Here is a 144,179-nt window from a genome sequence, read left to right on the forward strand (position 1 = left end):
AGCTTGACAACGACGTTTCATGCTGTTCACAAGTCGACTTAATGTCTGCTGAGGCATGGCATCCCACTCTTCTTGAAGGGCGGCCCTCAGGACATTGAGGTTCTGGGGTACAGAGCTCCAAGCCTCTACACGGCGACTCAGCTGATCCCATAGGTTTTCTGTGGAATTCAGGTCTGAGAAAGTGCAGGCCACTCCATTTGAGGTACCCCAGTCTCCAGCAGCCATTCCCTAATGATACGACCTCGATGAGCTGGAGCATCAAACACCTGATGTGAATTTTGCCGTTAAACTCCTTGTTAGAGAACAGCAACTTGTGCAAAAAGTACTGAAATACTGAACAGTTGGACATGTGCATTCAAAAGTTTACAGAAGGTCACATTAAGTTCACCTGTAAAGGTTATAATGCATTTTAGCTTCATCCTGAAATTTCACCCGAAAGCCGAATATCCCTAACTTTTTGTGAGTAGTGTATATATATACAGTACAGGCCAAAAGTTTGGACACACCTTCTCATTCAATGCGTTTTCTTTATTTTCATGACTATTTACATTGTAGATTCTCACTGAAGGCATCAAAACTATGAATGAACACATGTGGAGTTATGTACTTAACAAAAAAAGGTGAAATAACTGAAAACATGTTTTATATTCTAGTTTCCTCAAAATAGCCACCCTTTGCTCTGATTACTGCTTTGCACACTCTTGGCATTCTCTCGATGAGCTTCAAGAGGTAGTCACCTGAAATAGTTTTCACTTCACAGGTGTGCCTTATCAGGGTTAATTAGTGGAATTTCTTGCTTTATCAATGGGGTTGGGACCATCAGTTGTGTTGTGCAGAAGTCAGGTTACTACACAGCCGACAGCCCTATTGGACAACTGTTAAAATTCATATTATGGCAAGAACCAATCAGCTAACTAAAGAAAAACGAGTGGCCATCATTACTTTAAGAAATGAAGGTCAGTCAGTCCGGAAAATTGCAAAAACTTTAAATGTGTCCCCAAGTGGAGTCGCAAAAACCATCAAGCGCTACAACGAAACTGGCACACATGAGGACCGACCCAGGAAAGGAAGACCAAGAGTCACTTCTGCTTCTGAGGACAAGTTCATCCGAGTCACCAGCCTCAGAAATCGCAAGTTAACAGCAGCTCAGATCAGAGACCAGATAAATGCCACAGAGAGTTCTAGCAGCAGACCCATCTCTAGAACAACTGTTAAGAGGAGACTGCGCCAATCAGGCCTTCATGGTCAAATAGCTGCTAGGAAACCACTGCTAAGGAGAGGCAACAAGCAGAAGAGATTTGTTTGGACCAAGAAACACAAGGAATGGACATCAGACCAGTGGAAATCTGTGCTTTGGTCTGATGGGTCCAAATTTGAGATCTTTGGTTCCAACCGCCATGTCTTTGTGAGACGCAGAAAAGGTGAACGGATGGATTCCACATGCCTGGTTCCCACTGTGAAGCATGGAGGAGGAGGTGTGATGGTGTGGGGGTGTTTTGCTGGTGACACTGTTGGGGATTTATTCAAAATTGAAGGCACACTGAACCAGCATGGCTACCGCAGCATCCTGCAGCGACATGCCATCCCATCCGGTTTGCGTTTAGTTGGACCGTCATTTATTTTCAACAGGACAATGAGCCCAAACACACCTCCAGGCTGTGTAAGGGCTATTTGACCAAGAAGGAGAGTGATGGAGTGCTGCGGCAGATGACCTGGCCTCCACAGTCACCGGACCTGAACCCAATCCAGATGGTTTGGGGTGAGCTGGACCGCAGAGTGAAGGCAAAGGGGCCAACAAGTGCTAAACACCTCTGGGAACTCCTTCAAGACTGTTGGAAAACCATTTCAGGTGACTACCTCTTGAAGCTCATCGAGAGAATGCCAAGAGTGTGCAAAGCAGTAATCAGAGCAAAGGGTGGCTATTTTGAAGAAACTAGAATATAAAACATGTTTTCAGTTATTTCACCTTTTTTTGTTAAGTACATAACTCCACGTGTTCATTCATAGTTTTGATTCCTTCAGTTAGAATCTACAATGTAAATAGTCATGAAAATAAAGAAAACGTATTGAATGAGAAGGTGTGTCCAAACTTTTGGCCTGTACTGTATATATATATAACAAACAAAAAAAATACACACACACACACACATATATATATATATATATATATATATATATATACACACATACAAATACATACATACATATATATATATATATATATATATATATATATATATATATGTGTGTGTGTGTGTGTATTTTTTTGTTTGTTTTTGTTTTTTTTGACAACCAACACCTGAAACTGTTTGTCTATGTCTAGCCTTGCAAACCACATTACATAATGGCCACACATTTTTTACTTTAACTTAACTTGATTTAGATTTTTTTTTTTTTTTTTTACATTTTAAGGATATAGTTTGTATGTATTTGTGTTGTTTTGCTTTATGGCTGTTACTGTTTGATATTTAAGTCTTTTTAAATTTATGTACATATTCAAAATGAAGTATTCATTCCTTTATTCAGTCATTTTGAAGGATTCTTATTTATATTCATTTATTCATGATTCGTTCATTTTAATAGTTTGTCTAGCTGATACAGTTTAGGTTGGTTCTATTATTGTTTTTTGTATTGAAATGGTTTTATATGGATATGTTGGCCTAACTCTTTCCTTAAAAAGCTACTTAAGCCTGACAATGTCTATTTTTAGTGCATACATGACTTTTATTTTAATACATGGATATTTTTCAAATAAAGGATCTTTGTGTTGTCGTTGAAAAGTTTGCCTATTAATACCACCTTTATCCACTGGTCCTTCTGAGGAAGAGTGATCTTGTCTGCTAACGTGTATATGAATGAAAGAAACTCAAGAGTCATGGTTATGATCCAGCTAACCTGAGGACTTGCAGGATTTTGCTGAATGAGCAGTTATTGCAGTAACGAGATGAGCTAAATGTTGAACTTGCTCGGAGGAAAGTCCCAAGGTTATGACAAACTATTAAACTAATCCAGGTAACTCAGTTATCCACGTAGGAGGAACATCTGATGTGTCTGATTGTTCCATGATGTCTGTCCTCTTTTCAGCGACCTACACTTCCAAGAAAGCATCCCAAGAGTCAAAGACCACCTTTATTTTGCCTTGTAAACAGCATAATTCAATTCAGTAGCATTGAAAACCCATTATCAAGCCATTATTTACAAACATTTCATCAACTGTTACAGTAAAGGAGAAAAATCTGTAGGCGATAGGCTATGCTATGGTCACTTTGTAAGGATGTGATGCTTTAAGGATGACTTCTATGTTTCTCTATTACAGATTCAGATATCCAATGAGCAATAACATTCATTAATAATCAGCTCAGAAAAAAGGAAAAAGATAGTTGTTTATAGAAAAAAGGTAATGTCCAAACAGGGAGGGAAAGTAGTCTCTAAGAAGTCTCCAAGACTAGTGTATTCTTAAACCAAAAGCTATCACTCCATGCTTGCCGAAAATTATTTTTAAGAGGGGCCTAACCTTAGTATTTGCCTCTGTATTACATCTTTCGGAAATCTCAGGTAGGAAGATATGAAAATGGTAATGTCATTATTTTCTAGTCTTAATGGCCACATTCAGAACTGAAATAAAATCAGTTCTATTCATATCTCACATCAGAGTTTAAACACTACAGGGGATAAAACTGCTAAATGGGTAAAGTATGAATGAGGCGGCTGGTAAACCTTTGAGCATCGTGTCAATTATTGCATAGTAAAACTACACTTTGAGATTGGAAAAAGTACATGCACCTGCTGTGTGAAGCACAGCGACAAACAACTCTGACCATACAAAAGCATAAGGAGATCTCATTTGTAATATACCATAGAGCCTATTTCAGAGGCGGGTAAGCAATTCAAGAACATTCATTAGGGGAAATATAAGGGAGGAAACAAAGTATGATCAATCACATAATACTGCTTTTTCACAAAGCACAGTCTATGTAGAATAAACATTCAGGCAAAAGAGAGGTCAGGAAAATTGTTCAAAGTGCTTCATGGCTAGTAAGATAACATGGGTTGCAGCATAATCCAATTAAATACATTAGTATTAGCAGTGGAGTTTGTGACTTTGACACAAACTCAATTTGACACAGTTCTCTATTTCTATATATGGACCATTATATACAGTTTAACTATTTCAGATCCCTTGAAGACTTCCCTAGATAGTTAGAATTTGTTCCAATTTGTTAAAAATTGGATAAAAACAAAGTACCCCTCTCACAACTACTATACAGGAGCATGTTACTAGGAGACTCTAAGATCATTTTTAGTCCCTGCTACACTATGTTAGACTTCTAGCCCCACTCCTATGTCTCTCAACACATTCATTAGCAAAACCTGCACAGAGCACTTGGCAAAAGAAATTCTGGAACAAAGAAGGGAAGGTAGGTGAACAGTATTTTGTTTGTTTGTTTGTTCATTTTTTTACAGGAAAAAATGTTCTTTCAACTGACAAGCAGAGCAGGAGTTTACTCAAACATATGAATTCAGGGCTATGCAAATTGGAAGTGGGGGGTCCAGTAGTCAATGGCAAGCATGTCAGTGGTTTGACAAAGCAAAAGGTATATGGCCTTTATCTGTTTACAGTCTTCACTGTTCATAGTGTTTATGAGCCATGCCAGGCACTTAGGAAATGTTTTGTTATATTGACAGAGTCGGGCAATTACCAATTTGAACACTAACAACCTGCAAACCAGCCCCTCTTACATAGATAGAAGGATAAACGTTATTAGCTACTGGTTACTGAACTGATTTAAAGGTTGGCCTAAGTTGTTTCAGTAATACCAACAGTACTTCCCTACTACATTACAGCAGATGTGCTTACACTTTACTCTCACCTGTGGTTGAGCAGGAAATGGAAATCTAACAGTATGGGAATGCCTGTGTAGTGCTGCAATAAATCCATATGAAACTTAAAAAAGCTGTGCAGAACCTAATATAACACTAATGACCATAAGTCTGTGCTATTTTAAACGTAAGCCATAACTGAATACTGATAACATGAGTTCTGGGGATTCATCCAAAGAGCTAAAATCCATTTTCTCCAATATGTTCAACCGTGGTTTGTTCAATTATGCGTATATAATCCCTGATAGCCTTAGTCCTGGTGCCTTAACCTATCAAGACCCTTCCTTGTTCCTGGCCTTATTAAAAACATTTCCCCAAATGGAAATATAGTATATACTGCATACATACAGCCAGGGTGGGGTGGGTATCTGTGCAAAACTAGGAGACCATAGAAAGAACAATTACACTGCTGTTTATCTATCCTTGGTTGTCAGTTTTTCGATCAGCTCCTGTAGTGGGACCAGCTCTTTCCTGTCAATGAGGTTGAACTCCTGAAAGACAAATCAAAAAAGCAAACATCATCATCCAACATGCTCTCTCATACATACTGATACTTGAATATTTATCGTGAAGAATGCATTAAAATAAATATGCATTTGTTAGAATTTCTTTACTTGAACAAAGAAGATGAAGTGTTTGAACGATGTGTTGAGGTGGGCCTCCTCTTGAAGTTGCATGACAGAGTCAAAGTGCTGGTGGTAGATGTGGGCATACACCCGGAACAGGCGCTTCAGAATGGTCTTCGCCACGGACATGAAATTTCGCTTAAAAGGGACACCTTGGGAACAAAAGGGTAGAAAGAAAAGCCGTGACCTAGGATGCATTTAACAAAATCCCTAGAAGAGGTGAGCCAAGTACTTCAAGACAAGGTGTTTACATCCCAAATATTGTAAATGAAAGTTAATTAGGAGAAAAATAACTAGCTACTGGCTTACATGACAGTACTGTTGGTGAATTAATTACTTCTTATGTTACTGCTCTGCTGAAAAAATGAAGGGTACTTTTGCAAATTTGAAAAGTCTGAAACTCAAGATAGTGGTTATTGTCTGTCCCTAAATATTTTTGTGAAATCTTCAACATCCCTGTAACAAGGGACTCTGTCCTCTTTTGTTGTTCGTTAAAACAAAGCTGATATCATGCAAAGTGTTTGTTTCACACAAGATTACCACAAGATAAACAACGTAGTAGAGACTGACTGGACCCTAAAGATACAGTGACAACAGCAGTTCAGTGATGTTAGACCAAGTTAATGCTGCTATTTTGTCTATTATAGCAGGATATACTGCTGGCCAATTACATTAACCACAATTCCTTATTGCTTTTACACACGTGCAGCGATACAAAGTAATTCAGAATGGGAAATGTGTGACTGGAAATGTGAAATCAAATCATTTAAAGAAAGTGTTTGATACGGTTTAATTGTGATCACGTCAAGTATACTTCACAAATGCTTCTTTCTAATGTTATTTAATACAACATGAATTCCTTTCTGTGGAAACCAAGCTATCTAGTGTCACACAGCAGCAGACACACTGAAAGTCCTGAGCATGACAAAGCACAAATAAATCAAATGGAGACTGAAATTAAATCAGCTGTGAATAGTGAATGAAACATTCACTTGTTTGGTTTGGGGGTGGGGTGTGCATTAACGCAAATAGCTATACTGGATGGCATATTAAGCCTTCTGAGTTCATCTTTCATTTGAGCTATTACATTCTGTCCAGGAGTGGAAACAGATAAAACCTATCACTGGGATTTGTGAGTGTAAATCCATCCCACTATGAAACTCCTCTTCACCCACCAAGCCTTACTTTTTCAAAATGACCCACCCACACAGCCTCAACTTTGATGTGTCTAATATTTACTTATCTAGCATTGTCATTACTGAATAGCTTTTCAATCAAAAGTCTATGCTGAAATTGAATCCTTTGGGCATAAATTAGTCATTTTCAATTACTAGCAAAATACAAACCAACAAGACCGCCTATGCTACTCTTAATATGCATATGTATCATTTGTATTCAAATATATTTTGACAGAATTTGGTAAGGAGGGGCACACGTCCCATGTGATGACTTTGTTTTAGAGACACTGTGTGCCGAAGTATGTTGCAGCTTTCTTTGAACTGAGCATTAACCCTATCATGAGTTTCAGGGCTCATGTTACTACCATGAGGCAGACACTGAGCACAGCTGACATGTAAAGAGGATATTCAAGCAGCAAGTGTGTAAAAATTTGTATTCTTTAGAATTTGGGGACAAATGGTGTCTAAGCAGCACAAGATGAAGATGACAGACAAAATATGGTTTTGACACAAGGTAACAGAGGGTAAGAGATTTAAACTGTACCAATCTTCGAGGGAAAAAGTGTCTCATCATCAAGCTGGTCTTGCACCCAGGTCATGAGGTAATCAATATACTTGGGTGCAGAGCATTTGATTGGCTTCTTGATGTTGGTTCCATCAGCCCAATGGTATTCATACCTGTAGTAGAGACAAGTGATAAACATTTTATTTTGCTGACCCTGTGTCTCTCACAGTCTGGATTCAATCACTGAGGGCATTACCTTCTACAAGTTAGGCTAATTCTCTTATACACATTGTCCCTGTGCATATCCACATCTCTATACTTACTTAGGACCAGCAGACATGACCGGACAGCTTTCCTCAGTGCAGAAGTCTGTGATGGTGCCATAGAGCATATTGATCTGGTTGAAGAAATCCACAGCTGGAAAAACAGACAAACGTTTTCAATCTAATGTACAAAAGACAACATAGCACATGTGCCAGCATGAAGATCAGGCGTTGTCGAGTTGTCCTGCAGTTTGATATTCGCGCTAAATCAAAACTGTACACACCCTGTATCTTGTCAAGCCGTGTATTGTCTGTTGCCTGAGGCACACAGCCAACATTGGCTTAGGATCAGTCAGAGAGATAATTAGAAGTTTTGGCGGTGTTAAGACTTGGTTCTCTGTTTGCTAATCTCTCGTAAAAAACACACACAATGAACAGTCAATGACATATAGGTGTGGTAGGCCCTTCTTACAGAGACTTTAGTTCCCTTTTGTAATGGTTAAATTTATCTAGTCAGTAGAGCGTACATTTTATTGTTTATGAAGCTAATGTTCAAATTATCGCTACCTTAACCTCAGAAGCAGGATGAAAGGTATAGATATGAATCTACACTTATTAATTTAAAAAGACATCATTTCAAGTTACACCATGTCACCATCAAGTTTCCAGGTAAATTGTTTATTATAAAAATGTCTTGCATAGGCTAACTGGCAATTCACTCAGTAAATTTTTAGAAGCGTCATGATAACAAAACCACTGTCTGAGAAGGATCTGTCATTACATGGGAAGACAACTTAAGTTAAATGAAGAAAAGTCTTTCATCTCCATCAGGCTCATAGAGACAAACTCGTCTCCATGTTGACCTTGTAGTGGTGGTAGCAGATTAGTGGGCTTTCTAAACGTTTCTGCACTGGTCTGTTTAAAATATTCCAAGGACTTAGACACAAGGGTGAATGCAAACATGCAACACAGCCATAGCATGTCAGAAGCTGTCAGATGATACAGAATTAACCAGCAGTATATTTTAGTCAAATGAGGCAAACTGCTCATGAGTCTTAGGATGGGGGGCTGATAGGAGTCTTTAGGATAGGATACGAGTCTTTTGTGTACGTAATATTTGCTATTGAATACTGCTCACTATGCCATGGTATTAGTACTGTTCAGTGATTGTGTCCCAACTTGTCTTTATTATGCAAACCAAAAAGGCTTGAGTAACACTGGCAAACACCCAACCATTTCTACTAACATTTTATGAAACTGGGAAATACAAGTACTGCAATGATAACCAAGCTAAAATCCTGTGCAGCAGTCTGGTTAATACTTCTGGAAATAAGACATGCAAGTACAGACTGAATATCTCTTGTTGACAGCAGTTAAACATGTTAAAGCAAGCAGCGTGCACCCTGACTTACTTTTCACATCTTCTTGTGCTACAAAGTAAATGACATTCATCAAATGCATCCAATCCCCCTTTCTTTCTGAAATCTATGCAGCACGGTCTTCCAAATTCAAATGAAATGAAAATTCTAGAGACTGTGTGAAGTGTGTTAATTGAAAGCATAACACCAACACTTAAAAACTAGAATCGGAAAGAATTCACCTCATCGTTTTGTGTGAGCTACACAGCTTCAGAAGCACCTCAAACGTTATTCATATTCTCTTTAAGTTGTATTTATTTTAAATTAAAAGCTGTTCAAGAGACAAGCAAGGGACTAGGCCCCTGAAATTTTCAAGCCATAGAGTCACCCGGTTGCTAGAGGAAAAAAAGGCTTCTATTGACCAGCCATTTGTCTCAATTTCAGAGAAAGTAAACAAGGTCCTCACAGAACAAACAATGAAGTCTATTTAACATTCAGTTGTTTTTTTTCCCGGCATGAATGCACATGGTCTTTAGAGAGGATGCCAAGAAGTTGCCCCGAAAGTTCACTTCAATAGCAATGATAAAAACTAATTGGACCAATCCAGATTTCAAAAAACAGGACTACTGGGAGTCATGCAAATATAAAAACTAGCTCCAGTTTGGAAGTACAGTCACACACCTAAGATAGCTAAACAAGGTGTAGCAAGGGAGGGAAAGGTAAAATTGGCCCTTACTGTTGACTGCCACCCACTCATTTAGGTCTTCACCCTCAGGCAACATGACTGCCATGCGCAGATTTCCACTTCCCAGCGTAGCCTCGGCATGTTTTAACAGCTCATACTGGTGTGAACCCTCTGGAATATTCTTCTTGGGCTTGAATGTCTTGTTGGAACGATTTGTGCTGTGAGTCACATTTCAAAGAGGAAGAAAAACATCGTTGTTAAGGCAGGAGTAATGACACATGATGACAAATAACGAGACAATCTGGGCCTAGGGGTGATAGACTTTTCCTGACAACAAGCCAACATTATCAAAAGATGACCAAAGACACCATGGTGTAGCTTAGTTAGCAGGAGGCAGCACAGCCTGACATAGAAACCCTGGTGTTGCTCTGTGTGCAATGCGTTACCAAGCAAGTTGGATATGTACAGCATTCAGTTCCTCCCTGTGCTCCATTAGACTTGTTTTCAATGAGTCACAACACGTTACAGCACGCTGCAATAAATACCGGTTATTTTCATTCTCTGAGGGCAAACTCCATCAAGTAAGGTTTGATAGTTAAATGAGGCTTTAAAACCTTTGTATAGGGGATAGAATGAGAGTTTTCATTTGGTACATGGTGGCTTAGTGAATACATATCCACCCTAACACTTGTACACTAACACAACCTTTAGGCCTTTACATGTGATTAAATGTGTCCTCTAATGATGATGATAAAGATGAGGAGACAATCTGATGGGGCACAGAGTTGTCAGAGGATTGAACTGGTTTGACATGTTCCAGCCCTGGTGCTCAGGTGATTGGATATGGGTATGAGCGTGGTGAAGGAAACGCGCATCCCAGCCGGAGAGGGCGCATTCAGGCGCTCTGCTCCGCCCTCTCATTCCCAATTTAATCCTAAAACAAGCTTGTTAGCCATTTAACAATTGTACCAAAAAAAATGTTTACTTTGATGTGATACTGGGACCGAAATGTGTGCTGAAACCTCACATGCGGGTTAATGAGCCTGTGCCGACAAAGTGTTCCCTTCAGCAAATAGCCAGGCCAGACTGAGGACATCTCCCTTACATTTGGCTTTGATTCCACTACATGGTAGGCGTAGGGCAGAACAGACAAAGAGCTATTTTAAAGCTGACACTACCATGCTGCCATTTATATAGATTGTTAAAGATAAAGTCAAGCTAAATAAAAGATGTGCGAATTGTATTAGGCGTTGGATGACATTCCGGGAAGTAGTCTTAGCCCACAGTAAGCTATCGTTAGCTGTTAGCTAGCTGTGCGCCACTGGATATTTGCTGGGGGCGGAGGCTAGATAAAAGAGAAGGTAGAACAAGTATTTTGCACAAAAGTGTAAGGCTAACTCACAAGAAAAAGCTCATGTTTCCTCGGACCGCAGAACACAACTCCCTTGGCAAATAACAGGCAAAGAGGAGCCAGACCAGCGGGATGGTTTGTCAAACTCTCACACCTCCTCGGTCCTGTCGACTTCCCAACGCCGTCCTTTGAAGAAAACAAAACTAACCGAGATTTGTACAGTGATATGAGAAACGCCAAGTCGATAACACACGCTAGTTGTAGACAAACTGGTCCTCTATCTGCGGCTCTGTACACTGAGAGGCAGAGCACGGAGAGCTTACTTCTTCACCGCGGAGCCAAGGCAGACCACTACACGCATTTTGGCCGGTTGGTGCCGTCCACTGGAAAATAATAGGAACTACTATGGCGCTGCTGCTTCTTCCTCTTCCTTTATTGGGCAGGTCGCAACTGTCGTGTGAGACGCCTGCTGCCCCCTACCGTCCAGGGCGAGCTGCTCAATAAGCTTGTTCACTTCATCAATAAGATGAGGTGAACAAGAAAATAGTGCCTTCAAGACAATTCATTCTGCTCATTTTCTTGTGCAGATAGTAGCGTTAATATGATCACTTAATCAGTGTGCATTTTGCTTGATTGCATGAATAATGAATAATGTTTTGAGCTCGTTTATGCTGCATAGGCTCATGGTGTCGCTGTTTTTCTATTTAGTGAATTTATAATAATAACACTGTTATTGTTTGTATTTACCATGTAAACAGCTAATTAATGGCTGTATTTCTTTGTAATCCTAAATATGTGAACATTGCCCTATCTCCTGTAACTTAACTCTGAAGTACTATAATTAAAATACCTTCCCTGGCCTGCTGAGAAATGCATTATATTGTGGTTAATGAAGAACACACTGACTTACCTTTTTCAAAACTCTTAATGCAGCTGTCAGCACCAAGACATTCGTCTCATCCATGTTAATCAGAGAAATTTTGTTGCACCTAATTGGCCTACTTAAGTTTTGATCCTAATGAGAAAAAAATGGATAGTGACTTTACGTTTCACTGTTTCAGTCAAAACATCTTTTTTTGTTAATGTATTTTGACTATGATTAATTGTTTTTAGAGTTTTTGCAGTTTTGTTTTCTTCATCAGCTTTATATAGTAATTAATTAATTGATTTATTTATTATTACCTGGGTTAGCTTGCTAGCATAATTCCGAGGATCCTTAACTTTTTTTTTTTTTTTATCAAGTAATGCCAAATCGATGACACCAAGTTTTATTATTCTTTGATTTGATTGTGCTAGGAAAATTCCTGTTGTTGGTTAGCCATGTCCTGGTGCAGAACTGGACAGCTGTTTCTGCTGTAGATGGGACGGAAATCAATGTACCAGCAACTCAGACTTTTGGAAGACATTCATCCCAAAGATCTATCTCACTCCTATTAGCCTCCATCCTAAAACATATGGAATTCCCTCCCAAGTGACTAAACAGTCTTTATTTGCATAATTATGACTTCTTAACTGATAAATTAACCCTTTTATCTAATAACCTTGACCTTTAAATCTCATAATTTTGACTTTTTATCTCATACTTTAGTCTTTTTTATCTTTATCTTTTCTTTTACTGTCCGAAATGAGCTATGTATTTCACTGTTTCAGTCAAGTCATCTTTATTTTTGACAGTATTTTAACAGTTCTGAGGACACTCATCCCAAAGACTTTATAACATTTTAATAAACCTGTCAGCCTGGTTGTGAGAAGTGTGCTATTACTTTTCTAAGCAATCTGACTTACCGATTTTTCACAACTCCCCTTGAGCTCCCCGTTTTGGCCATTAGAAATGAATTGGCGAGTTGTTGTGAGACACTATTGCACAGATCTGGTACTACATACACATGAAAAAATACCAAAAAAAAATGTGAGTCTTATTGAGGAGAAGTGGGGTGTCACTTTTCAAAGCAAACCAGCTTAGCATAGTTGCAGATTAAAAATACATTTTTGGGACACAATTCACATGAATAGGCAAAAAAAAAAAAAAAAAAAAAAAAAAAAAAAAAAAAAAAAGATTGTGTGTGTAAAATATCACCTTGATATCTGTTGTATTTTGGTAGAAAACACAGTTTTAGTTTGAAAAATGTTTCAGAGAATAGAAAGAGTGTCTTTGCCAGCTCTCGCTACACAATACACAATCATTGGGATAGATTTTTAATCAATTTAATAAAAACATAAGCATAAATAAGTTTTTCATTATTCACAGCTGCTATTTGAACCGAAGATACTCATATTACACAAACTGTTCAGCGGCTTGTCTTAATCTAAAGATGTCTGAGGCAATGCTTGTCTTTCACTTTTTACAGCCATAATTTCAAACAAGCATACACATATCACGCATCAAACTTTTCAGCATCCTCTGCTGAATCTAGCAATACTGACACAAAGTGATGCCCACTGTGGACGGGACAACTGTCCATGAGTGAGACGCCATGTTCGGAAAAGGTTTTGCCAGCTGATGTAGCCACAGAAAGTAGCTGCTCAACAGGTACTTTGTGTCTGTGTTGGTTCCCACATTTTTGAACAAACATACACATGATGCACATCTACTTTTTCAGCGCCTTCTGCTGAATTTAGTGACACAAGGATCAAAGCAATCACACCTCTACCGTTCCCATGACAAGCTTTGTTATTGTGGCTCTGCTGTGTTAAAATCAGTTATTTTTCCAGCAGGAAGCTGCCTTGAAATGCTATTTATTTCTGTGTTCGATGTCCTGAATCTATCCATGTAAAGTGTGAGGCAAGCTGCCACCTACTTTTGGAGATTTGTTAGGGTGGCTCTGCCATGTCAAAATCAGTGTCCTCCAGCAGAAACGTGCTGTGAAATGCCCTTTATTTTTATGTTGCATCCACACATACATACACATCCTGGTCTGGCAGCTGCTTTAAGAAAGCTGGGTGCCTCGCTCTTTCCTCAGCGGATTCTTGTTTGTTTGAGTGGGATGGATGTCAAACTAAGATGGGCACCTTACCAGTTTGCCCTGTAGATGTTCTCTGCATATTGAGCATTTTCCATGCATCTTGGCAGGTGCAGTTTGCCTTCAGACTGGAGGTAGTACAACAAATAAAGAATAATTAACAATACAGTATCCTGTGCACACATAGTGACTGTCACACCCCCACGCCAACCTTGTATCCCATGAAAATATCTTCTTTATATTTTGTTTTAAACTGTTGCATGTTTGGACACTGTTTGATCCCCTCACCCATACTGTTTCACAGTCTTACCCCACAGAATGAAATGCAAAATCTTTTCTTGTTTGTACAGATTTTGTTAATCTTAAAGTTGTGTTTTCCTCTTAACTGATATCCCCCCTCCTGATCTCTAAACAGTTTTTGTATGTTTTGTGGCAGATGGTTATTATTAGCTTTGTACATGATTTGTGCTGTTTGGTATTTCACAATGTCTGTAAATTTGAATAATTTTGACTGTATAAAGAGTGAGTGAGTATAATCCCGATAGCAGACTCTATGAATGACCTGTATTGCCTTTTTTTGAAGTAGTTAGTGAACTCATGTAGTTATTGCCCCAAATCTCTGCACAGTAAGTGAAATATGGTAAGACAATGGAACAGTACAGGGTGCGTAGTGATTTATGATCCAGAACATGTTTTGCTTTGTTTAAAACTGAAATGCTTCTTGAGTTTGCTTTGTGTATGTTTGATGTGTGGTTTCCAGCTGATTTTTTCATCTATTATCACCCCAAGGAATTTATTTTCATGAACCCTTTCAATCTGCACCCCAAGGAGATGGTGGTGGACTTCAGGGGAACTAAGTGTCTCGCTTGTCACAGACAGTGCTTCACAACGGCATTATACCATATACAGAGAAAATATTTTTTAAAAAAAATCAAAGGCCACCTGAGGCATGTAGAAACGGTGGAAAAGCTAACGACACAGCATGTGGAGATATAATACACATGAAAAACAGTACATAAAATACATGGCTAATTTAAGTTTCCAAACCTGAACTCACAGGAAATGTACCGTTAGCTATCTGCGCCACTGCAGTAAATGCTGCACGGTGAATACAGCACCTAATAAACTGATATATTTTCTTTATGAACACAAAAATAATACATGTTCCTTGGAGTTATAATTATGAATAAGTTTTGCTCATAACCAGAAGGCTGAGAGAGACCTGTCACCTGTGTAATGTTAGTTAGCACTAGCTAGCTACAGTATGCTATATAGTGAAATAATTAAGCTAACTAGCTAACGTGTTCGTTAGTTAGCTATCTGAACTTATTTGTTTGAACAACTAAAGACAGATATGATTTTAAAATAATATACTCATGGTGTTCTGTGTGAGTGTGACATGGTAAAATAATGTGAAAAACCTACAGGAAATTATCGGACAAAAAAGATGTTGCCTTGCAGGCGAGATATGACTCAGCAAGTGTCCAGCAGCCATGTCTTGTCTAAACTGGACAGCTAACAGACTATTTTAAAATACAGTTTTATATTAAATACCCCATGGGTCAACAGATTTGCACAAGCATGTATGCACATAAAACCAGGCTTGCCAACTTTTGGTTAGTTGGCAGGGGTGAGATTTTCAAATCATTTGCATTATGATTTATTTTGAAAAGGCATTCATAAACAACCATGGATCCCATAGAAGTATATGATATTTATTTATAGATGGGTTAATATGATGACGAAGATATAATTTTTTTCTTTATAAAGTAAGAGGAAGCAGACGACAACAAAGAAGAAATAAAAGCAGCATTTGAAAACGCTATAATTGTATGTTATAATACTGACATTTTATGTGAAATACTCTTGTTCTTCTAGTTTTGAATGTCATAGTCTTTGGCATAATTTTAATTGCCACATTTTAATTGTCATAAAATAAATAAAACACATCAATCAGTACATGACATGCACTCAGTGGCACCTTTATTAGGTACACTTATGCAATATAATGCAATTCAGTGCAACAGCTCTGCCATAAATTCTACATTGTACGAAGTTTATAATGTTCAGTTTTTGTTGACATTGTGGAGAATGTGTAAATTTAATTCTATGTTTATTACTGAGATTGTAGTTTGCAGAGTTCTTGTGCTGGACTACATTAAACTGAGAGGTGTTTCTAATTTTTTGTCCTCCCTATTTATATACATGAGGGGGCAGTCCTGTACAGCAGCAGCACTACCTATGAGCTCAGTGCCAAACACAGTATTGAATGAACACCTTCTATGACAGTGTCAAAAAACTGAACATAATAGATAGATAGATAGATAGATAGATGTACTTTATTAATTCAGACATTGCACAGAGACAATAGGAATATATATATATATATATATATATATATATATATATATATATATATAGTACAGGCCAAAAGTTTGGACACACCTCATTCAATGCGTTTTCTTTATTTTCATGACTATTTACATTGTAGATTCTAACTGAAGGAATCAAAACTATGAATGAACACGTGGAGTTATGTACTTAACAAAAAAAAAAAAGTGAAATAACTGAAACTGTTTTATATTCTAGTTTCCTCAAAATAGCCAGCCGCTCTGATTACTGCTTTGCACACTCTTGGCATTCTCTCGATGAGCTTCAAGAGGTAGTCACCTGAAATGGTTTTCACTTCACAGGTGTGCCTTATCAGGGTTAATTAGTGGAATTTCTTGCTTTGTCAATGGGGTTGGGACCATCAGTTGTGTTGTGCAGAAGTCAGGTTACAAAAAAAAAAAAAAAACAACTGGGAGAATATTTTTTTTCTCAAGGAACCACGAACCAAGAACTGGATTTAGCAAAAGCTGTGGTTCCTCGACTTACAAAAAAAAAAAAAAAGAAAAAAGAAAAGAAAAGAAAGAAAAGAAAAGAAAAGGAAAAAAAATTCTCATAAATTTGGGTTTTTTTCTTAAACGTGCGATTTTAATCCCAGAGAATTTCATATTTTTTTCTCGCAAATTTGTGACTTTACGCCCCATCCTCCCCCATTGCATTTATGTTTTTTTTCCCTCGTAAATTTACCACTTTAATCTCGGAAAGTCAGTGTTTTTTTCAGGGTTTTTTTTTTTTTTTTTTTTTTTGTTTTAGTGGTCCATGTTGGTCCATGTTGGGATGAAACCTGAGGAGCACCAGGACCCGGCAGAGCCCTCTCGCCGGAGGAGGCTGCTAGTTAAATGCGACATGAATCTGTATGGCCAGCAGCTTTCCAGCTTGTTGCGAAAACGGATGTTCCAGCTTTGACAGGCCCATGTCTGAGAGCAGCCAGACAGACGGTCACATTTCAGGAGAAAGTCAGTCATACTTGGGTACGTTGGTGGACAACAGCTGAGCTCTCATGTACCGCCAAAATGGTTTTATGTAGTCGCTTGACGCTAATATTCTGCGTTGTTCTGCTCCTCTGAAAACATAATACCGAGCGCTACCGTTGGCTCATGTAATGTTAATGTCAAATTCACTGTTTTTTCTCGCTGCAGCAAATCAAGATGGAGTGCGAGTGGAAGCCAGATGAGCAAGGACTCCAACAAATTTTACAGCTTTTGAAAGAGTCACAGTCGCCAGATACGTCCACTCAGAGATCCGTCCAGCAAGTATCCTTCTCTCGACCAGATGTGGATGTTAAAACATGTTGTCTGTCTCTTGCAGAGGAGGATAATTGTAGGTAGACTCAACAGGCTAACGGTGCTGTTAGCCGCGGTTAGCCCTAACGTTATTAGCAAGCAGGCTGTCGCTGGTTCATGTGCAATAGGCTGTCTTCTTTTGTTGCCGATACACTCTATTCTCATGTAGTTAACGGTAAAGTGGCTGGGTTGTGCTTTATTTCTTTTCCTCTAGTCCGTGGAGTGTAACTTCCAGCACAAATATGCCAGTAACTGCTTACAGTCCTGTACAGTGTGTGCTGCTCAGGGCTTTCCTCAGCCCAGATTATACTGTAGAGCAAGTGATCTCAGAATAATGGCTAACTATTCATATTATTTGGACAACCGCAGCATTAGGCTGACCTGTGAATTTGCAGAGATATTGTAATATTTCTCGTTCAAATGTGTACATCAGTGCCGATCTAATGCACTGTAAAGGTGTTGTAATAACAAACTGATTTAATTACAGAGGCGCCAACAAGTCGTGCCTGTTCACTCGTGCTGGACACATATTACAAGACTTTAAAAATCCTCTATGCCTGAGAACAAAGCCTTCTTCATAAGACAGTGTTAAAAGAATTGACGTGCTGTTGAAGGTGTGTACACTGTTAAGGCATAGTATGGGAAACATGTTGAATATGTCGTTGCATGTAAACATGCTATCATGGGATGATGAAAAATCAAGTCCGCTCACAACATTTCTCTGCCAAAGCCTCCTTAGCTTTAAGCTTGAATGAAAACATGAACATTGAATGCCACCACATTTGTTCATATTCTTATTGATATCTGTGGCTTGCATCATTTGACAATGCAGCCAACCATCACAACCTGGCCAGAGTCAAATCATGAAAATAAGGATACAAGGAAGTTTAGATGTGTGAAATAACCTGATTGCCTCAACCTGAGTGGCGGGCAAGCACTGGACACAAATTTGACATTCAGCGGAAATGGCAAAGTCAGGGATAAATATCTGGCTGAAAGTATGAACTATGCAAGTTTTTGTTGTATGAGATGTATGTTAGATTAGGGTAATAAATCTGTCATATCTTATACACTATCTTTGTGAGCTGCAAATTCATTATTTTGAGTCAGTCAAGGTAAAGGTCTGCACCGATGTGTCGTGATTATTACTACGTCCTTGAGTTTGGATAGAGGACACTGTTACATGGCACTGGTGCTTCTGAAATTCTCCTACGTGTGTATTAGTTTTGCTTCTGTTTTTATTTATTTACATTCATCCTCTGTGCACTAATGCAAAAGCGTCACGTCACAACATGCACACCCACCATCTCATAATCACCGGTGACCCCCAGGTCGAATCATTAAACACGCACAGAGCAGACTTCAGGGTGCGTGTGGGTGTGAGCTATGAACATGATGAGGGAGTGGATGTCCCATTGTAAGCCAGTGGTTGTTGATTACAGGTGTATTCTGGACGTCTAGCAGATTTCACACACCACAACATCATTCCAGTGATTTTTCCGGTCCCTGTTTTTCCACTTTTTCTAAAGTTGTTGCAAGCTACAATGCTAAAATAAACAGGCTGCTTTGCTGTTATCCACCTTCAGTTTACAGATGACACTAGCACTATGACTGTATGCTGTTCTTATACGAGGCCAAATGTCCATACATTGTTTTCCTCAACCACATTTTCCAGAGACTTGAGCAGCTCAACCAGTATCCAGACTTTAACAACTATTTGATATTTGTTCTCACAAAGTTGAAATCAGAAGGTAAGTAGTTTGTCTATGTGCAATTCCAGTTTCTGTGATCCTTGCCGCTGTCATGGTACGACACAGTGTGAACATTACACATGTCACCTTTATGTAACTGCTTAGTGACAGGTCTGTCTGGCCATGGCTTGAGTGACCTGATGGCATCTTTGCCACAGATGATGTGGCACTCAGAATATGGGTCACTCTAATTTTAAACCTAATGCCTGGCACCATCAACTCTTGACCTGACTGTCTGCACAGTAGATGACCCAAATGTTTGAGTTAAGACATGTTAGGATGGCGTTTGCAGTATCACTGCTAGTTGAGATGCAAGAAGCCATAGATAGGAAGAAAGAAAAAATGATTGGTCATCCAATCAATGGAAGTCCACACTGTAGCCACCACTTTACAGGATGTACCGACCAAAGCAGATATTGTAAATATTTGCCACTTGTTTGGAGATTTGGTTTTTCACATGTAAAGCTAGGCACTGCAAAATCACTTTGGGTGTAATTACAAATATTGGCATTAACAAATAATATTCAGTAGAGCTTCTTGTTTGGATTCATCATAGATTCAGCTTTTCTCAGTTTCTAGTCAGGCACTCTGCATTTTTCACACCGTTAAAGCAGGATTGTAGAACTACAGTGCCTGTGTTTATGTTCTGCAGCTTCAGCGCATCATGCTGGGGTCAGGGGAAGGGAATGTGCTGTCAGTGGGATCCTGTGAACAGTTAATTACCGAGACAGGCAGCTAATAACTCAGGCATTAACTCTCACTCCCTGTTACCTTTAATGTGTTTACCGGTGTGTTTGCTCTCAGTTAAATAAAAATTGAACAGTACTGTTTTACAGTCTGTACCTTGCACCTCTCTCCTCCCCCTAAGATGAGCCAACTCGATCCCTGAGTGGGCTGATACTGAAGAACAATGTGAAAGCCCACTATCAGAACTTCCCCAATGGTGTGTCTGACTTCATCAAGAGTGAGTGTCTCCAAAACATCGGAGACTCTTCTCCCCTTATCCGGGCCACTGTGGGTAAGTTGAATCCTCTGGTTTCACTGAATATGCAGTTTTGCTGTTAAGATGTCACAAGAAAATGTTGTTTGGCCTTTGTGTTTGTTCAGACCACCTGCTCCCTACCCATAACTAATATATTTATCTTTTAAACTGATGTCTTCACATTTTGAACCAACAATCATACAGGGAGAAATCCATGGTTGACAGGGGAAAGATGCTGATTTCACCACTGTCCATAGCCTCAATAGACTTGACTTTGTTCGATGAGGAAGAATTCTTGCTGTACTATCAGTGTTGCTCTTTCCGCCTGAGTGTATAATGCACAGCCAAATGCAACATGTTGACGTCTATTTTCTGGATGTGGAAATTCATCACTAAGTAAAGTTTAAGTATAGATCTGACAGGTGCTGATGAAATGGGTACACCAAAAAAAAGTAAATTACAATACATCACAACAGAATAACTTTGGATTGCATTGAGCATTGATATATCATCAGTCTCAGAACTCAGTACTTCTTAGGGTCAAACTGAATTACATCAGTTGATACAGAACCCCAAAAAAGTATGTTGCTGAATTTGAAAGCTTTTCATTAATTATGTTTTTGGATAAATCAGTGTTTTCGTCACTTCTTTCATAGTCACCCCCTGTCAGTGTTGCTACATTCCAGCTTTACTTGTGATTTATGACGAAGAAATGTTTTTATATTTAAATGCATGACCTTTGGTCACATGCCAGACATGAAACACACTCAAACCTAGCCTAAAGCTAACCAAATGGTTAATGCTTCTTCGATAAGCAAGCTCAAGCTCTGAATGATTTTTTTCCCCCATAGTGCCAGCAGCTGAAGATGAGGTTGTAGTTAATCATGTAAGGCTATCTTAAAGGGAAATGCAACTGATACAATGCGGTATTGAAAGTGTCCAACTGAGACAGTCTTGTAATGGCCGTGCTCTCTCATTACCATGAGCTATTAAGTCATGTTTAATTTGATTTAGTTTGATTTAAATTGTTAAAGTTGGCTTTGGCTCTTGTAACCACATATTTTTGATTTAGCTGTTTATTTATTTATTGTGGAAAAAGTGTTCTGTTAAATGTAACTCCATGCTTGCTAAGAAAGAGCTAACAAAGGCTGCTTGTTATTTTTCAAATCTCTGGCCACGTAGCATCTTCACCATCACTAGTCTAGCCACATATAGTCACTTCAGACTATGACCCTTTTCACCCCTAGCAGCTAATGCTGTGATGTAACAGTCATCCCATGCAGTGCCTTGGCAATATGAGACCACTGATTCAGAAAACCTTGACAAAAAATGATTGGCTAGAAACTCTTAAAGCTCTCTTCAAAATTATGCTTCTCATCATTTTTTGCAGCATTTACGGTGGGGTTAGGTTGCATGGGCTGTGTGGATGTCAGTCAGTTCATGATTCTTGTGGTCAAAGCAGCTTGAGAGAACAGGCTGAGCTGTTGCCATAGTGATGCAGTAGCAGTCAAGTCTGGCATTTTCTTAAAAGCAATGATCGAGCGAATCATTGCATTGTGACCTCTCCAGTGTGCATGCGCAGTGTCTGAGCACATTGGCACAAATATGCATATAGCTGTTGATGATGTGTAAACCAAACAAGACAGCAAGAAGCATGAATCAGCTTTTACACACTTTCAGAAAATAGCCCAACATTTCTGCCCAGAAATCCAGAAGCAGATATCACATTGGGCTGACAATGGTGTCATGCACATTTTTTCCATGCTAAAATAATTGCTCTGATAGCTTGCATTGCTTGAGTAGAAAGCACTGAATACAGAGGAAATGCAGTAATAATACAGCTGGTACTCTGAATGGCAGTAGGCACTGATTTTAGCCGGTGTGTCTCATTTGAACTTTCCATCAGCCGTGATTCTTAAAGCTGCAGGAAGTGATTTCTGAACACTAGAGGGCGTTGAGAGCACAAACTGCATTTTCATTCATAGCATTTGTTTCGATATCTCACTATGGGATACACCTCCCTGCATATTCCTCAGAAGCATTTATCTCGTTATGCCAGTCGTTATTGGCTGGTGATTGCGATGTCCGCGTGAGGTAGATCCAACTACCCTTAAATAGCTACAATGCAGCGCCATCCAAAAACCTCTTCTTGCTTCGGAGGATGAGTACAAAATGTTTATCCCTTCCGGTCAGGCTGCCAAGCCTGCTGTGACTTCCTCCTAGAGCAAGGATGAGAGCATGCTAGCTTCTCCTGCTCCCAACATGAATATATGGGATGTGTGCAGACATGCTGCATCCAGGCTGAATATTCCCTGGCCTGCTGTAGAAATGGCCACCAGATCACATTATAAGGGGAAAAAAATTACCCCAGGCTAAGAAGATGGCAAAACAGATAATCCCAGTTTGCCGTGAGCTTTTTAAGGAGGTTTCGATTTAATGGAAGGACCACCCATTCAGCAGTAAAAGTCTGATGCAAGGGGCTTCTTCTCTGGATTCTCTGGATTTCAGTAACCCCTCACTGCCACAGAAAGCAGACCCATCCCTGTCCGCCATGACTGAGAGGGCCATAAAACAGTGGCTTTGGCTGTCAGGACACTGCATGTTTCCTCCATGCTTGCAGCGCTTGAGACTGATGAGTTGAACAGATTAAAATCTGGCCATAATGTCCAGTGTCATAGTGCAAGCTATTTAAGGGTAGGTAGTACCTGACTTGGATTTCACGATCACCAGCCAATCAGGATTGGTGTAATGAGATAAACGCTTCTGAGGAAAATGCTTGGAGGTGCATCGCATAGAGAGACATCTCTCTCATGATATTCTGAGAACTTCAGTTACACAAGCAACCTAAAGTTTGTAAAAATAAATAAATAAATAATTAAAAAAAAAAAAAAAAAAAAAAACAGTGGGGTTCTGGGTTCTGTGTTCATGGCAGCTTAGTTGTAAGTTAAGGCGAACAAAATGCCTTTTTGGGATGGAAGTGGGATACATTTCACGCTCCTACGGCTCTAGTTAGATAACTTGGAATATTTTGTCTCTGACCTCCAGTTTGAAAATCTGGTGAAGCTGCTGGCTATTAGCTTTAAGGTAAACAACCGCTTTGAATTTCAGCAACAGAGGCACTCGCCTGACTGATCCGAAATTTGGATATCTTTAGAATGTTTTGAATGAACTTGAGCAAGGGGGTGAAGTGGACAGAGCTACAGTCTGGGCTGGAATTTGACAACAAAGAAAAGAAGGAGATGAACCACAAAATGACTGGGTCTAGTGATGTGGTATTTCCTTATAAGTAGGAGTACAAAAGTCACCATAAAGCACAGGTTAGTTCCAGGATTGTTAATAGATTCTGAAATCACTTAGTTCAGGTTTAATGGGTGCCAGTGTTGCATGTTGACCAAATTCTAGCAGGACATGAGCTCAGTGGCATGGTGTAGATTAAACCATACATCACCTTTAGCTCATATGGCAACAGACCATTTTAGATTCCAAAAATACCGCTGGAGTGGAGGCGGGGTGCCGCTGGTATACTGCCTCATCATAAAATACACGGCATGGAAACAGTTGCAGAGGGATGCCGCATGTGATTTAGGAGCTGTGCCTCAACCTCTACCAATGTCATGAAAATACTATTTTTGCCTCGCATGTGATGTGCAGTATGGGGGTGTGTGGTAATCGGAAATGGTAGCCATACCTTTTTAAGGAGTTAAACTGCTGTTAATTGGGTGCAGGTAGAGTAGAGTGAGTAAAAAATGCAAGAGTAGACATAAGTGGAGGTCAAACGAACTTAGGAAAGAAACTAGTTTGTGTTTCCCACAATCAGGCTTAACTTTACATAAATATTTATATTAATAAATTCTCTATCCATTATGCAGTGTAACATTGGTTTATATGGCCAGGCCTGACTTTTACATCCAAACTGCACAAGGCAATGTTTTAAAGTAAAAATATACCTGTATTACTGTCAGGATCATGGCGACCTTGCCCTAAAAACTGGAACAGATGTCACCAAACATTATCATCCAGGCTAATTCAGGGATGTAAACTGATGCAGTCAAACGTGCGTGATCTCATCCTGAAACACTACAGGATGTGTGAGTGAAGTGTTTGATTAAAGTAAACTGAACTTAATAAAAGAATAAGATATTACAATATTCTGTCGTCATAGTGGTGTCTGTGTGTGTCTGGCTGTCTGCACATATCGCCATTTAAAGTAGATTATCTGATTAGATTTCAGATCACCTTGCTGCATAAATTTGCATATTAATGAGTAAAAATGTATTTTCTTGAAGCTACTACAACTCTTGAACATTTTAAGACATGAAGTTCATATAAATACCACCCACGCGTTATGAAGAGAAACTGACATAAAAAAATTGCCAATTCATACATTATTACGCTTAATTAATGATCTTATTAGCATAAATGGTTAATATAATCATGGTGATTATGGTGGGATATTGCAAGTGCTGCTTGTTTTATTGTGTATTGTCTGTGATGGTGATTTAAAATGGAAATCTTAATACTTTAGATTAGTGTGTTGTCACTATCAAAATTTAGTGTTGTATAAACAAAGCGAATGCCTCCATACTAACGGATTATTAAAAGCTGTGTATTTAGTGCATTTAAAGGCTGTATCGAATCACATCATGTATGTTCTTGTATTATTATCAGTGAGAGTGTTCTTTCTGTGCATTCCCACAAGGTCTATGACAACAAGGTAACTAAGAGCGTTGCCCCCCCCCTCACAGGTATCCTCATCACCACTATCGCCTCCAAGGGAGAGCTACAAAACTGGCCAGAGCTTCTGCCGAAACTCTGCCTGTTGCTCGACTCAGAGGACTACAACACCTGCGAGGTAAGGATAAACAGTGGAGATATAGGAGATTTTGATTGTGGGATCCAGGTTCCTAGTACTAAGTGTATTTAGCAAGAAATGGTGTATAATGGTATAGATATTTATAGCAAATAGCAAATTATTGGCTTTCAGTACCACTATTATTATCAGTTTTGTTATCACATTGGGAGCAGGGCATACTTAAGCAGAGGAAGATGCAATTTAAATGACATAGCTGTAACACTGAAGTAATTCAAAATTATTTATTGTAAATTCCTTGCTCTGACTGTCCCATCCTCCAATTGGCTCACCCAGAGATGGATAAAATGAGTGTTTGCAACAGCTTTATGTGTGCCTCTGAGTGAGAGAGAAGTATGAGAGAGCAAAATTGCAAACATTTGAGATTATATGTTACGTCACAGTTGTACTTGTTTGCGGGCATGTGTAAAAGAGCATGTTTTGTGTGTAGGTACATAGCGTGTCTGTGTCTGGTGTTTATCCGTCTATTTATGTTTTATTAAAGTGAGGGAGCTGGGTCAGCTACAAAGTGGCATCTGGACTGCATCCTGCTGGCGAGATCAGCTGAAGGCAGTCTCACAGCTGGATCAGCACCAGCAACTGCAGATTATTCGACATGAAATAATTTAGTCTCCCTCTATTTGTGCTTTCTTTTTCCACCGGAAAACCATATGACCCCATTTTCTGACTTGGCTCACACCCTTACCCAGAATAACTTTCATAATATGCATATCAGCAAAACCAACAAATTGTTGTTCTGTCTTTAAGTGCAAGTTGGGCATTTTCCCTGTAGTTTATCATGTCATCTTCGTCAGCATCCCATTCATTCAGTACGACGTGCGTGAAGTGAGTGTGAACAGGCAAGGACACCTGGCTCAGCCTGTAATACACCGACCGCCTCGCCCCCTCTTTCTTTTTGTTGGATGGGTCCCGCACTTATGGAATTAAATACGAAATACCATTGAATAATGTCCTCAGGTCTAGCCCAGAACACAAAGACTCTTCTGTCTTAGATTGTATGGTGGCATGTTTTTGATTGCTTTGCAGAACAATAGTTGTTTGATGTAGTAAGCCTTGATTAAATGTCAACTTCTTCCACTGTTGCTGCGTGGGAATAGTGGGTACACATTCGTTTGTAGCAGCCATGAAAAGCACTACTCCATAATGCAGTGTAATGGCATCTGTAATAGCAATAAAATCTGATCTGTCTGATGGTGCCAGCCCCCACCTGTACTTAGACCCACTCATACCTACTGATTTATATGTGGTCAGCTGCATATGCCTCAGCCTCCATAAGGGACTTGGTTACAGTAGTTGGGAGGAGACGCACACAGCAATTAAACTGCAGGAATATATGCTAAATTCAGCTGGGTTTAGGTAGCCTGGGAGCCAGACGAATCTGCAAGCTCATGTATTTTGCTGTGACGGGTTGATCTAGCCCCCCTCCCATTCAGACAGATTTCCACCAGACATGGCCTGTGTCGGGCCAGTCACAACCATTTATCTAATATGGGGTGGGTTTGGTACGATGACTGACAGAGAAACACCGCTGAGGCAGTTTCATAAAACAACCAAGATGGCTTCCGTGGACGTAGAGTGGTCTGTTGATTGTGCGATTGTGACAGTTTCAAATGAACTAGACAGTATATTTTCTCTAAAAGAACAAGAACAAACTCAACTCTTTTTACATTTTTCTGTTGCTGCGTTGCCGGTTTTGTTGCTCTGATTGATTGTCGGTCTGTCCAGTTGCATCCAGAGGCATTTTGGTCTGTGATGGTTGTTGAGACTTGGAAATCAGAGGTTCCACACTAAGTCGTATTTGCAAATTGGTTTGCCGATGCCAGGCTCGGGTTTAAGAGTATTACGTCTGGTGATGCAGGCAGAATTACATATCACAGCTTAACACAGACTTTTCTTATAATTTTCTGTGAGCATCATTATCTAAAATTTAAGCAAGATTTGTAAAACATTGGAAAGACACATGAGCTACTGAACATATAACACAAACACAAAAATGGCTTTCCTTGTAGCTACACAGTGAGCCTCTTGTACAAAGCTCATTCAGAAGCTGAGATTTAGGTCAGCTATTTTCTGCAGAGAGGATCTTGAGGTGTATGTGTGCAAGGCTTAACACTGGAATGGTCACCACATGTAGCCACTGCTCATAAGACAGCATGTATTTGAAAAACAGATAGGGGGTTGGAAAGCTTCTTAGATGCTAAGACATTAGGATTGGGTGCTCTATAGAAAATACAAAGAGATCCAAGGCACTGGCTTCTGAACCAAAATAGGTTCAGAAGCCAACATCACACTCACGCCGCACAAAGTGCAACTTAAAGTTATATTTTCATAATTAAGCAAGGATCTGTACTATTTCTTCTTCCAAATTGGCACAATTCACTGAACATGTCTTAGTAAGGTCTTAATGGGCCAGCCCCACCATGGTTCAGTGCAGCATCCAATAGGCTTGGGCATTATCTATTTCTCAATATCCTCATACTGTGCTGACATTTCACCAGGGTGTACAATATGTGACAGTATTTGTGTAAAAAGAAAAAAAGGAAATAAGAGATAGATACATACATATACTTTATTGATCCAAAATTGGGAAATTCTTGAAAGCTGAGCTGCTGGTGATAGAAGTCATTGTAGCAGGTGTTACATTGTCTAGCCTGCAACGCTGTGTGTCTAATTAGCAGTTAGCCTACTTAGACAAGTCTCGCTGGGTTTAAATACATATGGCCCATGTAATAATAAATAGATATAGGAAGTAAGCGCCCCTCCTCCATAGATTCAGCATACCTTGCAGGAGGACCAGGTGATGCTTCAGACTGGCAGTTGAATAAAATCGTGTGGCTGATAACCTGATTTTTTGTTGTTGGAAGATGTCATCTCAATATAAAGTTATATGTGGCAATCATTGGGACTAAACCCAAAATACTCCTGAACAGGGGTACAGGGGTTGCCATTTCTCTAATTATGCTTTCCAGTATTTCTGTTTTAGCTTGATACCAATCTATGTCGTAGATAACAAAATAGTGATTATCATTATATGCTATTTGTTTGTTGGGGCGTTGTTATTGAACTTTCCTGTTTCTTTTTTATCGGAACAGAATTTCATGTCGTAAGATGACAAATGTAGTGATTGCTGAATCATATGTTTATCTTTGGTGTGTCGCCTTCTGATAAAATCCCTCACTTCTAGTGAGGAAGTAATATCTCTACCAATAGAGACAGACTTTCATAGGCATGTCAACACATATGGATTTTTTTTTTTTAAATACACTTGTCATTAGGTTTGTCATGATGCCAGACATTCATTAGTCACTACCAATACCAGTGAATTTCCACAATTCTCCATACCTGTTTCGATACAACGGTAAAAAAAAAGAAAATGTCCCATTACTTCAAAATACATTCCTTTATTCAAATCTATTGAACATTCAAGTATTTAAGCCTTCAAGTATTTAATACAAACAATAAGTCAACTGTGACAAAATCAACTTTTTAGATTGCTTAGAATTTCAACTGCAGTATCCAGCAGAGACATGAGAAAAATATTGAACTAATAAGTGGGCTTTTATATAATTAGAAAAAGAAATATGTATTTAATGGGAAACTTTGATGGCACTGTTTGAATATTTTGTTTAGCAAATTTATCATCATTCCCTGAGTATCCGCATTGAACACAAAATCCTTCCACATACAGCTCTTTGTGTTTCTTTAGGACGAGCCTCAGGTCATGTGTGCTTGTCTCTTCTTCGGCCCACAGTTGAACAAGCGTAAATCTTGTGTATACTGCCCCCGACAGTTCCGGAAGAATGTTACAGCCCGCTGAAGGGTAGATCTAAATAAATACAAAATCCAAATAAATACCTCCAGTACCTATTGTGCCATAGAAAAATGGGTACCGTTGTATTTTTGGACTATTGGCATCAAGTTGGTGCCGAAATGTTGGCTCTCGTGACATCCCTAGTTGTCATGTAGTCGTTTTGGGCTGATAGCTGTGATCAGAGAAATCACATTTGTTTGATTCCCAACATGCACTGAGTGGAAGGCAGGAAACACGCTGGACAGGTCATCTCAGTCCATCACAGTTGTAGATTAGTACACTGTAATTTTTATGTTTTATGCAAGTTAGAGATTATTTGCTCATATTATCTGAGAAGACATGGTGAATTCACTTGATAATAATCAACACTGGACTTAATGCTGTTACGAGCTTTGACCATTCAAGTTATACGTAGCAGCAACAACTAATATGGTTGGCAGATTTTTAGGATTCATTTTCAAGAGGGAGACATTTTTGATCTCGCTACTATGGCAGCTCACCATTGTAAAATACATTTTTCAGCCCCATCAAATTAAATGCATTTTTTTTTTTTGTTTGGAGAGAGACATTCGTTTTCATCTGCTGAGCCCTCATTTTGTTTATGGAACATATTTACTAAACGTTTAACTTTCTGAAGCTGACACTGCACATGTAACTTGCTACAGCAGCCTAAAACAGTGTGAAGGCATCAAGCCCCAGCAGATAAAGCAAAGGAGGGTTTTAATCACAAGATCACATTACCAAAATATTGCGGAGTTAAGTAACACTTTTGTAAAGCAGTCCCAGATTGTCTGTGTCATATGTTCTCTGTAAAGTAAGGCAAGCCCAGTGTTTGCATAGTCGGGTTGTTCTGGGAAGATTTTCTTCTGGTGTGAACATCTTCCCATCCCCTCAAATATTGCTCCATTACCAGGAACACAGGCCTGCAAACATGACGATGTCACTGAGTCACTTGTTTACAGAGACAGCTCATACAACCAGTTTGCTCTGTCATACGGACTCAGTGTGGCTGTTAGACTCTCTTAGTCTTACATCCCATGTCCCATATGAACCTGCATTCTGCTCCATCCCATCTGGAGTCAAAACACAATATAGATCAAATACTGCTTACCTCACTTAAGTTTCCTAGGATTCTCTTTGACCTATCACATATCGATTTTGTGTCACATTATGAATTCAATAAAATATCATTCTCAGTCACCTGATGTGTTGACCTGGCTTAATTTGTGTGTTTGAGTGGGGAAAAAAAAATCTTTTTTGCTTTGGCTTTTGTTTTCTTTCCTTTCTTTATTATCTGTGAAAGCATTAGCCGGAGGGGAGTACGTCAGACTGCGGGGGAATAGTTCAGATGCTTTCGCAGGCTGCTTTTTCCTCTTGTTTTGGCTTTATGACTTTGCTGATGCAGTGTTGCTTTTTTTTTTTTTTTTTTTTTTTTTTTTTTGCAAAAGCAGTTTTCACCCAGAAAATCAACAGTGAGTTCCAAGGTGCACAGATGGGCATAAACTAGGATAAATATGCTTGGTTCATTGGAGACCCTGTAAATGTACTAGAGAATTGATGTGTGTACTGTGCCAAGCAAATTTTTGAAAGCATTACTTTTTTGCCATAGGGACTTGTAAATAATCCATGTCATTTTTGCCAGAATCACTTGGAAATGAATTCTGGAAATATTTTGGAGGGCTGATCATGAAGGCTTTGGGAGCTATATGCCGCTTGTAAGCTACGCAGCAAGGAAGAGGGCTTCGAAATATTTGAATACGGATAACAGATATTCTGGTCTTTGTCCATTTTGATCAGTCCATATCTCCTCATCTGTCTGTATGTTTGTATCTGTGCTTGGAGATAATCCTCATCAGCCTATTACTACATTACCCTCATTATGTGTGTGTACAGCTTGGTTCAGCACATACGCTCACAGAGCTGTAATACATTAATGTAGTTGGGAAGGGGGATGTTGGGCTCCTGAGCTTTGAACGCTGTGACATCTTTAGATAGGCCCAATAAAGTGACTTGCCGACAGAGGACAGTGCAACCATAGGTCACGTACTATTGTGATGTGTTGCTTATTAGCAGCAGTTGTTGGAGGAGACCTCTTCACCACCATGCTGTACCAGCTCTGTGTGCTCTATAAAAAGACCTGAGCAGCAGCATCAGATGCCAAATGCTTGGAGCATTGGCGGATTGCTTTATATAGGTTTGCCTAAGAGCAGTTTTACTGGTTTGATTAATGGCAATGGCAGAGTGGTTGCAATGTTGTTGTAAGGGTCAAGTTTGACACCACTCTGGAGGGCAAAGGCGCATGTGGTTTAATGCTTGCTATCTCTGGCCTTATTTGAATAAATGTTCATATTTGCAGATGAGGACCCTCAAGGAAGCATTTGTTTAAATGCATGCCTCTCATTGCACTGGCTTGCTGTCATCTGCATTACTTGCATTCTTGCATTTAATGACCATTCACAGCAGGACTGTGAGGGGGGACCACATTTTAGACTCTCTAACATCACTAGTGTGCATAAAGGTCATTCTCTTATTTATACGCAGGTATCCGTTGACACACGGACACACAAAAACACATTATCAAATTTTGAAGCCACTAGTATCGGCTGTCCCTTTTTGGCTCTATTTGTTGGTCCAGTTTGGTTCCTGAACAGCAGAGTGGGGTGTTTGACAAAAGTCCTCTCATTAGCTTGTTGTTAGCAAGTGCTGACCTATCAGCCAACTCTAGCCAACTGACATGCTAGGGGTGTTTTACATTCTTTATTCTGACCTTTTGGGGGTGTATCCACCATGCTGAGCTGGCCGTGGATACTGCTGTCATGTGTTGCTAACTCATGATGCCACTGGTGTCGTCTGCTCTCTTCTCTTAGATGTCCTATGGCCTTTCCCTAATTGTCCAGTTTGATCTGGAGGAGGAGGTTTACATGCTTGAACAAGAAATGGCTTGATAGAACTGCACACTCTATTTTTTCACATTTTCATTTAATTTAAAGTTACACTTTTTTATAAATGTAAAAATACACCTGTTTCAACTAACTCAGGATGAATGTTCCTGAAAAACTGAAAATCTGCAGATTTTTCAGTTTGTCCAAATTACATTATTTGTTAGATATGCAAACATTCCTGCTGACATGAAATGAAAATGTATCTAAGGGAGAAATACAAAGTTGTCTCCCAGGTGAACGGCTTTTCTAGAAAAAGCTGGACTCAGCAATGCTAGATCTTTTTCCTCTCTGTCTCCTTGAGATCCTCTGGTAAGAGGCATGTATGCTGTGTGTAGTTTACTGGTGCCATGTCATATGATTTAAGCTGAAACTTTTCTCTTTCCTCTCCCTGCTGGAGCCGGCGACATGCAAATTTGCCTAAGGCTGTTAAAATTAATCACAGTGAATAGTAGGGGAAGCCTGCAATCAATTGAATTTGCTTAGCTTATTTTGGTGCTCACTGTGCCTAACAGGGGAAATGCACCAGACATGGACTCAACATGTCACATAGGCAGGGTGGAGTGGAGCGGAGTGTTTCTTTTTTCCTTTTTTTGTTACTCGCTGCACCAACTGTGTCTTTGTTACATGGGCCAACCGTGTTTTCTGATGAGATTTCAAGTAGGCTACTTTGGAAAATGGCAAAATTAAAGGATTTGCTACTTAATATAACACACATGTCAGCAGGTATTATTTTTGTAATAGTTTAAGACTGAAAGTAACTGTGGCACAGCACTCAGCTCTCTCTGCAGTATGATTTCATGATTTCACCAACTACAAATGGATTTGTTTAAAGAATAAATGAGTAATGAGTAAAAAAAAAAAAAAGAATTTCAAAGCCTCAAGTTCAGCAATTCTCATTCTGAATTCTTCTTTGCTCAGTGTTTGTGTATCTGCTGCAAGCAAAGTATTGATGCTTAGCATGTTTACCACTAACTTACAAGTGGGAGGGCAATCTGTTGCATTTGGCTCTTGAGCAAGCACGAATTCGGTGTGCCAGGCATATTAATTCATACAAAAAGTCACAGAAAAACAGCAAAGTCACCTTTCATGCACAAACTGTGTAATGTAATCTCTCATGATGGCTATCATGTATCTTATAGAATTAGCTGGAGCAGCCTAACATGAAATGGCACAGCTTCAAATTCAGAGACATCTCAGGACAAATGAGTCATTTTTTGTATTCTGTTAAGATGTTGAGATTGGTCCTCAGGTTAAGTTTTTTTTCCTAACATGTTTTTCATTTCAACCATGCCAGCTCAAAATGAAATCCATAATACATAGAATACTTGCAATGTACTGCTACTGCTAGGAATTGGGAGTGTTGATGATTTTGTGGTGTTGAAAGGGCAACACTTAGCCGACTCTGGAAATTGTGAGGCTAGTGCAGCCCTAGCTAGGAGCAATAAATACAATATGAATATATAATATGAAAATTTTGCAAATATGTATGCGTTCTTGTTCTCTTGGTACCGTGTCTTCCCTTTTGCTCTTCCACACCTTGTGAAACCATGCTGTATCTGTCTGTAAGTCATCTGAAAGGAATGCTGGCATGGGAACGGTTTCCATGGAAACACATTTCGGACGTCCTCCGTGTTAATGCTGTGCTCTTTCTTCTATCTGCTCTTCAGACTGCATTTTTGTGAGGGAGACTGACATCTGCAGCATATCAAGTGTGAGCATGCAAGTTCCTATCAATAAGGAAACTAGTTAAGCTACCTCTCTTGAGACAAGGATGCACCAAAGCGGTGTGTGTTTGTGTGTGTGTGTGTGTGTGTGTGTGTGTGTGTGTGGGAGAGAGTGTTTGCCAACTGTTTGAAGGTCATTGGAGCAGAATTGTTTGAATTCTCTTGAAGTTCATGGATGAACAAGTTGAGCACTGAGCACAGACTGGCACAAGATACCCTAAATGGCCTCTATTGATTTCATGTTTAAAATCATCCATTGATGAAGGCAAGACATATTGCTCTTCGTTCAAAGTGCCTGAGTTCAAGGCCCCTGTGTTGCCAAGCATTATCCTTGCTGAAATGTCCTTGAGCAAAAAATTAAATCTCTACCATCTCCACAGATGCTGGTCTGTAGCTGACCCTGCAGTCTGAACTGCTGTAGGGGAGGGGGGACATTTCCTTCAAGGGATCGCTAACATTGTTATTAATAGTAGTAGTAATTTTATTATCTGGGGGCACAGTTAACTTGTTAGTGATGCTAACATTTCCTGTGATTGCCAGGTGCAGAGTTATACATGTTTCTGGTTTTGTGGTATATTTTTGGTGGCACTTCATCACTAAATTTTTTGCTACTGTTTCCTTTTTTATCAGGGAGCATTTGGGGCCCTGCAGAAGATCTGTGAGGACTCTGCTGAGATCCTGGACAGTGACATGCTGGATCGTCCTCTTAACATCATGATCCCAAAGTTTCTGCAGTTTTTCAAGCACAGCAGCCCCAAGATTAGGTAAGGTTTTTCCCCCACATGTTATTCCCATTGACTATTAAGTTAACTCTGAATTACATTTGCACTGAATATTGCTTTTCTAAAGAGGCTCCTATGTTTCAAATGAGATCTATTACCACAGCATGCCCTTGGCAGAAGCACCACATTGTGATACAAGTGCGTCATGCTGTTCATTCTTCTAAAACAGTCTGTCATATTATTGAGGTGAAAATATTTAATCACTTTGTTAAAGATATGATACAAATAGATGTGGTTAGAACAATTATCTGACATTAGACTGTTAGTTTCATAAAAATTAAAACATGACTTAATTTGTGCCTTAATTATGAGGCCTTCCTTCAAGTTCATGTTTATCTAGAGACCTAAATCACAGTTACAGTCTCAAAAGACCTTTATGGGCCCACAGTTTACAGAAAATAGAGCGGCACCCCCTGACCCATTGTAAACTCTCATAGTGGGATAAAAAAAATTCCCCCCAAAAACCCACAGAGGGAGGGAAGCCCCTTCCAGGCGGACAGGAGTACAATAGGTGCTTAGTGGTTGGTTAATTCACTCTAATCAGTTCACTTAGGCTAAGACCGAGCAAGTCTTTTCATGCGTGTCTCAGATAGTTCCCCTAATTCAGAGCATATCTATGGAATTCATTTTCTGATTAGCCTCTAGTAAGTAATGTTTATGCAGCAAGCATATTTTGATGTCTGTAGAAAGTTGTATTAGAAGTTTTTGAATGCTGTGTTGTTCTTTCTTTCTTTCTTTTTTTTACCTAAAAAGATTTTAAGTCTAAACGTCAGCCTGTTTTAATGCAGTTCAGGGCAGATGAGCCAGAGGGAAGACTTAAACAGAGGCTGCATTGATAGTCTGTGACATGTGAGGAAAACATGTTCCTGTAGTTCTTCAGTGTCCTGTGTATGTTGCAGGTCTCATGCCATCGCCTGCGTCAATCAGTTCATCATCAGCAGGACTCAGGCTCTGATGCTGCACATCGATCCCTTCATTGAGGCAAGTCTAATAGTAATGGACTGTAATCTTTACCCTTTTCTCTGCCTCTTTGCGTCTCAATGCAGTTTGATTTGAGGACACACCCGAACACACACACTTGCACTCAAACACATACACACATCTTCTGCAGGGTATTTATGTATCCTGTATAACAATGACCCTCGCCTCTCAGATGGTCATTACACATCCCTGCCTCAGAAATCAGCAGCTACTGTAATGAGACTGTCAACTTTAAGTTTATATGGAGCCCCAAATCACAGTTTACAGTCTCAAAGCTTCCAACAAACAAAACAGGATGACACCCCCTGACTTAACCCTCAAGAAAAAAAAACTCAACACAGATAACAAGGATAACAGATAACAAGGAAACTGTCTGTGGTTTACGTCTCAGCACTTTGCTACTAGTGCTCATCCTCTATTTGCTCCAAGCCACAAGCACAGTCTCTTAGGTGGCAGGGAACATTTTCATTTGTTTGCAGTGTAGGAGTTGGCTCATTAGGAGTCGAGTTGGCTCCAAATAACCCACCCAAACGATGGTAATTGCATAGTGAGGCTGCAGCTACCAACCCAACCCTGAACAACATGTAGAGTAACATTTTCAAATAAGAACACCCAAACAGAAGATTTTTTTAACATAGAAATCTCTTTCTTTGACAGCGTGCAAATATGATCTAATTTAAACCTTTATGTGCCTTGTGCTTTGGTGACATATTTTTGTAGTAATTAAAAAATACAGAATCATATGACTGATAGGTGTGATTCTAGAAATGCAGGCATCAGATGTGGTTTTGAGCATTTTTGTTGGAAGCATGAGGAGAACTATGAATCCTGTCGAACTGAAAACAAAATGCACTTAAATATATTATTTGAATTATTTCAATCACAATATGTCATTTGCCACAACTTGTATCAAACATTTACACCAAGATTCAGGCTTTTTTATCCCAATTAAATGTACCTAATCATTTCACATATTAAATGGAAACTGAGTGAGAAATGTGGATATTTTGTGGTTGGAGGGCCATTACCACGCTACTGAACACATGACTTAACTCAGGAGATGAGCAGTGACTTCTCTAGAAGTCATTGTAGCCCTGGGTGTGTGGATCTGTGTGTGTGAATAAAAGTGTCTTCAGTTGGGCAAAATACTTAGCACATGATGAAATCATGATTTAACAGTCTCAATTGAATCTTTTTTTTTTTTTTTTTTTAAATATATGGCCTTTTATTAGCACTGTCACTCCTTGTCCCTACTTATCACATTAACGTGAGCATAAACTGTATCCAAAATGTATTGCCTTAACATTGTGTAGTTTCATCGAGAAGCTTAAACTGGCTATTTTAGATTGTGGCACTCTTCTCAGGCAATCACTAATCCACAGTCTGCTAACTGATCAGTTTGTTAATGCACTCACTATCCATGTAAGAGTTAGGAGCCTGGTCTGATTTGAACCTGTCTCCCATAGAACCTGTTTGCGCTGGCGGCAGACGAGGAGCCCGAGGTGAGGAAGAATGTGTGCAGAGCTCTGGTCATGCTGCTGGAGGTCCGCATGGACCGTCTCCTGCCACATATGCACAACATCATAGAGGTAAGCCTTGCACAGAGGAAGTAATAAGGAGATACTGCACCTGAGATGGTTGAATGTGGGGACAGGAGGCTGGAACACTGTAATAGGGAGAGTGTGACTGAGCTAAATGGTGGAATAAAACTCTGGAAAGATAGAGGAAGAATTTGTGCTTTTTGGATTTTATGATTAGCTCCAGATAATCCTGCAGACAGAAGCTGTGCTTGTACTTCTGTTTGGCTGCAGCAGTGCTTGCAGTTACCTTTGGATTGAATCGTTGTTTTTGTGAATAAAATGTGTGCCAAATACCAAAGCTAATATTTCTCATAATTTGACTTCAGTACATGCTGCAGAGGACTCAGGACCAAGATGAGAACGTGGCTCTGGAAGCCTGTGAGTTCTGGCTCACTCTGGCAGAGCAGCCGGTGTGTAAGGATGTGCTGTGTGGACACCTCTCCCAGTAAGAGCCCCCCCACTGAACATAAATACACATGTATAAGGGACACAGATGACACTCCAGTCTGGAAATTGAAAGCTTTTGATTTATAGCAACATGGGCCGAAAGTCAGTGGAGACCTTGTCCCAGGATGCTCATCTCCTCCACCTTACCTCAGGGTGGCAGATTAAGATCCCTGACTGTTGACCTCAGTTGTAACAGCTGCCACTGCACTGACACATTAATCTGTGCCTGCAGCAGAAATAAGGAGTGAGTGATTGCTTATGGGCTCAGACCTGTCCTTGCCCTCCGTTCTCATGCGTCTCGTCTGTCTCCTGCTCAGGCTCACTCCGGTGCTTGTGAACGGGATGAAGTACTCTGAGATTGACATTATTCTGCTCAAGGTCAGTCTATATCACCTGATTGACATACCTACTGGAAAGGGAGATGGATTGCCCTGTGACTCATGGTGACATGCTTCTCAGCTGAGTTGTGTGTGTGTGTGTGTGTGTGTGTGTGTGTGTGTGTGTTTGGTGTACAAACTCATTTGAAATATTCATGTCAATGGTTGGAATTTTCATCATCATTGTTGTCTAAAAACATAACTGGCATTTAAATGGAGAAAAAAAAAATTGTGAGGAAATATTTTCTTTTCCAGGGCTCCTCTTGCAACCAGAATCTTAACAAGCCATTTCAGAGACAATCATTTATTATTAATGAACTATTGTCTGCTCATTGGCTGGTAATAATAAATGGCCCCGCTCTCCTCCCTGGCATTAACTGCCGCCCCACAGGGCTGTTAAAGCATGGGGAGGCTTTTGCAGATTGGAGATCATACATGAATAGTTTATTGTTGATGAGGCCCAGTTGTAACAAAAACATCTGGGGCCAAATCTGATTTGCCTTTTCTTTTTTTGTTGCGGAGCACCATCTTTTACCATTATTTAACATTCCAGACTGCAAAATACTTGTCAAAACTAGGAAATATCTTTTTTTTTTTGTCACACCCCCCTTTTTAAAGCTGCTTGTCTAGCATCACAAAATCTGATTGGACTTTGCGGGCACAATATTACATTATAAGGCACATTATTTCATTGCTGATGTGTACTTATTTTTGCATATGTTCAAGTACCCCCTCAAAAATATGATGGTTCTCTTAAGGGGCTATCCTTTCAATAAAATATTCTCAGTTATTATTGTCACACATCACACAAAGGCGCTTTACCATAGAAATGGTATTGTTCTGCAAAAAATTGCTTTCGACATGTTCATCCTCTCCAGTAATGAGGAAACTGTTGACCAAAAGGCATCGTAAGTCAGGAAGCACCTGGGGTTATGGGAAATCTGGCTTTAATTTTGAGAAATACCAGAAATAACACTGGCATGAGATAGAGGCTACCAAGCATCTTGATCTTGGTCTCATTTGTTGATGGTAAATATAAAACTCTGTAACAGCCAGTTTGACAATGACACATCATTTAAAGACATTACAAACTGAACTTTAAATTTATAGTAAAGTGTCATGCCACGAGCAGCTGTTCTGTGGTTACACATGGTACAAATGTTTTCCCTCCACACTTCCTTCAGTGATAGACAAGTAGTTCAATGAATCGCTGGAAGGTAGGTCTGACAACATGCACATGCATAATGATTATCCTTTAATAGCACTAGCCCAGTGTTGTCAAACTGTGCTGATCTCACTCTGCAGAAATGTCTCAGTTTGAGAAGAACAATATAACTGATCCCAATCGGACTGAACTGACTGGGATTTACTTGCACATGCAGTGCAGTTTAGCAGTGGAGGAACTGAAATGGGTTAAATAAAAAAAAAAAAAAAAAATCTTTCGCAGTTCACATTCTAAACTTTTTTTTTTTTAATCACATTAATTACAGTGTATTTAGGATTCATCACATATTTAAACTGTATAAAATGACTTACTTGCTTACCCTTCCACTGTTGTATAGTGCACTTTGGAAACAACTGTTGCTCTTCAGGGGGCTTTATATGATGGATTCCCCGATGTAATCTCATGTTTTTCAACCCGCTGTCTTTAACAAAGGTGATGGGCCGACAGTCCATGGAAATCCATTTAGCGCTTAGTTCTGCTGTGTTGACAGATTTGCCTCTTACACAATCCACAACTATGGGTTGACAGCACCACTGCTAGTAATAATTTACTGGTACAAAAATTGGAAGCATGAAAATCGGTTAACCAAAAATGTTTGTCATTTAGCTGATATTTAGAACTTGTGCGCCAGAAGAACAACATTTCAGTGATGGAGTATGTACATATGATTTTATTTCTGTCCAGAGATCCATTGGCAATCTTCTGGATAGAAAACTTTCCATTCAGCGGGCCACAGGTTGTCTTGTCATTTTGTCTGTTATTGGTATTCGCAATCTTGGTGCTGGAAGCATCCACTGAATCAGAATTAGAAATACTTTGTTGATCACCGAGGGGAAATTGGGTTATCAAGTGTGACATTGTATGGGGTCAAGGGCCAAAAGTGGCTCAAAGCGCAACTTTGCTTAAAATTTGTGTTCATTTTTTGAATAACGTGCTAAGGCCGTCAAATGGAGGACATGTAAATGCATTAATTTTGACAAACCCTAATATTTTTATATATGCCATCAGGGTGACATTGAAGAAGATGAGGCCATCCCTGACAACGAGCAAGACATCAGACCACGCTTTCATCGCTCGCGCACAGTTGCCCAGCAGCATGAGGGAGATGGGATTGAGGATGAGGAAGACGATGACGATGACGAACTGGATGATGATGACACTATCTCTGACTGGAACCTACGTGAGTTCAATTCCTTTATTCACAAGCTTCTCCCCTTAATCTGCTCCTTCCGGCTCCTACTTTTGTTGCCATACTCCTATCTCTCTACAGTCTGACTCCTTGGAGCTAGAGAGTGAACATTGTTTGGTAAATGAGGTACCCTATGTTTGTGTGCGCTGTACTTGTTACGTCTGTCTGTACATGTGTGTGTGTTTGTTTGTATGTATGTCTCTCTTTCCACATGTTAGGTAAGTGTTCAGCCGCAGCGTTGGATGTGCTGGCCAACGTGTTCAGGGATGACCTGTTGCTGCACATTCTGCCTCTACTCAAAGAGCTCCTTTTCCATCCGGAGTGGGTAATTAAGGAGTCCGGCATCCTGGTTCTGGGAGCTATCGCTGAGGGTAAGACCTGTGGCAGTGGAAAAAGGAAAGAAAGTGGTGGTTGTGGGGTAATTACTGGAAGTACTCTCCCCCAAGAAATGTTGGCTTGAAATTTGAGACGCGGCTCTTTTCCCAATCCCCCAGGCTGCATGCAGGGCATGATCCCTTACCTGCCCGAGCTTATTCCCCATCTCATCCAGTGTCTGTCAGACAAGAAGGCCCTGGTGCGTTCCATCACCTGCTGGACCCTTAGCCGCTATGCCCACTGGGTTGTCAGCCAGCCCCCGGATATCCACCTGAAACCCCTCATGACAGAGCTGCTTAAACGCATTCTGGACAGCAACAAACGTGTGCAGGAGGCTGCGTGCAGGTGAGAGCCATATTTGGTTTATTGGCTTGTCACTGATTACCAATCCTGTACATTTAAGGGCTTTTTCACATGTTGCTGCCACGGTTTCCACTCGTCATGGAATATCTGGAATATAATTTTTGAGGTGCATTCTGGCCAGGGAAAGATACGAGTTTGATGAATTATCCGGGAAAATCACAGATTTGTACCAGAGATGTACCATTATTCAGTTTGCTTCACACAGATGGAGTTTTTATACACTGTTAGGCCACCTCTCTGCAGTATGCCCAATTGTAGTGGAAGCAGATTGTTCACTTCTTTACAGATTTTCAGAGAGCTCTGGAAAACAACACCACCAAACAGAGAAGAAATAACATTTGAAGGTCGAGGAAGTACTCTGACTTGTTCATGGAAAGTCCTTAAAAAGCTGTGCAATTTTACGTTAAGGTCAGAATGGGAACGCTGTACTACATTAGGGTACTCTCACCCCGCCCCCCTCACTCACACACACACCTACACACACTCACACACAGACATTTTTTCCTAGGGGTATTGAGATGTGATGGTAAGAGTTTTCAGTCACACACTGCTTCCTGTGCAGTACTCACTTCCCTCTCATCTTAATCTCTCTCCACCAGTGCCTTTGCCACTTTGGAGGAGGAGGCGTGTACAGAGCTTGTGCCCTACCTGGCATACATTCTGGACACACTGGTGTTTGCTTTCAGCAAGTATCAGCACAAAAATCTACTTATTCTCTACGATGCCATAGGAACACTTGCAGACTCCGTGGGTCACCATCTCAATAAACCGGTATGTTTACTCATGAACTTGGTTATGAAATTAATAGCAGATTCTACTAACTCCTTATCCCTGATTTTGCATATGCAGTGCTAGTTATGGTAAGTATACCCTCTGAAATTATAATGGAAGCATTTTTACATGTCTTAAGGGCAAATAAACATCAAGGAATGCCCTGCCCTCCGTGGCCATATTTGTATGGCACTCTAACACTCATGAATGCCTAGGAATGGCACCCCAGAAGCATTTGCTGTGCTAATTAGCTATGACTCACAGGAGCAGTTGTCCCCAGGCTAGCTGTGCTAGTGTTGGCAAAGTGAGTCAGGAAGAGACCTGTGCACTCTCAGCAGTCGATCCGTTCACCTCTAAAGAAAATACGATTCCACTGATTATCTGGCTGATGAAGACACTGCTGGGTGTTATGTTTATCATATAACCATCATTATCAGACTTATTGGGAATTTGGCGGGGGGGTTGGAGGGAGTTGCAGCAAAGGTGGAAAGGTTGCTCCCAAGCTATAAAAGCAGGCCCATAGGTGGGTTTGGCATGCTACTCCTCCAGGAGTCATGCTTAAGGACAGTCAGGCTCTCACAACTTAAATAGTGATAGTTATTCAGTTTAATGTGTTTTAGGGAAATATTTGTACTCTGCAGCCACTTAGGTTCCCCCTCACATTTATGAGAGCTTTAATTGTCTGCATCTGACAGTTCCAGCATGGTACAAATTGTTCTTTGTTGGGGTCTTATAGGATGTAACACCATTCAACTATTTTGGCCTTGTTGGTACTTTATGTTGTGTCTTTCTACCATACATTGGATTTGTAATACACAGATAAGCATGGTGATAAGGACTGGTAGGTTAGGTGAGCATGTACAAGTAGAAAGCTCATCTGCAGCCCGTCATTTAGAATAAACACCAATATGTTGGTAGAACAGTAGAAATCTGTATGGGAAAAATGTATTTGCTGTTCGGACATAATTTGGAAAAGACTTGCAGTCTGTGTTTGTAGAGGCACACTTGTGACAACTCATGCTGTGTCCTTTTTACCTGAGGTACATATGCAGCCTATAGGTTTCACAAGCTTATAAATGCACAAATACTAATACTTTCTATTAGGCTTGCGTCATCGTTTATACAACAGCATCATCCAATTGACCAATCATAGCATTGGTGATTGACGATTCCTTCACCGAGGGGGTACAGCATCGGCAGCTAAACTGGCAATCGCAGTGGATTCCGTCCATCAGCGATTGCCGATTCAATTCAACCTACTTTTTGTCAGTCTCATCACATACCTAACAATTTGATTATTTTCCCTTTAAACGGACAGCTTCAGTTATGCATGGTTGCAAAGTGTAATGACTTTAAGTGTTCTATGTTATTGTCAGGAATACATCCAGATGTTGATGCCCCCGCTAATCCAGAAATGGAACCAACTCAAGGATGAAGACAAGGATCTCTTCCCTTTGCTAGAAGTAAGTTGCTGAAGTATTGTTATCAGTCTCAGAAGTTTGCAGTGGCTTAGTGCGAGTCTGAAACCGTATGCATCCCATTTGCCTTCCCCAGTGCCTGTCATCTGTAGCCACTGCCCTGCAGAGTGGCTTCCTGCCCTACTGTGAGCCTGTATACCAGCGCTGTGTCAACCTAGTCCAGAAGACCCTTGCTCAGGCCATGGTGAGTCATTAAGGCCATCAAATCATACAGTACTCTCTCTCACACACACACACACACGCACAAAACGACTCTACACTTTGCTGTGTATACAAAATGAAGACATAGAACTCCTGGACTACCCCCATGTTCCTACACCAAAGTCCTTTGAATTCAGTCAACAGTTCAGTGAGTGCCCAATGCTCTCTCTCTGCATTTTCTTTTTACTTAATTACTCAATATAATTAATAAATATAGAATATATAATTTCTTTGTCCTGGCCAACCCACTTTGTTTCAGTTGTGAAATCTGTTCTTTATGTTACATTTGATTTGACTTTTCTTGCTACTCTTTTTTTTTTAGCTTCATCAGTCTCAACCGGACCAGTACGAGGCCCCTGACAAGGACTTCATGATCGTGGCTTTAGATCTCCTTAGTGGACTGGCCGAGGGTTTGGGAGGCAACATTGAGCAGCTGGTTGCTCGCAGCAACATCCTGACTCTCATGTACCAGTGCATGCAGGTGAGAACTGTGAACGCTTGAAATTATTCAACATACACACAGGCTCTCTGGCATCACTGAACCTTGGTGCTCTTGGTCCATCTGTTCAGGATAAAATGCCAGAGGTGCGTCAGAGTTCCTTTGCTCTGCTTGGGGATCTGACGAAGGCTTGCTTCCAGCATGTCAAGCCATGTGTTGGTATGTATGGCACAGCTGACTCTGGTGAAGCACTGTTTGACAATCCGTTCATTGTCACTTCCTAAGTGTGCTCGCTTTCCTTCTTCTAGCTGATTTTATGCCCATTCTGGGTACTAATTTAAACCCAGAGCTAATATCAGTGTGCAACAATGCAACATGGGCAATCGGAGAAATATCTATACAAATGGGTGAGTGCCTCACTTATAAGACACTGTTCACAATATTGAAATACACACTCACAAAAGTGATCAGGCATGTAGCTTTTTTTATAAACGGTTTCTTCCTGTACCCACAGGGCCTGAAATGCAGCCTTACATTGCCATGGTGCTGCACCAGCTGGTGGAAATCATTAACAGGCCCAACACCCCAAAGACTCTGCTGGAGAACACAGGTACCACTCGGTGGCACTGCTGAGCCAGCCAGCCAGTTCGCCACACACACAGGGAGGTGCTCACACACAGGTCTATACAGCCAGGATTCACCACTCTCACCGGAGTGCCTGCCCTGCCTATTAATCTGTCTAAAAAGCTTCCCCAAGCTCTGAGCCTTACAGGTTTCGCTGGTTTCACTAAAGTATCCAAACTATTTCAGCCACTGATTTGTAACCTGGCAGTGTGGCCTCTGAACAGAGGGAGGAAAATGAAAAGAAAGTATGGGTAAGCTTGATAGTTTTTTTGCCCTGATGTGAAATTTTTTAATACTGAATTGAGCGAGCCATGTAAGTGCCCAGTCTTGGAATTAACTGATGTGGATTGACTGCACCATTAGGTTAAGCAGCATACTGAAATGAAACAAAATGCAAAGCATAGTGAGACAGATGGGTGAGTCCACAGCCTGACATGGTTAATTGTTACCTTAAACCCTTTTCAACAAACATAATATGTACTGAACACTTAAATAGTAACTACTCTTGAATGATTGAGAAAACACCGAAACCCGACTAAAAGCATTTTTGTGGTGCTGAGAGAAATGCAGAGCACTAGCCTAGAGCCTTCAAAAAACAGGGTTACACTCTGCTCTTGTTATCACACATTCAAGTAAAAAATCAGTTTTGATGAGTAAAGCGACTACTGATTTAAAAACAAAAAAGCCCCTATCAAAGCACTCTATGCAAGAGTCAAGTGTAACCTGCTTAAATAATGTAAAACTAGGGACTCTATAGATGTGTTCCTGTTTGTTTGTTGTCAGTTTATTTATTTGTTGCTTTTAGTTACTGTTCTTTAAATGTGGATGCATATCTGCCAATAGATGTTGAATGTTGTTAAGGATGGCAAATGTTTGATGCAGGATACGTGATAATCATAACTGAATCATGTCAATCTGGTTTCATGGGAGTTTGTCAAGAATCTGAAAGACAACCCCACTCTAATGTTAAACTAAATCAAATAATGTTAGTTTTAAATGCATGGATGCTCTTTTCATCTTTTCCATCTATAACCTTTCAATTTATCAAATGAAAACAAGACAGTGGGCCATAGCAAACAAAATTAAAATAAATAAGATCTGATGTTTTGGCTATGGCAGACCTGACTGTCTTATAAATCTGACAGAACCAGTTCACCACTGGAACTAAATTTGAATATGAATCTTAAGTAATGTCTTATGTAATGCCACAGATCAAGATGGGGGTCGCAGCAAATAATCATAGTCCATGGCGCCACCATCAGTTTGCCTCTGATCAGCTGATCCTGCACTGAACTGTATTTCTAATGAGCCTACCATCTGCTTTCTGCATGTGTCATTGGACTGTTCATAAATGCCTGTTTGTTAATGAGAATGTTGCATAGTTTTGTGTCTCTTAAACTTAGGTCCTCCCTCCTTCTCTGCCTCATAAGAACCTGCTGTGCTGGATACTAGTCTCCCTCCATGTAGTTGGCTTGGAGTAATCTGTCATTTCTTTTCAAAAGAAAAAAAAAACATTTCTGTTTCTTATTGAAAATTAACCTCTGTGAGTTTAAGGGAGAAATATCTGAAAGCCCAATTGAGCTGTTAATGTTTAGGCCGCTCAAACACACCTGCTTTTGTCTTACTCTGAGGCCTACATTTTAATCCAAGCTGATACATTTCAACATTTTTTAAAACAGACTTGCATAGAGGTTGAGTTTAATCCATATGATTTTTGAAAGTGGGATGCCATTGTTTGCCTTTTGATATTGATGTCTTGTCAAAGTGTTCTCCCTTAAACGTGTTGTTTGTTTTTTAGGGTGTCATATTTTACATTCCTCCCCATTACTTAGGGGGCAGTAATAATCAACACTAGTGAAATCTTCTGTTTATTATCATACACAGATTCTGTTGATTTATGTTTCTGAGTTGTTTGTTTTTTCTTTATTTTTCTCCTCCCCTCCTCATTGCTCATGTCTTGGTTGGCGTTTGGTGGTGTATAACCGTGATTGCGTTACCTTAGCAATAACAATTGGTCGTCTTGGTTACGTTTGTCCTCAAGAGGTGGCACCCATGCTACAGCAGTTTATAAGACCCTGGTGTGTATTATTCAATCTTTTTTTTTATTCATTTTCTCTACGCTTTTTTCTTATCTTCTTGTCTGTCTGCTGTTACTCTCTTTTCTCCTCTGTCGCTGTCTTCTCTCACTCCTCACTTTCCCTCTCAAAAGAAGTCGTTTCTGTTGGTTTTGTTTTGTTTTTTTTCCTTTATGAATCAGTTTGTTATCATTGCCAACCATGTGACTAACCCCTGTCCTCTTTTAGGTCCTACTTGTGATTTGTTTTGCCTCAGTAGCACCTTCATGTATTATACATTAATTTGTTTAATTTCCAGTTTTTGTCATTGTTAATTGTCGCTAACAACCTAAAAGGTGCATGGGATCAGATTGTCACATGCCTGCTGGTTCAACAAAAGAGAAAGGGAGCAATCTTTGCTGCAAAAGAGCATTCCCAAATCCCCTTCTCATTTAGTAGTTCTCCAGCTGCATGTGCCTGTCCCAGAATCACCCTAAACCTTCTCTAGTCAATCTTACAAAAAAAAATAAATAAACAAGTAATTTTATCTTCATGGTGCTATAGATGAGGTTTTCCTGAATACATTTTTCATAGGCAAAGCCTAAGTGAAGTTATTATAAGCACACAGAAATTAGTCATATGATAAACACCTAAGTGAAAATGTTTCTTTGAAGGTTTGTTTTATTTTAATGTTTGATGTGCATGTTTGCGTTGCTACTGTCCTAGGCCATATGAAAAAGATCATTTTCTCCCCACAAGAATGATTATTTGTAGTATGATGCTTATCTACTATCAAAATAGACTAAATATTGATAATATGTAAAAACCTAAACTGCCTATTGAAAAGTATTTGCATTAACAATGCAAGTTCATTGTTTTGGCATGACTATATTTATTAATTTGTCACAAACATTGATCTTTCTAATAAATACATACAGTATGTGTAGTTTGTTGCCTCATATATACTAAGAATTGTGCTATTTTTATATGAGAGTAGATAATACAAGTTTAAATCAATGTGGTGTTATTCTAAAACTGTTTCAAAGTAGCTTCTGACATGTTTGGTGATAAATTCGGTCGTCCATGTTTACAGGTGCACCTCTCTTCGAAATATAAGAGACAATGAGGAGAAAGACTCTGCTTTCCGAGGCATTTGCACTATGATCAGTGTAAATCCTGGAGGTGTAGTGCAGGTGAGCTCCAGCAGAAAGGCTTTCATCCCATCAGCTGCCCTGAAGCTTGACATGACTGAAGCCCTGTCTTGCCTCAACTCCTTCCTTTTCTTCCAGGATTTCATATTCTTCTGTGATGCAGTGGCCTCCTGGGTAAATCCAAAGGATGATCTACGTGACATGTTCTACAAGGTAAAGACTTAGAATTACTCATTGATGGCATACAGAACTTATTTTTGTTGTTTTTAGTTGTCTTTTATGCATAAAAGGTGGATTACTAGAACCCAGTACCACAGTATAAACAACAAGTTAAACATTAATGGAAAAAAAAAACTATTATATAATTGAGTGCAGTTAGTAACAATACTTTAAATACAATTAAATTAGTTACTAAACTAATGAAACTAGTGAAGCTAAAATAGTTTCAGTGTTTGGTTTGAACTTGGTATGAACTTCTGATGGTGTTTGATTTCAGATCCTTCATGGGTTTAAGGACCAGGTGGGAGAGGAGAACTGGAGGCGCTTCTCAGATCAGTTCCCCATGCCTCTCAAGGAACGGCTGGCAACCTTTTATGGGGTGTAATTGTTTCCATGGCAACGGGCCTCTTTGTTGGGGTCAGTTTCCTCTGTTATCGTTTGCTTGTCCAGAGAACTGAGGAAATGTCCAGATGTAGAAAATGCACCAAAATTGAAAAGCTGATTGGTAAGATGTAAGAATAATACCTACCTCTTCTTCTCCACACAGGTCACTCACTATGGGAGACAATATAGGGAACCTCTTTTACCCAGGGAACATGTTACCCTTTACTGCGGGGAAGGGTCTGCCAGCCGGGGGGAGGGACGGGGTGTGGACCCCTCCCTGACCTTGTGGACGGGGTGGGAGGGAGATGGTAGCCACAGCGCTCGATGCCCCCATGCACAGGCCGGGGGGAAGGGACTGGCGGAACAATCTTATCATGGGAGGAAAAATTATTTTAATCACTTAACATCTGGATCACAAATTATATATGTTTTTCTTTTTTTCTCTTTCCTTTTGTTTTGTATTACAAAAAATGTGATTTGCTCTCACCTGAGCTACTGAGAGGAAATTGAAACAGGAAATGAAGACAAATGAAGAGGTAAAATTTTGAGTTTACTCATACAGAAAGGTTATTGCAAGAAATTGTCTTAATAGAAGACATGCATTTTAATCACTTTATGTCAGGCGATACTCCAGATGAGATAAATTAGGATTGAATTCTACCAGGGAAGTAACAGATGGTTCTAAAATCAGGACATAGCATGGAAAATGAGGAGCTAGGCCCAATATGAGATATTTTTGTCTTCAGATTCAAGGCTAGCTTTTAGCTAAGGCATAGGAGCTGGTGATAATACATTATATTGGATCTGACCTTGGAGAAAATACATTGCCATGCTACATATCACAAAAAGACTACCTTGTCATCTTTATAGGTATCAGTCACATACTTCCAGTGATGTGAAGTGTTCATATTCTTAGGCAGGGCAAAGGCTTTTCAGCGTCGCTGGAGAGCACAAGATTTTGTTTTAATTAAGAGCAACTTGTCTGGGAATAGGTAGCATGCTTGCATTAAAGTGGGAAGCTGTAGAACATTAGTGATGTGTGTTGCATTTGATAGCTGTCATTGCCCTGAGATGAGGTTCTTCTTAGACCTTGTAGTTTAAAAATCACTTTAATTTGTCTTGGTCCTCAACCAGAAAATTACAGTGGTCAACTGTTTTGTAGCATGACTGGGTATACAAACAGAAATCAGGCAATACGTAACGTCTTGGCTGTGACTCTTAAAGACGGGCGAGGCGCGTGCAGATCAGTTTGTGGCTCTGGAGTGAATCTCTAAATTTGGTAATGTGCTGTGAATGCACCGACATTCATCAGCAAGCATATCAATGCTCCAGATGCTGACAAGGCTTTATATTGTCTGAGTAAAGCTGGGGGAATAGTGCGCAGGTTAGCATCCTGTGTAGACGTCATCCTTTTTTCTTTTTAATTTTATTTTTTCCCTGGACTATACGAGACAAATCCTGTCTTTGGTGATGTTTGTGACTTTGGCTGTCGGAACCATACAAAACATCGAATCAATGTTAAATATGTTTCTTTTTCAATGTACTGAGGTTTTGTTACTGGTTGTTTCGCTTTTTGTGCTAAAAGCATGATCTTGAGGATGACTGTAATGTTTTGGAGTGATTGTGTTTCGTGGGGTACTTGAATGCTTGATCCCTTGCATGTTGGTGGCCCCTCACAGCCCAATATATTTTGGGAAGGGGATCATGGGGGAGGGGGGCTTCAATTACACTTTAAAGTTAAAGATTTACATAGCGACACTGGGATTTCTTTTCTGAACTTCACTCAAACCTGCTGGAGCGTTCTCCCCGACTTTTACCCTGTATGTGTTGTTTTAAAATACTGTGAAACTGCAACAATGTTCTGGTTTTAGTTTGTTTTGCTTTGCTCTGTTCTTATGTATTTTTAAGTGTTGAAGTGTATAAAGTCACAGATAGCCTGAATGTATTCCATGATGAGGTGGAGTGGTAGCAAGTTTTTTTTTCTTCTAAATGCCTAAACACATCATCTTTCCTCTGCTGGCCAGAGTAATAATTATAGTATTTAACCCCTTAAAATGCACATACCATGCACTTATTTAAATTGCAAATGTACTAAATTAATGTTGTAGCCACATCCTGAGGCAATATGAGCTTAATGTTAACACCAACCATTAACAAAGTATTGCTGTTAGACTTTCCTCACATAATGCAATAAGTATCTTAATACAGTTAGGTTGCTAGATTGTACAAATGACAAGTCTTATTAATCTGAGATATTTCATGTTATGAATAGTGTAGTTTTCTTATCAGATCTAAGCAAAATAAACATTTGAAGTTGAAAGTGGTGAATACTGGATATAATGCATCATGGAATACAGAGGCATGTGTGCGTGCACATGCGCTTGTTTGTGCCACATCATTTTGTGTCCTGAAGTTGAAATGATTTTGTCTGTGTCACATTCCAGATGTTCGGCGTGCAAAAAAAAAAAAAAAAACTTAAGAGTTGTAGCTCGACGGGGTTTTTTTAATACACAGCCCTGTCATCCTTTATTTGGAAAAGCGTAAGCCTAAACACAGAATGAAACAATCACCATTACTGTGCTGTATCTCTGAATTGACTGCTGCTATACATTGTAGTTGTTTCACTACTTGAATATGTGTTTTAGTAACCTCAGGTCGTCTTTGTTTAATGTTGTCCCAATTTGTTGATCTTTTTTCCATATGTATGCCTTTTTCCATCTCTTTTAACGGATGAGAATAGCAAACCTCTCCTGCTTCATAACCGGAAATGGGTATCAGTGGGTGTTGTTAATTGACATTAGTGTTTTTATGTGTGTGCAACGCTGCTAGTTCACAAATGTGATGCTGTAATTACATACACAGGATTATAAGGCAGAGGAGGAGAATCAATTGGAAATGGTAACTTGCACATATTTTATGTATTTTTTGTCAAGTGTGATTGTAAGCAAATTTTAGTAGATGTATAGTCCAGTGTACACAATGCCTTGAGAGCAACTACTTTAAGAGGTTCTGTTGGTGTTTTGCAATAGATATATATTTGAAGTAAAAGGAGAAAAAAAGCATTAATAGGTTGACAGCTTGGTATAAATGAATAACAATGTTTCCAAATTGAAGTTTGACTGATATTTTGAACATTTCTATGAAGCTTTATTGAAAATTTGTCTTTTCTAAAGCATCCACCAATACAATGGAATGTGTAGACAAACGACTCCTCCTGTACTCTGATTTCCATTTAGTCTTGAAACTTGATTAGACTTTCTGCCTTCATCATTTTCGCTATTATTAGAAGAAGAAAAAAAAACATCATTTTGATAGACATGGTTTGATTTTTTTTTTCCTCCATTTTTTTATAAGCTGCTGAATTTTAAAGAAGTAATACTAATGGGGCCACCAAATATTTTGGATCATGCAAAGAGTCTATATTGTACTGTAGTAATTTTGTAACAATATTTGTAAGATGATGTAGTGGGTGTGACTGGTTACCATTGCTTGAAACTGTACATTGTCAGAATAAATTGTTTACACTAATATGAGACTCTGTTTTGTATCCCCCCCCCCCCCCCCCCCCCCCCCCAGCTTATATGGAGATACAGGAGAGAGGGAGAAATGTTTGGTAGCTAGCACCCAAAACATGGATGCTGAATGGCATCTCTACCAATTCTCATAGCCGCTTTCTGGCCTTAATGTCCTTCACAACTTCACAACCTCAGTCTAATGATGTCACTCCACCAGGGTAATCTGCTTTAGTGTCACATTTGGCCTCGCAGACAGTGTCACATTATGTAATGAAACGGCTCAACTGCGTGATTATCAAATGTCCTTTAGATAATTTTCCAACATCTGAAGCTTGATGTGATGGACCACATTCAAGGTGATTCTCAGAAGATATGAAAGACACTGTCCTAAATAGACCATGCAATAATCTTTGTTGGGGGGAACGGGTGGGGTGGGAGGACATGTAAATGAAGCAACAAAGGTCACCTTTCTGAAAAAAGCCATGTTTTGAATGAGATGAAAGATTTGATTCAGGACAGTGATTTCTAAAGGTGTTTGAGAACACAGAAACAGCTTAGTTGACTGGACCTGATAATAAAACAGGTTCTACCATCAGCCAGGTTCTATTTATAAGTTAGTGTAAAAAAAAAAAAAAAAAAAGCATGATAACATCACATACTAAGATGAAAATGCATTAAATTCTACTTTTGACTGAACCTGGAAGGCAGTTAACAAACAGAAAGTGAGGTGGGTTTTGGTGTAAGGATGGACCTTAATGAGTGGAAAAGTTTCAGATATCTTTATTTAATCACTGTGTTTTTCTACTGAAGTTTGTTCTTGGAGCCTAATCTTCAGAAAACAAGTGTGTAAGCTACAACTGGCTTTCTGCAGGCATTGCATCCTCAGTTACTGCTGGTTTCTGTGGACCCGCAGATGGTTAACCTCACTGTTGGCTTCTTTGGGTTTGGCAGTCCAAAAAGAAGCACAAAGCAACGTAATAGTGCCAACATTTGAAATAAAAACTCAAACTGCTGCAGGTTTAATGGAAAAGTTACAGAAACCGAGGCCAGCTGGTGGAGTCTCTGCAGAATCTGCAGGAGCCTGGCAGCATCAACCACATCAGTACAACTCAAGCTTTGATTTTGTTTTTCGTCGTGGTTGGCGAGGCTAAAGCCATGAAAGTGATCTGTCACTTGGTTACATTTTCACTTTCTAGAGGCAGCCTGACTCGCACAAATAGAGACTAGACAAATCAGAAGCAGTAAGAGTTACTCAATTTACAATGTATTTTGCATGTAACCGTGCAAAATACATTAATGTTGCAAAACAAAATGTTGCACATGCTGTAACAGGTTTGTGTTGTGGTTTAGTTGGCACTCAGTCAGCTGGTGAAGTCTCAGCTTGTTTTACGCCCTACACACAAACAAAAACAAAAAGGCCTGTCTGCCTAAAAGTATAATTAAATGCTTCCCAAGCAAACCAATTATGAACCATCCCTTATGCTGCTTTCAAATGCTCCTATCTTGTCGGAAATATCATTTCACAGTTGAGCACATATGCACGACCCAGCAAGCCGAGAAAAGACGTCTGGAAAACTTAGATAATGGACTTGTTAAGATGAGGCCTTCAGGGGCAGAGATGGTGGAAAACAACTGATAGCAAAACTGTTTTAGATTGATAAAGATTTTTGGTTCCACTTTTTCCCTGCATTTTTCTCTTTTTTTACTCAGCCACTACAGCACAGAGCAGGTCAGTGTTACTTTTTTCTTACTTACTTAATGAGGCTTATTGAAAGCACGGGTGGAAGTAACCGATTACATTTACTCATGTGGCTGCATGTTGAGTAGCTTTTTGTGTACTTTTTGTACTTTTTTTTGGTTGTGTTTTTAAATCAGCACTTTTGCTTTTGCTTGAGTACATTTTTGCAGAAGTATTGTTCTTAGCTACACTGAAACACTTAAGTTTCAAGTAAAAAAAAAAAAATGGATTGCATAGTTTAACAAACTGTGGATCTGTTCACTGTAAATCTGCAGAGATGAGAAGAAAAATCTGGCTTTCTTTTAATGGAATTTCAAATTAGGAGAGCCTAGTTTGCACTCCCATCCTTTTAGAGTTGATTGCAAAAGATTACATCTGGGAATAACTGTGTCAGGGTGCATTGTGCAAAAGTGCTGAGGGTTGATTGAAGTGAGGATCCTGTAGACTCAACTGACAAATGTCTACATGGTTCTCAACTTAATGATAATATTCCCCCCTTTTCCAGTTATTCCAGTTAATCTAAATGGTCCGCACTTCAATCTGATTTTTCATCGCGCACCTTTCACTGGAAAATTGGAAAAACAAGATTCCTGTTCTCATCTTTGCTGACCGAGCTTTTATTGTGAAAGGTCCTACAATCTGTCATTGATCATTTGCTCTCTATTATGGACGCGATTTAAATTGTAGTGAAGTGTAAAACTCAAGCAACAGTGTCCTTAAGCAAAAGGGAAATAACCGACTTAAACAACAAGACAAGTACACAAAAAAGCCTCTCAATCACAGAAAAGTCAGTAAATGTAATTACTTCCACCTTTGACAATGCCCTACTTCAAACCATCACGCCTGTAACGTACGAGCTTTGGAGGACTACGTGAAGGCGGCACTTGGCCCTGCCGCTCTCCGTCGCTGCCGCTCCGCCATGGGGAGCGCTGTTTCTCCCAACAAGCTCACTCTGAATTTGTAAGCGGGGACAAACGTGAACCAGCCGAGCGGAGGTGGAGTCTGGGGTGGGAAGGGAGAAGAAAGGGGAGAGGAGGAAAACGGGGAGAAGGCAGATACAACAGAAACGGGGGGAGGACGGCGGAGCAATTACGCGTATAGAAGTCGCCTTGCAACAAATTTCACCGCCGCGGCGAACAGGAACAAAGCAAGATGATAACGCCTTACTTCCTGGAGAATTTCTGGGTAAGTGGTGTTTTTTATTGAATTTGTTTACACCGGCGCTATTCCCTTATTATTGTCCGGCTGATATTTCCTCCCTATCATGGTGCATGTCAGTCAGGAATCAACAATTGTTCAGTTTTTTATGGGGGTAGCCGCCCGGTTCATTGGCTAGCTCCATTGAAAACCGCGTTCTCCCGCTGCCCGCCAGAGTTATTCACTCGGCAACCCCATGCCCGTCGTAAATTTTCCTCGGCGATTACTATTTTGCCACCCCGGGGATTGGGCCTCTGTAAACCCAACTAACTTGAGAGCTCAAGGAATCCGCCCCTCCTCTTCTAATTGGCCGCTAGAACCTGACTTGGAATGTTTATGGCCGTTTCCTTAAAAGCGATTGGCCGCTGCGGCTGTCAATCTTGGCTCTGGGCCGTACGCGTCGTTTTCTTCCGTAACAAAGTTTCAGTGAGAGACCAGATGTTTAGTAAGTTAGAGAGCAGTTTTTAAAAGCCAAATTCACCCAGATACCGTCGGACAGTCAAATGTAGTTTCACGGCTGAAGCTGTAGTGTCTAAAACAGTGTTTGCCTGTGCGCGGCGTGTCACTGTTAACCGCACAGACTTCATTTTCCCCAAGATTATATTTGACGTGGCTACCATGTAGCAGGTTGAAAAGAAGTCAGGTCTGCATAGTATGAATTCCGTCCTCACTTGTTACATCTAACCATCGATATATCAGTCCGCTTTCTTCGTTTTTCTTGCTTTGTTTCTTACTGCAAGACAATAAAATCACCGCGTCAGCCTTAGCAAAAAATGAGACCAACTCTTTACTGTCATCCCTGCACATTAGGCCTAGATTATAGGCTATTGTTCCATAATTTGTGCCCTGTATATCTTAAATAGGTATCTTACACTACTAGCTGCACCACGCACACACCGAAGAATGCATTGTGTTTTAGATTATTACAGGCTTATAAGTTGAATAGTTAAACATGCTGACACCTCTGGCTGAGACCAGCTTTTCTCTCTCCTGTGGGACCAGGCAGGTTTGGAGAGCTGCCATACAGAAATGGAATCACCGAGGAAGTGACAGCACATACTGGTCACATACTAGTTAATGAGTGCTTTGCTTTGTTATTTATCAATTATCAAGTGTACTTACCACTCCCAGAAACGTGAGCCTGAGTTTGCCTTAGCCTGCATGCTGCCAACACATGTAACCTATAGGCTGTATCAGTAATAAAGGCATGGATAGCCTCTTGTAGGTAAACAAATGTCCATGCGTTGCAACAACAACAATAATTACAATAATAATAGGTCTTTTTTTTTTTAATGTAGACAGTCTAGGGCGGGATGATATGCTGTACTAATACCTTGATATTCATAATGTGACCATATTGTTTAGGCTAACTATTTGTGCTTTCACCAAAATTTCCTCCGTGAGATTTTGGATAAGCAATCATTGGTAATGTGCATGTGATGACAAAGCATAATCGCATAAATAATTTTGAGCTAAAACCGTCTAATACGTTCATCAAATTGCAACCCTTTACTGTAATGCAGTGTTTAAAACCAGGAATAGACTTATGCTATATCACTATTGGATATTATGATATCCAAACCAGTATCTAGTCTTGTGTTATGATATGGATATAACATCGACAGCCCTGCTTGACACCTTTCTTTACCTTGGTATTCTATGTCGTTCTGTTTGTAAATCACTTCATTTATTCTCGGTGAAGCCCTTAGGGAAGCTCTGCCAGAGAGAAAGATGATAAGATGAACTTGGTTGGGAGGTGACACACAGGAAGTGTACTCTTCAGTGGAAGAAGTAAGGCTTTAAAGTGAACCTGTCGGACTCAAAAGCCATTTTATAAAGAACACGCCACGATCGTTTCATTATTAACTAAAGCCAAGCCAAGACACTCCTGTCCCCTCAATCTGCCCTTTGTGCCCCGCAATGAGACACAAGAGAATCCAGTGATGGCATAGATCAGCTGTGTAATTAACATGCAGGGCGCACGCACACACACACACTTGGCATTTGGAGATGCATCCCTTTCTCCCCTGACCTAAGTTACAAATCATCACATTAACAAACAGAAAGATAAACACACACAGTGAGCTGTTAAATATTCAGTTTTCTGGCCTAAAGCACATGTGAGTGCACATATACCACACACACACACACACACACACACACACACACACACACACACATATATACATACATTTATTTTCCCTATCTCCCACACTCTGGTATTTTTGAAACATTTTGGTGCTCCTTTTTCCTTGGCGGTATCGTTAGCTTCAGTCTCTGATGTGGAGAGCATCTCCCCTCAGCTGAAAAAACAAGTGGCTTAGGAATCAAGAGCCTGTGCTGTTTTTCTGTCAAGGCTGCATCACTCGATGGGTCGCTGCAACATTTCCACTCACTAGATTTCTTTTGTACATCTTCAGAGGAATGTTTCTCTTTTTCTTTAAATATGTAAAAGTTGCCTTTTCTGCTGTGGCTTGCAGACGCTAGTATTCAGATCATATGGCTGTGTACGTAATATAACTGTTCCTACATGCACTTAAATGACTCAGTCAGATTGGTATGTCAGGTTAATCACAGTGCTAGGCAACACATGCATGTCTACCAGACTGTCATGAATGAATCTGTGATGAGCCGGAGTTTCATGTAGAGTCTGTCACCATTCAGCATCTCATGGGAAAATAAGATGGCAGTGAGATAAGCAAACAATGTTGATACAGCCAACAGCCCCAGGACAGCCTCTCTCTGCCTGCTGTCTGGAAGTGTGTGTGGTCGAATATGTTCCCACACTACAGACTGTGCAAGTTATACTGTCAAATTCATACAAGTTATGGTTAACTGGTTAGTTAGAAGTGCGTATTGTTCTACTAAAGCAAAATCAGGCGGCAATTGCAATGATAGACGGAGAATATTAGCTTCTTCTCTCTCAGTTGCTTCCTTTCTCTAAGCGGAGTCTCAAATAACAAGGTCACCGAGACATATATCATTTTCCATCTTGGTGTTTGGAGGCCGAGCCCACCATGCTCTCAGTTTTTGTTTTGAGTCAGTGTGTGGTTGTGTGGTTACAGCAAAGAGCCATGAGAACCAGAGGAGTCTCTTCAGTGATCCTTGGTATCTGGGGTGAAAAGGTTTTGGTCAACACTGACATTTGATTTGCAGAAGCAGAAATCTTGCCCCGCTGTGGATTTTTCTCACAGAATTGTGGATGCTGTCTCTTACACCTTGTATTTTAGCTCTCTTAAATTCCTACATGTGCACTGTATTTAGACAGGGTTAAATTGTGGCGGTCATAAGCCATGAGACAGTGGCCTGTTATGGTGTTTATCCTATTGCCGTGTATTTGATGTTGCTTCCTCAAGCAGCACACACACACACACACACACACACACACATATTGGTCAAGTTCTTTCTTCACTTAGGTTTACACCACAACCAAGCCGCGTCTGTGTGTGCGTTGCCACACACATACCCTGTGTGTGTTGTTGCTGGTCTGATGAGTTGTGACAGCTCAGTGCACTGCTCCCAGACTTCTCCTGGTCACATGACCCGAGGCAGACACTCTGATGTCATCCGGCTGTCTACCCCCTGAGTGCTCAGGGCTCCTGGGTCTGCAGGCTACACCAGGCCACCATTTACACGCTGTCTGGGGAGAGGGAGACTTGTTAAGCTGCCCTTAATGCTAAACGCCTCAGTGAAAGTGTGCAGTGCCGGCAGACTTTTTTTCTTTTTTTTTTTTCTACCCCACTGCTTTTGGTTAAACAGTCACTAAGAGTCAGTCAACCCGGAAATGAGAATTCCAACTTCTCTTCCAGTCCGACTTAGACAGAGACACTCTTAATCCAACCTGACTTTGTCCTGTTTGAGTGGGCACAGATAAATTATAGGGCCCAGGCTTCCTAAAGCATACTTAGTCCATACCTATAGTACATTTTGCACTGTTATATGATGAATATATATACTACATACCAAGTCAATGACTTTGGCAGGCATGACAAGTCAGGTTTTAATTGGTCAGCAACTCTAAGAGTAATTTTTTTTCTTTAGGTTTGTTTTTGAATTGTACTTGTTTTGAATATCGCATGCCATAGTGTTTCATTTAGGCAAACTTTGTTTTTACAGTATTATAAATTATGTCTCAGCCTTCTAAGTCATGACACAGTGACATTGCACAATTTAGGACATAGCTACTTGTTAAGTATTATTTGGCATTATTGGCCACAAAAAACAAATAGAAGTCAAAGCAAACAGACTGCATGGCACACAAAGTGTTGGTGAGCAAATTAGTTTGTCAGAGAAATTAAAAAAAGTCACGGATTACCTCCTATATCTGTATATTACAGCCTAAGTTAATATACACTCACACTGTTTTTCAGACTGGAGGGGAAGTGGATTCCTTAAGAGGCTGAATCAAGGCGGTTAGTTCCTTGTCCCAGTCCCGGGCGTTCAGGTTCTGCCACTTGGTTCTTAGTCTCCTGGTTTCATACTAACTCTCCTTATCTATACAATCTATACAATCATGCATATACTTCAGCGCCATCTGTATATTGTCATACTCATTCCATATGTATATTTTCACATCTCGTATCTCCTTTCCTTAGGTTAGCCCTTATTGTATTTTTTGAGTCTTTAGTCTTATAGTCTCTATTGTATATTTTTAGCCTTTATTCTTTTTTTAGTTAACTTTATTGTATGTTTCTACTGTTGCTGCTGGAACACCAGAATTTCCCTGGTTGGGATCAATAAAGTATATCTATCTATTTATCTATCTATCTATCTATCTATCTATCTATAGGCTAAATCACACACCGCATCTTATTGCTGACTGAAACTGTGGGCACGTCAAATTAAAGATAACTGTAAGATAAACACAGTTGTCTTTGTTATTAGAAGAATGGCACAGTATAATACTGAGAGAAAGCTAGACCTCTCTCACTGCCACGGCTGGCATAGCTGGCTGTCAGGCAACAATCGACTCCCCACACACAGGATATGGAAAGCGATGTCGTGCTATAACCGAGAGTATGAATTCCTACCCTTCTGCCAGACAGATGTCACATGACTAGCAGGAGCACTCCCTATCCTTTAAAGTGGTATTTCAGATTGAGGGTGTCAGCCATAGGTGACAAATTCTTGCACGTGTAAGATACCTGCCAATTACACACGTTCTTGCTCTGCATGTGCAGAATGCAGTAAATACTTTAAAGCAATCTTGGCTGAGTTTTTCTGGCTGTGGATGTATAACATAGAAATTCACCGGAGCCTTTCGATTAGGGATGCATGATAATATCGGCACGTCATCGTTATGGGCTGATAAAGGCTTTACACTGAAATATCAGCATGGCCCAAAATGAAAGCTTCTGCCGATATTGCCTGTAGATTCCTCCAAGAAGGATGAATCTAACAGTTTTGGTTGGAAAAAAATTATCTAAAATAAATATGGCATATTTTACATTACTCAAGTTGAAGAAATTTACTTAGTTTGCCCAATGAATGTGTACATTTTGAAAATCTTTTTATTTTATGTCTGCATCTGTCAGTAAGATGAGTCAAAATAATATGTCAGTTCCACTACAGGAGAGACTCGATGCTCGTTGCAACTCGGTGGGAAAAGAAAATATCTGCATATATCAGCATATCAGACTTGGGCAAAAAATTATCATGCATCACTACTTTCAATACAACACTATGAATTTTACCCCCCTTCACTGTCTGCTCATTAGGAGTCTGTGTAGTGATTTCCCAAAAAGTGAATCAGGACTAAACAATGAGAGGAGGGAAAAATATCTTAAGAGTGTCTCAATGTAGTGTCGAAGCTGGCTCACTCATGCTCAGAGCATGTTCACATCAACAATCATATCTTTGAATCCTCATTGTTTCTCAATCAGAACAGAACTTCAGCACGGCAAGGCTAGAAATAGTTTTTTAAAATTGTTTTAGCGTGAATAAACGTATACACGTGAATTTTTGGCATATATAATGTTTTTGGCATATATAATTTCAGTGTGTTTTAATGCAGAGCCACGAGCTGTGTGAATGAGAGCTTTCCAGAGTCAATGAGAGCAGCTAACAGTAAGGCTGCCCATCTGGCACACTCCCTGGGTTTGAGTGAGTGAAACCACTGTTCCCAACATGAGCATTAGAGCACGTTCAGCCATTACGTAAACTGTCTAGTTTTGGGGCCATTTCTTCTTTTTTTTTCATTCAAAGCAAACAGTGTAAAAGACAACTTCTTTTCTACTTTTTGTGGGTCACACCGGAGTAGTAAAGGCCCTCAGCCAGGATTTAACATACATTAGTGCTGGATTCTGTTGATATCGCCGCTAATATTGGCACAGATTACATTTCGAGCAGTGGACACACCTTTCACGCTCTTTCCTTTTTTGAGCCCGATTAGTTCTTAGAAAGCCCGCTCTCAGCGGCTTAGTGTGCTGTTCCATGCAAAAGAACTGATTGACATGAGCGTGCCAGCCTCTCAGCATGGTATCTTTCACTGTCAGGGGTGGGGCACAGGGTTAAAAACCCCTCATTCTAAATCCAAGTGCAATGAGTGCGTCTGAATTTCACAATGTGTGGCTGGAATATTAATCACCCCTTACGTTGGCTTGTCAATGAGTCTCCGAATGAGGGCTTTGAGAAACTGTGCGGCACTGCGGTATCACCTCTCACTGGTGTTGCACACGCACAGGCGGTTGTACATTCCCAAACTGGTCCATGGACTAATATGGGGATTTATAGTTCACTTATAAACCTAAGCCATTTTAGGTTTGTTCAAGGCTTCACACTTTAATCTTAGCCTACTGCTTTGTAAGATTAGACGAGAGCATTTTTTTCAGAATCAAATATTTGATATTATATTATTTGCTGCCCTGACGGTGCGTGTATTCTTGCAGGGAGCTCTAGCATTGTAACCTGAGGAAAACATTAAACAAGAAAAAAAAAAATCACGCTGGACTGTTTCCCGTGTTTGTTTTTATTTTTCTTTTGTATTCTTTGATATCGCATTCCACGCAAGCACATTAGTCAAACAGAATGGGGTTTCTTCCTGTCACTGTTGAGCTCAGTCTGAAGCTGTGCTTTCTCTCATTCTTATCACTTCCCTGTTTTGTAAGCTAATCGGCCGTTGTCATTATTGTGTTTCTCACCTTGTGTTTCACAGGATCATAGCAGCTGGTTACAGTGGCTGTGCAGTTTGGTTCCGCGCTTGATATCTGATGCATGAAACGGTTTGCGCTTCATGCTGCTTGGTGCAGGCAGGGCCACTGTATGTTTATAGCACAGAGGCTGAAATGTTTTTTTATAGTTGTCTTGTTCAAACAGGAAGCACATCTCAGTGGTCTGCTCACTGGAGTAAAATATAGGTCAATAAGATGTGGCCTACACGAGGATGCTTTCCTTTCCCTGTGTGTCTGTTTGCTCTGTAAATACAGCCGTATTGGAGCTAGCCCATGTTTCATTTTGGTACAAATTTACCGACCTTTGATCCGCGTGCATTTGGAACAACGAGGTCAAACCCCATGTTAAAGCTGCTCTTTCACTGCATAGTAGCACCGATAATGTGTACACCAAATTGCTGACTGTGGCGTGCTTCAGGAATGAGGAAATATCTGTGATGGTCACGGGTTGAGTCAAACTGAAGCTGGCACACTATCAGACAACAATGTCGATGAACTGCTTTTGATTGCAGTCCATTTAATGACAGAGGTGCTTCTTGTCATACCGAAATTTTTGCTGAAAGCCTGCTCATCTCTTGAAGTTGTGATTAGGCATTAGACATTCAAGACCTTCCACACTGGAGAGGAACAAAATGTGCAGCACATCAAATATATTTTAACAGATTTAGTAACAGATTTAGCAGAGTCAGAACAATAACTGGTTCTAACTCTGCTGGTAGGACTAATGCTGTAATCTAGTACACTGAGTTCAGCTGTGGTGCTGCTAAACTTTAGTCTTAGAGAGCTTTCACACCTATCTCGTTTGATGTGGAAACGCCCTTAGATTCATCTTTCAGCAGTGAGGACATCTTAGCTTAAAGAAGCAGTAACATGCGTTAGGGCTGAATGATACATTGCTATATTATTGTTATCTAGATATGAATATGCCTCATTAATATCTCAAAAGGCAATGATATAGACAATATCAAATTAATGGTCAGGGTCAGTCTACGACACTGGTTGGTCTGTTCTGATCAATAAAATGCTTAAAGAAGTAACTGCATTTTCTATGTCCATTTGGTATTATTATGCAGGTTTTTTTTTTTTTTTTTTTTTTTTGAAGATCAAATTGCTACACTTAAAATTTTAAATAAGTGTGAACCCATAGTCATCTTGTATTGCTATTGAGATATTTAGCATAAATGTCAAGGTATTTAATTTTGTCTGTATCGTGCGGCCCTAATATTGATTTATTTTATTTTATTTTATTTTATTTTATTTTATTTTTTTTTTTTTTAAGATATGGCCTGTACTCATCTGTGCCATTATTTACCCTGGGTCATAATAATGATATATTTTTCAGCAAGATAAACCTCTTATCTTTTACACAAACCCAGCACATTGAAAAAAGCCGTTCTAGCAAGGGTCATCTGAGGTCTATAAAACGGTTAAATTCAGGAAACAGAAGATTTTTCAAGCTCTCTGACTCATTGATGATGTAACTTATATTAGTTTTTGGTTTGCACTTCTTTATTAGTCTTTGCATTTAGTATTTCTAGTGCATTAACTTAGCGTGTTCATATGTTTTGTGAGGAACTCAGTAACTCAGTGCTTCTGCACTCAGCAGGAAGTTATATAAATTATTTAGTAGTGTGAAATGTATTCCTACAAAGCCCATATCTAATTTGATTGATAGAATGACCGGTATCACCATATGTCTACAAAAAAGTTGTTTATTGTCATTGATTTGTGTTTGATTTTGTTTCTTAACGTGAACGTTAACGGACTGACCAGTACATGTTTGTTTCGTATGAATTATTGAGTAGTAGTGAATGCATTTTTAAAGCATCAGTGCAACCAGACACTGTGATGGAGTGGCATGGTTACTGCAACACAAACAGACTGCCATCTTTAACGTCAAACTCGATGTCAGAGCGCAGACCAGTCTAGCACGGTACTGAGCATATTTAGCGGTCTAAGCTTAGAACCATGGCCAGGATGACTATGGTAGACCAGAAGCTGCTGCAGATGCAGCTGGAAACCATGCAATCAATGAGAATGCTGCTTTTAGACAAGGCCTTCATGGTAAAGCAAGGCCATGAAATTAGATATATTTGTTTGTTGGACCTGCTGCATGCTCCAGTGACTGATCTGCTTGTGTTCTTCGTCTTTTCATTTCTTTGACGTGTAGGGAGAAAAAAACAATGGATTTGATGTTCTCTACCACAACATGAAGCATGGCCAAATCTCCTCCAAGGAGCTAACAGATTTCATCAGAGAAAGGTAAGAAACAGGAGTCTGACAGCAGCCAGTCTCACTCTGCTGAGGTGTTGGCCCATATAAAACAAAATGGGGAAACAGGTTCAGTCAACATGTGTGTAGTTGTACAGCAGATGTCTTGTTTGTCTTTTATGTAAATGTGATCTCAAGGGACTCTCAGCTTTAGCTTGTAATACCATCCAAAATGCAAAGCTGAGGCTAATACCAGTATGCCCTCTCAATTTGCCTGGTCACTACAGATGTTCGCAAACTGTTTGGGTTTGTTCTCATTTCCGTTTTCAGCGTGGGAATCTGTTAACACAATTAATCTGTAAGTGCAACGTTATGAACAAAATTGCATGACTGAGAACGTCATGCTTTGGAAACTTTACTTCCCTTTATCGTCTCTAATGGGACAGCGATTTGAATCCGCCCCTAAACTGGCATTATGTTACTTACCTGCAGTCTCTGCAGCATAATACCATAATAATGGCTGCTTCTCAAATTCCTCCCGCTCCATAAAGATGAGTTTCACTCTATGAAAAGTGTATTTTTTTAACCTCCCACAGGTTAGGAGGTCCTCCACTGGAATTCAGCAGTGAATTCCACTGCTCGTGCCGTCACGTTCAGTCACTTAAACAGACACTTTGATGGGGAAATGATTAGACAAAATATCCTGTCAATACTACTTTTCCACAATTTTCCACTGAATGAGGAACAAGTTGCTTTGATGAAGGTTATCTTGTACCAACACGGCCTTAAAGAAAACAACTTCTCATTCTGTGGTTTTTAGAGGTTTACTGTTTAAATGCCATGGCACAGGAAATGAAATAAATAAAAAAAAAAAAAACATTAAAAACACGACTTTAAGCTTTTTAAAAATTATACAGAGCACCACATCCATATCACTGCACTGGTTCCAAAAGGACTGGTGGTAATGGGGCTTTTACAAGAATTACACCAAACTGAAATGCACCTTTTTTGTGTTGCTTGCGAATGACAGTGCCCTGTTTGTTGCTTAAGCTGTTCATTCACATTTTTATGTTGTAATAAATTACCCTTAGGGTTTTTCCTTCCTTTAAAATACTAACATTCTGCTACGCGTATTCAAACAGAGCAGCAGTTCAGTGTACAGGAAGACAGGCAGCAGGGTAAACGTTTGGTGTACCAGGGTTACTTACATTGATTAAGGGTAGCTTAATGACATTGGAGGCCTCCATGCTCACTTGGGCTTTGAGTTCACACTGTCAATATCTTTTGACGGGGAAGTCTAATGCTTAGCTCTCTCATAAAAATTGCACCATGGCACCCTCTAATGGGGAGCACAGTTTTGTGCACTCCCTGTTATGTAATCCTAGCACATCTCTGCTGTGTGTTGAGGACCAGCCTTGTACAGTAGCTGGCCCTTAGCTGCTGAGTACAACTACAAAAACTGCAACCACTTAGACTGCAAATACAGCAAGAAACAGGAGGTCAACGTTGTTTATGAAGGAGGATTGTGTTTGTATACAGTTTGAATGGCTGAACTTGAAGTGAGAAGGGATATGTGTCTTCAAGGCTGAGTGTGTATTTCTGCACCTGGTGAGTCTTTATTCTCTGAGGAATACTAACCTTCTCTGTGAAAGTTGTGTGTCCGCAGTTGGCCTTTACTGGTTTAGGAACACAAATAGTGCCTTTGTATAATTTTGATGAAGGACAAATTAGTACTAGAAGTAATTACAGTGTGATAACTTGAAACCCAAACTCTGTACTTCACAGTTCAAACACATGGTGGTAGTAGGAATGTATGAATTTCTATCTTTTGACCATCTTTGGTGTTGTTGTTGTTGTTTATGTGCATGTTTACTACTGCGTTCAGGTGTCCTGGCTTGTGATGCATGTGTTAATTTGTGTGTTCATTAGGGCTGACCAGTATGATTAAAAAAAAAAAAAAAATCATATTGCAGTTATTTTGGCAGATTTTTTGATTGTGATAGGATTCCCAATTTTAGTTTAAATGCTTATTTTTTTGGGCATCATAATCTTCCTTTTCCTTGAAAAAGATATTAAAAATACTTGGCTGTGATTTTATTGTTTGTTTTTTTTCTTTTCATTTTTATGTTGGAAAAAAAATTGTGGGCCACAGCATCTCTGCGGCACACAATACCTCAGTTATGATGTCACACATTACATTTATTAAAAAAAAAATTGCAGCTCCTGTGATTTAGATATTGCACTTATACTTAATGCAATTTCAACAATATTTCAATGAATTGTACAGCCCAAGTGTTTATGTAATGTCTGTATGCTCATGTGAATATGTCTATCAGTGTGTGTTGGCATGACGTATGGATTTATTTGCTTGTGTGTGTGTGTGTGTCTGTGTGAGTGATGACTTGGATGAGCATGTTCCTGTGATGTGACTGCACAGAAAGGCTGGTCAAATGTCACTTCACAACAAAAATCTTGGATGAAAAGGGAACTCGAGAGAAATGGGGGATGCAGACAGTAACTTGAATATTCTCTCCGCTTTAACATGAGGTTTATGAAGAATTACGAGATAAACCACGCATGTGTTCAATCATTTATGTTGCAAATGTTAAATGGCTGTTTTTCACTGGAAACTTCAGATGTGATATGACGCCTATTTGAGCTGTAACCTAGTTGGGAGAAACTTTGTCATACTTGACAATATCAGGGCATTTGAGGGCAGAATTGTTATGGTTTTGTTGATATAAATAAAGTCAGTATTCTATTATTGATTTGGTATTGTCTGAACTTGTGTTGATGATCAGTTTAAATGATTTATCCAATTATCAGCATGTGTGTTCGATTTTTGTTCTGTTTCAGGAGCACTATTGAGGAGGCCTATGCCAGGTCAATGACCAAACTTGCCAAGTCAGCTGGTAATTTTTCTCAGCTCGGGTAAGTGTAAACAACTCTCTGCAGACAGGTGCAGTATGACTTCATGTTCATGTGAATGTTTTGCCCCGTCCTTGTCTTTGAGTTGCTCCTGTCTCTCCTCTCGTGTCCCAGGACATTTGCTCCAGTGTGGGATGTGTTTAAGAGCTCCACAGAGAAGCTGGCCAGCTGTCACCTGGAGCTTGTGAGAAAGCTGCAGGAACTTATAAAAGAGGTGCAGAAGTATGTGGATGAGCAGGCCAAGGCACACAAAAAGGTACAGGGGTATAGAGTTAAACATGCTGCAGGTGTACTGTAGGTGCACCTACAGCACACCTAGGTGCTTGTCAGTCCATCTCTTGACTCGTCTTTTTCATCCTTTCTAGAAACATTAATTTCATAGAAGAAAGTTAAATTGCATTGATCCCCATAGATCAGTCATTTCTTTTTGCCAAGATCTCAGTCTGGTTATTAGGGGTGCAACGGATCAAAAAACTCACGGATCAGATCATATCACGGTTTTGAGTCACGGATCGGATCATTTTTCGGATCAGCAAAAAAAAAAAAAAAAAAAAATGTCCATCCAATGTTTAATTAAAATTTTAAATTATATAAAAACAACTTAAAGTGCAATTTAAGGCATGATACCTTCTAATTTCGCGTGCCACAGTGCCTACACACCATAATGGTTTTGTCCACCAGGGACGGTTTTTGCTATGGGCAATGTGGGCAACCGCCCAGGGCACAATCTACTTGGGGGCACATGAGCGCCCTCCAAAAAAAAAAAAAAAAAAAAAAAAAAATCACCAGTTTTCTAGACTACCATATTGATCCGCATAAAAGACGACCCTGATTTTAAGACGACCTCTCTTTTTCAAGACCCTTTTTTGGAAAAATAGGCTATTTTTTATATGGACAAAATCTTGTTTGAATAAAAAATCCACCGGTCGGCATCAGGCAGGCCGGCCGCGGCACCGGCCGGTACCGCGCCCACCTGGTCAGGTCTGCAGGATCTGACAGGTGAGCGGTCCATTGCACCACTACTGGTTATCTGTCCTTAAAGGGAAAGAGCTTTGCATTTACAAGTATGGACTTTGACTTTGACTTCCACACGAAACAGTAAATAATTTAATGTTTGTTCTCATCTTGAGGGAATGTGGCATGCAGTGTTATTCTGTGAAACACTGTTTCACATGTCACTGCTGTATTCCTCCTCCCAGCTGAGACAGGCACCATCAGCTCATGTCTCATATATGAAGCAGTGCAAAAGATATTACAGCCTGTAAAATAGTAACTTGGCATCACTGTGACTGTGTTTGTATTTTCAACATGAAATCAGCTGTCACAATTTCTCTGTCACTTCCTTCCCTGTTCCTTTCCCCATGTGTTCTTTTTCCTCTTGTCTGCTTGTACGAATGTAGTTACATGTTGCATTATTTAAAAGTATGAAAAATTGATCAAGGCCATTTCAATTATTATGGCAAGTATCAACAATACAGAAAAAAAGGTTATTATGTTGCCAGAGTGAGTGTTGCCAATGTGCCAAAGTTCAGTGTGCACGTAAGTAGTGGTTGTTGTGCATTATGGTGCAGTGAATCTGCCTGTGTGTGTTTGTATTTGTATGCTGTTCAATTTACTCAAGTACTGTATTGGCACTGTACTTGAGTATTTCCATTTTTTTAGACTTTATACTTTCACTGCCCTGCATTTTAAAGGGAAATGCTTTATATTTTACTGTGTGCATTTATCTGATGGCTGTAGTCACTACTTACTTTGCAGAAAATTGTTTTACATGCAAAACATGACGTCAGACAATATGATGTTTTCTTTAATTAGCCAACAGTGTGGAGCAGTTAGACACAGTCTTAAAGGGCTTTATATGCCCACAAGTTTACAACAAAAACAGGATGACATTCCCTGACTAATCCTCACAGTGGACAAGAAAAAATTCCCTGAAACACCACAGGTGATAAAGGACAAAATGGAAGAAATCAGGTCATCAAGAAAGGGTCACCTGGTGAGAAAATTACAATGTCTTAATGCAAAAGAAAAAAACAGCCACAGCAGTGCAGGATGATGTCCAGCCACCAAGCTGCTGCCACAGGAGCAATGTTTTTGTAGTTTCACTAAACTGAAATTTTGATCATCAGACTTAAATCTCAAGCAGAATAATTTTCTATCCTAGTACATGTATCTGGGTACAGGATTTGAGTACTCTTTTTCACCACTGCTATTCAACTCTACTTCTACTGCTGCTCTTCCCTAACAGTTCTGTAGTGGGTTGGGAAATAGACTCATTCACTGTTTAGTCTAGCAAGTGTTAGCTGAGATTCCTGATCTCTGTGTTGAAAGACAAAGGAAGAGGTGGCTTCCACGCTGGAGGCCGTCCAGAACATCCAGACCATCTCTCAGGCCCTGCAGAAGTCCAAGGAGATCTACAATGCCAAAACCGTGGAGCAGGAGCGCCTCCGCAAGGAGGGGGCCACCCAGAGAGATGTGGACAAGGTGGGAGGTCACACAAGCAAACACACGCACACATACATACATACATACACACACACACCTGTAAACAGACTGCACACATGATGATGCCATAACACCCCAGTCTATAATGTGGCCTTGGTTTCCTTGCTGTTTTTGTATGTTATCCAGAAAGACAGCGGGACATTTTCCACAGTGATGTCCTGACCAGCGGTAGTCATTTTTTTTTATCTGTCTCTTTTTCCTTTCCAGGCTGGAGTAAAGGCCAAAAAAGCCACAGAAACCTACAAGTCCTACGTGGAGAAATATGCCACAGCCAAGTCCGAGTTCGAACAGAAGATGGCAGAAACTGCACAGGTATTGGTGTATTTGATTCTCCCTGTGTGTGTGTGTGTGTGTGTGTGTGTGTGTGTGTGTGTGTGTGTGTGTGAATTTAGCCACGTGCCTGCAAGCCTTAATGATACATGTGCTTTTATGAGTGTGCTCACAAACTCTGCTGTCTGTCTCTGTGGTATGCAGCACTTCTTGTTATTGTGTAATTTTGCAAGTGCTTGTTTTATGTCACACACTCTGTATGAATGTGCATAGTGTGCGTGCGTGTGTGTGTGTGTCTGTTTCACGTTCCGTGCCCTGTAACATCTCCGGATTGTGTTTTTTCCTCTGTAACGGAATCATTGTGGAAAGCCCTGATTGGATCCATCTGAGGGCCTGATTAGATAAACTCCAAATTAAAATCAGATCAACAGAATTTGGATTCCGTATCCTCCTGGACCGCAGCAGCCCCGCCACCAGAAATGGTTCCAGTTAGTCCGACGTCTTTGTTTTCCCCCCCAGAGAAAGCGGCGTTGCAGCCTTTGCTTCCCAGGATCACAGTCCACGGCTCATCTCAAACGCAGCACATGTGGACATGAGTTCTAAACACTGAACACATGTGCTCTCTGACATCACCGGGCCGCCTACATGTGTGTTCCCTTTGTCTGAGTATGTTTGCGGCTGGATGGGTGTGCCTGTGTGTGTGTGAGAGCGTGCATTAGCCCTTATTGTTGAACGCAGAGGCTTTTCTGCGTGTACAAGTGTGCAGTTTATCTGTAGGAATGAGCGCCTCTCTATCTGTATGTGTTTGTGGTGAGAGAGGCTCATCTTCCTCTCTGTCCACACTGTGATTTTCCAGTTTATGATTATTTATAGTCATTCTCCTCGGTTTACTCCAAGAGCACAGAGCCAGCTTCACATGGAAGTAAACACTAGCATTTAGAATTGTGTTTTCCCCGACTGCGCCGCGCCACACTACCGCCTCAAACCCAGAAATGAACCCCCCCCTTCAGCGCATCTCATGAACATCCCACCCTATATAATTGCCATCTTGCGCCGAGGATCTGCATGTGTGTGTGTTAATGTGTGCGAGAGCGCCTTGATTTCCAGACCACCCAAACAGAGACGACACGCAGGAAGTCGCAGGGACAAAATGAGGAAGTGAAGTTTCCTCCCGTGCATTTTGTCCTCGGCCCGTATTTGTCGTCACACCCATTTGCTGGCATTGACAAAAAATTATTTGCAGAATTGCTGGCATGCACTCATTTTATTCCCAGTGAGTGTTGCTTCGCTGTGCCGTGACTACTGTCTCCCTGTGTTGCAGAAATTTCAGGACATCGAGGAAAGCCACATTCTCCACATGAAGGAGATCATTCAGTCATACTCACAGTCTGTTGACGAGACCCACATTCAAATAGGAGAGGTGAGTGTGTGTACACATACACACACACGCACAGGCACACATACACTCTCTCAAACACACATTCCTGTGGGTGGGGTGGGTGTCTTGTTGACCTGACGCTGTGCTCACTGGGTTCACTGTGTGTCATATCAATTAGTGTAGTCTTTGATCTCTCTAATCATTTAACTGAGAACCAGGAAATGGTCCATTCAGTCTTTTATACCGAGCAATTAAAAACTGATCAAAACTCCCTCGCAGTCTATCTAAAACACCTTCAGCTGGCCCGGGACTTGCCAAATACACTATCTGACAGTTTTGAAGCACCACACAGGCCTATTTGTGTCTGCAAGTGCACAGTTAGGATGTAGGAAATGCCAAGTCCAACTGGGAAAGCTTTCAAACACGATTCAATTCCATATTAATCTGTGGTTAAAGTTGACCACTGATTTGTTCTCAATTGTTTATTTAGCATTTGTACTTGCCAGCGCCACACAGAATATCTCAATTTTTTTTCTGCTCCATTACCTTGAATCTGCATCTGCTTCACAATGCTCCTGCTGTTTCGCTTTCGTTTCCCATAGAGGGCGACACAGCTCTACTCTGAGAGCGGCTCGGTCCAGCCCTCAGTTTGTGTGGCGAATTGGCAGGAATACGGAGAGGCAGTCCGACGCAGGTTTTTCAGTCGCAGAGTTTCTGTGCAGGAGACAGGCGGTGCTGCTGCCTGTTGCTGAACCTAATTAAAATGCTGCCTGAAGACAGGTGACTGCTCTTTTAAACTAGAAAATTACAAGCAGCCTGAGTAATTGTGATTCGGCGGTTAGCACTCCCCAGACCAGGTTGTATCTGAGTGAAGGAGCACGATCACGTAAAAGGAAGGCAGAGATACAGAAGGAACTGAGAGAGAGAGAAAGAGCAGTAGGAGCAGGAGGAAAGAGGCTGTAACAAATCTGGAGACATGCACATTAACCCATTCAATCTCATACACAGAATTAAACTGTCTATGAGGATTATAAATATCTTCACATTTAAACAATGAACAGTTATTGGTGCTGTAATTTGTACGGATACAGAACAAACATGACTTGTCAAAACAGCATACTATGTTATTCATGGGAATAATGAAAGTGTTGAGGCATAACCCTTAATGTAACTCTGTTGTCCTTTAATAACAAACAGTACATGTATATGTGTGTATATATGTATACGCCCAAAAACATAACATCATTTTTGATAATGGCTTGGTGCAGCAAGGTTTTATTCTTGGATAGTTCAATTTTATGACTTTTATTTGAAGAATAAATTAAGTAATTGTATCTTTTAATTTAATGCAGTGTGTAATATAAACTGCTAAACCTGGGTGTAGACTTCTAATGAATTTTTGCCCGTTTTAAAATAGATCCAAAGCAAATGATTTGTTAAACTCTGACCACCTTGGCATTGCAGTATATTTGAACTTTTCTTGTTTTATTTTTTTCTTCCTTATCTGAATTCAGATCCAACTGGTATGCAAGACGGGTTTTGCTATGTTATGCAAAAGTTACTATACTCAAAAACAAAACTAATAAAGCAACTTTTCTTAGGTTTACCATGGTTGAATCAGCGTCCATATGTGTGCTGTTAAACGAGAGAGTTAGGAAGCGCTGCAGTCAGAATCGCATGAGACAATATTTTTCAAGCACCAGTATCACTCGGGGCCACCCTAAGCCAAAGCTCTGGTTCCACTGATCACATCGTCACGGTGATTAGCAAAACTGAAGCATCTCCTGAAAAATGTGAGAAGGTTTTGATTTCCTTTACTGAGAAAATTGAGACCATAAGATATCAGATTCCACTGCCAGATTGTAATTTGAATGTTATTCACCATTTTGGGCGCTTCTTGAGGTTTTTTTTTTTGAGCAGAGACTCTTGAAGATTGTATAGCATCGGACGGCTCATGTTGGCGCCTGGATATTATGCCAACTAGACTCCCAAAAGAGGACACAGTAACTATTACGACAATATTCTTTCTATCAATGCAAAGGCTACTGGCCCTGCTCTGTCATTCCTCAAGCTTGTATTGAAAGCATCTTCTTTAAAAGTTTAGTTTATAAATTCCTCTTTGTTTTTCAGTACGGGAGAAAGTTGTTTACGCATACTTAGTTTGATTACTGTTTTAAACAAAGACTATCGAGTTCTGCTTAGCATGCCTTGAGTTTTTAGATTTAACTTTGTAGATTCATGGTTCTATCCTAATTCCTATTGTCTATATATATGTGATCCCTAATGGTGATTTTATAGAAATGATATATTTTTTTCTTTGCTATGCCATTAGTAATTTGTATCTGTCTGTTTTCCTTTATGACGGCAGGTGTGTGTCTCAAAGTGCGCAGTTACCCTTATAGTTACCCTTGAAAGCAGACATGTGTTTCAGGCATATTGAGGGGTGGGGGGGTGAAACTGTGAGGTGAGGTTTGTGTGTGTGTGTTTGTACATATGTGGTGCATGAGAGAGATGCAGGCAGAGCGCACAGGTTGATGACATCAGTGCCCTCCGTTGTGGCTGCAGCACCTGACAGATTGCGTGTGCTGGAGTGAGCATTCTGCCCCACCATGTCACCCTCCCCCCCCTACACACACACACACACAAACCCACACATCCTCCGCCCCCCCCTCCAGTCTCTCCTGCCAGGGCACAGAAGGCTAATGCACTCCACCTCGCCACAGGAGCCCGGGGGGAGGCACATATGTGTGTGTATGCGTGTGTGTTTGGGAGATAGTGGAGCCACTCTGTGCTTACAGTATCACGCACATCTAAATCGTTTGGTGAGATGGCACAGAGTCAGACATTGTTCCCCATCCCCATGCCTATACATACCTTTCATTCCCCCTCAGTAAACACACAAGCATACAGGCACATCCAAAACAAACAAACAAACAAACACTACCCTGCCTTTGATGCTGCCCGTCGGGCATCAGCAGACCGCACTGCCAACAACAATTCAAACTAACACAATGGAATGATAGCAAAGTATGCCTCTGCTGGCTAAAGGCAGAGAAATGTTAGAATAACAACCAGGGGCAAGAGCAGCCTGTGTTGCCGAGAGAAACGGTTGCAGCATATTGGTGGCTGTCGCCCCACCTGTATTTCATAACGCGAAAATACCCCGAAAAATACCCTGAGTGATATCACCCAAAACTCAATCCGTCACACTTCTTCCAGGCTCTGTCCCGGCTTCCTTCCTCAGGCTCAGTGTTTTTCTTTCTCTTTTAAACAGATTTCTAGATCTTTCACTGTGTCCAAAAACACAATAGCCACCAGAAAATCACCCACTGAAAGTAAATCGCCTCACTTAGGGGTGAGTGAGATGGACAGAATCAAGCATCACAATATCTTTGACCGAATACCTTCATATCGATAGTGTGGAATTATGCAGAGATGTGTATTGCACTTACATAGACATAGATATAAACAGAGATATTTACACACAAGAGGCTTTTGTTAAGCAGTCATTTGTAAGGTTTATGTGATGAAGAAAGCAGGTTGAAGCAAATAACAGAACAGCAACAGTCTAACGAGTTCAGATAATTTCATCTCCTAGTTGTAATGCAGAACATGTCCAGAAGACATCTCATAGCATAACATTGAAAAAATAAGAATATATCACCCAGCCTTACTCTCAGTAGGGGTGTAAAACTGAACTGGAAAAAAAACAACAACAACTAACCGTTCAATCCACAATACACCCAACAAAGTGCTGTGTTACAGACTCATCCACTATATGAGAGCCACCTTACCACACACTGAGCTGCTGAATTGAAAATATTTTTATGTTTGTTATAAATAGTCTAAGTAGACTTTTGCCTCAGAAAAAATATTTGTTGATTTCATACTGTTATTCCAAATCAAATGTATGAAAAAAAACTGCAAATAAGACAAAATACAGAGAAAGTGTTACCAAAAAAACCACAATACAAATTGAACTGAGGGTTTATTGAGGTTTTATGTATTAAAATCCACAGACACACACAAAGTGAGTCAAATTCTAGGTTTTAGGAAACTTTTTTTTTTTTTTTTTTTTTTTTTTCTCCCAGTGAGCCCTTCCCAATAAATCTTCACATGCAAGTAAAGGTGGCTTCCGATGAAAAAGGTTTATTGTTTTTTGTATGTTGTAGGTCCATAATGAATTTGTGAGGAACATGGAGAACACCTCAGTGGAGAGCTTAATACAGAAACTGTCTGAGAGCAAAGGAACGGGCAAAGAGAGACCAGGTAAGTTTAAAAAAAAAAAAAAAAAAAACTTGGCATTTGCTTTTGTCTGTGTTAGGTGCCGAGTCCTTTAAAAATAAACAAGTGCTCAGCAGAATGGGCCCTCTGCCTGTTCCTGCCTGGTGGGGTGGGGTGTATAGAGAGGGGCAATTAGAAGTGGGAGAGGGCCATCAGAGTCAATCATAGTAATCTGCCGTAAAGGTAGGCAGGCTTGGCATTCCAGTAAGCATGTGACACACAGGGGGCTTTGCTCTGCTTGTAGACTAAGCAGGCAGAACCAACCTTTTCAGGAGGTCAGAGCTCAACAATGACTCTTGTGTAAACTTTGCCATGCCACAATAATCACGGGAAAACTCCCTAGACTCCTTCTACCCCCCCCTCCCTGCCTCCCCACATACACACAGACACACACACACACACAGTGCTCATTTAGTGATCTTAGGCATTAACTTTTTCACAGCTACAATTTTTAATTAGTCTGCACAATCTGTTTCATGTTAAACAGTAAAAAGCTGTACTGTAAATCCCCCGGTAACTTCCGTTTCCCCTGCACTCGCACTATATTACGTCAGGTGGTGGATACAAAGGGTCCGCCTCCACTGTGTTTGTGTGTATACAAATGGTGACCCCTGTGTCCAGATGCCGTGTCCAAGGAGTGGTGGCCTTCATTTGTTTGGACAGCAGAATTAATTGAGGCTAAAAAACAGTTAGAAAATTCCTCTTGTATCAAGCTGTTCATTAGGGATTGCACAGCGACCCCGGCCCTGTCAGAAAAATAACCTGTCTGTCCCCTGATTAAATAGCTGAACGGATGGCCGGTCCGGTGCCTTTAGAGAGAGAGAGGTTGAATAAACTTTCTATTGCGGAAACAATCCCAAAGTGACACGCTGCAAGGCAGGGGGGTTCGCAGTGTTCACCGATATCCAGCTGAGCTGTCAACTGGCGGCGGGCCAGACACGCAAACCCCTCCGCCCCTCTCCCGCTCCCAGTGCCATGTGAAGCATATGCAATTTAAAAAACCATTCTCCGCTCATGCGTGACTGCATGCTTCCCTCACAGCGAGCGGAGAGAAAAGAAACATCTTCCGCTGTATAAACAAAGTCGTCTGTCTGTTTATGAGATGTTTAAACAGTTCCTAATGTCTGCCCAGATTTAGGTAAGATTGGCGTGTCTGGTGTTTAGACTTATTTTGTAGTCGGTGTGTGTAAATATTGTCAGATGCAATAGTAGGATGCCGACGGCAAGGGGTTACTGCTCTGCATGGGCTTTACTTCAGCCCGCAGCAGCTTCAGTTAGACATCCCAGAGTCTGGACAGAGTAACTATAGACTCCCAAATCTTCAGTGAGCACAGAGCTGTGCATCATTTTCCAGTAACTGCCTCCTCTCTGGCTGCTTTTTTATTACTTTTGTTTGACAATATCAATAGCTGATGTAATGAATGAGGATGCCAGGTTCAAATGAGATAATGATAATTAGGTTTTTCCTCTCCACTGTACATGCTGCACAAATGTAAATAGTCTTACCTGTTTTATGTCAGCAGAGTGACCAAATGGGGAGGATGAAATCACTGTCCCCGTCTCTCTCTCCCCCCGTTTCTCATGAGAGAAAGTTCTTGAATGAGCATGCCACTTTTGTTTTGATTGGAACGAGACGCACGCGCGCACGCACCGACAGCGTTCATGTCATTGTGTGTTTGCCGGCGGTGAAGAGGCCTGATATTGCACAGTAGAGTAGATCGGTCATTGGTGTACTTTATCCACTTCACTTGGCGTGATGCATGGCTCTCGTGACTCGCCGCTTCCCTGCGCTTCACTCGGCATTGCACACGCCAAACAATGCGTCAATTCTGCTCGCGACTGGCATTCTCTAGGGAGACTGCGTTGGACCGCTGCTACTGTATACATTTTGAGTAAAATATCATTAGCTTTGTGTTTTTTTCAGGTCAAGGCATGTTAGCGTATTGGAAATATTGCCAGAGGCTCCTGCTGCCATCTCTTTCTCCCTCTCCCTCTCTTTCTTTTTCCCCATGTCGCAAGTTATTTAGCTGTCTATCTAGTTACATTTATCTGTTATGTCTAGTCTGAATGCAGTTTCAAGAAGAAATATATCTAAATATGCCTTAATTGGCATTTGGGGAAAAAAAAAAGATTTAATATGAACTAGCTGTGTGCATTCATTGAATATGCCAAGTGTGGCTCCTATGGCCCTTTGTAGATATTACATTCATGTAGATGGTTCCACTTTGTTTCCTTTTAATATAAAATTATCCACTCATGCCCTCACCCAGCCAGACTCACACACACACACACACACACACACACACACAGGCACCCCAACTTCTTGGATATTAGTGATTGACTTGCACACTCACTGCATGTCTTGCCTTTGGTTTTCCAAGTTTTTAATTGTGTATGTATGTATGTATATGTGTGTGTGTGTGTGTGTGTGTGTGTGTGTGTGTTCCTGTTTGTGCAAAGCATGTGATTGTTAAAGCACCAACCTTTTGAAAAACCTTCGTAAATGTTTCTTTAGACACACTTGAAGCGTGACATTCCAAGTGCAGGGCCTTGGAGGTAAATGTGTGTATGGTAAATGTATAATTGATGAACATTAAATTAAGTGTGAACTTTGTTTCTTCTTGCAGGGTTTATACACACACACACACACACACACACACACACATATACATATATATGTGCGTGTGTGTGTGTGTGTGTGTGTGTGTGTGTGTGTGTAAATCTATATATCTATAGATATATAGATATATCTATCTATCTATCTATATATCTATATATATTATATCTATATCTATATATATATATATAGGTAGATAGATAGATAGATAGATAGATAGATATCTATATATAGATAGATAGATATAGATATATACAGGGAGAGAGTGTGTGTGTTGCATATATTTGTTTAGAGAGAGAGAGAGAGAGAGAGAGATCATGAGATCATGAGAGATCATGTTTATTTATTTGTTTATTTATTTATTTTGCTGGTTATTGCGTGCATGCCAGACAGAGTGGCATCTCTTAAGCCTGAGAGCGGATTTGTCCATGAGGTTTTAAACACTTCACTGTATGTAATGTTGGTCTCTTGTTGGTTTGTCTTATTGTAATAGGGTCAGTGACCTGTGTGTGTCCTGTGTGACTCGGTCTAGTCTCAGCTCTATTTAGTATTCATGCCCATGGTTCTGCGCGCGCTGCAAGGCTCTGCCCCGTTGATTTGGAGCTGCAATTGGTTTCATGAGCGCGATAATTCATGTGTCCCAGGTGAGGGATTTGTGTGTGTGTTTCTGCAAGGAAGACGCCGTGGTGTGGTGTATTGTAGGTTCTGTGTCCCCACGAGGGAGTGCCACATCTTGGTGATGGCCACCAGACACACAGTTGACTCTGCTGTTGACCCCGTCTGCCCTCTGGGATCAGCCCAGCCCCCGTTTGTGTGTGCACTCTACAGTGTACGCCTGACTGCATGCTGTGTGTTTGCCAAAGTGTGTTTGCATGTGTTGGAGTGTGTGTGTGTGTGTGTGTGTGTGTGTGTGTGTATGTATGTGTGTGTGGTTATTGCGTGCTGTACAATCACAGCATTCCCAGCAGTGGGTCATTGACTATTTCCATGTCTAATGAACCTAAAGTTGTGTTTTGTTGTTGTTGTTGCTGTTGTTTTGTCTCATTAGGGCCCATTGAGTTTGAGGAGTGTAATGCGGCTGTTGCTACTGAAGGTAAGCTTTGTCACACTGTAAAAGACACAGCCAGTAGAGGTGTGTGAGTTTGAAAAGTGAATGTGACATTTCTCTGAAGCGAAGCATCACATGTCCACAGCAAGTTGGAGAGACTTTTTTTTTTTTTCAGATGACTCAGATATGATTTAATGCTAATTTTTGTTTTTGTTGTTAGGTGCCAAACCCAGGAAGAGAAAAACATTTGCCATCCCAGGCCGCAGGAAAGACAAGGACACAGACTCCACGTGAGTGAACATACATCTACCCATCTTCATGTTTTGTTTTCTGTTTTTGTTTGTTTGTTTGTTTGTTTGTTCTTTTTCATCATAAATCACTAAGTCATCATTGTGTCTTTCAGGGAGTCCACAGAAGTTGAAGCTGCTGTGAGTATACCGTCTGTTGTTTTGGATTTTTTTTGTTTTTTTGTTGTTTTTTTCAACTGCTTATATTTATTATATATTGACACTTAAGCAATTTTGTACACATGTAGAAACTAAACAGCAGTAAGTGGAGAGGCCCCTTATTCACTTTTTTTGACTGTGTGTTGTAATACATGAATATGTGACTGAAGGGAAGTTCCTCTTTCTTCGTTGCCTTGACTCATTCATTCATTCATTCATTCATTCATTCATTCATTCATTCGTTTCTCTCTGGGGTTGTAGAACACAGCCAATGGAGCTCCCCCTGGATACTATGGGGCCATAGACTTCCAGAATGCTGTAAGTGAGCCACTTACACACACACACACACACACACAGTAATTATTCACCTCCACATTTCCCCACAAATCCATGGTTAACCAGGGTTTATTAAATAAGTGATCTGCAGTAAGTAGGTATATTTGGCAGAAAGTTAGGAATATCTCATTTGAAAAAATATTCAGCCCTGTCCTGTTTGTTTGTAATCTTAGTTGACTATAATTTGTCTTTAAGGAATCTGTCTAAAGTAAAGTTTAAGTCATTTAAAATGAATAAGTCAGTTTCAATTAAAGGTCTGAGTTGCACTGCAAGAAAAACATTTTCATTGTCCATCTGAAGCATTGGAACAATTTCAGCTGTAAGAGCCCGGTTTTCATGCCATGTGGTTGGTTTACAGACAGAAGATTAAGGGCCTTAAAGTAATTATGTGGAAATCATTGCTGGAAAGTGGTTCACACCTGTCCCCGTCCAAATATGATCAGTGTGGGTGGGTGGGGGATGATTTCCAGTGCTCTGTCTTTGAGGGCACAGGGCAGATTGTGCGAAGTACAAGAATTTACCAAATGAAGGTGAAAAAGATTCATTTGGTCTCAATCTGTCCAATGTGCATCATTTTCATTCATAACAACACTAAAACTTCGGGTGGGGAAGCAATGATTTATTTTTTATATGTAACCTCAAGATTAGGATAGAAATGAATGTGCATCCATAAATAAACTTCATATTCTACACATTCTATCAGAGGATAATCAGACATGTGTCCTGCACACTAATATCCATTTGGACTGATGATCCACTTTCCCTTGTTAGTAAGAAATACAAATTCAGAGCACTCTTAAACTTCAAAAGTGCACAGGAAAGAGATCGTATGAGTAATATGTAAATTAAAAAATAATGCCTAAACCACTCTAACAATAAATGAAATAGTTCTAAGTCATATATATTTTTTATTTGCTGATTTGTATAATTTTTCATATAGAATTGCAATTTGAAGGAAATTGTTACTTTTTGGTCAAAACATCAGTATGAAAACCCTTTTGTAATTTTTTGTAATGCAATAAAAAATTGCAAAAATTTCAAGGAAGATTAATACAGTTTGATTAATTGTTAAGTACTCAAAAAAGAAAACATGTAAAATGCAAGTTTGTTTCAACTTTGTCTTATTGTCCTATTGTAAGAAAGTTTGACTTCATAATCATGAAATATTTTTTGTTGTTTTTTTTTTTTCCCCCCAGAACGTTCCCCAGGTTGATGCAGAGGGCTTCTGTGTCAGACCAGAAGTTAATGAAAATGATATCCTTTTCATTTTGCTTCACACTACTTACACTCTTGTAAAACATCAAGGTTATTTACACACTCATCTGTACTTAACTGTCTTTTAAATCTTGTTTTTCTGTCTTATTTTACCCTTCTCCTATTTTTTTTTTTACTCTAATTTACTTGTGTCTTTTGAATCTTGTTTCTTTGTCTTTTTCAATGCCATGCAAAGCACTTTGAAGGGCCTTGTGTTTGAAAGGTGCCGTACAAATAAACTTGCCTTGCCTTATGTTTTTCCTCCCTTGTAGCCAAATACAAACCAAACCGTACCGTTGATGATTTTCCCGAGATGCGGCTGTTGTCATTATCTCCTTAACTCCTGTGTTTACATGCCAAAGAGAATTCCTTCTACTCATCCAGCGACTCTGAGGATGAGGACGAACCCAGGAAGTTCCACGTGGAGATCAAGCCCGTTCAGCCCAACAACGGCACGCATCAGAACCGGGCTACCATCGATGAGCTCAAGGCTTCCATCGGAAACATCATCCTGTCGCCCTCCACCTCGGTACGGCTCTATCTGCTTAAAGAAACGAACCCACCCCAAAACGCTGCAAATCACAGCCGCACTATTCAGGCACAGACCTGTTGCTTGTGCTGCAGCCTGGCCTGTCTCAGCAACACTAGGGGGCAACAGCACTGTGTCTAACCCGTCTCAGCTCTGATAGGGAGGCCATTTAACCAAGCTATCCCTCACTGAGACGTGCGCCATTAGTCACACTTTCTTGAAGCTTTTCTTTATTCACACTGGACCGATTTACATACTGTGTATGATTTTTTTTTTTTTTTTTTTTTTTTTTTTTTTTTTATAGTCAATGCCAGAACAGCTTCTGATTCTTGAAATTTCCTTCCCAAACTTCTTACTTTATTTTTTACTTGGATTTCAATTTCTAGTTTACTAGAATAGTAGTCTTTTTATTAATAGTAGTACTATTATTGGGTTTTTTTTTTTTTGGTTTTTTTTTAGAATGAATAACAAGAAAGAGAAAACATTAAGTCTTTCATATTAAGCATCTGACATCGTTGGCCTTTACTGTAGGCAGAAAGGCACACACAAACACTAACACACACACACACACACACACACAGAGCTCTCCGTGCTTGCATGTAAGGGAACACTATGTGGAAACGGTCGGCAGGCAGCACGCACAGCCTGGTCTGAGCCGTGACCTCAGGCCTGCAGCCGACCGCCACATTCAGCTGCTCGTCCCTCGCCATCACTCAATCTCTGAATCACTCTGCCGCCGCTCTGTGAAAATAGCTACTGCCATTAAAATTTAAAACCACTACTGCTTGTGTGCAAACATGCACCGTGTGTGTGCCTGTGTCGTTGTTGTTGTTAATGTTGCTGTGGAACGACTGAGGGGGCACGCTCAGCGTCTCGAAGGGGGTCTAGTGGGTTTCACCCGCCACTCTCCCCGGCTGCACATTAAGACTGTCACGGCATCTTCACCACTCTGGCTTTCTCATTCAGCCTCTCCCTTCCTCTGCCTTCACCACGTCTTCCTCTCATTCTCTGGATTCTGTCTGTCTCTTTTCCTCCTCTCTTTTCTTTTTTTTCACTTTCAGTCTTTTGGTTTTATTAGTGGCCACTTGTTTTGGACATTACTTGTTTGTGGTTACATATGAATACTTTAAGGGCTTAGCTTCCTTGTATGCAGAATTAAATTTTTTTTCTCCCTAGATGGAGAATAAATTAGCCCACTGTTAGTTCTAAAGTTTATAAATCAACCTTGACTTGAACTCACAAGTTTGTAAAGAATCCATTTGATTTTTTTTTTTTTTCATATGTATTAACAAGATTCAGGGGGGAAAGCATTCCTTCTTTCCAAGCATGAACTTCTGACTTTGTTCAGTACAAATGAGTTTCGGTTGATGTAGAGACTCAACCCCGCAACTATTTTGTCATCCTGAAAGTACAAAAAAACACGGCCCACTGTTTGTCTGCTTGACTTTGATCACCTCAACACCAGAATAAGCACTGTTTTCCTATTTTGTGTACATAGAAAAGTCATGGGCTAAATGCTCTGAGGCTGAAACATGCATCCAAGGTGATGACAAACATTGCATCATCTGGTGTGAATTATTGAGAGATTTTCTTTTTTTTTTCCTCTTTTTTTTTTCCCCAGCGCTCGTTTTTCTGTCTTTTCATTCCTCCTCCTGTTTGGTTCCCCTCCGCGGTGTTCCTTTATTGAAATAGCAATGGAAGTCGTGTGTGTGTGGCCAGCAAGAGCCGTAATTGAACCCATTTGCCGCTTAGCGCCTGTGGGACTAAACCCTGGCCTCACAGTGCTACGGTGGTTTAACGCTTTAGCTATGTTCCTTAAACTCATTTTGTTTCTCTTTCTGCCCTCTCCCCAGCAGCCCCCCTCAAACCCTCTCCTTGTGTGAATAAATTCTTTATTGAAATTGATGCTGTAAGTTTCCATAGGGTTGGTGGCCCACGAGCGCATATCTTGTGTTAGGGCAGCATGACGCGGCAGATTTATGTCCCTGACCGGCTCTGTAAGGGAAGTTGGTGAAGTGTTGGGGGCACGCTCTCTGTTGTCCCTGATTGATCGTTGCATGGGGTTAGATGCTTGGTTTTTGTGCTGCTGAATTTTTCACCCTAGGTTTAACGTCTGGTATGTGTGAGTAGAGAGTAATCCCATGATTTACTGTCTTTTTAACTCTGAAGTGGAAAATTCCTTGAGCCATTGGGAATCGTTGATAATATAGTTTTCAGCCCTTTTTAAGTGTCAATTACAGAGCAACATTTTTTGCTATACTTACATACAGATATATATATCTCCATATATACATATGCATACAGAACATTTAAAAATATATGTGTGTATATATATAGATATATATAGTTATACAGATAAAGATGTATATGTATATAGATATATAGATAGATAGATAGAAAGTTGGATGTTATAATAAAGTATAAATAAACTATGGCAATTAATACAGTACATTCATGGTCTGTTTTGTTTGTCTTTAATGCAGTGTGACTATTTCTGAACTAGTGTTGTCTGAACTGTGAAATGAGCGAGCTGAGTTTTGGGAGTACAGTAAAAAAAAATAATTGAGGCTCTCGAGTGTCTTTGTTGTGACTAATTACCGCTTGTTTTTGTTTTCAGGGACAAATAAGGAGGAACCAGTCTAGTGAGTATTTTCTCTCTGTCTGACCTGTATCTGTGTGATGTTGGATGACTGTAAAGGGGGTTGCCTGTACAACTTCTCAACTACATTTTTCTTGGCCCGGGTTGTTTTTAAAGAGGTTGTCTTTAAAAAGGAAAATCCAGAAACGTAGCCAAAACCAACATGTCCAGGGAAAAAGTAAATATGAGTTCTCTTCTGTGTGTGCGCTTGAGGGATATTTCCCTCCTAAGGTACAAATAAGATTAATTGCTTAATTACCTGTTTATATTTTGCATGTCAGAAATTATCTTTTCCCTTCTGCAAACTGGCACCGTTTGGTGTGTTTTTGCTGTGTTTGATTTCTCCCCCAAGTGCTTGAGAAATGCTTTTAGCCACAATTATGCCTACAAGCCAGGAATGCTTCATAGTCGGTGAGGTCTGAAACTGTGAACGTAGGGTTGAAGTAGCACTGACTATTAATCTAACAGGGCCTTTCCTATGAGTTGAAAGTTTTTTTTTTTCTTTTTCTTTTGAAACCTCACAAGCATATGCAGTGTTTCTGACCAGTTTCAAACTAAAACAAAGATGATTACAGTCAAGGGTGTTCCCCTGAAACAGTTTTGTGGAATTGAGTTTAATTCATTAAAGGTAATGGCCTTGACAGCTGTATACTCTGTATACGCTCAGGTATGGCAGGAGTACCCATATTAAGATCTAAGGCTCAGGGTCGTGGTGAGTATGTTTTTGGTAGTTTAGTTCTAACCCCCCATCTCTGTCCTGCCATAGGACTCTAGCACATGGACGCTACAGCCCGCTAACATCAGCTAACACACAGCTACTCCACAGCTGCTGTCACTATATATTCTCTTGTTGGAAAACTACGTGTACTTTTTGGTTGTTTATTCGGGTACCCTCGGTGTCATCCTGTTTCTTAACACCAGGTTTGCTTCAGGTTGCTTATGTGGATTTTCTTTGCAGTGCATTGTCACACTTTAGAAAAGGGGCATGGCATAATATAAGCAAAATAAGTAATGCCGTACGACATAAACTTCAAAATGACACAGTATCGTGTTGCAAAACGATTGCATCCCCTGTTGTAAAGTGTAAGCACCACATTTTTCAGTAGAAGGTTAATTAAAGATGATACTTGACAATATTTGGGTGAGATTCCTATGGCTCTCATTTCATAAGGTTTGGCCCAGAGTGGCAAAAGAAAAAAAAATGATATAGTGTCTTGCCCAAATTACTGTCCAAATTTATTTATGTTACTTTCCATGGCAGAAAACTGGCTTCCACGTGTTCAGTCAAAACCTCTGTTTATGTTTCTGGTTTAAGGTGTGATGTACTCTATACATGACTCTTGGCAAAAATCTTTGAACACTCTCTGGTGAAAACCCTTGCGCTTAAAAGCACCTTACAGTTTACGAGTGTGTGTGGGTGTGTGTGTATGTGTGTAGCCAACAATGACACACTGGCTTTGTGTTTATATGTGTGGGTTTTTTTTTTTTTTTTTTTTTTTTTTATGGGGGGTTTTGGACTTGCCAAGAAGAATGTGTCTTTGCTGTCATCACCCTGTGAATGGCAGCTTCACCCTGTGAGGCTTAATTTTCTGTTTGTTTGCTTCTCACTCTAGGTGATGAACTGGCAAAGACCAGAATGCCAGCGTCTTACGAGTGAGTATGAGCGCACAAATTACAAATTCCTCCACATTTCACTGCCAAGAATAAAACACCAAAGTGCTCATGAATGCCACCATTGCACTTTTTCTTTCCTCTCTCTCTCTCTCTCTCTCTCTCTCTCAGACTGAGCAGTAATGACCTTCTGTCTCTGGACCCACTCAGCCCGACTCTAGCAGGCTCCTCCTCCATGTCCTCATCAACAGGTACCTGCACCCCCCCCCCACTGACACATTCTGTCTTCATCTTTGTTTGCCTTTGGTCCACTGACAATATTGTGCACACGCTTACTGTATTTATTTCTCCATAGAAGTGAAGCTCCAGTAAGAGGTTCATTCTTTCAGGTGCAAAAAAAAAAACAAAAAAAAAAAAAAAAACACTGTTTTGGTTCTCTCTTGATTCCTCAGAGGTAATTTGACTTACAGGAGCAATGCTGCAGGAAGTATTCTGGGTTGTATTTACTGTGTTTACTCTGTCAAGCCAAGTCATTTCCAGTCTTTCTTTTCTTTTTTTTTTTTTTTTTTTTTGATCCTCTATCTCTCTCCGTACACCGAGCGTCTTCCTCTCTCAGTCTTTGTTTTTCCTAGTTACTCAGTTGGAAGTCTTTGCTCTCAGGGCAGTCCCAGATGGAGGCACTGACCCCTCAAGTCAACTGAATATTCGACTTTAGGGAATTGAAGTGGCAGCCATTTTCTATACCAGATTGCAGTTTTTCATTTTAATTATTTAAATCCATTTTGCTCATCTCTCTCTCTCTCTCTCTCTCTCTCTTCTTTTCTCTCTGTCTTGCCATCTCTATGCCTGCATACCTACATATACATGCAGATATATTGTTTAGTTTAAGCTTTAATGAGCGATCCCTGTTCCACATTTGTTTGATCTGTTTTCTATATACCTGTATTTTATATACAGTGCTGCTGCCTCAACAGATGTTTCAGTTTTCAGGGTTTGTTTTACTTTACTTTCTATATAGGGGTGATGGTGTGACTCTCATGGCTTTATGTGCATGACACTAGTGTTTAAACAGAGTGACATTAGCGCTGACCCATTGCCTAGGCTAAGCGTAATCCACAGTTAATTGGCACCTAGTTGGGGTCAGAGGGTGAGCTATAAAGCCCATTGGCACGTATGTTGTCAAACAGTATCTTGTTACCGTTGAAGGTCCGGGCTTAAAAGTCAAAAGAGCATCGTAAAGTGCCCTGATTAAGATCCATTGATGGAACTTAAGTCCGTGCTTATGGCCTGTTAAATCTCTCTGTGTACAGTGTGGAGGTATTACCAGCTCCAAACGCACACATGACACATTGAACTAGTCGGGCCTGAGAGGCAAACCTTAATCTGCTGACTGAAGCCGACATTTTAAAAACCACAAAGGGAAAAAATATATATACATATGTTTTTGTTTGTTTTGGTTATGTGTGATTTTCTGTTTTTTGGTTGTCCTTTTTTTCCAATCTGTTTTATGCATTATTATTTTGTTTATACCTTTTCTTTTATTTCATTGGCACCGTGTAAGTTTGTCTCATTTGTTGTATTGTTTTGATTTTATTTTCCTGGTTTATCCTATCTTCTATTTTGTACCTGCCCTTGTCAGACCTCGCCTCTATTTTCCTCTCAATCCCTCCGTCTCCTCTTCTGATGAATGACTTAGACGTCTTTCTGCCAGAGGCATCAGGTAAAATGTGTGTGCCCCATTTATCAGACAGTATGTGCGGTGAAAATTTTCTGCTGCGTCAGCTTGGCTCAGATTTATCAACTACTCCTTTGCATGGTGTTTTTTTTATTCTTTCTTTTTTGTTAGCCTTGGTCATTACCTTATTTTGTATGCCTACTTTGTATGGCCCCCTCAGATTTGAGAATCATCTCAATAAAAAATATGCATTTTGCACAATTATTGCTGACAGTAGGATGTGTGTTAGTTTCAGATATGTGTTGTGCTCCTGTCATGACTTGATAGCAAAACTGCCAAGTGTTACAGTTTGTCTGTGACCTGCAACTGGCCTATATTAGACTTTTTGGACGTTACTGCAAGAAAATTATTTGTATAATCTGGAAAATTAAATAAGTCACTACGTGAAGATTTAATGCTCTGTAATAAATGATCTTGGACTTAAACTCAACTCCAAAGCTAGAAAACAGTTGCACCATCATTGAGTTCAAAAGTAACCATTAAAAATGGCTAGTTACACCAAGTAACAACTGAATGACTGTAAGCTGTAAGATAACTGTAACTTGAGCAAAGTCATAAAATGATACTGTGTATATTTATTTAGTTTTTTTAGTAAAATTTTCATGCCTATGGAGTCCACTGCACTACATAACTGTTTCAAATGTCTTCTACCAGTCAGCAAGCAGTGTGACTGATGACCACAGTGAGACAAGTCTCTTTAATTATTAATGACCTGCCCAGCATCACTGGGAGTCCAAATGTGACAAGGTCTCTCCTCACGAACCAACAACATTTAGAAGTTAATTACTTTCTAACTTACAGCTTCCTGTGTGCAAAAGGCTTGGCGACTGTTCCTTGTAAATTGTGACACAGAGCATTACTCAGAAAGAGCAGGTGTTCTCAGGTGAATTTGTCCAGATAAATAGCTCTTAAAAAAAAAACAACTTACAACTCTCAAAGCATTCCTCATTTGCATCACAGATTTGCGTTTCAGTTGTTTAGTTCATCCTAATAACGCACAGGATGTGATGTAACTGTCTGTGCATACATACCTACAGCATACACATAGCATACGTCCAGAAGCCACTTCATTCTTTAAAAGACTGATGCACTAGCCCACACATGATCAAAGTGAAACCAAAGTGTACCAGCAATCATTAAGCTTACTGATCCTAGACAAGTATACAGAGAGCTGTCATAGTCATACAGCTGGGCAGTATGGTCAAAATCAAACTTCACGTCATCTTTAATGAAACGATACTGTTGGGATGACTATGGGTGCTTTTATAACATATTTACTATGCAAGAGATTTCTGATAAACACAACACAAAATCTTACCAAGATTATTTGTCTTATTTCAAGTCAAAAATGTCTTATTTCAAGTCAAAAATGTCTTATTTCTAGTCAAAATATCTCATTACACTTAAAATAAGACATGATCGCCTCAGAAGTAAATTGTTTTTAGACAATTTTAACTTGTTTCAAGTGAAAATTCACTTGAAACAAGTTAAAATTTGCTTGTTTCATTGGCAAAATTTGCCAGTGGAAAAAGTGAAAATTCACTTGAAATAAGTGAAAATTAGCTAGAAACAAGAAACAAATTTTGCCAATGAAACAAGAAAATTTGTACTTGTTTCAAGCAAATTTTCACTTGAAACAAGAGACAATTGTCTAAAAACAAGTTACTTCTGAGGTGATCATGTCTTATTTTAAGTGCAGTGAGATATTTTGACTAGTAATAAGACATTTTTGACTTGAAATAAGACAAATAATCTTGGTAAGATTTTGAGTTTTTGCAGTGTATGATGACCTTTACTGAATTGTAACATGGACATCATGCTTTTAACAAAAAAATTAGCTTTTTAGTTCTTTTTTATTATGCCATATCATATTAATACAATATCCAAAATCCCAAACAGTATCTTGGGGCATCCTGGTTTCCCACCTGCTGGAGCATGTACCACTTCCCACTAGCATGCTACAAACAAAATGCCAACATCCAGTTAACAGTGTTAGAGAAGTATTTTCATTAAATTTGATTTTGGACAAAATCACGATGATTGAATGAAGTAGGGGGTTTATTAATTACTTTGTCTTTATGAGTGTCAAGGAGAATCTCAACTAAGTGTTCGGAGATGGTTTTGGGTGCTGGTCACTGTGCAGGAGTCACTTTTGTCATTTGTAAATGTGATGTGGGACCACAGAACATTTACTTCCCATACTCTGCTTTTCATTTGTCATCCCGCCCTTGCTCTGTCAAACACACCATCCCATTCAGCTGAGATGGTGCCACAACAGGAGCACTCTCCTCCTCCCTTGGCAGAGAGCCAGCAAGCCAAAGATGTCTCCTCTTTCTCCTCATCCACATCCTCTCCCTGGGACTCACCAGAAAACCCCTTCCAAGCACTCAAGCCCATCCCGGCGCGGGCCCAGAGCGCCCCCATCACCCTGCCGACCGAGCCGGTCGACCCCATCGAGAGCCCGGCCCCCGCCACTCCTCCAAACAGCGCCGACGCCTTCTCCTCCGTGTCGTGGTCCCAGAGTCAGTGGATTGCCTTCAATGATAATTTTGCTCCGCCTCGCCGTCAGGGCTCGGGGTCGGCTCTGAAGGAGTTTCCAAGGCCGCAGTCCAGCACGGGCAGGTCGATCCGCTTCTTCTCTGACGACTCCGACCCGTGCGGCAAAGCGGTGTGCGGCGGCGGCGTCAGAGAGGACAGCCACCTCTGTTTCTCCGACGTCTTCTCTGTGCTCACAGATAGGACAGTGGCAGCAGCACCGTCGGGCAAATTATTCAATGGTAACACTATTGCTGACGCTGCAAATGTGTTTTATGCCTGAGGTTTGGAGTTCATTTTTATTTACATTAACTGTATGTTTGCATTTTTTATTATTTTTTTATTTTCTATTTAACATTGTCATATATTTTGGTGGAGAATTACGTCGCTTTTCTTCATTTATGTAATTTTTTTTTTTTTTTTTTTTTTTTACTTAAGAGACCTGCACTCATCTAGGTCACTGCCTGGTTTGCAGAGAGTGTTTTCCTTTGTGTTGTTTTGTAACCTTTCTCTCGGTGTGCTTTATTTGATGCTTGTTATGAATTTCAATATTTTATGTTGCTTTTGTGATTCTCATTATGAAGGTCTTGATGCATGTTGTTTTTGCCTCTACTCGAGTAAAACCTTGTTGTAACCCTCCCTTGTGCTTGACTCCCATTGTCTTCAGCTGTCACATGGCCCGCTCATCCTTTCTCGTGTTTTGTCTGTGCAGTGCCAGCACTGAACCGACCTACCACCCCGCTGACAGCTGGAGCCCTGGTTCCCCCACCACGCCCCTCCTCCCGGCCCAAACTTCCCGCTGGAAAACTCACAGGAATCAATGAGATTGTGAGTAAATACAGAATTCCCATATTGTAAATCCTGACTTTGGACTGAATATTATCAGGGTGTCTGCAGGTAGTTAGAATGACTTGCATTCAGTTTTAAATATTAGGTCTTAAAAGTCATTCATCTGTTTCTTTTATTCAAAGTTAATCATGTTCTTCTGCAGCAGAGTGCACATGTTCTGTGTTACTGCCTTTTTAATTACATGTCATATTTACCACCAGGGAGAAATCTTAGAAAATCTTTGTACTTAGATGTCCCAGTTTCTGTGAAACAAAAGTAATGGGATGGGGTTTATTGCAGTACCACCTTAGGGACACTTACAGCACTCTGTATGTATTTGTACATACCTTGAATGGTTATTTGAATAAGAAAAAGATGATTTGTCCAAAAAATAGTCTTAAAAATAGTCTTAAAATGAATTAAATGTAATTCTCTGATACTTATAGACGTCTTGATAATGAGCGTTATGTTTCGACAAATATGTGTGCAGCTAAGGTTATGCTATAGTCTCCATTTGATTGACTGCAATCACTCAGGTACGGCCGTTCAGTCCACCCAAGACGTCTAATGCCAGCCCTCCTCCTACCGCTCCCCTGGCCCGGGCAGAGAGCTCCTCCTCCCTGTCCTCGAATGCGTCCGTCAGTGCCAGCAACACCCCCACTGTTGGTAAGGATGAGCCCAAACGGCCATGCTCCCCCTCTGCTCCACTGCATCCCACAGAATGACCTTACCCTGTCTTTTTCTCTCTGCTCATTCTCATTTTACTCAAGTTCCTTCAACTCCTCACCAACTTGCTGCCTGCCTTTGTCTTTGCACCTGAATGTGCTGTTGTTTTTGTTGTTTTTTTCCCCTTTCCCTCACCCTCTCGTTCTCCTCCCTTCACTCCTCTCCTTGCAGGACCCGAGCCCTCCTATGTTCCCTTCCCCTCCTCTCCAGAGCCAGAGCTGCTCTCTCCCTCTCCTCTCTCTCTGCTAAGCCAAAGTGAGTCTGCCTTTTCCCAACTCTGTTTCTCCACAACACACTCCTCTCCTCGGTGCTCCTCGTTGACCATCCATATCGGGCGTGTGCACCTTAGGGCTCGCCTGACCCCCCGTCACATTTAGGAACTGGCCTGTTACTGTTGCTCAGCATCATCTCACTCCATGTTTGTGCTCTCTGGGTTTTGGTTTGTCTCCTCTTTTCTTTCTTTATGCATTTAACTTGGCGTGTAAAGAGGATGATGTGTTCATAGCGAAGCTGCCTACCTTTGAGAAGCGGTGTGAAACACCAGCAGGTAGGGTTGTAGTCCGTACAACAGGTCTCGCCTCTCTGTTTAACTCGTACTAACACCAGTCTCTTGGATGGGCTGGATGGATAACTGGATATTTGCTGATGAGTTGACTGCATTCCTCTGTGTGTATCCTGGGTGCTCTCCACCATGTGTGCACCTTTACAACCTGTCTCTCACATTTGTCTCTCTGTGAACACTGTAACCGTACTGAATTCCTAACATTGGTTGAGTTTGGTTTGCAAAAGTGATGCAGTTTTGAATGGTATGTGTTTTGCTGACTTTTCATTTTTGTAAAACTGTTTTTATAATTCACTGACACATTTGAAGTCTCTGACCTAATCTAATACAAAGTTCTAGATTCAATAAATGTAGCATGAACTTTCTTTGAATCTTACAAATGTATATGATTTCTGTCTATTCTCATAATAATTTAACGCACTGATCCTTGATGTATTTGGATGACTGGCTTAATGAAACGAAACAGTGTAAATATTAATTGTATAATACATCTTTGCATGATCAGACTCCCTAGTTTTGATGCAGCTTTCTAACTGCGGTGTAACTGCAACTTTGTCTTATTTTCAGGGACGTCTCGCGGTCCCAGCCCTGTGACCCTGGCATCCCAAGATGCTTTACCCATTGCTGTGGCCTTCACAGAATCGGTTAATGCTTACTTCAAAGGAGCTGATCCCACTAAGTGAGTCTCACATGACCTCTCACCGCTCAAAGGCCCCAACACGGCCCAATACACATACGCTTTTTTTGTTCATATCTGAGCTCCAAGCGTAACATACAGTATACTGCGTATTATGACTTCCACACTAAAAGTATTGTATGTCACCCAGTCAAGGTTACACTACTACTACACACCATTCACACACACGCACACAGTGGACCATCGCGCCTGTGTCTCACAGTGTGGATCTCCTGCTCTCTGGGTGCGTGTGTGGAATGTTTTAGATTTGCATTAGGCTGACACCATTCTTTCAGAGTGGATAACCTACATGGGGCAGATTATAGTCTGGGGCAGAGAAAACATACAGTCTTTTATTGGTTAACTGCTGTTAAATTGCTGCTGTGCAAAAGGCTTATTTTTGCTGGGATTAGCAAATGGAACATTTCATAAGCAATGTAGCAGAGACGCAGAGCGAGGTTGGGACGCACCGTGGACCATACCACCGCAGCCTCATCTGGAACCCAACTAACCCAGGCCCGGGCTGGGCCCACAACTTGTTTCAATTAGTGAAACTGGGCCTAAACTAGGAGTGAACTACTACTAAGTAATAGTTTACATATACATATTAAGGCAGACAGTAGTGGAGGAGGAAGAGCATTTATTCTGGAGTTTAGAGCTACTAAAACACATTTGGTATCTGTTTCAAGGAGACCTTGGTTATACCTTTGCAAAAACACCAGATTAAGGGGCTAAAGATTATGCAAAGCAGGGATGAAGCTGCCAGTGGATGCAAGTAGAAGGAAAACTTTATATGGATAATGAACAACTCAGTATCCCAGAAAAAATAACCAAAATATAAAACAAGTCTTTGGGATAACACACAAACTGCACTAAGCATTGGCCCTAATTACACCAAGTATATTGAATGCAGACTCGGTTTCAGTAGTGCTGATAGAATTCATTCTCTTGTGTCCGTGTTCCCCAGGTGCATTGTGAAGATCACAGGAGACATGACCCTCTCGTTCCCCATGGGCATTATCAAGGTGTTCACCACCAACCCCTCACCAGCTGTGCTCACCTTCAAACTGAAGAACACCAGCAAGCTGGAGCAGATCCTCCCCAACCAGCAGCTACTGTACAGGTAAGGCCAACAGGGACGGCGATCACAGAGCATCTCAACCAAACAGAAAAGGTGCACACTGCAAACGAAGCACCTTGCAGAGCCGATCAGACAGCAACATATTTGAGCTGTGATAAAGCGAGGGAGGGGGTTGGTCGTGATCGGGGATATGGGTTAAGAATCAAGGAAATACAGACTGCGTCAGTGAGAGGAAATTCAATTAGTATTCTGACATAAACCTATCATTAGGCTGCCAGGGAAATATTTTCCACCAGTCTTCAAGAGTCAGGTTCTCAACAGCCCATGTCTCTTCTTGAAGACTCAACTCCTTAAAACAACAAAGAACACTGTCAAACCAGCCCTCAGATAGCAGCTGTTTCATTTATAATGCCTTATTTCACCTCTTGTTAAAGCTTCATGTCACAGTAAATAAGTCCTTATTGACAGACTACTGGTATATTATTTCATATTAGGTCTCAGTCAAAGGTGAATACAGTATATCTAATATGTGTTAGGACTCCTTTCAAAATGAACAAACCTAACTTGGCAGTTAAGTTTGTTCCATTTAAAAAAAAAAGATCAGATTTGCCACTTGTGAAAGAGAGCTGAACTGATACAAACTAATGTTGTTTTTTCTTGCTCTGGTTCCTCTGAGCTGTCCCAAGGTGACACGGCTGGACTAATTGAATCAAATGGAATTCATGATTTAATAGCTGGTCGATTATAAAAGGGTCATTTTTTCCGAGCTATTGGAGCTTTACACACAAAGCCAAGAGGAGCAATGAATAATTGAGCCTCTGATCATTTCCCCTGTGTGTGTGTGTGCGTGTGTGTGTGTCTCTGTGTCTGTGTCTGTATGTGTGTATGCGTGTCCTTGTGAATGTGCTTGTCTTTTATCTAGCGATCCCTCCCAAAGTGACTCAAATTCCAAGGACTTCTGGTTCAACATGCAAGCACTGACGTCCTACCTCAGAAAAGCCTCAGATCAGAATCCTTCAGCTTCCTACTATAACGTGGACATCCTGAAATACCAGGTCAGTGAGCTGAATCTGGTCTGCAGCATTATTCAGATGGAATAACTTCATTTATGTAGCAGTTTTTCAAAGTTGATCAAGTGGTTCACAATCAACACAAATACAGCATAAATAAAAATGATGCAAGCAAACGAGGACAGCTGCAAAATAATGGGAGAGATAAAGAAATAAGGGTTGAGGGAAGTGATTATTTACTTTTTGAATACATGAACAGGCCCTCTGTATGTAGAAATCTGTGATATTTTTTTTGAAATTTTGATAGATAATAGTATAGAATAGATGTTATTGATTCCCCTGAGGGGGAAATCCTCTTTTCACCCTTTGGTTGGGGTGCAGGGTCATCCCTGGAGCAGGTACGGGTTAAGTGTCTTGCATAAGGGTACTTCAGCAGCTGTGGCCACACTGGGGATTGAACCTTGGACCCCGGGGTGAGGGGATGACCTCACTAAACACGAGGTCATCCCGTCAACCCCGTGATCAAGCACCACTTTTTCCACACACTAGTGTATTCCAGGCGTGTTCTCGTTGTGTCGTTGCAGGTGAGCTAGAGAGGATATTTGGAAAATCACTCATGACGCTCCGACTCGGACCCGCTTTGTTTAAAGAGGCGCAATTACACTGTGCTCATGTGTTCAGGTGCTGTCTAATGGGATCCATTCCACTCCTCTTAACCTGGCTGTGTACTGGAAGTGTAGCCCAAGCACTACAGACCTGCGGGTAGACTACCGCTACAACCCCGAGTCCATGGCGTCCCCGGGGCCGATCAGCAACGTGCAGATCTTAGTGCCTGTTGACGGAGGGGTCGCCAACATGCAGTCCCTCCCCACCGGCATCTGGTGAGAAGTGGAGCTTGCTGTGTCAGCGGGAAAACAAAACATGGCATGATATGAAATACTGAACGCTTCCCCCTCGTTGAATGAACGTGGCCGGTAATAAATGTGGTGTTTCATTCTTCCCTTTCAGGAATTCAGAGCAGAATAAATTTCTATGGAAGTTGAACGACATCTCGGAAAAGTCTGACAATGAAGGTAAAGGACAACCAAAGGAGGAAAATGTTTCTCATTTCCAGATCTTTTTTTATTGTTATTATTTCATTATTTTATTTTCTATGTGTGACAGCTTGATTAATTCCTAGTTGCAGAGACTGGGGTGATGTCAAGTGGCTGTACTTGTTTGTGTTTGGCCCCAGGCGCTGGGTCTCTGAGGGCCAAGTTTGAACTGTCCAGCGGCCCGTCGACCCCGACCACTCTGGCAGTGCAGTTCATGAGCGAGGGGAGCACCCTGTCAGGGGTGGACATGGAGCTGCAGGGCACCGGCTACAGACTGTCTCTCAGCAAGAAGAGATTTGCCACAGGTATGGAGCACGTTTTCCTGTCCAGTCTCACTCTAAGAATTTTTCATGACACCAAATCGTTAAATGAATGCACCAGCAAAGTGTCTTTATTTTAATTTTTTGAATTTTATTATTATTTTTTATTGTAGGACGCTATATGGCAGATTGCTGAGGCGGCCCACCACTCTGATTCTCAAGCAAAAAAAAAAAGAAATTCTCGCTTGAAAGAAAAAAAAGTTGAATGTGCAACCCTTCGCGATGCTTCCTGAACTTCTGGATCCGTCTGAGCGCAGTCGTCTAAACATGCTTTCACCCGGGAAGTGAGCCTCTCACTACAGTAAAGCAGCACTGAGTATTGAACACTGTTTAAAAAAGAAGAATACATGAAAGAAAACTAAGAGGATGAGCTTTCAGGAAATGTGTAGATATGAGAATGAAGTCTAATGCTTTCTGATCGACTCAGTTTTTTTGTATAGTCACAAACAATTTATGGATTAGATATAAATCTATATTGTATTTGAAATCCTAAAAAAAAAAAAAAAGAAAAGAAAGAAAAAATGTGCACTAACAATCTTTCCGGCCATTTTTAGATACTCCGTTTTTTTTCCCCGCTCATTTTCATTTTTACAAGAGCGTATGAGGAATACAAAGCAGAACGATGTTGGGTGGAAGAGGATGTAAAAGAGAAAAATGAACACTTGTTTCTCCCCTCGGTCTCTCTGCACTGTAAATATTAACACTGAATCCTCTGTCAGACTCTCAGCGCAGTACCAGTTACTGGTTTTTGTCTTTTCTCCCTTGTCACTTCCCTTTTAGTTTGATCATGTGCAATGAAGCAATGAAGGTAGAATCTGACTTTAACAGGATGAATCCTCTCTCACACACTCGTGGCACAAGTTTGATTTAGTACCTTTAAAATAATTTTGAAGTGCTTTCAAACAAATGCAAAAAAAAAAAAAAAAAAAAAAAAATCGGACCTCAGTGCCTCCTCTTCTACTGTGGATCAACAGGCAACAAAAGTGTGTCATTGTTTTACCCAAATTTGGGTCTCCAGATTTTTTTTTTTTTTCCTCAAACAATCGCCTCAAACAGGGTCTATGGTCAGCACAGGCTTTTTAAAGTTGGATTTAAATTACTGTTTCAGATAAGGCTGGAACTTTTGAATCATGTTCTGGAATAAAAAAAGAATTGCTCAGCAGTCTTGCCCGGGAAACAGAAACATTGGGTCAAATGTTAGATGCTTTAATAAAAACAAAACAAAACAAAACAAAAAAAAAAACAAGGGAAATTACCCTTAAGAAGCATGAAGACAAGCTTCACTTCCATTTTTGAAGCTGGTAGTCGATTTTTTTTTTTCCATCAGGAAGGTAATGACACTTTTGTGCCCTTTAATGGAGAAATGTGCCTAATCTAACTTTTCTCTATTCTTTTTGTATACTGAAGCACAGTTTTAATGAGAATAGCGCCATTCTTGTGCCAGTCGTGTTTTATACTCCTTTATTTGGATGTTGAAGGGAAAATTAGTCCACTTTATACAAGCCGACTGTCTTCCAGAGATGAATGAGTCATGTTTGCCTTTTCTGCAATGAGGTTTTGTCACTGAACTCTTTTTATAAGTAGCCTTTTTTTTCTATTTGATAATTGTCAAAACACCTCGATTTCTCATACACTCATTGTATAATAGACGGTGTCACTAAGACGTAGCATTACAAGGCCAAAATAATTATTGAAATGCCTTATCAGAAAATCCTTAACACTGAATAATCCAGTGTTGTTGACTGTGATTAGATGTTATATTGACACAGTACTGCCATGTTTGGTGCTCGGTGCTGATTCTACACAACACTTTTCAGTCTTTTCTTAAAGCTAACAGGGCTACTGCTGCAGAGGCTGGTCTCCTTGATGGAGTTAAACAGACTCTCTCTTACTCTTGCATACAGCTAAAAGCACACTTTCTATCAAATACTTTGTAATGATCCTGCGGCCGCGCGCGCCGTGAATTGATAAGCTGCAACGTGACAGCTGGAGATGTGATCAGTTGCATGGAAACTGTGATTGCAAATCGACCAGACACAGGAGTTCCATGCGCTGCTCGTCGCACGGCCAACTAACCTCTCAGACGGGACTCGATGAGAACTGCCTTTTTTCACATCATTTTTCCCTCATTGCTATGAAACATGGATCCCTTTTCTGATTCATTTGTTGGTTTACAGGCATCTCGGTCTCATGTGCCTAGCCCCATCTCCATACTTCACTCATGTAATGTTGTCTTTGGAAACGTGATGGCTGATGATTTATTTAATTGCAGTTCACATATCTGGCCAGGATGATCGTAAGAATTAGGGCATGATAACTCTAAATCATCAGTTTTTAATGTTTTTTGTATGATTTGTTTTTTTTAATGGTGTTTTGCACCATATTTAAGACTAAGGTTTTAATAATACTACAGAAGCTGAAATGGATGATGACCTTTTCACTTCACTTGTGTCTCTGTAACTTAAATTTTTGTATTTTACTTTGTACCTTAATCAGCCAGATCTTGTGAACTAGTTCAAAGAGGAGTTTACATGAAATCCTGATATTGTACCGCCAGACATTTGTAAAGTGAGATGTCACCATTGGGTCAAATTGGGGGTTTTTTGTGTTCGGTGTCATCAAAGCCGACTCTTAATCATAACAATGTCCTGTATTTGTGAGATGAGCCCGATACAGAAACAGTACACAGCATATGTGCTTGCAGTCCATATTAGCAAGCTGGTTCTTGCTAGCTCGACAAAACATTCAAAACTAATTTCCAAGGCTCCTTTTTGGTCACTTTCACATTCTTTCTTTGTATGTTATGTTAAAAAGAGTTTAAAAAAAAAAAAAGAAAGAAAAAAAAAAGGCAAAATTGTGTAAATGATTCTCGTAAAATGTACATTTTTACCAATATCTCAGCCACTTTTTGTCTTCACTTTATGATTTCTCATTGTGCCTGTATTAAATGTGTAATATATGAATATATACAAATATATGAAAATGACTACTTTAAATGGACTCTGTGTGATTTTCTTTGGGCCTGGACAGAAACACATCTGTCATGTCAGAAAATGTTCAGAACTAGTTACCAGCAGATAAGAAAAAGCTTAAAAATGATGTTATTGAGTTTAGGACTCAAAAACTGTTTATGATGGAGACAGTATTTGGCTTTGTCACATCTTTCATTTTTATCCTGAGAAATAAGACACTTGATAACGAAGCTTGAGCCATATAGTTGAACTTGTTACAGTAATACTCCGTTTATTTTTTCACTTTGATGGAGCTAGGCTAATGACTCCCATAGACTTTAAGTCTTTATGCTAAGCTAACACGATAAGCTTCTCATAGGAATCAAACCACAGGACGTACAGAGGTGAAAGTGATATCACACATTTAGTCTCAGTCTGGGTACGTTGGAAAAATGGTATTCTGCCCAAAACGTTGATATTAATATGGAAAGATATGAGTGCAGTTTTTTCGGTCACTGTGAAGAACTTACACACACAGGCTGTTCACCTCAGTGGCCCCTAGCTCTGCCATTATCAGGTTTGCACATGAAGATAAGACAAGCTGACTCCATCATTAAAGTCAAATTATGTAGACATAAACTGAAGACTGATGGTCATGAAGTCTTGCACACCCTCAGACTCAGAAGCTGATTTTTGCATAGCTCAAACTCTGAGCCTACAGAATCAAACCTGCTGCCACATTTATTTCACAGCCCCATAAAGTCCACGTCAAAGGGTTTGCAGTGGCCTATCTACTGACGTTCAGGATGATAGAGCGTGAAAAAGGAGGCTGAGGACACCGTTACACATGTGGTAGTAATGTACTGTCTGCCTTGGGAGAAGCTCATGTATGAGTCTGTGTGTGTGTGTGTGTGTGTGTGAGAGAGAGTGAGAGAGGGGGATGTACGCGCGACCGTGCACATGTGCTCAGCGCTACATCAACACCTCGTGCGTATTTACACACCCAGTCATGCCTTATGTCCCCCCACATGCAGACCTCCTCCTATTTGATATAAAGCCTCTGCGCTGCCTATGCACAGCCACATGTGTGAGCCATCAGTGTTTCCTTCACTTTTCCAACGTCCACCTCACTCCGTCAAGGAGGAGGAGGAGGAGATCTCCGGGTCTCTGGTGGATGATGTTATCCTCCGAAAAACCAAAGTGAGATATGTGAACTGTCGGCCCACGTGAAAACTCTTCTGTTTGGATCTGCTGGCGGGCCAGGAGTTTTATGGACCTCACAAGGGCCTGTGAAGTTGTGTTGTAACGCAAGGTAAGCCGACTTACACGGATAAAAGTGACTAAGAAGAGAACACGGAGATATTGTAAACAGCAGATATACACTATAGAGACTCGATGGTCTGAAGGAGACTGAAGGAGTCCGGGAAAACCCAGCTGAGGCTCCGAGTCCGGCGTGGATGGAGGCGGCGTGGACGTCACAAGCAGCTCCGTGAAATGCCAGGAGCCGAGGGAGCGTTTGGCCTCTGTTGTCCACCATCACAGACATGTTTGTCCAGAGGCCCCGTGGAACCATAGACTTGAGTTATTCTACAATCCAGAGAGCGAGGCCCACATCAGTAACATTTATGGACAATTTATAATTGATGTGCCCATTTGATCTCCCTCTTAAACATGAGGAAAACCATCTGAACAAACAAAGATGGTGTAAGTTTATTGCATTAATATGGATTCCTCTCCTCCTCTCCTCCCTCTGCCTCCAAAGCCCGGAGGACCTCTTCAGAATAACTCAAACCCTGAACATGTCAGACTCGCATCCAAGGGAATCTCTCAGGTTTTCCATGAGAGGAACAGAACTCCCTAAATTATTTCCCCTCGGCAATAAAAAATATGAACACAATTCAGTGTGATCTGAATTGACATGGGATTTGTTATCGTTGAGGAAGGACTTAAGGGAAGTGTTAGTGTATTTATCTGGCTGGCAATGGTAGCTTGGTGCGCAGTCACACACACTTCCATGAAGTTTCCCTGTTAAATCATGGGTTGTAAAGTACAGAGCCGCTTTTTTTTTTTTCACCACGGTTGACCTTTTGCCCCACAGACAAATCGCACTTGACACTCCCAGGCCTTTGGAAACACCATTTCCTTGTAGGGTCTCCCTGCCATGATTTCACCCCAAGAAACCCCCCCACAGCGATAGAGTTTGTTTCCTCAACCTCACTTGTAGCTGGAAGTGATATTAGTTGGCCTTCTGCAGAAATGCTGGAGACGCTGTGGTGTTCCAGCAGCACCTCCACCCCTCGATCCCGCCCACCCCGTCCGTCACTCACTCCTCCCTGACTTCGATGAACACCCGCTCTCAAGTCGCCGGGTCAGGTTATGTGTTAAGCCCGGGGTCAGGGAGGCGTGATAAATTGCACTAATTGTATTTCTATCAGCCAGCCCCTGATGACAGACAGCAGCACGTTCGGCATAAATCTCTGTTTTGATCAGCCTCGTCCTCTCTGACCACCGTTAGAGGGGTAAAACGAGGCACTGGAGGCACTGGAGGGACAGCGGTGGTGGTATTCAGATCCAGTGAAGAGACGGTCAGAGAGCCGTCCGCTGGCAGACTACACTCCGCCTTATCAGCCCTAGGGAGAGGGAGTGGACCCTTCCGTGCCATGTTCACAGAGGCACGTCACAGGCTATTTGTCATAGTAAGCATGTGTGTGTGTGTGTGTGTGTGTGTGTGTGTGTGTGTGCGTGTTAGGGGGAGGGGATGACGCGGTCACACTTAATTCCTACGGTGCTTGTTTGCCTGTTCCTTATTGGTCTGGCAGGCTCGGCCCTCTCCCAGTGAAATTACTCCTCTGCGGGAATGTGACATGGGAGCACAGAGGATCTCAGTATTTTGACAAGTTCAGGATCATTTGAAATCAACAGAGTAGCCCATATATGGGACAAATCTTGGGCCAGACACAAACACAGCCAAAGATGTCCTTCACACTCCACCTGCATGACACAAGTGCTGTAGATGGAGTGACATCGGTAGCCAACCAAGCGGTGCATTAGTGAACGACAGCGCTGGGTGTGTGTGTGTGTGAATTCTTGTTTTCCTATCCTTTAGATGATATTATCTTTGAAGTCCCATGGTTGTTTAATAGAAGTCATTGTTTTTTTTTTGTGACCAAATTTTTATTATTTTCCACAATTAATAACAGGTCAGTTCACATATTTAACATACATAATTCTTATGCAAACTCGTCAGTCTCCTATGTAGTACGTGACTGCCTGACATCCCCTTCCTTCCCATCTCCTTACCCCTAACATCCTTAGGTTCCTTGTAGGCACCTTAGCATTGAGGAATGCATACATCATACATCAAAGAAATGAAAGAAAAAAAAAAATTAAGAAACATCTAGGCTATATACATTTCAAATATACGCACATATGTACATTTCAATGTACATATACATACATATGCACGTACATACACATACACACATACACATCTGCATATATATACATACACACATACACACATACATACATATACATATACATACACATACATATATATACATATATATGCATACATACACACATACATACATATACATGCATACACATACACACAAACATACATATACACCTGTACATACACATACATGCACATACATGAGCACACCCGAAATGCATAAAAAAAAAAAATAGAAGTCATTGTTATGATTACGTCTTAATTCGGTGGATGTTGACATGCTGCTGCCTTGTGACTAATCCAGATTAAAAAAAAAAAAAAAAAAAAAGACAGTATGTAGATGTTGGACAGATGTGTTTTTAGGGGTGGTGGCACAGCTGAAGTGCAACGAAGCATAAGCCCAGGGGATCAATACACCCCAGAGTGAGTCAGGAGGACACACACACACACACACACACACAAACACACACAGAGCACACTCATTGGTTCCAGAGAGGAAATGTTCAGTTCATAAACATTTGGAGTTGGCTAATTGAAAGAATCTGCGCAGCTTCAGTTATGGGGGTTTCTTTAAACACTGCGCTCATATGGATTCTTTGTATAGTTATCTGTCCCTTTGTTCGTCATTGCCAAGTGAAATGAGCTGCAGCTATGGCAAACACACACACACACACACACAGGCACATATGCATGTACAGTCCATACACATGCATGCTCTCACAGGTTAGGTTGACCGGTCATTGACAAACTGGCAACCCCATGTGTTTTACAGTTGGTTGTTTCTTTTGTTTTGCTTCGCCGTAAGCCGTGCATGATCTTCCTCTCCAGTCGGTGGACTTACACGCAATGGAGTGCCAATGTGCTTTTCTGTAGGCGAATGCAAGATGCCCTCTGGGAGATGAGCAGACTGCTATGAAATGCAGCTGAAAAACATGTTTGCATGTCACTGTGTTTGCATTGGGTATTAATAATTCATGAACATAGGTGTTTTCGCTGTAGCAGACACACACGAGCAGCTATTTTGCAGACAGCTCTGCTGCAGCATATGGAAGACACAGACTGAAGACTGGAGTGAAGGTTTGCTGCAGAATAGGAAAAAAAAAAAGTCCGGAAAACTTGATTGCCTTTGCCGCATGTGACAGAAATTTTGCTTTTTTTGTCGCAGAAAAGCGAGTGAATTAAAAAGAAAATAAAGACATATCACAGACACAGAGGGTTGGGTTATTGGCCAATACCTCTGAAGCTTTTTGCAAAGATCACCTCCAACAAGTCGTCCTAATTCAACCTCAGTCCAACAATCCCACTAGCAGAGATCAGAAAAATCAGAGTAGATGAACATTTCTATGTCCTGACTCCTGCCACTCAAAGTCAGCATCTTTATGGGAGTGCTTGGAAAGACAAGCACAATGCATGGATGTGGCCCTTAAAAACCAGAGTCCTGAATGCTTAAGCATAAAGAACCAACAGATTTTGACCATAATGCATTTTAAATTAAATTGAAGATGACTTCCAGTGTCTCATATTACTAAAATTCGAGGAGAATTTGCAACCTTCCTCGTTCAAACACCATGCTATCATAACATATCATGACTCATTAAAGCAACCGAAGTGATGTATATGGAGGTTGGTATAATATTTGGCTTACTTGGTGGCATTTCATTGTGGGCACAGTTGGCTTTGGGAGACACCAGTGCCACCCTGCGAGGAGTGGCAGGGCTGTTTGAGTAGGGCGCCTGCATGTTACGTGTGGTTTTGACTCAGTGTTCAGCTCATTGAGCCTCTGACTATAACACGTATAGCGTGATGTGTTTTTTAAGCCCCACCACTTAACATGCTAGACTGATTGTTCAACTATTGCAGCATGGGCTGCCGGTGATAACTTATGCATAACAGTGCATTTGGAGACGTGTCCGTGTGAGATGATATTTGACAAGGTGGATTTCGGATCACGTCCTATGGTCTGTGCGTGCGGGATCCTCCCTTTCTGCTTATTCCTCCCTAACCTCCTCCCCTCCCTCCCTCCCTCCCTCCCTCCCCGCCGCCATCTCTCTCAGACCTTAAACACCCCACATCTCCTCTTGTGAACTCCACACATCACGTCATTCCCTCTGCGGGTTGGTGATAAGCCTGATAACCGACTGAAATATTAACACCATGGTGTTGATTGTAAATGTGATCACACGTAATGTGTAACACAATATCATACAGTGATGAAACAGGGGTATAATTAACCTTAAATTACTTTGTGAACTTATCCAAAGAGCCCTTTGCCTAGTAGTGGATATTGAGAAACCCATCAAAACTCCACAACCCAGCATTACTTATTTGAGACTAATGGTGACCCATATAGAAAACCCAAGCTCTTATGCAACAAGGATCAAGTGAGGGTTAAATTAGAACACTCTACTTTGCTTAGTCATTTCTTAAGAGATATACCCAGTATCACTCAGTGTTCACTGGGAGGGAAGGCATTATTGTACTTTAGTGGCTTCAAACACACAACACCAAGCGCCAAGGACACAGTGAGCTGAACAACACGGGGAACTCATGAAGCAAGAACATTTCTGGAATTGCATGATGGGGCGGAGGCTTCAAATGGAGAGCAGTAGTGCTAGAAATCCTGCAGTGGATCAAAAGTGGCACACCTTAACTGATGGTCGGACACAGAGTGCCACTTCCACCAAACTCAGTCCACTCTCTGTCCAGTCCGGCAGTGTGCTGGAAAGTGGCACTACCGGATATAACATTTTACCACGGGCCGGGTCAACTACCCTGCCAGCCACAGCTTTGAGAGATCCCAAATTTCCGGGCCGCATCCTGTCCTCCATCAGAGATACGATCAGGCTTATCAGTGTGTGCAAGCTTGAGATGATCTTCTGCCCGTCCTGCAGACAGCGGCACGAAGACGAGGAGGGAGACGTTGTGTTTGAGATGCAGCCAACAGGACATTACATTGTGTTTAATGGCGTAAGTCAGCCAATCATGTTGCATGGTACCATGGCAATGGTAAACACCTCTGTAATTATCCTTCTTTATTTTATTTTGTAGGTTCCTATTTATTGTGGTTTTAGTGGTTTTTAGTCTACGCTGTATGGTCTTTAGTGTCTTAATGGATTTTTACATTGTTGCATTCTGTTGCTATTCTGTGCATTATCGCTCTGTAGTGGCCTAATGCTGCTCTATCGTGTTTTATCTGTACTCGACAGCCTAAATGAAGGGTTTTCCTCACTGGGTCCTGCATGTCATAAATAAAGTGCATACTAACCAAAGAGAACCCAGCCAGTGAGTTTCTCCCGAGTGCAGTCCCTGTGCAGGACGATGCCACATGTGCATAGATAAGGCAGCTCTCGCAGCAGCAGCAGCAGGCAGGGAAGCAGGAAGAGATGTTGCATGTCTGGAGTGATGTACTTCTGTGCAGCATGTCACAGGCCTCCTGGAGCAAAACATCGCTTCAAACTGCTCGTCAAGCATAAACCTTTATTCAGTCTCAATTATCTAAAGTATTGTCACAGTGAGTTAATGTGCATAGATGCCAGGTACATGCATTACTGTTTGAATATGCTTTAGGAGGGAGGGAGTCCATTCATCAGCCTCGGGTGCAGGGAGCCTCATTTTTCCTGTAAACACAGTAAAAAGTTAAACTGTAGTTGGATAACAAAACGATTATTTCCCACAATGCACATCAAAACATACACAGTGCTGGAGCTCATTTCTTATTAACCACAAGATCTCGTTCCACTCGGCCAAAACCGTCTTTGACTCTTGTTGCTCTATCAGCCTATTAGTGCTCAGTTAATCTCTCCAAACAGGCTGTGATCCACCAGGTTTACTGCTGAGGGAAGTGTATGCCTCACAGGTTCAGGTATGCGAGCTTTTCTCACCACCAAACTGACATAAACCAAGACCAAAACACTGTGTCCATGTCCCTGCGCAGTCACCCTGGGGAGGGCTGACACTCACAGCAGAGCTCTGGACCCTTTCTAGCTTCATGATGCGTTTATTTCCAGATAAATCTTGACTGCACTGTCAAAGGTTTCGAGGTTCTGATGTCCATTTAAAAAGGAGGGCACCACAGGTAGTAATGAGCTTTTAGTTTATCTTGAAAATCGGCCCTTTTCTTCAAACAGAAGGATCGCTGCAGATGGAAACATAGTAGCCTATATCGTTATGAAACATAATAAAACATGGCATGCTTGGACAGACACCCTGCTAAAGATAAAGCCACATATTATTGAAAAGTTAACCGTTTTTCTTTTTTTATTATTATTATTATTGTTTTTAGACAGTTACTGACAGCAAGTTTCCAAGAAGGTGCCACTTTAATCCAAGCAGGCAGCTGGAATAATATAGTTAACACAGGATAACTATAAACTGCTGCACTGATCATATGAACACATGCTCAGCTCAGCAGCCCTCACTTATGCTGTCACAACTTCTGAACTATACAGTGTGTTTCCAGTGCATAATGCCAAATAGAGATGTGATCAAGGGGAAGAATTGCTCAACCTCAATGTTTTCTTTTAACGGGTAGAGCGCTGGCCCTCCTAATATTTGCTTTATGCTTAACCAATTGGGCCTATGAGTATTTGAATATTCGCCAGTTATTGCGTGCCTCTAATGTCTAGCAATATTTCAGGTCCAATTTCCCTGCAATGTGTTTCTGACCTCCTGCAAGACACAGAATGGAACAGGATGTTAACATGTCCATGTCCGTGGGTTTTTCAAGACCCTTCACTCCCACAGACAATTTGACAGACATGCCTCACAAAGCTGTAGGGATCTGTTGTACAGACCAGTGGCTGCTGATGTTTCCCGGGCAAAACGAGGACTAGTTTTTCTTCACTTCACAGCACAGCACAGTGACAGTAGGCTGTATATTGTTCTTCATTTCAAAGCAAATTTAGATTAAAGCCCTGACAAAGACCTAGAGTGGTGGGCAATTTTGGCTTTTAGCAACCAAAGTAAAGGCTTTTCAATACTTCCTTCCTCTTTGTCACATTCCCTGATATGATCACCCTCTTATTTGAGTTATACAAGTTCAGCATAGTTTTACTAAGTTGACATTCATTATTTCTGCTGGATCTGGGGGTTGAAAACGTTTGGAAACACTTGAACTAACCTAACAATTGATACTTTAACTACACACAGCATCAATAAACATTTATTTATTGCACATGTGACGTATTTTAATAGCCACTCAGACCACCTGTTTAGTGCTGTTTAAATGCTGGCGGCGGATTGTAGACCAAAATCATTGTCTGAGAAAAGCATGGAGATGCTTGAACAGACGTACTTTTGAGTAAATCTCCAGGGGGCCTTTTATTCTGGAGGACAACAGGTGGAGCATCTATAGAGGAAAGTCATGATGGTCAACAATATTCAGAAATATGTCCATATTCCTGTCACAGTGTCATTTAGGAGTAAGAGTGAACTTAACTCTCTGGGACAAACAGAATGAGATCATACAGAGAAATAAACCAAAGGCACATTTTTAAAAACGCAGCAGCAGTAATATTGACACGTTTGTCCACATGTAGGTCTGCAATATTCATTCCTTTTTTTTTTTTTTTTTTTTTTTTTTTTGGCTGAATCTAATAAATAGATCAATTAACTCTGACCCGATGGGATCTGTGTGTTTAAGTGTCAGATTTTCTTTGGCTGTCTTGCTGCATGCACACAGCTCTGTGCGGTGGGCTTTAACTCCTAACCCGGGACGCAGGCGGTTAAACAGCAGTGTGAGTGAGCCACACGGGGGCAGACAGGCTGAGCGAATCAATAACCTGTCTCTGCGGGTCAGGGCACACGGGCTCGGCCGACTAACACCGGCTTATGGGCCATGCACTTCATACAACACAGCCTACCTTAGAAGAAATAAATTAATTAATAAATAAAAAATAACAATAACAATAACAATCATAATCATAATACACCTAACCTACAACAGATGAATATATAAGAATAATGAGATGAATATATGATTTATATGCTTTTTCAACTTTGTCTCTAGATAAAATCACAATTCGAACATTTGGACTAAAATAGCAATAAATAAATAAATAAATAAATAAATAAATAGAGTGAAGTCGGAAGTGAAACTGATCATTCATAATTGTTTTTATTACGTTTCCTCGCCATTAATGGATGAAGCCTTCGACCATGTTTTCAGTTATGAATAGCCCATGTGACATATTTCGTTTATTTCAGCAAACTTTTCAAAGAGGAGTGAGACAAAAAAAAAAAAAAAAAAAAAAAAAAAAAATAGCATCCACAGTATAACCTCCCCCACACCTGGAACAAAACCCTGATCATGTGCACCAGACAGCGGGCAGGTCCCTCGCTGTGGACTTGTCTTCTCGGTGATAGTTTGTCCCGGAGCTCCGGGCTGAGGCTGCAGGCAGCCGCCCAGGCTCTGCACAGTCTGCTGCCTCGGGAAACACAGAGAAACAACCTCTTCTGATGCACGTCGCCTCAGGCCACCGAGTGACAAATTATCTGCCTCCATTTTGGCTTATTGGCTAATTTAATTTTTTAAAATTATCTGTGACTACTGAGTTATAGATTGTCAAATGTCATGTCTGAAAGCTTTTAAAAATGCAAATGCTATCTTAAAAAAGAAAAGAATATGATACAATAATAATAAAAATAATATTAATAATGATGTTAATAATAATAACAACAACAACAACAACAACAACAACAATAATAATAATAATAATAATAATAATAATAATAATAATAAAAATAACGTGGACGTGGAGCTGAGCGGGCTGGAGGAGCAGGGCCCTGTTCCAGCAGCAGCCGACCTGCTCTCAGTCTGCGGGGCTCCTCTGATTTACAGAGCGCCCTTTTCCACGGAGCTCATGCGGGTTTGTGCGCCTCCAGGTGAGCCGGCAGCTGCTGCTGAGGCTGCCTGCTGCCTGCTGCCAGCCTCGGAGCCGCCCTGAGGGCTCTGGAGCTCTGGGTTCAGTCCGCTCCACAACAGGCCTGTCGCCCAAGCCAGTGTCCCTGCACAAGACGCCCTCTCAGAAAGCTGAAAAGTGAAAAATCATATTTAGAAAACAATTGAGGAACTCCGTCAAACTTGTGCCGCTCGCCTTTGTGGAGTGAAACCGCAGCGCAATATGACTTTCATTAGTTTTATTGCACAGTAAAATGCGGGTGGCCGACAAGGCTCATTATTTCACCATTTTGGAGCATTTGCGACGATTTATGAAAGTATTACGAAGCATGTTGAACGATAACAACTCCGAAATGAAAGAGAGCTAAAAGTGGAAATGCTCGCCTACTAATCTATTGAGAATGTGACTATTGATAGGAGACACATTTGAAGGTTATGTAAAGGCGGACATGCAGCGGCAAATAATAAGACGGCTGAACTCTCACTATCCAGCCGGTGAGGATCACCAGGCAACCACCGTTACACAGCCTGCAAAAATCAAGCCTTAAAAATAAATCCAAACATTGCTCTATAGTGTGCTTTCCCATTAAAAGACTATCCTTTTGTAGCTTCCATCGTTTGGTAGGCTGATACTAACACTAATATTTAACTTTCAATGACAAACAAAGCTTGTTTGCGAATTAAAAGGTGCGTAAAGTGAGTTTAGGCGCTTCTCACATCCACTTGCAGCAGTGTGGCCGCACTGAGGGATACAGGTGGCTGTGCACTGGGGTGAGGAGGACTTTTTTTTTTTTTTTTTTTTTTTTTTTTTTTAAGGACCAATCAGTCCCTGTCGGATAGTAACTTCACTGCCTACTGACATTATTAGTGATAGTCTTTAAAAGCAGGCTTAGCAGAGTCAAAGGAAAGGGCACCCCACCATGTTATGATGTGGTAAAGAATGATGAATGCCACTCAGTTCTTCAAAGAATAGACCTTAGAAACGCCTCAGGAGTTCAGGGTAAACCCTTTACCCCTTCATGACCAAAAATATAACAGCATTTCACTCCATTTTTTATGTTCTTGTGTACATTTGACATCAAAACATTAGACTCAAGACAGGCATTTAAAAATGTTACACGGGCTGTCAGTGTTGGCATGAAGCTGAGGGGGTTTAGTGGTAAAGAAAGTGCTGTGCCCCCCTCCCATCTGAAACTGCATAATCTTTCTTTAGTGTGTTGCATTTTTCAAAGATGTTCCCAACACTTGCGGTTTGAAAACTGTGACAGAAAAGTTGGAAGGCCCGCAGGTTCCCCTGGTCGTCTCAGCGATCATAAACACAGAGAGATCAGATGAACCCTTCAAGTCATCACACTGGCTGCAAGCACACCATTTCCATGACTGACAAAAAAAAGAGAGCTGTTTGTGTTTTTGTGTTGCAGCAGCACCACACCTCCACAGCTCACCAACAAGTGGCTCTGCGTGACCGTCTGACTGCCCTGCAACTCTGGCAGAGAGCGTCCAGTGTTAGGCATTGCTGTGGCTCTCAGAAAATGCAGCAGTGGCCGCTTGAGGATGTTGGTTTGGACAGACGGTGGTCACAACACATCTTAGTTAATATTCCATCACATAAAGAAACATTTATATCTTCGGTTATAATCTGGTTTCCTGTCTTTCTACAGCCTTTTAATTAAATAGATGCTGATTTAGTTGGGGCCTTCTCTTGTTTCTGAATTGTGCACCTTAGTGTCCACAATTCAGGGTGAATAAGTATGTGAAAACTGTGTGTGTGTGTGTGTGTATGTTCTGCATTATTATCTGCCCTGTACGTATGCATTTCATATGTAGAGATGAGCTGCACTGACAGACTAAAATCTTGTTTCCCTGGACTTCTAAGTTTAAATTTGTTTGCAGGCAGAGTCAGATCTGGTGGGTGACACTCGCAGTCTTGTCTCGAAATCCCTCGGGACTATTTTTAGCAGCTGAAAGTGGCTGTTTTCAAAATAAGTTCCTGACGGCGTATCAAAGATCCCAGCGCCGCAGTGGTGGGCCCGCTCTGTGCCTGCTTTCATTTCACTGTGTGTGTGTGTGTGTGTGTGTGTGTGTGAGACGTGCTACGTAAGTCAGTGTAACTACAGGGCACGAAGACATGGGACAAATGGATTCCATGTTTGCAGGAAAACACGCTGGAGGCTCAGGAAAAACTTTGTTGTTTATGAAGAACACGTGAAACCAATCAAATCTGAATTATCTTCCTGTTGTTCCAGCCTTTGTCGTTTGCAGTTTTCAGTTTGCTTGCCAGCAGTGTCACCACCCAGCGAGCAGGTCTGCGCGTCTGCGTATGAAAGGTATAGGGTTTGCTGGTCACAGAGGCACCATGAACTCAAATGCACTCCCGTAAACACACACACTCGCAGCACGCATGCACACACATGTATTGTTGTCTTTGTTTTTTCTCGCAATAGCTCTGAAATTGATTTGGGTGTTTGGTTAAAGAAAACTCTTCGCATGCTGAAGCCGAGGTCCATCACTTTCAGATGACAATGCCTCCTGTGATGAGACACACACTCGTCATTGTGCTGCTTCTGGTGCCCGAGCCGCTTCAAATACTTTTGTGTAAATTGATTTTTATAGATGGAGTGAAAACAAACATTTTCCAGTCTCTTGTTCTTTGTCCCCCTCTTTTTCTGTCTCACTGTCTCTCTGACTCATTTGCTCGCTCTCTCTCTCTCTCTCTTTCTCACACACACACGCACACACACGCACATATAAACACACGTTTGTGTGAGGAGCATCTAAACCTCAAGGGGATCTGATAAATAGTCAGCCCACAGGAAATGATTTGCAGACCTCCTCAGCATAATAACCCATTTACATACTCATCCTCATATGGAGCTGGGTTACACACACACACACACACAGACACACACACACAGACACAGACAAACACACGCACCGACACACTCTCTAACACACACCATATGCACAGACAGAGCTACAGGTACGTGCACTTACTTACACAAACATATATGCTTGCACAGAAACGCACACGCATGCATGCACGCACGCAACAGCCCACATATACACACACACACACACACACAGTGGAGATGGAAGTTTTGCATCACTTGCGGTCAGCAGAAGAACAGAGGAGTGTGTTGTGCACTCGTTTTCCGGGGCTGATGTGGCAAAACTATCAGCCGAAGTCAAGTCGATTTTCATTTTTACTGACAGTCCGCCAGTGACTCTGTGCAGCCCTGATAAAGCCATCTCCTTCTCTGGGTTTCTCAGGCACTCTCCCTCTCTCTCTCTCTCTCTCTCTCTCTCTCTAATAACTTTCCCATCACATTTTTACAGCCCAGCTCGGGGCCAAACTGCCTCCCTGGCTCACCTCAGAAAGCAGGTGTTGCACTCATTCGCAGACAGGAGACCAAGGTCGACTTAATCTGCTCCAATAAATTATTGGAAATGGCTAAATGTGTTCTGAGGAGCAGCCGCGGCGGATTTGACCATACTGTGAGTGCAATCACATGTGCCTTTTGTAAGGGTCAGTGCTTAGTCATATACCCTGTGAGGAAACATCACATGGAAAAAGTCAGTTTTTTTTTTTTTTTTTTTTTTTTTTAATCCCTTTTGAATATGATAAGAGGCTTTAGCAATCACTGTGAAAATAGAATATTACTTCAACAGATCCATGACATTTGCTGTTATATTGTCTCGTTGAGTTAATTACTGTTGCAGATGTGGGACAGTGTCTTTTGATGACTGTGGTTACATCAGTGTGAAACACAGACAATGTTAACATTGCACCGCGTGTTCCATAAAATATGTTGATCCTCGCATGGGAACTTTCATATTGGTACCATCAAGCATGAAAAAAAAGAAACTCAATTTCCAAAGTGGTTTCAAAGATCTTTCAGAGAGTTTATATACTCATCCTTTGTAGTGATGTAGCTGGAATTAATATTTTGCCTGATTCTTGAAAGTGACTTTCACTAGTGTTTGTTTAGCACACTCCGATGAACACAAACACAAAATTAATTCTTAAAGAAGAGTGTAAAAATGTTGTTCTTGTGTTGTTTCCTCCCTCATCACGCCTTAGTTTTTTTTTTTTTTTTTTTTTTTTTAGGCTAAGTTACAAGGTGATTCCCATTGTGTGGCTTTTTTAAAATGACGTGAGACAAAGTCCTTTTCACTAACACGTCACTCAGTGATGACGCTGAGTCATTACCATGCAGAGAGGCCTGGTGCCAAGTCAGTGGTGTCATGAATGCAAACAAAATGGATGAAATAAAACGTGACAGCAGCTATCAACTGTGGAGCAGTATGCAGTCACTTCACTGAATAATATTAAATCATCAAATGGTTTACTTAACATTTTCTAGTAAAAAAAAAAAAAAAAAAAAAAAATCACCTGCCTAAAGAGATTGCCAAATTTTCAGCGGTGATTTAAAGAGACTGGCGAGGATTAATGCCACATTTAGAAAAACTGAATGGAATGTGTGGAAAATCCCAATTTGAAGCACATTAACAAGTGAAACAGGTGAGGTGGGAGAAATGACGAGGATGAATGAGTAAATAACAGCATTCATCTTCATCATTTCATCCTCACGTGCAGCTTGTGCAGGATCAGCAATCCTTGAAATAATTTCCGGTCACTTTCATGCAAATTGCTGTTTGGAAAACCAAGATTTATGTCGAGATGCCGGCTCACACGCTCCTTCGACGCTGGTGTGACACTCTGGAACAATGTAACTGATTGTTTTTTATTTTTACTGCTGAGTGTATTTCAGTGTAATAATGTAAAACTTACGGGAATTTGAGGGGCGTTACATTTCATTACCATTTCATGCAGCATTGGGAGAAACCGCAAAGCAAATAATGAGAAATGAATAATACTGTAGCCGGTTTATTTGGTTTTGAATTAATTAGTGATTTCCTTTAACTGTACAGATGGTGAGAGGAACTTTCCCGGCCTGGTTAAGTCAAATAAAGCGGACAGATACTTACTTATCTGGCTCAGCGATGCCCAAAAGGATTATTCTCCCCCCTTTCCCCAGTTTCCATTCCACCCTGTCAGTAAATACAACAGTAAGTATAACATTTCACACTAACAGAAATTAGGACCAAGGAGTAAAGTCAACAGAGGAGAATTTGGGAGCAGGGTATTTTGGAAAAGAAAATCCCGTGTTTGTATTAATATTTTACCTTTGGGAAAACTTCTGTCACTGACAATTTAAGGGGCACGCCGCCAACATTATGTCAATTTGCTGTTACGGCGGTATTTATGACTTTATTGAATTAGGGCTGCGTGTCTGCGGTGGGTCGAGATGTTCGGGGCGGGAGGGGAAAGGGCTGGTTTGGAGTGAGGACGGAAAAAATCAGGAGTTATTTTTGTTTCAAATGTGTTTCCGTCCACATATGGTCCTTGTTTTGGCCTATATACTGAGAATCTCAGCGCTGACCCGTGACCCGGCTCCTCCGACTGACATGATTTTGGCTGCCTCGCTCTGAGTTCAATCTGACCCCGTGTCCCCAGAGTTCAAAGGTCGCCACCAGGGAGCAGCAAATTAACCCAATGTCTCAAACCTGGCATGACACCATGTTCAGCGGAGCCCTGTTGTTTAAATATTCCTCTTTTTTTTTTTTTTTCCCCCCCAGTTGCATGCATTAGATGTTAAGCTGTCTCTTGTCCAGTTCTGAGGCAGATGATTTCAAATTCCGCCTCTCTTCAGAGTATATGGTGTGTGACTAATCGTCCCCCTTTAACCTCCCTCATCCTTTCTGCTGAAATCCCACCCCTCCACATCGCAATCACTTCTCCCAAAAGTGCTCCCCTATCTTTTTCTTCTCAGATATCTCTCCCTTTCTTCTGGGCCAGACCTCTATTTCTGATCTCCTCTCTCACCATTTCCCCGTGCTCTCTCCGTAAATCTTTTTTTCCCCCCTCTCTCTCTCTCTCTCCCTCTCTCTCCCTCGCTCTGTCTCTATCTCTCCCTGTGGTTAAAGACGTTTCAGTTCAGCTGTCACAAATTATGTTCGCCTGCCCAGCTGTCAAAACAGGGGGGTGTCCCTTTCATTCCACCTCACATACTACGAAAGGAGATGGGAGGGAGGAGGGCTTTAACGCTCATGTTTGGACACAAGCAATTATCTCTAATTATTGTTTTTCTTTTCAGTTTCCCTGTCCCGATGGAGGTCCGACGAGACGAACATGCCATAATCCGCTCCAGTCGTCCAGGATCAGCGGGCCTCAGAGTCCGGGCTCGGTCCTGGGACTCCTTGGCTTTCATCTCAATGTGAGTCAGGAGTTGATTCAAACATGGAGTGATGGGTGAATTAACCCCTGGGACCCAGCTTTCAATGGGCTCAGCTAAGAGATTATATGTGTTGATGGCAGGCTTTTATATAAACTGGGCTTTCAAAGGAAACTTCAGCTGTTAAATCAAGGCACAGCGGTCGGGATGTTCACCTTAACATCTTCAGTGTCTCCCCTCTCTGTCCCTCCCCGGCACCTCCATCGTTCTCCTCTTACTCTCAAACGGCAGACGGAGTAATGTTTCCCGGGAATTGCCGGCGAAATGTCCGACAGCTTCGCAAATGATAGCTTGCACGTTTCAAAGCTGAAGTGTTCACATCGGGTAGCTGCCACTGGAGGTTCGGTTTCAGTGTGCACTTCCAGATTCCCATGACCGTCATGCAGCCTTGGGCATGTCAGCTCACTTTACTCTGTGTGACGCTTCCAAAAAAATCAAAGTGGATCAGTGCAATGCTTTTAAAAACACATGCAAAAGCAAAAACAAAAACAAAAACACAGATAAATTTACTCATTCTTGTGCACGCACCCCCATTCCCATCCCCACCCCCCCCACACACACACACCCTAAACCCATATGTGAAGGTCTTTTGTGTTTCCCCAGTGGATGCCAGATACTTGGAGAGACTCATCAATGATGAGCGCTGGGATCCTCCGTCTGGGTGAGAGAGATTGTAATTAATTTGAGGAACTGTTTAAAGCTGACATCCTTGGTGGTCCTTGCAGGGAAAATGCCTCTAAAGCATGCTAAGGAAAAAAGAAAAAAAAAAAAAAAAAAAAAAATCCCCATCTTTCCTCACAGACTTGTGCAAGATGTTGCGTGGAAACCGGGGGGATATTTTGGCACAACAAAAAGCCACATTATCAAACGTCTCATACAGTACATGGCTGACAAGAGGCTTGTCAGGAGATGAGAGAGAACAACGCAGATAAATAACAGATAGAGTGGGCTGCCAGTGGCAAACCACGCCGCTGTAGATAATGCAGAACGGGACCCTGTAAATTCCACGGATGGGGTATCTCCCTGACAACACGGGCGTCTGACCCGGCCTCCATCGGCCTGACCCTTGCGGTCCAATCAAAGCACGATTATTAGATCATGTGACTCCCTCACAACACATTTTGGCCCTCGCTATCCTGGAAAGCCCCCCCGCTGAGGCTGTACATACCTCTTAGTTCTGTGCCGCTGGCAGCTCAGTTTGATTAGAGAGGATGGTCACACATCCAGCTTCACCTATTTGCAAGGTGGCAAACAGGAAAAAGCCATACGGTACAAACACACTTCACTGTGCCAACACGCATTGCTTTTAACAATAAAGTGTGATCTTCTGATTTGCACAAGTGTTGTTGGAGTCTTTCTGCTCCTGCTTGCCAGTTCAGGTTGATTAGCCCACATCTATTCAGGTCATAATGAGCAAATGACAATGACTCATTGTTTCCTTTATTCTCCAAAATGTAACAAATTAAAAAAAAAAAAAAAAAAAAAAAAAGGCGGAATGGAGGTTAGCTCATGGGTGGCTTTGTGGCTGAAGCTGAGGCCGACGGTCACGACAAACTGAAACTCATACTGCATTTGGCTGTATTATAATGGGCCACTAAATGTGATGTACATTACATGGAGCGGCGAGGTAAGCCCTTTGGATCGGCCTCTCATTTGTATGGTATATTCACACATGTATGACTGTATGCCTCTTTCTGTGTGGAATAATTTCACCTCTGTAAAAGTCATCTGTGTCATTGAAAACCACTAAAGCTAGGTCTGCCTCGTTGAGTTATGAGCTTTCCATGTGCTTCCAGGATTGAGACCTAAGTCGTTCCCTCGCTTTTCCCTGCTCTTGGTTTTTCCTCCAGAGCCAAAGTGACAGTGATCAAGCAAGTGGCTGATCGACACTTAGATTATTTACTGAAAATGGTTCCTGTTTTCTTAAATCGCAGGGCCAGCCCACAAAAACAACTTACAATTTGCCGTTGATAATCCTAGTAAAACAATGTCAATTCTGCGCAAACATCACTGTTTTCACCAAGCTGAACACTCCCGTTTAAGATAATGGCACTGTCGGGCGAAAATCCAGTTTTGGCGATTTTAATATTTTCATTTTGTTTGAAGGATTACAAGTTGAGGATTTGAGGGATTAGGAGTTGAGAAAATTATGCAATCCATGGACTGATAAAAACTTTCAAAATCAAAGCATAGTTGTCAGGTTAAAGTGTTTTTTCTTCTGAAAAGATGACATTGTGGGAAAATATGGGTTTCATCTGCCAACAGTGATGCATGTTTAGAACACATCTAAAGAGTATTTATGTCTATTCTCTATTTTTATATTTATCTGTATCGCTATCTTTATCTCTGTCTCTACTTTATCTTTTATCTCCATCTCTATCTTTATCTATTTATCTTGATCTTTGTTTATTATTATGTTTATCTCTATGTCTATCACCATCTCTATCTTCATCTCCATCTCTATCTCCATATTCTTCTACACCACTTCTTGTCCAGCCTTCCTTCACACAAACACTTTTCTTTGCTTAACCTCTTTCCCTTAATAACAATAAATAAATAAATAAATAAGAAGAAGAAGAAGTAAACAGACTGCTCTCATTCCAATATGGGCAAACACACACGTTATTCCCTTTCTAAGGTCACAGTTGACCTACTGGATGCCTGAGGTTTGTCCTGTTACGGTCCGACTCCCTTCCATCAACCCCCCGCCCCACCATCGCCACCAACACATTGTCCCAAAGGTGGCACCTCTTCGTCGATGTCCCAGCCCCCCCTCCTCCCCCTCCTCTAAGTCCTCTCTCCTATGGTCTGATCCTCCCTTTTTTTTGTCCTCAGTCTGTGGTGGAGACATTACATAGTAAATCTCCATTGTCCAGCCCCGGGGTCTGCGTGTAATCTCTCTTGTCAAAGGGAATATTCAGCGATTAGCCCCCGCAAATTACAAGGGGTGATCAATGTGTCTGTTCAGCCCTCATTAACTGCTAACAGGGCTTCATCACAACCACCCACACTACCAGGACCTTCAACCTCCGACCCCTGACACCTGGAACGGTCCCCGCTCGGCTCCCTGACCGCAGCTTTCTTACTGAATCAGCTGTGTGCCTCTTTGAGCCTTGTATTCCTGGGCCGTTTGGGCAAGGCAGGGTATTTAAAAAGAGCTGTAATGGTGTTTTGACTCACGATATGGGCCTATCAAAATCCCTTCCAAAACACCATCCGCATGCATGCAGCCACTGGCGTCAAAATGGTATCATGAAGTAATGAGCGGGTTGTCGCCTGCTGCCTTACATCACTCTTACCACACTGGTAGCTTCCCATCCTCGAGGCTCAGCTCGGAGACACAAGTGGCTTCATGTGGTCTTGAGGGAAGTCTGTAATTCAGTGACACGACAGACCTTGTGTCATGTTATCACAAGACCACCCATCTGTTACATATGTTGGACAAACACGAGATTTTGGAGGTGTAATATTTAGCAGATGGGGGCTGGCCGGCACAGAGGGCACATCAGAATGGGGTCGTCTATGATGCTGGTCAACTGGTCATTTCTCCTGGCCCATTAACCACCTGGGATCGCTATGTTTTGTCAGCTTTGCCCGAGGTTTAGGTTTCAGTTACCTCGCTTTGAAATCAAACACACCCACCCACATCCACACACCCGCGGAAACAAAGCGTTCTCTGACAAACACACATAAACACATTTGCACGTGCATGCACATTAATGCCTGATATCTCCAGCTACGTGCAGATAATAGCAGGAATAATTTGAAAACAGAGGGGCGGTCTGGAGGATTTGCACAAACATATAAACACACTCGAAGGCTTTCATCCTGCAGGATCTGCAATGATTTATGTCAAAAAAACTTTGGTTACATTAGGTAACACACATGGCTTTTAATTTGAAAATCTACAGGCTAATCAATAAAGCATTTGCTTCCTGTGTCTTGCTATTTTCACAGCTGATTAAATGGTGCAAGGCATTTGCATTCAGGCTACTGTCAAAATGAATCCACCTCAGCCTGCTACTGAAGTTCACTTTAATTCCTGTGACAGGCTACAAACCACGTGAACACACACACATGCACATGCACATGCACACACACACATGTGAAGGTGTTTTCCCCAGTAAATCTCAGATAATGGAAAAATGTTTTCAATGATAATTGTTGGACAGATTATATAAAAAAAAAACAAGATCCGTCAGACTTCTCATGGTGTCCAGACCACACGAGGAATCACTGGCTACATTCAGAACAGCCAGCAGAAAGTGGTCGAGATCTGTTTTTCCCCCAGATGTGACACAGATTTGATTTTTTTTTTTTTTTTTGCCAGTGTGGACAGGACCCAGGCCAGGATGTTCTTGTAAAAGAGACTTTTAATCCCAGTGACCATTTTTTTGGTTAAATAAAGGTTTTAAAAAAAGAAACTGTACAAAACCACACTGATCTGACATTTTCACTTCTGATTTGGGTCACTTTTTATATGTGGTCTTAAATCAGATGTGCATTTGATTCCTGCTGATGGGACTGCTGTGTGAACGCTCGGATCAGAAATCATGTGTTTTTTCTCCCCCCCACCGAGCGCGCTCACATGACTGTCAGAGAGCCTTTACTCACTCGTTGTCAGCAGTGGTGGACAAAACAAAACATGGAGGATCACAGCAGCAACAATAAAGAGACAAGAGGCTGTAAATTTGACAGATATATGGGAAGATGCTTCAAATCCAAGCCCTTTTCTGCCTTCTTAGCCTCAGCCTGAGCAGCTGACACACTGCCGCCACACCACTGTCACCACAGCAAAACATTCAAGAAACGATTGCCTGCGCCACTATTTCATTAATTTTGATGATGGACTGTCATGCCAATTAAATTTTTTTTTGTGGTTCAGCAGCGTACTTGTTGCAAATGTGGAGACATGGTACAGGTCTGTTCACAGTGATGTTAAATTACAAGTCCTATGAAGATGAATGTGAATAATAAAAGCAAAAAGATCAGATTTGAAAAAAAAAAAAAAAAAATCTCAATTGGGTCACTTTCAGCCACTTTGTGAATGTGGCCTTAAAAGAGTTCTATTCCAGGATGCTGGAGAAACAACAAACAAACAAATAAACAACAAATTCATAAATGCCAATGCACATTATTTGACACGGTGAAGATCTTATTTGGATCTAAACTCTTTGATAAATAATAACCACTAACACAAAAGCACTGAAGATGGATTTCTGTAAGTATGTGCATGTTTGTATGGATTCATTCCTTTATTGCTGCACCCATTCATATTTTCAGTCGTTGGTTTATGTCTGTGTCAGGGATGATGTGACTGCAGTGGGACCGCGTGCCAAACTGGGATGGCAAACAAATGTCCAAGAATCAATGACACGGCTACCATCCGCTCACGAAACAGGAGAGACACTGGAGTCTAATCCAAACAGCATGGCTGACAAGAAAATACGCCAGACTCATGCTAGCAATGCATCTTTCAAAGATGACAATATGAATTAGCCTGTCATCAACTCCGAGGCTGTCTTTTACTGCTGCGTTTTCATTATTTATTTGCCTTTTCAGCATGTCCTTTTAATTAAGATTTGCTTTGAAGTGTTTTTTTTCCCCCCATGGGGTACAGAAGAGATGAAGCTGTGAGAGGGAGTGGAAATTATTATTTGCAAACAAGACAAGTTTAACCAATAAGACACTAATTTGATTTATTTCAGCCCTTCTTGCATGTGAATTTTTCTGGAAACAGAATCTAATTCATGGTGTGCGTGCGCGGGTCACGATGGTGTGAAGACGGAGGCTCACCTAGGCTCTGCCCGGTCGACTCCTGCAGCGAGGAAAAGTCAAATTTGCGGTGACATCTCTACTGACCTCATCTTCATATGTGTGTGGTTGGGCTAAACGGGATGATTGCTCCTGGCTTCCCTGCTCAAGAGAACTTTGTTGGGGATGAAAGACCCACTGTCTGCAGCACACACAGGACCACACTGGAAGCCTATATCTCTGTTCTGCTCCATATAAATTATTTCCATAAAATGTTATTATGAAGCTAATTGTGTTCCTGTGCTACTTCAGATTAGATTGCCAGTGTATGAAACTCAATAAAATGTGGTATTTGTGGGCTTGGGGATAAATCCACTCTAAGATAAATGATCCAACAGCCCCTCACTTATTAACCAAACTCTACGGTATTCACTTTTGAAATTTCTGTGTGATTTGTGTGGACATTGCAAAACCTTCTGGCTGAGAGATGATCGATTTTACCCCCAGAGATGACATAGAAAGGGCATGTGAGAGTCTCTTTAAGCCAAATGTGCACATAAAAATGATTATGGCGCGGCACAAGTAGTTAATGCTCACTTAACTGAGCGTGATAAAGTAGATAAAAGTGTCGATTACTAGAACCATTATCTGAAAGGCAGTGAGCAGGGCTAAGTCTAAAAATAGACAAAAAGATGCAATCACTTAGAACCATTATCTGTTAAATTAACGGCATTAAGCACCAGACCTTCAGAAACTCACAGAGGAATTTTACAACATCCTTTCGCCGAACAAAAGTCACCAGTGTTGGTGCAGGGGAGGCCAGCTGTGCAGCGAGTCGGTTTGATGAAGATATTGCACGGTAAACAGCCTCGGCCTCCTGCTTGAATTTTTTTTTTTTTCTTCTGCAGATTGTTGCTGTGAAATGGCACAGAATGTGAGTTCTGCGAGCCCCAGCTGAGAGCCACCGCTATCAGATGTAGGGCGCAAACCACAGAGTGTGAGACCATGTGGGGCGGACCACCCATGAGCGTGCCTCCCCCATTTCCCCCCGGCTGCAGCTGGAAGAGACACAATGCTGGAGCATGGGAACCAAGTGCCAGCCACCAGCCATATAAGTCGTCCTTACATCGGAGATATTTTTGGTTTCGCAAATGAGGATGGTCTCACTTGACTTTTGCACACGAGATATGTTTGCCTGCGCCCCGTCCCTTCCCCTGCAATGCTGCTCTGAGCCTTTGTTTGTCTAAGGCAAGTCCTCTGAGGATTTCAGGCGAGCGTTGTTGAAACTGACGCAGCCTGGTAGAGAGAGGAGAGGTATAATTTTAGAGTGCTGTCATTGTTGAGAAAAGGATCGGTGTCCACAGTAATGGAGGGGAAAGGCTTGTATTTGTTTTATTAGCATTTTGTCCAAGACATTAGAATAAAAAGAACAAATCATGCAGGTTATGTAAAATATTGTTTTAGCCATGGAGCATCACACCTCAGCGTCTTATAAGTTGGACAGCCGATGCTGATATTCGTTCCCTGTACTGAGGGTTGTATTTCAGTGCCAGAATTAATACAACTGATTCAGCTTGACTGAATACTTGTTAATTTCAAATTAAAGGAACATTTCAAGAATGATTCTCTGATTAGCGTGTCACTTACTCTGCTCATATTCCCAGCTGACAACCGTAACAGTTTGTGAATGCAGACCGTAAACTCTATCACTCTTAACTCAACCCATGTCACATTAAGCAAAGTGGAAAAAAAGAAGAGGAAGATGAAGCAGAAGAAGGATTTTTGCTCAAAATGTTGAAACCCAAAGCCAAAGTATTCAACGGGGATGTTTATGTTAAGTAACCCCCTGGGTTAATAAACTAAACAAAGGTAAACCATGCAAAATGGCCGCAATGAAAGCCAGGCTAAGTAAACGAAGAAGAGTTTACAAGATTCATTTGGGTGGGTTGGAGGGGGGAGCGGAGTGCGTGAAACTTTAATGTGAAACAGGTGATGGATGTGTTTTTACTCTAATAAGGAGGCTCCAAGAAGGAATCCTGGTGAAAAAAAAAAAAGTTTTTGAAAATGATATTACACACTGACACTTAAAATGTAATAGATTGTATTTTTGTATGTACATTCCTACAGCCAATCAGCATGTCCCGTCCTCGGTTGAATCAATATTAAAGCAGCAGCCAGCAGATGTTATCAGCACCATATCATTTGATCAACCACTGTGGCTTCAGTGTAAGTCCAGGCTCAGCTGAGTGGATTAATCTGACTTGCATGATATTAAGTTTTTAAATCGTATGCTAAATCTTAGCTGGACATTTAAAGCATTGAATTACCATGCCCAAACATTATCGCTGACAACCCACTCCAATAAAAGCCTGTGGCTCAGAGTTTCTTCCCTGCTTGCAGTATATCTTATCAGAGAGAGTATCCACGGAGTCAGTTGAAAGTTTGTCCTCACTTTAGGTGAGTTATTGCATTCAGGTTTTTTCCCTTTTTATTTTCAGTGAGGGGAACGAACACTGCACATGGACCGACTCCAGAGAAAATATGAAGCCCAAGAACAACAAAAGGGTCCTTTTTAACTTCTTCAAACCACATATCCCAATAAAAGCTGTACAAACATACCCTGCCACTTGCAAGCGGCTGCTGTCCAGTGAGTTTCACAGAAAAAAGGGCTCGCTTTCAAAAGGGGGGGCTTATGGGCCTAATGAAAACTTCACCTTAACTGAAATAATAAAAAGCACACCACCCAAACACTGGCGATTTGTTCCTGCCAGTAGTGTTTTCTCTGGGCCTAGCTCGGTTATTCTCATTCCCTGCGGACGCTTTGAGAAATGTCTAAAAGTGCAATGAACATTTAATCGTTTTCATTGAAAGCCTGCGTTTTGTGGCCTGCTAATTCTGTTAGGATTTAAATGATATCAAATGTGTGCAGAGAACGGCAGTAAACCGAATCACTCCAGGACCTGCTCAACAAAACCCCGCGATTACAAGGGAGCAGACTGAAGGAGAACTCGAGAGAGCGTGCAGGCCTGCGACCAAAACACTGGACATCTATCTCCGAGCCCCTCCTGGGGAAGACAAAGCGGGTTTAACGGTGGTATGAAAAGGGTGGCCTGTGAATGGTTACTGTTCAATTTGTATTTGGTTCCCTGCTGGTCACAGAGCTGAGATCAGAGCAGAAAGTGAAAACACATGGCTAGGGTCAGCAGGATCAGAGGACCACCACGCACACGGCAGAGAGAAGGAAAAAGGCAATGGGAACTTGTGTGAAGAAATGGATTGAATAAACAGAGTCTGCAATCGCCTGCACCCTATTATCCTATAATTTACACTGCATGGGAGCTTGGAAACGTGGGCTATTAAAGGCGACCATTGGTTTCCACTGAAAAAGTGGCATTCCACGCCTCATGCCAATCAAAAGGCCAGGCATTATCGTCAGAGACAAGTTTTGAATTCTTTCAGGCCTAATGTGTTTATTTTAAATATCCCGGGGAAATTATTACATCAGCGGCAAGCAATGTCGTAGGAAATCGCCTTTCCTTTGAAGTTTCCAGCAGCGAAACACAAATTTAATTACATAATAACTTTGGAAATTGTATTTATACAATCAGCGGTCTGGATTAAAGGAGGAAGTATGAGAGTGAGTTAAAGAACAAACGACAGAAGGGGAGAAAAGCCGAGAAAATAAGTGGAGATGAAGAATTGGAGCGTGTCTCTGGTGCAGCCTTGATGAACGTCAGCTCATTTATTCCACCTCGCTTTAATTAGCGTTTTGTGGAGTCCGTCGCCTCCGCGCCAGCACACAACAACAGCCAGTGAGCTCAGTGGTAGTGAAAATATTTCTCCAGTCTATTGGAAGATCTGCTGCATATTTCCACAGCTGTCCTGCTGCCATATAGTTTTGCAGATCAGTGCTGGTTTGCCCCACATTTGAGTAAGAGTACAATTACTCAACTACTAACTGACAGCTTGCCAAGTTAAAGGAACAGTCCAGCGTTTTGGGCAGAATAGCCCTTTTCTGACTCACCCGGACCGAGATGACATGCTCAATAGCATTTGTGTATTTCACCTAACACACTGTGTAAATAAGACAGCTTTAGAGTTGCTGTAAAGTTAATTTTTTTTCACTTTGACGGAGATAGGCTAATGACTCCTATAGACTTCAAGTATTTATGCTAAGCTAACATGAAATGCTATCCATACAAAATGGAAAATGGGTATTTTGCCCAAAACGCTGGATTAGTCCTTTAAAGCATCACATTGTTGGATGCTTCCTTATGCAACACATGTCTGTCAGCAATGTTTGTACAGAAAACAGCTGATTCTGTTTGATTAACTCTCATGTTTTGATCACAGGAAATTAGCCAGCCTTGCTTTCCATGGCAAATGACTGTGTCGAGAGCCACTGATAAGGAAACCACTACAACGGCCCTGCATGACAGAAAGTTAAAACATTTTAGCACTCTTTACACAATGCAGTGCCTGTGATAAAAGCAATGCTTAACGAGCAAAGACAGATTTTCATGATGAAGAACACCCTGATGCCACTTTTTCTACGGCTCAAATATGTCAAGTATGGCGTAAGAGCGCCTAAAACAACTCAAAATGTTCATAAAATATTGGAATAATTCCATCCCAGGTCTGCATTTTGCACTATAATTGCATGTCAGTGTTAATCCTGGTTCCTGTTTTCGGACTTGTTAAGTGAAATGTGGTGAGAATGGAAACGGTTCATTTTCACTGCAGCTTCTCTTTTTGAGAAACCTCCACCCATTTTCCCTTGTGGATCCTCAACCAGGCTAATTGAAGTCAGTGTTGTCCCATCTGAGAATGGACCAGATTACCAGGGTCTCTCATCTATTGGGTTTGATGGGCATTGGCAGAGGTTATCCAGCCTTTGAGTCGCTCTGCTTATTTATCCAACAGCTGGGCAAATACCCACAGCTCTTCTGCATTAGGCTTCATTTTTAAACATTTAGAAAAGACAGAACCCAGTGTTTATGCCTCCATCTTCCTTCACATCTGCAGTTAATATTATTTTGCAGACTTTACACAGAACAAGGGCTCGATCCTTTGTTATGACAGGGAGATATTTTGAACTTTTTGAGGATTAATACTGTTTGCTTTCCTGCTCACTCCCTTCAAAACAGCTCCAGGGACTCCAATAGGTTAGAGCTGAAATCTGTAACTGCACTTGGAAAACCTTGTAGATGGGATATTGTTTTCAACTCATCTGCCACTTACATTTTTTCATTGTGGATACATTATCTCAATTTTTCGCCCCTCTTTTACCCATTTTCTTGCCATCACTGATTTATTTTTCAGCTCTTGTTCAGTAGAAGCATATATAGTTCCCAGTAGTAGCACTTGCCTTCATCCATAACTATATTATCTACATCTCCATTACCTCAAATAACTTTATAAGGTCTTTTAACTGAGATGTATTATTCAAAACGTAGGTCTCTGTGTTGTCAGTGCTTATACTTAGATGCTTATCTTCTCTTGGGAGTGATATGACTGCCACGTTTTTTTTCGAATCAGGATAAATTTACAACTTTCAGTCAAAGTGGTAATTGCCGCAGATGCAACAAATCACAGCTTCTATCAGTGCCTAAACTGTATCAGCTTTGCATCTGCCGAGTTGTGCACCGTGCAGGGGCGTGCAGCGCTGAACACCGCAGAGGAACGACTGAAAAAATAAACCCGTGATGTGTTTTGTCAAATTTACCCGAGTCAAACGTCAACTGGAAAATCACTGCAAGGTTTGACCTGATTCGACATTACGTTATGCCTCGTTATATATATCTTACCATCGTCAAGTACACGCAGTCAACACATGACATGCACATAAAGCTGCATATTAATCTTCCTATTTTCACTCCGGCTTAGCGTCAGCCAAAATACAATAAAAAGTTCAGCAGCCTCCGCATACCCAGTCAGATGAAATCATCTGGATTGATAAAAACTAATCGATTTCATCCAGTTTATGACTGTTATCATGATGTACTGCAGGAGAGGTCTGGTGGAAATTTCCCAATCTCAAATGCAGTTTGCAGACATAAGGCAGAAATCTGTTGCTCTACATAAGTTCTCACTTCTGTGGTCTTTTCTTGTTGTTTTCTTTTTTTATGAATGGAGTCAGTAGGTATATATCTGAGCAGTGAAGAAGGAAGAAACGCCAACAGGGGGCAAAATGATTGGCAGGAGACAAAATTGCCTCTGGTGGGAGACGTACAAATCTTGATGTAACCTACTGTTGTCCCGGATTCAAAGATGCCTAGCTTTTCTGGGTCAGTGGCCTTGATGGAGCGTTTCAACACATGGCGACATAGATTTAAATCCTATATAAGGCTGCAGCAGGGGTGGACTTTGACTATTTAGACTGGGACCAATCAAAAAGATTCTTCAGGACATAGCCTGTTTGATATGATTGATTCAAAACATTGTTTAGTTGGAAAATTGAAATATAAAACAATTATCGGTTTTACTGAACTTTTTTTTTCCCCTTTGGTTTTATGAGCAGGGCTGGCTCTCATTTTGAGGTCACACACTCTTAACATAAAACTCATTTTGAATTATTCTGCGGGGAAGGGAGAGCTTTCCCTGGGAACAACAGCAAAGGCAGCTTAAGCTTTTGGCAGGAGGAGCGAGAGGGGCTGCGAGTATAGCTCTGTTTTGCATACGTCTTCTTACCATTTCAGCCAGAGTGAATGAAGTTTTTGTTATGGCAACTTCAGGGGTTTGAGCAATGAAATACATATTGGTATGTATTTCATAAATTTATACAGAACCCATATAAAGTCCCAACACATGGAAAAAGCCAAACAAGCAAGACAAAACTGTACTTGATCGTCGAGCTAAAAAGATCTGCACTTTTACAACATGTTAAATGTTCTGTGTTGTAGCGGACATAATCAGTACCTATAATGCGCTGAATATAAATGTGGGAATTCAAAAGGCGTTTGTAAAGTTGACTGGTGGAAAATGGACCCACCGTTTCCTGATTTTATTTTATACAGTTGTTGTTGTGCCACAGATTGACAGCTTGCTGTGTAGGACCATAGGTCAACTTATACAAATTAGACAAAGCTGCTGCATAAACTGACTTACCTGACTGGAGCCAGGGCTCTGCTCATTGTTGGCTGCAAGCAGCATAGTCATCAGCATGCTTTCAGGTAGACCTGGAGTGTATGGAGGTTATCATCGTGCAAATAATTCACGTTGAGATGAATCGTGTTGAATTTTCTATCAGGAAAAATGTGCGCTTAACACATTTGTGCGAGTGTTTATCGAGTGTTTTCGCGACAGCCTGCAGAGAATTTATAGGGTGTGTTTTCCATTCAAAGTGATGTTCTGTTATCATTTTACTGTTGACAGATGTCAGCGTTATATATGACACAAAAACAGTTCAGGGCGTGTGTGTCTGTAATTACTTTCGTAATTTTCAGCGCTGAGAGAAAAAAAAAAAAAAAAGAAGAAGAAAAAAAAGAAGAAGTGTTGGAAGTGTTGGACGTGTTGTCACCCGCCCTCTACTGACAGTTGCTGCATCCTCTCCGGGGCTTGAATGATGGCATTTCATATTGGCCTTCGCGTGTGTGCGTGTGTGTTTGCGTGTTTGTGCAAGAGAGTGCAACAGAGAGAGAGAGAGAGAGAGAGAGCAAGGGAGAGAGAGAGAGAGACGGGATGGGGGTGTGTGGGGGGGGTTATATTGTAAACTTGCCACAAGTGATTTAGAAAGTCATATTTTTCCTCCCATTGACCAGGCAACATGTGGTGTTCATAGACAGCACATGAGGCAGGACATAATGGATGCTTTTAGGATGGCTTTGTCAAGGGTGGCTCTCCCTCTTCTTTTAAAACTTGAAAAACACACACACACACACACAAAACATTTCCTTAACCATAAGTCTCAGGGACCACCAGCTAGCTCTCCGAGTCAGATTAGAGTGTAGGCTATGCTTGGTATTTTAGATGCACGAATCTTCGTCTCATACTATGAATTACGGCATCTGTCAAAAATTGAAGGAGAGGAGCGGAGGAAGCTTCTCCACCCAACATAATGAGGATGATCCCTCTTCTGTTTTTTTGAACCATAATTAGATATATATTGGGACTCACGTCAGACGAGCCTGTGTAAAAGGCAGACTGATCACAGGCCGAACATTCGTACCTGCCTGGCGCGCCTTATGTGCATGTTTTCAAACAAACTTGGAGCAAAGGCCGCGCATGATTAATGACCCTCTCCGCCAAGGAAATATTCCGAGCATTTCACTGCGGCCTCCAGACATTTAGACCGAGCGCCGGGTCTGTGATGATATGATTTATTCGCGATTCGTTCCCACTGATCCGAGTGGTACAGTGTCCTGTTCTCAGCTTTGAATGTGGTCTGCTGCGCTTCCATACGCTGTTGTGAAGCTGCAGCTGACTCCTTTTATCATGTTGCATAGCATCGGCTTGCTGCAGCTGATTACTTCTGAGTTTTATAGTGTCAACTTGTGTGGCAAACACGAGGCAGCTGATAAAGATTTCTGCGAGTTAACGTTCGCCTCCACAACGTTCCTTTCCAAGAGTCTCCCCGTTTCCATATGACACACAGGGACTCAGAGCACTTAACCTTAAACTACTATATGATATACATGCAATATTTCATGATTCAGCCATGGAGATTCAGCTCCAATGGAATGAACATGTTCAGTGTTTGGCAGAAGAGCCTCTTTAAAAATACTCAGTATAGTTGATTTGTTCTTGAGTCTTTTTTATTGCATTATTAGTGAAGGATATTATAGTTTGCTGTGCATGCTACGAATATCATTCAGCCCCTAGAGCTCCAGAAACAGTCAAGTCAAAATTTATTACAGACCAATCACACAAAGTATGTCCCAATGGGCTGTATTTATAATAAAACAATAATGAGCAACATTAGTAAGATATAAAAATGTAAATAAAAGTGAGATAAACTATAAATCATTCTAAACAAAATATTTGAATTAAAGCATGCACACATACACAAGGCAGCATGTAGAACATGATAAGTTTTAGCCTGTTTTAAGCAGTGGAAAGAGTGCTACTCAAGTACAGTATTGTTACTGTGTTGATATTTTATTTTAGTATCAGTAAAAGCACTACTGCACAAATCTACTTAAGCAAAAGTAAAAAGTAACGCAAAGTTGCCTTTTAGAAAAAAATAGCTTTGTAAGATGAAATTCAAAGAGGTCGAGAGCACAGAGTTCAAATCGGATTCTTTGCCTGGAAATTTGGAGATTTCCAAAAAAGTGCGCCACAATGGTGAAGACACATTACTCTTCTAATCTCTGCGAACTGATCATCTTCTGCGAAAGGCCCCGCAGTCTGCTGATTTATGAGGGTCTAGTTTCTGATGTGTGGAGAATTTGTACTCTGTTGTGGGTGTTTTTTTTTTTTGTTTTTTTTTTAAATATAAGTGCAATACTAAAACAAAAATATACTTAAGTCAAAGTATAATTACTAACTTCAACTCAGCGCTCAAAAAGTACAAGTACACAAAAGTAAGTAAATATAATGATATAATATATGAGTAAATATAATGAGTGACTTTCCCCCCTGGTTTTAGCTTTGTGTGCTGTACATGCACAAACTAAGGGACACATAAAGACGGAGGGGACAGTATATCACTGAGTGGTGCATGAGCCTAAATTGGTGCCAAATGTGGAAATACTTGGTACAGTTGTCATTGTTCTGCATGGCTTTGCCTGTTTCCCCTTATTTAACAGGTTAGTGCCCCAACCAGAGTTATGAGGATCTTGTCTGCTCCTATTTGAAATATTGGATTGTACATTTTAAACATGCATGTGGCCAACATTAGCATTGTGTGGCTGGAGCTGGGCTTAATGCTTGGCTTTATGCAGCTGCTGGACAGACTCCCGATGCATAGAGATGAGCAGCAAGAACTGCTAACACACACACACACACACACTGGACAAAACACACCAGTCGGCATTATGTAAAGTGTATTTTGTTATGGATCTCCATCCTGTCAAAGCTGAAACAGCACAGGATAGTGGTCTGCGGTGGGATTTTCCACGCCTGTCCCACTGACTTCCATATTAGTGGCACCGGTGTAAATTTGGACCGCTGTTGCTCTGACACACACACACACACACACACCTGACCCTTCTGCCCCAGCACCTAGACACTGCCAGCACAGCTAATCAATATATAGAACGATCTCATAAGCCTACATGTTATATTAGTTCCCTGGGAAAAGAGCTCTGGCACTACTGGTGGGGTCTTTGGGACAGCCAACTCCCTGCCAAATCTGCTGCCGTGCATACTATTAATATCATTCAGGTTTCACGCTGGGACTCTTAACATGCTCTTGCCTTGCACATGCTCTATGTAATTGGGAAAACCACAACTTAAGACCACTATCAGTGGGGTATAATTTTTCTAAATTGTTCTAAAAGCCACATAATGTTAAACGCTTGTATAAATCAAACCAGAACCAGACTCTGAGGGTATTTTAGAGCAGCTCGCCTTAAAGAGCCCTCGGCCTAATTATTATCTATCGGTGAGAGAGCAAGTGGGAAACCCCTGTCCCACCACCCGCATAGAATGCAGCCAGAGTCATTTGCACTGAAACAGGTTCTCTCCCCTTAATGAGGGATGGGTGGGTCCTGGGTAACAGACGGGCTCGGCCTGTGTACGCGGCCCACTGCACCCAAACTAAAGAGGCAATGGTGGTCTCCCCCATCAGCAGACGTTAGGCTCCAGAGGGGAGCATAAGCTCGCTGTGTGAGGTGTGTGGAAGCACTCGGTGGCTGCAGAGGTCAGGACACAGATAACAGCATCTGGTCTGAGCCCAGCTTATCGGACGACAGGGCCTCCCTGGTCAGTGAATCTGCCACAAGTGCTGATCAACCAGGAGACGGATTGAGACTGTGTGTATGTGTGTGTGTGTGTGTGTGTGCGTGTGTGTGTTTGTAGCTATAAATCTGCTGCAGACCAAGGACTTTTCTTTGATTTCATTTTTAAATAATCAAAGGGCAATAAACCATTCTCGTTATTAGGTCTTACTCTGCAGGATTTAACAGAGGAGGGCTTTCACAAGAAAGCAGAAAATACCAAAGCGGTTGTGCAACAAGCTGATTAGACACATTTTGGACTCAAATAGAGCCTCTCTGTCAACATCCAGCCTGTCACAGTCTGTCACACGGTGAGCGAGAAGCCCTGCCAGATTTTCTTGTGTGTTCCTCTCATCAGATAACCACCTAAGTACCCAATGTTCATGAATGAAGGCGCAGATGTGTACCATATGCAGATTCGTAATGGTGCCGGGTGGGAAAATCTGTTGAAGGGACTGACTGGGGAAAGGAAGGAGCACCGCTGGAAATGCACACAGGCAACACAGAAATTCACATACAAGTGAAAAACACACACCTTCTGCGGCAGGGCGAGACTTGAACTGGATAATTAGGCTGCAGCAGCTGGCAGGGGAAACAACTGCATGGCACCAGGGGTGGCCTCGGCCTGTTTCATCAGTTTTCGGGACCCTTTGGTTTCAGTTTTTGTGGTTCCGCAGCCTCTAGTAGAGACAAATCACTTTGTCGGCTTGTGAGGTGCAAGGACTCAGCACCGGGATCACGGCAAAGCTAAAGGCAGTGTGCTCCCTTTGTTATTAACGACAATGTTTAATTTTCTCTGCTTACTTGAATCATTTTCACTTGGACGGTGGCCTGCAGAACCACTTTGCGATATGATCTTTACAGCATGGGTATTACAGAGTTTTACATCGGGATAGCCGGGGCTGTTTGGTAAAGAGTAACGCATAAATCCGTCAGATCATTTGCGCCGGCTCAAGTGGCTCTGTCCCATTCACACTTTGTGCCAACTCAAGCACCTTATTCGTTATGTTCCTGCGCCGTGGCATATCATTGTGTGCTTGCAGGGAGACACTGTGAAACCAGGACAAACTTGAGATTCAAGCCTGTCATTCAAGGCTTTTTTTTTTTTTTTTTTTTTTTAAAGTGTGATTATGTGTGCGCCTCCCTCCTCACTTGCACCTCCATACCCTGTTCAAAACAACAAGGCTAACATAGTGCGGCCCATTTTCTGTAGAATTTCCTATTGTAATTTGAAACATGCTTGAGAACCCGAGAACCCCCCCCCCCCAACCCTACCACTTCCATCCCCACCCATTGTCAAATGCAGCAAGACAATTAAGACCACATTAGATCTTTTCAAGTACTTGTAATTTCATAAGTGAGGACTTTTTTTTTTTTTCCCCCTCTTTTTTCCTTTTTTTTTGAAAATAAAATGGGGGAAACCCGCAGCTCCTCGAGAGCCACTTGGAAAAGATGGGAAACAGATATTAACCCTGCGAGTGATGGTTCTTCAAGAGGCCTCCTTACTCCAAACCCTCCATACCACCGGCACCTCGACTAGGGGACCACACACACGGACACCTGCGCCATCTGAGACACACTCCTCCTCCTGCATCCCCTCACAAACTCCCTTTCTCTCTCCCTCTCTCTCTCTCATGCACACACACACACACACACACATGAAAGACTCAGATACACTCAGACCAAGTGACGCACATTCGCCATTCAGTTGCCGGCTCCTCCAAAAGAGTGAGAAAGATCTCCTGTGCGCCGTTGCCAACGAAGTGATGACTTTAAATTTTGAACTGAACGCGAGGATGACAAATGGTCACATTCTGCTGAAACAATTATACGAACACACACCGTATATATATTCAATTCATTTTCATTGGCGCATAATGACTTTCCCGCTTCAACGTACCCCCCGTGGTCCGGGCCTCTCTCATTTCGGCCCCCATTTCGGCTGCACGAGAAATGGAAATGATGTATCGTCCTAATTAGGCGAAAAAATATGAGTAATCCTCCCAGCATGCACCACTTCTGAGGAGGTTTATTATTCCAGCCGAAGGTGCTACTCTGTTTTATTTACTTTGATCCCGCGTGTTTCGGACTCTTTGGTAATCAGAGGTAGAAAGTCATTACGTTGTTATCACAACTGCAGCCGCGGCGGCCAAAGGCTTGACACAAGACGTTAACCCGTCTGTAATGGAGAGGCCTTCGCTTGCTCAGCGGCCTGGCCCACACGGCCCGCCGGCTCCGGGGAACATACATCAGAGGGCGAGGGCTTCATTACAATCTGCCCCCTGAAATGAGACCACATCAGCAGAGGCGCGGAGAGTGGCTGCAGGGGACCCAGGGGGAAAGGGGGAGTCGAAGGAGCAGGCTGGCCGACCTTTGAGGATGGAGCCTTGAGAAATCAAAAGCGAATGAGTGATGGGTGTGATTTGAGCCCCGCTCCTCCTCCTCCTCCTCCTCCTCCTCCCCCTGCACGGTAATCACCGCTTTAAAACAATGTGTTTAAAAAGAAATATGCCAAGGGATTTCAGAGGTGCAGATTTCATTAGGCGCCCCCTCTGAAATGAATGGAAAGTCACTTTGTTTTGCTCCGTGTGTTTTGTCGCCCCGCTTTCGTTCGCCCCTCCTCCCCCCTCAGAGTGGCATCGCGTGAGTGGCAGCCATTTCACCTTGACCCGGCTGATTGACCCTGGCGATGGCGGTGAAAAAAAAAAAATCCCTCAACAGTGTGAAACGTTGCCATGGTTTCAGTGGAAGCGAGACCCCCGTGTCGCGGGCGAAAAGGGACCGTGTGGGGATTTTTACACCCCCCCCCCGTAGGCCCGCACCGCTCCCGTCTTCCGTGGCTCCATGCCACAGCCGTGTGGGGCTACATCGTGTCTCCTGGCCTTCTCACACAATCCCGGCACTATTGCGTGCAGAGCCTGCGTTGAGAGCACAGCATTTTCACCCCACTGCCTTACGCATGAGTAGGCTTGGGAGAGACCGAGTGATGGAGGGAGGGCGGATGGAGAGTGGGGGGTGGGGGTGGGGGTTGAAGGGGGTGGAGGGGTTACAGACAGAGGGGCAGCGGATGCAGATTGATAGCTGTGGATGAGACACAGAACAAAGGTCATATAATTAGGTGAATATTAGAAAAATGACAGAATGATGGAGAGATGGAGGATAAGATGATAAAAAAAAAGGGAAAGAGAAGAAACGCCCGACAGCGAGATGAAGGGAATCTCCTAATGCATTATTCAGTTCATACACAGACACACGGAGTACTCTCGGAGGTATTACGCTAACACACACACACACACACACACATACACACAGATCGAGTGAGAGAGAGAGAGAGAGAGAGAGAGAGAGAGAGAGAGAGAATAGTCTGGGCACTCAAAACCACAGACAAAACACTGAAAGCACACACACATGCTTTCCCTCTCCTCCTTGCATACAAATATACTCCCACAGTAACCCCACCACACACACACACACACATTCAGTCCTTTACTCATTCGACACATGCAGTATGGAGGATGAACTAAGAGCAGGTTTTGTTTCCAGTGTAGCATTCCCCCTGAAAACAAAGACAAAAACATTATTCTTGCCTTATCTCACAAATGCAAATACACAATTTATTGAACTCTACATCAGTATAAAAAAAAAAAAATCATTTGATCCAGACAGGAGTCATACAGAATTACAGTGTAGCTATGGTAACTGGACAGGGCAGACATGACACACTTCTTTATCTCCTGGTATTTATCTGACTTGCTGGTGCACTTTGGTTTCTGAGCTGCTGAGCAGGAGAGCCGGCCGTCCCGTTAGGCTGCTGTTGTTTGGAAATGTAATGAGGAATTAGGGATAAGTGTGTAAGTGGTTGTTTAGTCATGTAGCTGCGTTTGAGCGGCTGTGGGAGTCCATACGTTACTGCGCACTGCAAAAACTCAAAATCTTACCCAGATTATTTGTCTTATTTCAAGTCAAAAATGGCTTATTCCTCGTCAAAATATCTCATTACACTTAAAATAAGACATGATCACCTCAGAAGTAACTTGTTTTTAGACAATTGCCTCTTGTTTCAAGTGAAAATTTGCTTGTTTCATTGGCAAAAATTTGTTTCTTGTTTCTGGCTAATTTTCACTCATTTCAAGTGAATTTTCACTTTTTCCACTGGCAAATTTTGCCAATGAAACAAGCAAATTTTCACTTGAAAGAAGTGAAAATTGTCTAAAAACAATTTACTTCTGAGGTGATCATGTCTTATTTTAAGTGTAATGAGATATTTTGACTAGAAATAAGACATTTTTGACTTGAAATAAGACAAATAATCTTGGTAAGATTTTGCGTTTTTGCAGTGTGGAGCCCGCTGGAAGTTCCACGGACATAATTCAGCACAACATCTGTACTGGGAGATTGTTATTGGTTTGATAACCTCGGTGACAGAGCAGTTAAAAACCCATTTAGAGGAGGTGGCTGCTGCCTATCTGATGGTCCCGTGGGTTTATGAAGATACAGCCTGCTGTCCAGCCATCAGTCCACCTTCTGACAACTGAAGTGGGCCTCTGTATGAATACTCACCCCGGATTATGGCACCAGATTATCATCACATGATAAACAGAGAGATTCAAAGGAATAAAATAACGACAGTGAAGGGCAAGACACTGTGCCTCGGTGAAAGGGAGCGAGGACAAGAGAGAAACCCCGTGGAAGAGGCTGAAAGAGAGGAACGGCAATTATCTCACTGGACTGGTAATAGTCTGAGGTTGAATGATTACTGTGCTCTATCTGGGACGATCACAGTGTGACGATTACTTATTACTGTAATCTGGTAATGACCAATTATGAGTAAAGTGGGGAATGTTTTGCTCATGTGATCTCGGTGACCCCTCATCAGCCAGCAGCAGTCTCGAATACTTCGGGAGGGGAAGTGAGTCTATTTGCTGAGAGTACCTCCTGCCTGCACACTCTTTGTAATGTACAGACAGAGAGAGCTGGGCCGGGCCGGGCTCTCCTTTCACCGATGAAGAAGTGATATCATTTTCAGTGGAGGAACTACTGTGTTTCATCATGATAAAAACCTACATCAAAGAAGGGGCCTGCGAGTTTGTGTGTGTGTGTGTGTGCATGTGTGTGAATTCGCATGTGTTTTGAGAGAGTAAAAGAGTGAGACAAAAGTAGGATTAATATAACCTTTATTTTGCTTTAATTTTCGCAGTAAATGCCATTCCTATGATTAATGAGTAGTCTGGCAGTATGGTATAGAATGTGTGGTTTATAGCAATGTCATCTTATGTGTCTCTCTCTCTCTCTCTCTCTCTCTCTCTCTCTCTCTCTCTCTCTCTCTCTCTCTCTTTCTCCCTGTCTTAAGCGTTTTTCCCCCATTTGTACCACTTTCACCCCTTTAGAAAAACATTATTATCACAAGCATGAAGAGGACCACAATTATTCACAGCCCTGTTTCTCAAGTTAGGAAATCGCCTTGAAAATTGGGCAGGTCTGCAGAGTGTTTGCCACTTAAGTCCTGTGCTTTTGATATGTGTGTGTGTGCGTGTGTGTGTGTGTGAGTCTGTCTGTGTGTGTGTGTGTGTCTGTCTGTCTCTCTCTCTCTCTCTCTCTCTCTCTCTCTCTCTCTCTCTCTCTCTCTGTGTGTGTCTGCGTGTGGGGGGGCTTGTTTTGCTGTACTTGTGAGGACCAACTATTGAGATGCCACTATTCTTGTGAGGACATTTTGGGTGGTCCTCACCAAGGAAAAAAGCTAATTCTGGGTTATCGGTTAAGGTTAGGGTTAAGGTTATGATTAGGGTTAGGTTAAGGTTAAGGTTAGGGTAAGGGTTAGGGTTAGGCATAATTTGGTTATGGTTAAGATTAAAGGCTATAGAGAATGAATGTAAGTCAACACAATGTCTCCACAAGTATAGCAAAACCAGTGTGTGTGTATGTGTGTGTGTGTGTGTGTGTGTGTGTGTGTGTGTGTTTGTGTGAGAAAGAGAGAGAGAGAGAGAGAGTGTGTTGGTGGGTAGGGGTGTGTGCATGAAGCCTAGTGGGCTGTCAGGTCTCAGGCTGTAGCATATACCAAGTTGTTTCTCATATTCATAAATAAATGAGAATTACAATTAAAAAGTCAAAGTATAAAAGTATTTAGGATTTAAATTACGTAATCCACATGAGACACATCCACTCTGCTCTACTTTTCTCCACTGTACTCTACAGTGTGCTGCCATCCCTACTTAAACCTATACTCTACTCTACTTAACTATACTCTACTATACTCAATAATATAGCATGCTGCCATTTTTAACTCTTCTTTACTCGAGAGTACAGTATGGTGCCATTAGTCTACTCTACTTTACTCTACCCTATTCTACTCTACTCTTGAATGCACTGCGGTTCCTACTCAACTCTATGTTACCCTACTCTACAGTATGCTGCAATTCTTACTCTATTCTACTCAACAGTAAAATGTGATACCATCTACTCTACTCTACTCTACTCTACTCAAGAGTACAGCATGCTGCCATACTCTACTGTACTCTATGCTAATCTACTCTACTCTACTCAACAATACATTGTACTGCCATTACTACTCTACTCTACTCCTCACAGTATGTTGCCATGTTTGCTCTACTCTATTCTACTCTTCTCTGCTCTACTATACTCTACAATATGCTGCAGTTCCTACTTTACTCTGTGTTACTCTGCTCTACTCCAAGACACTCTGCAATTCTTACTCTACTCTACTCAGCAGTACAATGGGCTGCCTTTCCTACTCTAATCTACTCTTTTCTTCTCTGTTCTACTCAAGAGGATAGTATGTTGCCATTTCTGCTCGATAATATGCTGCAGTTCCTACTCTACTCAGTGTTACTCTACTTCACTGCAAGGTGCTGCCATTCTTTCTCTACTCTACTCTACAGTAGGTCTATTCTAACATTCTATTTTACTGTGCTCTGTTCTTCCCACTCTACTACATACCGCCATTCTTACTCTACTGTGCTGTATTCTTATAATGTCTTCTGTTCTGCATTGTTGAACCCTGTTATACTCTATATGCTCTTGGTCAGGCTCCTACCATAATCACTTTGGCTTTTGTTGTGCAAATCCTGAAGATAATGGAGTTGGAGAGGGAACAGTTTGGGTACACTGTCTGAAATGAAGCTTTAAGGGTTTTTTTTTTTGTGTCTAAAACGTGTCTGGTTATGCCCAGCTCTAACACCAAGCCACTGACTTTCTCTGCTTCTATTCCCCTGGGCCATATTTCATAACATAATGCATTTCCAGAAAACCACACCACTCACACACGCAGTAAACGCATTTAAGAGTTTGTCACTGAGAAAACTTGTTTGACTTTCCATATATACAGCGAAAGAGCCCTTCCCACCCAACACGTCTGTGGTCTCTGCTTACAGTAGGTTGGCCTCTCATTGTTTAGAATAGGGAGTAAAGTCATATTCCTAAACTTCTGGCACAGTATCATTTTACTGTAGATTAAAAGCAGAAAATGAAATAGCCTTACAACAGGGATATGATGTCATTCTGCACAGGGAAAGGGGTCAACACATAAAAGGAAGGACCACTCTACACAGGCTATTTGTTGACAAACCGTAAAATGAAAAAAGGAGAGATGTGTTACCCCCCCAAAAAACAATGAAGCACACAGCTAATGAGTCACTGTGCTGTCTGGCCATACAGAGCCCAGGCGACTCTGTTTGTCTTCAGTGTTGGGACTCTTTGAGCCAGGCTTTACTTGCCAACAGGATCTGGTGCACAAAGATTGTAACATCCCAGTACAGTATCCAACAGCTGAGGAAAACATTTTCAAAGGGTTTGTAATCTTCAGCACTCTTTTATTGCATTTATATATGAATCCTTTTGGATCGTACAGAAAATTACATCAAGAAAAATTAATTCAAAATAACATTATCAAAAATGTTTATTCATTGAACGGGACTGGATCTAAGTTCATTGGGTTGTTGGGTTTCTCAGAAGAGTGAGGTGAAGAGCAGGTCAGTTTCTAGCTGTTTTTCTTACAAACAGTTTGATTAGTGCTTTAATTTGCAATTTTAGCGTTTTATAGTGCATTGTAAAAATTGAGCCTCTTTAAAAAAGCATGGCATTGTTTTTTTCCTTTGTTATTTACAGAGTTCAGGGTGTTCTCCTGGAGCTTTCGGAGCATCAAAGACACTAATTGTTTCTTCTCTTTGAACTACAGTGAGGGAGAAGTAAAGTAAAAAAAAAAAAGTTAAAGTAAACAGCTGAGTAAATGATTATGTGAAGTAATGAAATCATTAATGCAGTAAATGGCTGCTCTCCTGCTGCGTCAATGATTTTAGACTAATTCTGCGCTTGCACTTGCAGCCTCTCACACAGAGCTTGAACACATGCACACACACACACACACACACACAGCATCACATCACAGTGCCAACGCATACATTCTGCAGGGAATTGAAACCAGTCATAAGAAAGAGGGACAGATGAACGACTGACACACACATGCACACATACTTACACACATGCACACACAATGACACGACCGCAGACACACACACACACACACACACACATTGTTCCACTGGGATCTGAACTTATTCATGAGTCTTATTATGCCATGGTTTTCAGGTTTTTCCTTTTGATGTGTCCTTGTGTTTCTGAAGCCTTTTAGGTGGTTTTCTTTCTTTCTGAGTAACATTTCATGAACAACCACCCCCTCCCTCCCTTCCCCCCACGACATCACCAGCCCACTTCACCTCCTTTAGATACTATCTCTTTTTAGCACTAATGATGCCATGTTTTTTTGGACGTGCGTTGGTGCAATTTTCTGAAATATTTCTTTCCCTCTGGACTTGAGGAAACGGTTAGTGCATCGGCAGGTTCTTTACATTATCCTCAGCATCATCAGAGCGGCTGATTGGTCACAGATTTGTGCAGATGAATCATGCCAGGTTGTGCGTGAGAAGAGCCAGGCCTTTGTTGATTTGTTTCAACGGTTGTTTGTTTTACTCATCTGTGTGTGTTTGTGTGTGAGACAGAGAGAGAATCTGTACAGTATGTGTGTATTGTACAAATCCCCTTGTTAATAGTAGAGGATAAACACTTTTTTTTGTATTCTTTTGTATTGTCATCCAACTTTACCTACACCACAGATTTTCCTTTCCTATTTACTCCTCTCTCCTACCAGTTAGTAGCTTGCTATTAATTTGACCCAGCAGCTGAACTATTCAACATAGAAATGAACTTCATTAATTCACTGTTTACATTTAATCTGCTTCAGAGATCAATTTCTTTATGTCTTCTGATAGTTTTCCCATTATTATGCTTTCTTTTCAGATATTTTGAACGGGTTGGGCTGAGTAACTTAAGTGATATCGGCCCGCCACTCACATAAATCTATATCACAAATCACTCTAAAGACGTTGTGGGGCTGCACATGATTTCCACATGTTTTCAAGTCCATGCATTTTATTAACATGCTGTAGCTGCATGAATCAATCTGAGCTTTTGGATCCCAGTTTGGCTTCGTTCTGATTTCCTCATGCAAGATGCATATGCAGATTGCGCGAGCTCTTGTGAAAATAAAGGCACTTGTGGTGAAGGGTCTGAAAAGTCTCCTGAAGTGGTAGACTCTGCGGCCTAATTAACATGCCATAGGTGTTAATTGGCAGCTGGCGGCAGTCAGAGCAGTAGCAGGTGAGCACCAGGACTTGTTGAACTCACATTTACTGAATAGCGCGAGGAGTCACCGGAGGTTTGTGCTGCCGCGAGCTGAGAAGCAGCGCCGCATGGCTCGAGGTTAATTTGGACGTGGACAAGTCTGACATCATGTTTCCAACCTCATTTAGGAGGTTAAAACATCCACTCGCTCGATTCCTGTTGTTCTACCCGGAGAACTGATCACAACAGTTTCACTGTCAAATGCAATTTTTTTTTTTTGTAATTTTCCGAATCCACTGATGGCCTGCAGTTCATGTGATTTTTGCATACCGCTGATATTAAATTTGAAATTAATATTAGGAGACCTGAATCTTCCGATGTAAGCTAATACTTATATAATTTTATCGATAAATAAAATCTAATTGAAGAAACTTGAATGAAAGTTGTTCATCCATGATGCAGGAAATAACTATACATATCTATCTATCTATATAGGCTATCTATAACTATGATCTATCTATCTATCTATCTATCTATCTATCTATCTATGTTATTATTATAATACTAATAAAACGACCACAACAGTAGGAATGTCTAGAAATTAAAAATGCCACCTACTTTTGAAAGTTTGTTGAGGAGAAAATGGACAAAAAATGGAAAAGGAAATATAGGGAAACTGGGAATGATTGATTTCCACGCATCGGGATGAAGGCAAATAAAACGAGGTTAGACTAAAAATTAATAAAAAATTAAACTAAAAATAATTAACTCTCTAAAAATTTGCTGAAAACAAACAAACAAACAAACAAACAAAAAAAAAGAACAACATGACACACACTCCCTCCTGTAGCCTATGTTGGGCGCTGCATGAACTTGAAGTACATTAACGGTTAATGTCCTTACCTCAGTCTGAATCCATTTGCTCATTTATTTATTTATTTATTTAGTCATTTAGTCATTTACTTATTTATTTAAGATAGAATCATTTATTTTGTTCAAATATAGCCTGATCAGTTTCAGGCAGCAACATTTTTTTTCTTTCCCTCGGAATAAAGAGCATAATAAAACGTTTCTAATGGTGTTACTAGTCAAATAGTGTCACACCATTACAGCTCTGTACACCGCCATCTGTGAGGACGGGGAATAAGGTGACGTAATGTTTGAAACCCATGAGTTTCACCGGTACCTCTAATTTTTTTAGTGTGCAGCAGCACTTGAGACTTGTCAGAGCGCTCCGCAGCCTGCGCATTAATCAGCCGCTCCTCCAAACTCCGCGGGGAAAACTTGTTGCTTCGCTTTTTGCTCTTTTCTCCAGTTTTACAGATGAAGATGCGTTCCCAGCTAGATTGCGGCTTGTCGCCGAGGAGCAGATATTTGTCAGATGAGGGGTCAGCTGCGCTCCGGTCGCCGCTCTCCTCCCTCCTTCCTTCAGGGGGGATTTCCGGCCGGACTCAGAGCCACCCGCTGCACTGTGCGCTGCTCTGAACTTGACCAGGCAATTATGAGCAAAAACAAGAGACCTGGAGCCAAATCTAACAATCACACGGAGCCTGAACTTTAAACTTAAGGACGCATCACATAGGCCTACATATAGGCTATAACATAACCGACTGCCACTCTAACTGTAACAAGTTGCAATCGTGGGCCTATATATTATATAACATATATTGTATATAATATAAAATGTATATAGTTTTATATACATATGTCACTCGTTTATTACTATCACTGTGCTGTTACTCTTGATTATCTGTATCGCTAATTGTCACACTACTATTAATAGTCATCATGTTATCATTAACGTGAATGTTTCTGTATTCATTCTTGTTACTGTAACAATGACTTCTTCGTTGTCCCGTCACGCGAGAAAACAA

General features: G+C 41.1%; 3 protein-coding genes across 5 annotated transcripts; 2 read left to right on the forward strand and 1 right to left on the reverse strand.

The window, feature by feature from the left end:
• Window positions 1-3,111: 3,111 nt before the first annotated feature.
• On the reverse strand, window positions 3,112-11,272 carry mob1bb (MOB kinase activator 1Bb). 2 transcript variants are annotated; one of them, XM_030064782.1, is made up of 7 exons: window positions 11,171-11,272; window positions 10,899-11,033; window positions 9,548-9,714; window positions 7,514-7,607; window positions 7,230-7,363; window positions 5,496-5,659; window positions 3,112-5,372 (listed from the first exon to the last, which is right to left on the reverse strand). In XM_030064782.1, exons 2-7 carry the CDS (start codon window positions 10,910-10,912, stop codon window positions 5,295-5,297), a joined length of 651 nt encoding a protein of 216 aa, XP_029920642.1. In that variant the 5' UTR covers window positions 10,913-11,033; window positions 11,171-11,272; the 3' UTR covers window positions 3,112-5,294. The 2 variants fall into 2 exon arrangements, with proteins under 2 accessions (XP_029920642.1, XP_029920643.1); XM_030064783.1 differs by having other exon boundaries at window positions 10,899-11,050; window positions 11,171-11,236.
• A 5,672-nt stretch (window positions 11,273-16,944) lies between these two features.
• Window positions 16,945-51,726, forward strand: tnpo1 (transportin 1). Its single transcript, XM_030064778.1, has 25 exons — window positions 16,945-17,166; window positions 17,335-17,448; window positions 19,154-19,229; window positions 20,098-20,247; window positions 24,957-25,063; window positions 34,189-34,322; window positions 35,240-35,321; window positions 36,788-36,910; window positions 37,228-37,346; window positions 37,666-37,726; window positions 39,959-40,130; window positions 40,358-40,510; window positions 40,634-40,859; window positions 41,477-41,648; window positions 43,025-43,111; window positions 43,203-43,310; window positions 43,650-43,808; window positions 43,898-43,985; window positions 44,075-44,173; window positions 44,281-44,376; window positions 46,393-46,468; window positions 47,538-47,637; window positions 47,734-47,808; window positions 48,092-48,231; window positions 48,362-51,726. Exons 1-24 carry the CDS (start codon window positions 17,035-17,037, stop codon window positions 48,197-48,199), a joined length of 2,817 nt encoding a protein of 938 aa, XP_029920638.1. The 5' UTR covers window positions 16,945-17,034; the 3' UTR covers window positions 48,200-48,231; window positions 48,362-51,726.
• A 2,717-nt stretch (window positions 51,727-54,443) lies between these two features.
• Window positions 54,444-99,271, forward strand: fcho2 (FCH and mu domain containing endocytic adaptor 2). 2 transcript variants are annotated; one of them, XM_030064779.1, is made up of 27 exons: window positions 54,444-54,636; window positions 63,988-64,079; window positions 66,885-66,959; window positions 67,071-67,212; window positions 69,288-69,440; window positions 69,669-69,773; window positions 71,053-71,151; window positions 75,282-75,378; window positions 79,059-79,103; window positions 79,279-79,348; window positions 79,462-79,486; window positions 79,766-79,822; window positions 81,037-81,094; window positions 81,448-81,623; window positions 84,241-84,265; window positions 84,929-84,973; window positions 85,875-85,914; window positions 86,044-86,123; window positions 90,855-90,970; window positions 91,507-91,636; window positions 92,826-92,937; window positions 93,902-94,057; window positions 94,938-95,070; window positions 95,707-95,906; window positions 96,034-96,098; window positions 96,260-96,424; window positions 96,553-99,271. In XM_030064779.1, the coding sequence occupies exons 1-27, from the start codon at window positions 54,604-54,606 to the stop codon at window positions 96,573-96,575; spliced, it is 2,517 nt and encodes an 838-aa protein (XP_029920639.1). In that variant the 5' UTR covers window positions 54,444-54,603; the 3' UTR covers window positions 96,576-99,271. The 2 variants fall into 2 exon arrangements, with proteins under 2 accessions (XP_029920639.1, XP_029920640.1); XM_030064780.1 differs by lacking the exon at window positions 84,929-84,973 and having other exon boundaries at window positions 54,445-54,636.
• Window positions 99,272-144,179: the final 44,908 nt, after the last annotated feature.

Source organism: Myripristis murdjan, chromosome 12 (genome assembly GCF_902150065.1).
Source record: "Myripristis murdjan chromosome 12, fMyrMur1.1, whole genome shotgun sequence".
In the NCBI taxonomy this organism is placed as follows: domain Eukaryota; kingdom Metazoa; phylum Chordata; class Actinopteri; order Holocentriformes; family Holocentridae; genus Myripristis; species Myripristis murdjan.

Coding starts and splice junctions, on each gene's coding strand:
- mob1bb (XM_030064782.1), bottom strand. Junction 5,660..7,229: donor ACTTTTTCCCTCGAAGATTG/GTACAGTTTAAA, acceptor TTTGTTCCCAAG/GTGTCCCTTTTAAGCGAAAT. Junction 5,373..5,495: donor ACTTCATCTTCTTTGTTCAA/GTAAAGAAATTC, acceptor TTTGTCTTTCAG/GAGTTCAACCTCATTGACAG.
- tnpo1 (XM_030064778.1), top strand. CDS start 17,035: ATGCGACATGAATCTGTATGGCCAGCAGCTTTCCAGCTTGTTGCGAAA. Junction 37,727..39,958: donor TTGACATTATTCTGCTCAAG/GTCAGTCTATAT, acceptor ATATGCCATCAG/GGTGACATTGAAGAAGATGA. Junction 46,469..47,537: donor CAGCAGTTTATAAGACCCTG/GTGTGTATTATT, acceptor CCATGTTTACAG/GTGCACCTCTCTTCGAAATA.
- fcho2 (XM_030064779.1), top strand. CDS start 54,604: ATGATAACGCCTTACTTCCTGGAGAATTTCTGG. Junction 79,487..79,765: donor CCACAGAAGTTGAAGCTGCT/GTGAGTATACCG, acceptor CTGGGGTTGTAG/AACACAGCCAATGGAGCTCC. Junction 79,823..81,036: donor CCATAGACTTCCAGAATGCT/GTAAGTGAGCCA, acceptor TTTTCCCCCCAG/AACGTTCCCCAGGTTGATGC.